This window comes from Protomyctophum parallelum (genome assembly GCF_964188405.1).
Source record: "Protomyctophum parallelum genome assembly, chromosome: 8".
In the NCBI taxonomy this organism is placed as follows: domain Eukaryota; kingdom Metazoa; phylum Chordata; class Actinopteri; order Myctophiformes; family Myctophidae; genus Protomyctophum; species Protomyctophum parallelum.
The window spans coordinates 45,084,443-45,228,621 of record NC_139703.1 but is presented as its reverse complement, the minus strand read 5'-3'; the positions used below and the strand labels follow the sequence as shown (position 1 = coordinate 45,228,621).

General features: G+C 40.2%; 2 protein-coding genes across 6 annotated transcripts; both read right to left on the bottom strand.

Annotated features, from left to right (window-relative positions):
• Positions 1 to 51,122: 51,122 nt before the first annotated feature.
• LOC310863565 (band 4.1-like protein 1) lies at positions 51,123 to 143,227 on the bottom strand. 5 transcript variants are annotated; one of them, XM_083772000.1, is made up of 22 exons: positions 143,066 to 143,227; positions 86,612 to 86,742; positions 84,825 to 84,992; positions 78,895 to 78,999; positions 76,382 to 76,424; positions 76,100 to 76,175; positions 75,484 to 75,702; positions 74,925 to 75,012; positions 74,179 to 74,331; positions 72,129 to 72,226; positions 70,942 to 71,117; positions 69,831 to 70,084; positions 67,774 to 67,818; positions 66,772 to 66,921; positions 60,639 to 60,689; positions 58,835 to 58,963; positions 57,781 to 57,858; positions 56,741 to 56,791; positions 55,940 to 56,035; positions 54,110 to 54,190; positions 53,183 to 53,299; positions 51,123 to 51,657 (listed from the first exon to the last, which is right to left on the bottom strand). In XM_083772000.1, the coding sequence occupies exons 2-22, from the start codon at positions 86,648 to 86,650 to the stop codon at positions 51,652 to 51,654; spliced, it is 2,223 nt and encodes a 740-aa protein (XP_083628126.1). In that variant the 5' UTR covers positions 86,651 to 86,742; positions 143,066 to 143,227; the 3' UTR covers positions 51,123 to 51,651. The 5 variants fall into 5 exon arrangements, with proteins under 5 accessions (XP_083628126.1, XP_083628129.1, XP_083628128.1 ...); XM_083772003.1 differs by lacking the exon at positions 57,781 to 57,858; XM_083772002.1 differs by lacking the exon at positions 60,639 to 60,689.
• Positions 61,960 to 63,275, bottom strand: LOC310863736 (uncharacterized protein; the record flags this gene model as incomplete). The annotated part of the gene is made up of 2 exons (XM_083772231.1): positions 62,400 to 63,275; positions 61,960 to 61,971 (listed from the first exon to the last, which is right to left on the bottom strand). Exons 1-2 carry the CDS (start codon positions 63,108 to 63,110, stop codon positions 61,960 to 61,962), a joined length of 723 nt encoding a protein of 240 aa, XP_083628357.1. The 5' UTR covers positions 63,111 to 63,275.
• Positions 143,228 to 144,179: the final 952 nt, after the last annotated feature.

Genomic DNA, 144,179 nt, shown 5'->3' with positions numbered 1-144,179 from the left:
TTTAGATTTTCTTTTTTATCCTCGTTTTTCATCATTTTTGACCATGGGCTATAGCCCCTACCGTACGGCATACTATAGCACGCCGTTTTTCTACATTTTTGAGGATTTGAAAAAAATTAAAAAATTCAAAAAACATGGGTTATAGTCCATCGTTTTTTGAATTTTTGAGAAAAAAAAATAACCTTATTTTTCATCATTTTTGAACTTGGGCTATAGCCCATACCGTACGGCATAATATAGCACGCAGTTTTTCATCATTTTTGAGGACTTGAAAAAAATTTAAAAATTAAAAAAACATGGGTTATAGCCCATCGTTTTTTGAATTTTTGAAAAAAAAAATTAACCTAGTTTTTCATCATTGTTGACCATGGGCTATAGTCCCTACCGTACGGCATACTATAGCACGCCGTTTTTCATCATTTTTGAGGATTTGAAAAAAATGAAAAATTTAAAAAACATGGGTTATAGCCAATCGTTTTTTGAATTAAAAAAAATAATAATAACCTTGTTTTTCATCATTTTTGAACTTGGGCTACGTACGGCATACTATAGCACGCAGTTTTTCATCATTTTTGAGGACTTGAAAAAAATTCAAAAATTCAAAAAACATGGGGAAAAAAATTACCTAGTTTTTCTACATTTTTTAACTTGGGCTATAGCCCATACCGTACGGCATACTATAGCACGCCGTTTTTCATCATTTTTGAGGATTTGAAAAAAATGAAAAATTAAAAAAACATGGGTTATAGCCCATCGTTTTTTGAATTTTTGAAAAAAGAAATAACCTCGTTTTTCATCATTGTTGACCATGGGCTATAGCCCCTACCGTACGGCATACTATAGCACACAGTTTTTCATCATTTTTGAGGATTTGAAAAAATTTAAAAATTAAAAAAACATGGGTTATAGCCCATCGTTTTTTGAATTTTTGAAAAAAAAATTAACCTCGTTTTTCATCATTTTTTAACTTGGGCTATAGCCCATACCGTACGGCATACTATAGCACGCAGTTTTTCATCATTTTTGAGGATTTGAAAAAAAATCAAAAATTCAAAAAACATGGGTTATAGCCCATCGTTTTTTTAATTTTAGATTTTCTTTTTTATCCTCGTTTTTCATCATTTTTGAACTTGGGCTATAGCCCATACCGTACGGCATAATATAGCACGCAGTTTTTCATCATTTTTGAGGACTTGAAAAAAATTAAAAAATTAAAAAAACATGGGTTATAGCCCATCGTTTTTTGAATTTTTGAAAAAAAAAATAACCTTGTTTTTCATCATTTTTTAACTTGGGCTATAGCCCATCGTTTTTTTAATTTTTGATTTTCTTTTTTATCCTCGTTTTTCATCATTTTTGACCATGGGCTATAGCCCCTACCGTACGGCATACTATAGCACGCCGTTTTTCTACATTTTTGAGGATTTGAAAAAAATTCAAAAATTCAAAAAACATGGGTTATAGTCCATCGTTTTTTGAATTTTTGAGAAAAAAAAATAACCTTATCTTTCATCATTTTTGAACTTGGGCTATAGCCCATACCGTACGGCATAATATAGCACGCAGTTTTTCATCATTTTTGAGGACTTGAAAAAAATTCAAAAATTAAAAAAACATGGGTTATAGCCCATCGTTTTTTGAATTTTTGAAAAAAAAAATAACCTTGTTTTTCATCATTTTTTAACTTGGGCTATAGCCCCTACCGTACGGCATACTATAGCATGCCGTTTTTCATCATTTTTGAGGATTAAAAAAAAAAAAAATGGGTTATAGCCCATCGTTTTTTTAATTAAAAAAAAAAAAAAACTTGTTTTTCATCATTTTTTAACTTGGGCTATAGCCCATACCGTACGGCATACTATAGCACGCAGTTTTTCATCATTTTTGAGGATTTGAAAAAAATTAAAAAAACATGGGTTATAGCCCATCGTTTTTTTAATTTTTGATTTTCTTTTTTATCCTCGTTTTTCATCATTTTTGACCATGGGCTATAGCCCCTACCGTACGGCATACTATAGCACGCCGTTTTTCTACATTTTTGAGGATTTGAAAAAAATTAAAAAATTCAAAAAACATGGGTTATAGTCCATCGTTTTTTGAATTTTTGAGAAAAAAAAATAACCTTATTTTTCATCATTTTTGAACTTGGGCTATAGCCCATAGCGTACGGCATAATATAGCACGCAGTTTTTCATCATTTTTGAGGACTTGAAAAAAATTAAAAAATTTAAAAAAACATGGGTTATAGCCCATCGTTTTTTGAATTTTTGAAAAAATAAATAACCTCGTTTTTCATCATTTTTTAACTTGGGCTATAGCCCATACCGTACGGCATACTATAGCATGCCGTTTTTCATCATTTTTGAGGATTTGAAAAAAATGAAAAATAAAAAAAAACATGGGTTATAGCCCATCGTTTTTTGTATTTTTGGAAAAAAAAATAACCTTGTTTTTCATCATTTTTGAACTTGGGCTACGTACGGCATACTATAGCACGCAGTTTTTCATCATTTTTGAGGACTTGAAAAAAATTCAAAAATTCAAAAAACATGGGTTATAGCCCATCGTTTTTTTAATTTTTGGAAAAAAAAATTACCTAGTTTTTCTACATTTTTTAACTTGGGCTATAGCCCATACCGTACGGCATACTATAGCACGCCGTTTTTCATCATTTTTGAGGATTTGAAAAAAATGAAAAATTAAAAAAACATGGGTTATAGCCCATCATTTTTTGAATTTTTGAAAAAAAAAATAACCTTGTTTTTCATCATTGTTGACCATGGGCTATAGCCCCTACCGTACGGCATACTATAGCACGCCGTTTTTCATCATTTTTGAGGATTTGAAAAAAATTTAAAATTCAAAAAACATGGGTTATAGCCCATCGTTTTTTGAATTTTTGAAAAAAAAATTAACCTCGTTTTTCATCATTTTTTAACTTGGGCTATAGCCCATACCGTACGGCATACTATAGCATGCCGTTTTTCATCATTTTTGAGGATTTGAAAAAAAAAAAAAACATGGGTTATAGCCCATCGTTTTTTGAATTTTTGAAAAACAAAATAACCTCGCTTTTCATCATTTTTTAACTTGGGCTATAGCCCATACCGTACGGCATACTATAGGACGCAGTTTTTCATCATTTTTGAGGATTTGAAAAAATTTCAAAAATTCAAAAAACATGGGTTATAGCCCATCGTTTTTTTAATTTTTGATTTTCTTTTTTATCCTCGTTTTTCATTATTTTTGACCATGGGCTATAGCCCCTACCGTACGGCATACTATAGCACGCCGTTTTTCTACATTTTTGAGGATTTGAAAAAAATTCAAAAATTCAAAAAACATGGGTTATAGTCCATCGTTTTTTGAATTTTTGAGAAAAAAATTTACCTCGTTTTTCATCATTTTTTAACATGGGATATAGCCCATACCGTACGGCATACTATAGCACGCCGTTTTTCATATTTTTTGAGGAAAAGAAAAAAAAAAGAAAACATGGGTTATAGTCGTTTTTTGAATTAAAAAATAATAATAAAACTTGGTTTTCATCATTTCTGAACTTGGGCTATAGCCCATACCGTACGGCATAATATAGCACGCAGTTTTTCATCATTTTTGAGGACTTGAAAAAAATTAAAAAATTAAAAAAACATGGGTTATAGCCCATCGTTTTTTTAATTTTTGAAAAAAAAAATAACCTTGTTTTTCATCATTTTTTTACTTGGGCTATAGCCCCTACTGTACGGCATACTATAGCACGCCGTTTTTCATCATTTTTGAGGATTTGAAAAAAATGAAAAATTAAAAAAACATGGGTTATAGCCCATCGTTTTTTGAATTTTTGAAAAAAAAAATAACCTCGTTTTTCATCATTGTTGACCATGGGCTATAGCCCCTACCGTACGGCATACTATAGCACGCCGTTTTTCATCATTTTTGAGGATTTGAAAAAAAAAAAAAATTAAAAAAACATGGGTTATAGCCCATCGTTTTTTTAATTTTTGAAAAAGAAAATTAACCTCGTTTTTCATCATTTTTTAACTTGGGCTATAGCCCATACCGTACGGCATACTATAGCATGCCGTTTTTCATCATTTTTGAGGATTTGAAAAAAAAAAAAAACATGGGTTATAGCCCATCGTTTTTTGAATTTTTGAAAAACAAAATAACCTCGCTTTTCATCATTTTTTAACTTGGGCTATAGCCCATACCGTACGGCATACTATAGGACGCAGTTTTTCATCATTTTTGAGGATTTGAAAAAATTTCAAAAATTCAAAAAACATGGGTTATAGCCCATCGTTTTTTTAATTTTTGATTTTCTTTTTTATCCTCGTTTTTCATTATTTTTGACCATGGGCTATAGCCCCTACCGTACGGCATACTATAGCACGCCGTTTTTCTACATTTTTGAGGATTTGAAAAAAATTCAAAAATTCAAAAAACATGGGTTATAGTCCATCGTTTTTTGAATTTTTGAGAAAAAAATTTACCTCGTTTTTCATCATTTTTTAACATGGGATATAGCCCATACCGTACGGCATACTATAGCACGCCGTTTTTCATATTTTTTGAGGAAAAAAAAAAAAAAAGAAAACATGGGTTATAGTCGTTTTTTGAATTAAAAAATAATAATAAAACTTGGTTTTCATCATTTCTGAACTTGGGCTATAGCCCATACCGTACGGCATAATATAGCACGCAGTTTTTCATCATTTTTGAGGACTTGAAAAAAATTAAAAAATTAAAAAAACATGGGTTATAGCCCATCGTTTTTTTAATTTTTGAAAAAAAAAATAACCTTGTTTTTCATCATTTTTTTACTTGGGCTATAGCCCCTACTGTACGGCATACTATAGCACGCCGTTTTTCATCATTTTTGAGGATTTGAAAAAAATGAAAAATTAAAAAAACATGGGTTATAGCCCATCGTTTTTTGAATTTTTGAAAAAAAAAATAACCTCGTTTTTCATCATTGTTGACCATGGGCTATAGCCCCTACCGTACGGCATACTATAGCACGCCGTTTTTCATCATTTTTGAGGATTTGAAAAAAAATAAAAAATAAAAAAACATGGGTTATAGCCCATCGTTTTTTTAATTTTTGAAAAAGAAAATTAACCTCGTTTTTCATCATTTTTTAACTTGGGCTATAGCCCATACCGTACGGCATACTATAGCATGCCGTTTTTCATCATTTTTGAGGATTTGAAAAAAATGAAAAATAAAAAAAACATGGGTTATAGCCCATCGTTTTTTGTATTTTTGGAAAAAAAAAAAACCTTGTTTTTCATCATTTTTGAACTTGGGCTACGTACGGCATACTATAGCACGCAGTTTTTCATCATTTTTGAGGACTTGAAAAAAATTAAAAAATTAAAAAAACATGGGTTATAGCCCATCGTTTTTTTAATTTTTGGAAAAAAAAATTACCTAGTTTTTCTACATTTTTTAACTTGGGCTATAGCCCATACCGTACGGCATACTATAGCACGCCGTTTTTCATCATTTTTGAGGATTTGAAAAAAATGAAAAATTAAAAAAACATGGGTTATAGCCCATCGTTTTTTGAATTTTTGAAAAAAAAAATAACCTTGTTTTTCATCATTGTTGACCATGGGCTATAGCCCCTACCGTACGGCATACTATAGCACGCCGTTTTTCATCATTTTTGAGGATTTGAAAAAAAATTAAAATTAAAAAAACATGGGTTATAGCCCATCGTTTTTTGAATTTTTGAAAAAAAAAATTACCTCGTTTTTCATCATTTTTTAACTTGGGCTATAGCCCATACCGTACGGCATACTATAGCATGCCGTTTTTCATCATTTTTGAGGATTTGAAAAAAATGAAAAATTAAAAAAACATGGGTTATAGCCCATCGTTTTTTGAATTTTTGAAAAAAAAAATAACCTCGTTTTTCATCATTGTTGACCATGGGCTATAGCCCCTACTGTACGGCATACTATAGCATGCCGTTTTTCATCATTTTTGAGGATTTGAAAAAAATGAAAAATTAAAAAAACATGGGTTATAGCCCATCGTTTTTTGAATTTTTGAAAAAAAAAATAACCTCGTTTTTCATCATTGTTGACCATGGGCTATAGCCCCTACCGTACGGCATACTATAGCACGCCGTTTTTCATCATTTTTGAGGATTTGAAAAAAATGAAAAATTAAAAAAACATGGGTTATAGCCCATCGTTTTTTGAATTTTTGAAAAAAAAAATAACCTTGTTTTTCATCATTGTTGACCATGGGCTATAGCCCCTACCGTACGGCATACTATAGCACGCCGTTTTTCATCATTTTTGAGGATTTGAAAAAAATTAAAAATTAAAAAAACATGGGTTATAGCCCATCGTTTTTTGAATTTTTGAAAAAAAAAATAACCTAGTTTTTCATCATTGTTGACCATGGGCTATAGCCCCTACCGTACGGCATACTATAGCACGCCGTTTTTCATAATTTTGGAGGATTTAAAAAAAATGAAAAATTTAAAAAACATGGGTTATAGCCCATCGTTTTTTGATTTTTTGAAAAAAAGAATTAACCTAGTTTTTCATCATTGTTGACCATGGGCTATAGCCCCTACCGTACGGCATACTATAGCACGCCGTTTTTCATCATTTTTGAGGATTTGAAAAAAATGAAAAATTTAAAAAACATGGGTTATAGCCCATCGTTTTTTGAATTTAAAAAAAAATAATAATAACCTCGTTTTTCATCATTTTTTAACTTGGGCTATAGCCCATACCGTACGGCATACTATAGCACGCAGTTTTTCATCATTTTTGAGGATTTGAAAAAAATTCAAAAATTCAAAAAACATGGGTTATAGCCCATCGTTTTTTTTATTTTTTATTTTATTTTTTATCCTCGTTTTTCATCATTTTTGACCATGGGCTATAGCCCCTACCGTACGGCATACTATAGCACGCCGTTTTTCTACATTTTTGAGGATTTGAAAAAAAATCAAAAATTCAAAAAATATGGGTTATAGTCCATCGTTTTTTTAATTTTTGAGAAAAGAAAATAACCTCATTTTTCATCATTTTTGAACTTGGGCTATAGCCCATACCGTACGGCATAATATAGCACGCAGTTTTTCATCATTTTTGAGGACTTGAAAAAAAAAAAAAAAAAAAAAAAACATGGGTTATAGCCCATCGTTTTTTGAATTTTTGAAAAAAAAATTAACCTCGTTTTTCATCATTTTTTAACATGGGATATAGCCCATACCGTACGGCATACTATAGCACGCCGTTTTTCATCATTTTTGAGGATTTGAAAAAAATGAAAAATAAAAAAAACATGGGTTATAGCCCATCGTTTTTTGTATTTTTGGAAAAAAAAAAAACCTTGTTTTTCATCATTTTTGAACTTGGGCTACGTACGGCATACTATAGCACGCAGTTTTTCATCATTTTTGAGGACTTGAAAAAAATTAAAAAATTAAAAAAACATGGGTTATAGCCCATCGTTTTTTTAATTTTTGGAAAAAAAAATTACCTAGTTTTTCTACATTTTTTAACTTGGGCTATAGCCCATACCGTACGGCATACTATAGCACGCCGTTTTTCATCATTTTTGAGGATTTGAAAAAAATGAAAAATTAAAAAAACATGGGTTATAGCCCATCGTTTTTTGAATTTTTGAGAAAAAAATTTACCTCGTTTTTCATCATTTTTTAACATGGGATATAGCCCATACCGTACGGCATACTATAGCACGCCGTTTTTCATATTTTTTGAGGAAAAGAAAAAAAAAAGAAAACATGGGTTATAGTCGTTTTTTGAATTAAAAAATAATAATAAAACTTGGTTTTCATCATTTCTGAACTTGGGCTATAGCCCATACCGTACGGCATAATATAGCACGCAGTTTTTCATCATTTTTGAGGACTTGAAAAAAATTAAAAAATTAAAAAAACATGGGTTATAGCCCATCGTTTTTTTAATTTTTGAAAAAAAAAATAACCTTGTTTTTCATCATTTTTTTACTTGGGCTATAGCCCCTACTGTACGGCATACTATAGCACGCCGTTTTTCATCATTTTTGAGGATTTGAAAAAAATGAAAAATTAAAAAAACATGGGTTATAGCCCATCGTTTTTTGAATTTTTGAAAAAAAAAATAACCTCGTTTTTCATCATTGTTGACCATGGGCTATAGCCCCTACCGTACGGCATACTATAGCACGCCGTTTTTCATCATTTTTGAGGATTTGAAAAAAAAAAAAAATTAAAAAAACATGGGTTATAGCCCATCGTTTTTTTAATTTTTGAAAAAGAAAATTAACCTCGTTTTTCATCATTTTTTAACTTGGGCTATAGCCCATACCGTACGGCATACTATAGCATGCCGTTTTTCATCATTTTTGAGGATTTGAAAAAAAAAAAAAACATGGGTTATAGCCCATCGTTTTTTGAATTTTTGAAAAACAAAATAACCTCGCTTTTCATCATTTTTTAACTTGGGCTATAGCCCATACCGTACGGCATACTATAGGACGCAGTTTTTCATCATTTTTGAGGATTTGAAAAAATTTCAAAAATTCAAAAAACATGGGTTATAGCCCATCGTTTTTTTAATTTTTGATTTTCTTTTTTATCCTCGTTTTTCATTATTTTTGACCATGGGCTATAGCCCCTACCGTACGGCATACTATAGCACGCCGTTTTTCTACATTTTTGAGGATTTGAAAAAAATTCAAAAATTCAAAAAACATGGGTTATAGTCCATCGTTTTTTGAATTTTTGAGAAAAAAATTTACCTCGTTTTTCATCATTTTTTAACATGGGATATAGCCCATACCGTACGGCATACTATAGCACGCCGTTTTTCATATTTTTTGAGGAAAAAAAAAAAAAAAGAAAACATGGGTTATAGTCGTTTTTTGAATTAAAAAATAATAATAAAACTTGGTTTTCATCATTTCTGAACTTGGGCTATAGCCCATACCGTACGGCATAATATAGCACGCAGTTTTTCATCATTTTTGAGGACTTGAAAAAAATTAAAAAATTAAAAAAACATGGGTTATAGCCCATCGTTTTTTTAATTTTTGAAAAAAAAAATAACCTTGTTTTTCATCATTTTTTTACTTGGGCTATAGCCCCTACTGTACGGCATACTATAGCACGCCGTTTTTCATCATTTTTGAGGATTTGAAAAAAATGAAAAATTAAAAAAACATGGGTTATAGCCCATCGTTTTTTGAATTTTTGAAAAAAAAAATAACCTCGTTTTTCATCATTGTTGACCATGGGCTATAGCCCCTACCGTACGGCATACTATAGCACGCCGTTTTTCATCATTTTTGAGGATTTGAAAAAAAAAAATAAATAAAAAAACATGGGTTATAGCCCATCGTTTTTTTAATTTTTGAAAAAGAAAATTAACCTCGTTTTTCATCATTTTTTAACTTGGGCTATAGCCCATACCGTACGGCATACTATAGCATGCCGTTTTTCATCATTTTTGAGGATTTGAAAAAAATGAAAAATAAAAAAAACATGGGTTATAGCCCATCGTTTTTTGTATTTTTGGAAAAAAAAAAAACCTTGTTTTTCATCATTTTTGAACTTGGGCTACGTACGGCATACTATAGCACGCAGTTTTTCATCATTTTTGAGGACTTGAAAAAAATTAAAAAATTAAAAAAACATGGGTTATAGCCCATCGTTTTTTTAATTTTTGGAAAAAAAAATTACCTAGTTTTTCTACATTTTTTAACTTGGGCTATAGCCCATACCGTACGGCATACTATAGCACGCCGTTTTTCATCATTTTTGAGGATTTGAAAAAAATGAAAAATTAAAAAAACATGGGTTATAGCCCATCGTTTTTTGAATTTTTGAAAAAAAAAATAACCTTGTTTTTCATCATTGTTGACCATGGGCTATAGCCCCTACCGTACGGCATACTATAGCACGCCGTTTTTCATCATTTTTGAGGATTTGAAAAAAATTTAAAATTAAAAAAACATGGGTTATAGCCCATCGTTTTTTGAATTTTTGAAAAAAAAAATTACCTCGTTTTTCATCATTTTTTAACTTGGGCTATAGCCCATACCGTACGGCATACTATAGCATGCCGTTTTTCATCATTTTTGAGGATTTGAAAAAAATGAAAAATTAAAAAAACATGGGTTATAGCCCATCGTTTTTTGAATTTTTGAAAAAAAAAATAACCTCGTTTTTCATCATTGTTGACCATGGGCTATAGCCCCTACTGTACGGCATACTATAGCATGCCGTTTTTCATCATTTTTGAGGATTTGAAAAAAATGAAAAATTAAAAAAACATGGGTTATAGCCCATCGTTTTTTGAATCTTTGAAAAAAAAAATAACCTCGTTTTTCATCATTGTTGACCATGGGCTATAGCCCCTACCGTACGGCATACTATAGCACGCCGTTTTTCATCATTTTTGAGGATTTGAAAAAAATGAAAAATTAAAAAAACATGGGTTATAGCCCATCGTTTTTTGAATTTTTGAAAAAAAAAATAACCTTGTTTTTCATCATTGTTGACCATGGGCTATAGCCCCTACCGTACGGCATACTATAGCACGCCGTTTTTCATCATTTTTGAGGATTTGAAAAAAATTAAAAATTAAAAAAACATGGGTTATAGCCCATCGTTTTTTGAATTTTTGAAAAAAAAAATAACCTAGTTTTTCATCATTGTTGACCATGGGCTATAGCCCCTACCGTACGGCATACTATAGCACGCCGTTTTTCATAATTTTGGAGGATTTAAAAAAAATGAAAAATTTAAAAAACATGGGTTATAGCCCATCGTTTTTTGATTTTTTGAAAAAAAGAATTAACCTAGTTTTTCATCATTGTTGACCATGGGCTATAGCCCCTACCGTACGGCATACTATAGCACGCCGTTTTTCATCATTTTTGAGGATTTGAAAAAAATGAAAAATTTAAAAAACATGGGTTATAGCCCATCGTTTTTTGAATTTAAAAAAAAATAATAATAACCTCGTTTTTCATCATTTTTTAACTTGGGCTATAGCCCATACCGTACGGCATACTATAGCACGCAGTTTTTCATCATTTTTGAGGATTTGAAAAAAATTCAAAAATTCAAAAAACATGGGTTATAGCCCATCGTTTTTTTTATTTTTTATTTTATTTTTTATCCTCGTTTTTCATCATTTTTGACCATGGGCTATAGCCCCTACCGTACGGCATACTATAGCACGCCGTTTTTCTACATTTTTGAGGATTTGAAAAAAAATCAAAAATTCAAAAAATATGGGTTATAGTCCATCGTTTTTTTAATTTTTGAGAAAAGAAAATAACCTCATTTTTCATCATTTTTGAACTTGGGCTATAGCCCATACCGTACGGCATAATATAGCACGCAGTTTTTCATCATTTTTGAGGACTTGAAAAAAAAAAAAAAAAAAAAAAAACATGGGTTATAGCCCATCGTTTTTTGAATTTTTGAAAAAAAAATTAACCTCGTTTTTCATCATTTTTTAACATGGGATATAGCCCATACCGTACGGCATACTATAGCACGCCGTTTTTCATCATTTTTGAGGATTTGAAAAAAATGAAAATTTGAAAAAACATGGGTTATAGCCCATCGTTTTTTTTATTTTTGAAAAAAAAAATGACCTTGTTTTTCATCATTTTTGAACTTGGGCTACGTACGGCATACTATAGCACGCAGTTTTTCATCATTTTTGAGGACTTGAAAAAAAAATTAAAATAAAAAAACATGGGTTATAGTCCATCGTTTTTTGAATTTTTGAAAAAAAAAATAACCTAGTTTTTCATCATTGTTGACCATGGGCTATAGCCCCTACCGTACGGCATACTATAGCACGCCGTTTTTCATCATTTTTGAGGATTTGAAAAAAATGAAAAATTAAAAAAACATGGGTTATAGCCCATCGTTTTTTGAATTTTTGAAAAAAAAAATAACCTCGTTTTTCATCATTGTTGACCATGGGCTATAGCCCCTACCGTACGGCATACTATAGCACGCCGTTTTTCATCATTTTTGAGGATTTGAAAAAAAATAAAAATTAAAAAAACATGGGTTATAGCCCATCGTTTTTTGAATTTTTGAAAAAAAAAAATAACCTCGTTTTTCATCATTTTTTAACTTGGGCTATAGCCCATACCGTACGGCATACTATAGCATGCCGTTTTTCATCATTTTTGAGGACTTGAAAAAAAGAAAATAATCAAAAAACATGGGTTATAGTCCATCGTTTTTTGAATTTTTGAAAAAAAAAATAACCTTGTTTTTCATCATTTTTGAACTTGGGCTACGTACGGCATACTATAGCACGCAGTTTTTCATCATTTTTGAGGACTTGAAAAAAAGAAAATAATCAAAAAACATGGGTTATAGTCCATCGTTTTTTGAATTTTTGAAAAAAAAAATAACCTTGTTTTTCATCATTTTTGAACTTGGGCTACGTACGGCATACTATAGCACGCAGTTTTTCATCATTTTTGAGGACTTGAAAAAAATTCAAAAATTAAAAAAACATGGGTTATAGCCCATCGTTTTTTTAATTTTTGGAAAAAAAAATTACCTAGTTTTTCTACATTTTTTAACTTGGGCTATAGCCCATACCGTACGGCATACTATAGCACGCCGTTTTTCATCATTTTTGAGGATTTGAAAAAAATGAAAAATTAAAAAAACATGGGTTATAGCCCATCGTTTTTTGAATTTTTGAAAAAAAAAATAACCTTGTTTTTCATCATTGTTGACCATGGGCTATAGCCCCTACCGTACGGCATACTATAGCACGCCGTTTTTCATCATTTTTGAGGATTTGAAAAAAATTAAAAATTAAAAAAACATGGGTTATAGCCCATCGTTTTTTGAATTTTTGAAAAAAAAAATAACCTAGTTTTTCATCATTGTTGACCATGGGCTATAGCCCCTACCGTACGGCATACTATAGCACGCCGTTTTTCATCATATTTGAGGATTTGAAAAAAAAAAAAAAAAAAAAAAAACATGGGTTATAGTCCATCGTTTTTTGATTTTTTGAAAAAAAAATATTAACCTAGTTTTTCATCATTGTTGACCATGGGCTATAGCCCCTACCGTACGGCATACTATAGCACGCCGTTTTTCATAATTTTGGAGGATTTAAAAAAAATGAAAAATTTAAAAAACATGGGTTATAGCCCATCGTTTTTTGATTTTTTGAAAAAAAGAATTAACCTAGTTTTTCATCATTGTTGACCATGGGCTATAGCCCCTACCGTACGGCATACTATAGCACGCCGTTTTTCATCATTTTTGAGGATTTGAAAAAAATGAAAAATTTAAAAAACATGGGTTATAGCCCATCGTTTTTTTAATTTAAAAAAAAATAATAATAACCTCGTTTTTCATCATTTTTTAACTTGGGCTATAGCCCATACCGTACGGCATACTATAGCACGCAGTTTTTCATCATTTTTGAGGATTTGAAAAAAATTCAAAAATTCAAAAAACATGGGTTATAGCCCATCGTTTTTTTTATTTTTTATTTTATTTTTTATCCTCGTTTTTCATCATTTTTGACCATGGGCTATAGCCCCTACCGTACGGCATACTATAGCACGCCGTTTTTCTACATTTTTGAGGATTTGAAAAAAAATCAAAAATTCAAAAAATATGGGTTATAGTCCATCGTTTTTTAAATTTTTGAGAAAAGAAAATAACCTCATTTTTCATCATTTTTGAACTTGGGCTATAGCCCATACCGTACGGCATAATATAGCACGCAGTTTTTCATCATTTTTGAGGACTTGAAAAAAAAAAAAAAAAAAAAAAAAACATGGGTTATAGCCCATCGTTTTTTGAATTTTTGAAAAAAAAATTAACCTCGTTTTTCATCATTTTTTAACATGGGATATAGCCCATACCGTACGGCATACTATAGCACGCCGTTTTTCATCATTTTTGAGGATTTGAAAAAAATGAAAATTTGAAAAAACATGGGTTATAGCCCATCGTTTTTTTTATTTTTGAAAAAAAAAATGACCTTGTTTTTCATCATTTTTGAACTTGGGCTACGTACGGCATACTATAGCACGCAGTTTTTCATCATTTTTGAGGACTTGAAAAAAAAATTAAAATAAAAAAACATGGGTTATAGTCCATCGTTTTTTGAATTTTTGAAAAAAAAAATAACCTAGTTTTTCATCATTGTTGACCATGGGCTATAGCCCCTACCGTACGGCATACTATAGCACGCCGTTTTTCATCATTTTTGAGGATTTGAAAAAAATGAAAAATTCAAAAAACATGGGTTATAGTCCATCGTTTTTTGATTTTTTGAAAAAGAAAATTAACCTAGTTTTTCATCATTGTTGACCATGGGCTATAGCCCCTACCGTACGGCATACTATAGCACGCCGTTTTTCATCATTTTTGAGGATTTGAAAAAAATGAAAAATTTAAAAAACATGGGTTATAGCCCATCGTTTTTTGAATTTTTGAAAAAAAAAATAACCTTGTTTTTCATCATTTTTGAACTTGGGCTACGTACGGCATACTATAGCACGCAGTTTTTCATCATTTTTGAGGACTTGAAAAAAATTCAAAAATTCAAAAAACATGGGGAAAAAAATTACCTAGTTTTTCTACATTTTTTAACTTGGGCTATAGCCCATACCGTACGGCATACTATAGGACGCCGTTTTTCATCATTTTTGAGGATTTGAAAAAAATGAAAAATAAAAAAAACATGGGTTATAGCCCATCGTTTTTTGAATTTTTGAAAAAAAAATTTACCTCGTTTTTCATCATTGTTGACCATGGGCTATAGCCCCTACCGTACGGCATGCTATAGCACACCGTTTTTCATCATTTTTGAGGATTTGAAAAAAATTAAAAATTAAAAAAACATGGGTTATAGCCCATCGTTTTTTGAATTTAAAAAAAAAAATTAACCTCGTTTTTCATCATTTTTTAACTTGGGCTATAGCCCATACTGTACGGCATACTATAGCACGCAGTTTTTCATCATTTTTGAGGATTTGAAAAAAAATCAAAAATTCAAAAAACATGGGTTATAGCCCATCGTTTTTTTAATTTTTGATTTTCTTTTTTATCCTCGTTTTTCATCATTTTTGACCATGGGCTATAGCCCCTACCGTACGGCATACTATAGCACGCCGTTTTTCTACATTTTTGAGGATTTGAAAAAAATTCTAAAATTCTAAAAACATGGGTTATAGTCCATCGTTTTTTGAATTTCTGAGAAAAAAAATAACCTTATTTTTCATCATTTTTTAACTTGGGCTATAGCCCATAGCGTACGGCATAATATAGCACGCAGTTTTTCATCATTTTTGAGGACTTGAAAAAAATTAAAAATTAAAAAAACATGGGTTATAGCCCATCGTTTTTTGAATTTTTGGAGAAAAAAAATAACCTCGTTTTTCATCATTTTTTAACATGGGATATAGCCCATACCGTACGGCATACTATAGCACGCCGTTTTTCATCATTTTTGAGGATTTGAAAAAAATGAAAATTTGAAAAAACATGGGTTATAGCCCATCGTTTTTTTTATTTTTGAAAAAAAAAATGACCTTGTTTTTCATCATTTTTGAACTTGGGCTACGTACGGCATACTATAGCACGCAGTTTTTCATCATTTTTGAGGACTTGAAAAAAAAATTAAAATAAAAAAACATGGGTTATAGTCCATCGTTTTTTGAATTTTTGAAAAAAGAAATAACCTAGTTTTTCATCATTGTTGACCATGGGCTATAGCCCCTACCGTACGGCATACTATAGCACGCCGTTTTTCATCATTTTTGAGGATTTGAAAAAAATGAAAAATTCAAAAAACATGGGTTATAGTCCATCGTTTTTTGATTTTTTGAAAAAGAAAATTAACCTAGTTTTTCATCATTGTTGACCATGGGCTATAGCCCCTACCGTACGGCATACTATAGCACGCCGTTTTTCATCATTTTTGAGGATTTGAAAAAAATGAAAAATTTAAAAAACATGGGTTATAGCCCATCGTTTTTTGAATTTTTGAAAAAAAAAATAACCTTGTTTTTCATCATTTTTGAACTTGGGCTACGTACGGCATACTATAGCACGCAGTTTTTCATCATTTTTGAGGACTTGAAAAAAATTCAAAAATTCAAAAAACACGGGGAAAAAAATTACCTAGTTTTTCTACATTTTTTAACTTGGGCTATAGCCCATACCGTACGGCATACTATAGCACGCCGTTTTTCATCATTTTTGAGGATTTGAAAAAAATGAAAAATAAAAAAAACATGGGTTATAGCCCATCGTTTTTTGAATTTTTGAAAAAAAAAATTACCTCGTTTTTCATCATTGTTGACCATGGGCTATAGCCCCTACCGTACGGCATGCTATAGCACACCGTTTTTCATCATTTTTGAGGATTTGAAAAAAATTAAAAATTAAAAAAACATGGGTTATAGCCCATCGTTTTTTGAATTAAAAAAAAAAAATTAACCTCGTTTTTCATCATTTTTTAACTTGGGCTATAGCCCATACTGTACGGCATACTATAGCACGCAGTTTTTCATCATTTTTGAGGATTTGAAAAAAAATCAAAAATTCAAAAAACATGGGTTATAGCCCATCGTTTTTTTAATTTTTGATTTTCTTTTTTATCCTCGTTTTTCATCATTTTTGACCATGGGCTATAGCCCCTACCGTACGGCATACTATAGCACGCCGTTTTTCTACATTTTTGAGGATTTGAAAAAAATTCTAAAATTCAAAAAACATGGGTTATAGTCCATCGTTTTTTGAATTTCTGAGAAAAAAAATAACCTTATTTTTCATCATTTTTGAACTTGGGCTATAGCCCATAGCGTACGGCATAATATAGCACGCAGTTTTTCATCATTTTTGAGGACTTGAAAAAAATTAAAAATTAAAAAAACATGGGTTATAGCCCATCGTTTTTTGAATTTTTGGAAAAAAAAATAACCTCGTTTTTCATCATTTTTTAACATGGGATATAGCCCATACCGTACGGCATACTATAGCACGCCGTCTTTCATATTTTTTGAAGATTAAAAAAAAAAAAAAAAAAAAAAAAAACATGGGTTATAGTCGTTTTTTGAAAAAAAAAAAAAAAGAAAAACCTTGTTTTTCATCATTTTTTAACTTGGGCTATAGCCCCTACCGTACGGCATACTATAGCACGCCGTTTTTCATCATTTTTGAGGATTTGAAAAAAATTCAAAAATTCAAAAAACATGGGTTATAATCCATCGTTTTTTGAATTTTTGAAAAAAAAAAAAAACCTTGTTTTTCATCATTGTTGACCATGGGCTATAGCCCCTACCGTACGGCATACTATAGCACGCAGTTTTTCATCATTTTTGAGGATTTGAAAAAAATTCAAAAATTCAAAAAACATGGGTTATACCCCATCGTTTTTTTAATTTTTGATTTTCTTTTTTATCCTCGTTTTTCATCATTTTTGACCATGGGCTATAGCCCCTACCGTACGGCATACTATAGCACGCCGTTTTTCTACATTTTTGAGGATTTGAAAAAAATTCAAAATTTCAAAAAACATGGGTTATAGTCCATCGTTTTTTGGATTTTTGGAAAAAAAAATAACCTAGTTTTTCATCATTTTTTAACATGGGATATAGCCCATACCGTACGGCATACTATAGCACGCCGTTTTTCATATTTTTTGAGGATTTGAAAAAAATTAAAAAAAAAAAAACATGGGTTATAGCCCATCGTTTTTTGAATTTTTGAAAAAAAAAAAAACCTTGTTTTTCATCATTTTTGAACTTGGGCTACGTACGGCATACTATAGCACGCAGTTTTTCATCATTTTTGAGGACTTGAAAAAAAATTAAAAAATTAAAAAAACATGGGTTATAGCCCATAGTTTTTTTAATTTTTGAAAAAAGAAATTACCTCGTTTTTCATCATTTTTTAACTTGGGCTATAGCCCATACCGTACGGCATACTATAGCACGCCGTTTTTCATCATTTTTGAGGATTTGAAAAAAATTAAAAATTAAAAAAAACATGGGTTATAGCCCATCGTTTTTTGAATTTTTGAAAAAAAGATTAACCTCGTTTTTCATCATTGTTGACCATGGGCTATAGCCCCTACCGTACGGCATACTATAGCACGCCGTTTTTCATCATTTTTGAGGATTAAAAAAAAAAAAAAAAAAAAAAACATGGGTTATAGCCCATCGTTTTTTGAATTTTTGAAAAAAAAAGTCCAAATGTCCAAATGTCCAAATGTCTCCAAATGTCCAAATGTCTCCAAATGTCTCCAAATGTCCAAATGTCCAAATGTCTCCAAATGTCTCCAAATGTCCAAATGTCTCCAAATGTCCAAATGTCCAAATGTCTCCAAATGTCCAAATGTCTCCAAATGTCCAAATGTCTCCAAATGTCCAAATGTCTCCAAATGTCCAAATGTCCAAATGTCCAAATGTCCAAATGTCTCCAAATCTCCAAATGTCCAAATGTCTCCAAATGTCCAAATGTCTCCAAATGTCCAAATGTCCAAATGTCTCCAAAAGTCCAAATGTCTCCAAATGTCTCCAAATGTCCAAATGTCTCCAAATGTCTCCAAATGTCTCCAAATGTCCAAATGTCCAAATGTCTCCAAATGTCCAAATGTCTCCAAATGTCCAAATGTCTCCAAATGTCTCCAAATGTCCAAATGTCTCCAAATGTCTCAAAATGTCTCCAAATGTCCAAATGTCCAAATGTCTCCAAATGTCCAAATTGATCCAAATGTCCAAATGTCCAAATGTCTCCAAATGTTTCCAAATGTCTAAATGTCTCCAAATGTCCAAATGTCTCCAAATGTCCAAATGTCCAAATGTCTCCAAATGTCCAAATGTCCAAATGTCCAAAAGTCTCCAAATGTCCAAATGTCTCCAAATGTCTCCAAATGTCCAAATGTCTCCAAATGTCCAAATGTCCAAATGTCCAAATGTCCAAAAGTCTCCAAATGTCCAAATGTCTCAAAATGTCTCCAAATGTCCAAATGTCTCCAAATGTCCAAATTGATCCAAATGTCCAAATGTCTCCAAATGTCTCCAAATGTCTCCAAATGTCTCCAAATGTCCAAATGTCCAAATGTCTCCAAATGTCCAAATGTCTCCAAATGTCCAAATTGATCCAAATGTCCAAATGTCTCCAAATGTCTCCAAATGTCCAAATGTCTCCAAATGTCTCCAAATGTCCAAATGTCGGCATACTATAGCACGCCGTTTTTCATCATTTTTGAGGATTTGAAAAAAATTAAAAATTAAAAAAACATGGGTTATAGCCCATCGTTTTTTGAATTTTTGAAAAAAAAAATAACCTAGTTTTTCATCATTGTTGACCATGGGCTATAGCCCCTACCGTACGGCATACTATAGCACGCCGTTTTTCATCATATTTGAGGATTTGAAAAAAAAAAAAAAAAAAAAAAAAACATGGGTTATAGTCCATCGTTTTTTGATTTTTTGAAAAAAAAATATTAACCTAGTTTTTCATCATTGTTGACCATGGGCTATAGCCCCTACCGTACGGCATACTATAGCACGCCGTTTTTCATAATTTTGGAGGATTTAAAAAAAATGAAAAATTTAAAAAACATGGGTTATAGCCCATCGTTTTTTGATTTTTTGAAAAAAAGAATTAACCTAGTTTTTCATCATTGTTGACCATGGGCTATAGCCCCTACCGTACGGCATACTATAGCACGCCGTTTTTCATCATTTTTGAGGATTTGAAAAAAATGAAAAATTTAAAAAACATGGGTTATAGCCCATCGTTTTTTGAATTTAAAAAAAAAAAAAAATAACCTCGTTTTTCATCATTTTTTAACTTGGGCTATAGCCCATACCGTACGGCATACTATAGCACGCAGTTTTTCATCATTTTTGAGGATTTGAAAAAAATTCAAAAATTCAAAAAACATGGGTTATAGCCCATCGTTTTTTTTATTTTTTATTTTATTTTTTATCCTCGTTTTTCATCATTTTTGACCATGGGCTATAGCCCCTACCGTACGGCATACTATAGCACGCCGTTTTTCTACATTTTTGAGGATTTGAAAAAAAATCAAAAATTCAAAAAATATGGGTTATAGTCCATCGTTTTTTAAATTTTTGAGAAAAGAAAATAACCTCATTTTTCATCATTTTTGAACTTGGGCTATAGCCCATACCGTACGGCATAATATAGCACGCAGTTTTTCATCATTTTTGAGGACTTGAAAAAAATAAAAAATAAAAAAAACATGGGTTATAGCCCATCGTTTTTTGAATTTTTGAAAAAAAAATTAACCTCGTTTTTCATCATTTTTTAACATGGGATATAGCCCATACCGTACGGCATACTATAGCACGCCGTTTTTCATCATTTTTGAGGATTTGAAAAAAATGAAAATTTGAAAAAACATGGGTTATAGCCCATCGTTTTTTTTATTTTTGAAAAAAAAAATGACCTTGTTTTTCATCATTTTTGAACTTGGGCTACGTACGGCATACTATAGCACGCAGTTTTTCATCATTTTTGAGGACTTGAAAAAAAAATTAAAATAAAAAAACATGGGTTATAGTCCATCGTTTTTTGAATTTTTGAAAAAAAAAATAACCTAGTTTTTCATCATTGTTGACCATGGGCTATAGCCCCTACCGTACGGCATACTATAGCACGCCGTTTTTCATCATTTTTGAGGATTTGAAAAAAATGAAAAATTCAAAAAACATGGGTTATAGTCCATCGTTTTTTGATTTTTTGAAAAAGAAAATTAACCTAGTTTTTCATCATTGTTGACCATGGGCTATAGCCCCTACCGTACGGCATACTATAGCACGCCGTTTTTCATCATTTTTGAGGATTTGAAAAAAATGAAAAATTTAAAAAACATGGGTTATAGCCCATCGTTTTTTGAATTTTTGAAAAAAAAAATAACCTTGTTTTTCATCATTTTTGAACTTGGGCTACGTACGGCATACTATAGCACGCAGTTTTTCATCATTTTTGAGGACTTGAAAAAAATTCAAAAATTCAAAAAACATGGGGAAAAAAATTACCTAGTTTTTCTACATTTTTTAACTTGGGCTATAGCCCATACCGTACGGCATACTATAGCACGCCGTTTTTCATCATTTTTGAGGATTTGAAAAAAATGAAAAATAAAAAAAACATGGGTTATAGCCCATCGTTTTTTGAATTTTTGAAAAAAAAAATTACCTCGTTTTTCATCATTGTTGACCATGGGCTATAGCCCCTACCGTACGGCATGCTATAGCACACCGTTTTTCATCATTTTTGAGGATTTGAAAAAATTTAAAAATTAAAAAAACATGGGTTATAGCCCATCGTTTTTTGAATTTAAAAAAAAAAATTAACCTCGTTTTTCATCATTTTTTAACTTGGGCTATAGCCCATACTGTACGGCATACTATAGCACGCAGTTTTTCATCATTTTTGAGGATTTGAAAAAAAATCAAAAATTCAAAAAACATGGGTTATAGCCCATCGTTTTTTTAATTTTTGATTTTCTTTTTTATCCTCGTTTTTCATCATTTTTGACCATGGGCTATAGCCCCTACCGTACGGCATACTATAGCACGCCGTTTTTCTACATTTTTGAGGATTTGAAAAAAATTCTAAAATTCTAAAAACATGGGTTATAGTCCATCGTTTTTTGAATTTCTGAGAAAAGAAATAACCTTATTTTTCATCATTTTTGAACTTGGGCTATAGCCCATAGCGTACGGCATAATATAGCACGCAGTTTTTCATCATTTTTGAGGACTTGAAAAAAATTAAAAATTAAAAAAACATGGGTTATAGCCCATCGTTTTTTGAATTTTTGGAAAAAAAAATAACCTCGTTTTTCATCATTTTTTAACATGGGATATAGCCCATACCGTACGGCATACTATAGCACGCCGTCTTTCATATTTTTTGAAGATTAAAAAAAAAAAAAAAAAAAAAAAAAACATGGGTTATAGTCGTTTTTTGAATAAAAAAAAAAAAGAAAAACCTTGTTTTTCATCATTTTTTAACTTGGGCTATAGCCCCTACCGTACGGCATACTATAGCACGCCGTTTTTCATCATTTTTGAGGATTTGAAAAAAATTCAAAAATTCAAAAAACATGGGTTATAATCCATCGTTTTTTGAATTTTTGAAAAAAAAAAAAAACCTTGTTTTTCATCATTGTTGACCATGGGCTATAGCGCCTACCGTACGGCATACTATAGCACGCAGTTTTTCATCATTTTTGAGGATTTGAAAAAAATTCAAAAATTCAAAAAACATGGGTTATACCCCATCGTTTTTTTAATTTTTGATTTTCTTTTTTATCCTCGTTTTTCATCATTTTTGACCATGGGCTATAGCCCCTACCGTACGGCATACTATAGCACGCCGTTTTTCTACATTTTTGAGGATTTGAAAAAAATTCAAAATTTCAAAAAACATGGGTTATAGTCCATCGTTTTTTGGATTTTTGGAAAAAAAAATAACCTAGTTTTTCATCATTTTTTAACATGGGATATAGCCCATACCGTACGGCATACTATAGCACGCCGTTTTTCATATTTTTTGAGGATTTGAAAAAAAAAAAAAAACAAAAAAACATGGGTTATAGCCCATCGTTTTTTGAATTTCTGAGAAAAGAAATAACCTTATTTTTCATCATTTTTGAACTTGGGCTATAGCCCATAGCGTACGGCATAATATAGCACGCAGTTTTTCATCATTTTTGAGGACTTGAAAAAAATTAAAAATTAAAAAAACATGGGTTATAGCCCATCGTTTTTTGAATTTTTGGAAAAAAAAATAACCTCGTTTTTCATCATTTTTTAACATGGGCTATAGCCCCTACCGTACGGCATACTATAGCACGCCGTTTTTCTACATTTTTGAGGATTTGAAAAAAATTCTAAAATTCTAAAAACATGGGTTATAGTCCATCGTTTTTTGAATTTCTGAGAAAAGAAATAACCTTATTTTTCATCATTTTTGAACTTGGGCTATAGCCCATAGCGTACGGCATAATATAGCACGCAGTTTTTCATCATTTTTGAGGACTTGAAAAAAATTAAAAATTAAAAAAACATGGGTTATAGCCCATCGTTTTTTGAATTTTTGGAAAAAAAAATAACCTCGTTTTTCATCATTTTTTAACATGGGATATAGCCCATACCGTACGGCATACTATAGCACGCCGTCTTTCATATTTTTTGAAGATTAAAAAAAGAAAAAAAAAAAAAAAAAAACATGGGTTATAGTCGTTTTTTGAATAAAAAAAAAAAAGAAAAACCTTGTTTTTCATCATTTTTTAACTTGGGCTATAGCCCCTACCGTACGGCATACTATAGCACGCCGTTTTTCATCATTTTTGAGGATTTGAAAAAAATTCAAAAATTCAAAAAACATGGGTTATAATCCATCGTTTTTTGAATTTTTGAAAAAAAAAAAAAACCTTGTTTTTCATCATTGTTGACCATGGGCTATAGCCCCTACCGTACGGCATACTATAGCACGCAGTTTTTCATCATTTTTGAGGATTTGAAAAAAATTCAAAAATTCAAAAAACATGGGTTATACCCCATCGTTTTTTTAATTTTTGATTTTCTTTTTTATCCTCGTTTTTCATCATTTTTGACCATGGGCTATAGCCCCTACCGTACGGCATACTATAGCACGCCGTTTTTCTACATTTTTGAGGATTTGAAAAAAATTCAAAATTTCAAAAAACATGGGTTATAGTCCATCGTTTTTTGGATTTTTGGAAAAAAAAATAACCTAGTTTTTCATCATTTTTTAACATGGGATATAGCCCATACCGTACGGCATACTATAGCACGCCGTTTTTCATATTTTTTGAGGATTTGAAAAAAAAAAAAAAAAAAAAAAACATGGGTTATAGCCCATCGTTTTTTGAATTTCTGAGAAAAGAAATAACCTTATTTTTCATCATTTTTGAACTTGGGCTATAGCCCATAGCGTACGGCATAATATAGCACGCAGTTTTTCATCATTTTTGAGGACTTGAAAAAAATTAAAAATTAAAAAAACATGGGTTATAGCCCATCGTTTTTTGAATTTTTGGAAAAAAAAATAACCTCGTTTTTCATCATTTTTTAACATGGGCTATAGCCCCTACCGTACGGCATACTATAGCACGCCGTTTTTCTACATTTTTGAGGATTTGAAAAAAATTCTAAAATTCTAAAAACATGGGTTATAGTCCATCGTTTTTTGAATTTCTGAGAAAAGAAATAACCTTATTTTTCATCATTTTTGAACTTGGGCTATAGCCCATAGCGTACGGCATAATATAGCACGCAGTTTTTCATCATTTTTGAGGACTTGAAAAAAATTAAAAATTAAAAAAACATGGGTTATAGCCCATCGTTTTTTGAATTTTTGGAAAAAAAAATAACCTCGTTTTTCATCATTTTTTAACATGGGATATAGCCCATACCGTACGGCATACTATAGCACGCCGTCTTTCATATTTTTTGAAGATTAAAAAAAGAAAAAAAAAAAAAAAAAAACATGGGTTATAGTCGTTTTTTGAATAAAAAAAAAAAAGAAAAACCTTGTTTTTCATCATTTTTTAACTTGGGCTATAGCCCCTACCGTACGGCATACTATAGCACGCCGTTTTTCATCATTTTTGAGGATTTGAAAAAAATTCAAAAATTCAAAAAACATGGGTTATAATCCATCGTTTTTTGAATTTTTGAAAAAAAAAAAAAACCTTGTTTTTCATCATTGTTGACCATGGGCTATAGCCCCTACCGTACGGCATACTATAGCACGCAGTTTTTCATCATTTTTGAGGATTTGAAAAAAATTCAAAAATTCAAAAAACATGGGTTATACCCCGTCGTTTTTTTAATTTTTGATTTTCTTTTTTATCCTCGTTTTTCATCATTTTTGACCATGGGCTATAGCCCCTACCGTACGGCATACTATAGCACGCCGTTTTTCTACATTTTTGAGGATTTGAAAAAAATTCAAAATTTCAAAAAACATGGGTTATAGTCCATCGTTTTTTGGATTTTTGGAAAAAAAAATAACCTAGTTTTTCATCATTTTTTAACATGGGATATAGCCCATACCGTACGGCATACTATAGCACGCCGTTTTTCATATTTTTTGAGGATTTGAAAAAAAAAAAAAAAAAAAAAAAACATGGGTTATAGCCCATCGTTTTTTGAATTTTTGAAAAAAAAAAAAACCTTGTTTTTCATCATTTTTGAACTTGGGCTACGTACGGCATACTATAGCACGCAGTTTTTCATCATTTTTGAGGACTTGAAAAAAATTTAAAAAATTAAAAAAACATGGGTTATAGCCCATAGTTTTTTTAATTTTTGAAAAAAGAAATTACCTCGTTTTTCATCATTTTTTAACTTGGGCTATAGCCCATACCGTACGGCATACTATAGCACGCCGTTTTTCATCATTTTTGAGGATTTGAAAAAAATTAAAAATTAAAAAAAACATGGGTTATAGCCCATCGTTTTTTGAATTTTTGAAAAAAAGATTAACCTCGTTTTTCATCATTGTTGACCATGGGCTATAGCCCCTACCGTACGGCATACTATAGCACGCCGTTTTTCATCATTTTTGAGGATTAAAAAAAAAAAAAAAAAAAAAAAACATGGGTTATAGCCCATCGTTTTTTGAATTTTTGAAAAAAAAAGTCCAAATGTCCAAATGTCTCCAAATGTCCAAATGTCTCCAAATGTCTCCAAATGTCCAAATGTCCAAATGTCTCCAAATGTCTCCAAATGTCCAAATGTCTCCAAATGTCCAAATGTCCAAATGTCTCCAAATGTCCAAATGTCTCCAAATGTCCAAATGTCTCCAAATGTCCAAATGTCTCCAAATGTCCAAATGTCCAAATGTCCAAATCTCCAAATGTCCAAATGTCTCCAAATGTCCAAATGTCTCCAAATGTCCAAATGTCCAAATGTCTCCAAAAGTCCAAATGTCTCCAAATGTCTCCAAATGTCCAAATGTCTCCAAATGTCTCCAAATGTCTCCAAATGTCCAAATGTCCAAATGTCTCCAAATGTCCAAATGTCTCCAAATGTCTCCAAATGTCCAAATGTCTCAAAATGTCTCCAAATGTCCAAATGTCTCCAAATGTCTCCAAATGTCCAAATTGATCCAAATGTCCAAATGTCCAAATGTCTCCAAATGTTTCCAAATGTCTAAATGTCTCCAAATGTCCAAATGTCTCCAAATGTCCAAATGTCCAAATGTCTCCAAATGTCCAAATGTCCAAATGTCCAAAAGTCTCCAAATGTCCAAATGTCTCCAAATGTCTCCAAATGTCCAAATGTCCAAATGTCTCCAAATGTCCAAATGTCCAAATGTCCAAATGTCCAAAAGTCTCCAAATGTCCAAATGTCTCAAAATGTCTCCAAATGTCCAAATGTCTCCAAATGTCCAAATTGATCCAAATGTCCAAATGTCTCCAAATGTCTCCAAATGTCTAAATGTCTCCAAATGTCTCCAAATGTCCAAATGTCCAAATGTCTCCAAATGTCCAAATGTCTCCAAATGTCCAAATTGATCCAAATGTCCAAATGTCTCCAAATGTCTCCAAATGTACAAATGTCTCCAAATGTCTCCAAATGTCCAAATGTCGGCATACTATAGCACGCCGTTTTTCATCATTTTTGAGGATTTGAAAAAAATTAAAAATTAAAAAAAACATGGGTTATAGCCCATCGTATTTTGAATTTTTGAAAAAAAGATTAACCTCGTTTTTCATCATTGTTGACCATGGGCTATAGCCCCTACCGTACGGCATACTATAGCACGCCGTTTTTCATCATTTTTGAGGATTTGAAAAAAAAAAAAAAAAAAAAAACATGGGTTATAGCCCATCGTTTTTTGAATTTTTGAAAAAAAAAGTCCAAATGTCCAAATGTCCAAATGTCTCCAAATGTCCAAATGTCTCCAAATGTCTCCAAATGTCCAAGTGTCCAAATGTCTCCAAATGTCCAAATGTCTCCAAATGTCCAAATGTCCAAATGTCTCCAAATGTCCAAATGTCCAAATGTCCAAATGTCCAAATGTCTCCAAATGTCCAAATGTCCAAATGTCCAAATGTCTCCAAATGTCCAAATGTCCAAATGTCCAAATGTCTCCAAATGTCCAAATGTCTCTAAATGTCCAAATGTCCAAATGTCTCCAAATGTCCAAATGTCTCTAAATGTCCAAATGTCCAAATGTCTCTAAATGTCCAAATGTCCAAATGTCCAAATGTCTCCAAATGTCCAAATGTCTCCAAATGTCCAAATGTCCAAATGTCTCCAAATGTCTCCAAATGTCCAAATGTCACCAAATGTCCAAATGTCCAAATGTCCAAATGTCTCCAAATGTCTCCAAATGTCCAAATGTCTCCAAATGTCTCCAAATGTCTCCAAATGTCCAAATGTCTCCAAATGTCTCCAAATGTCCAAATGTCTCCAAATGTCCAAATGTCCAAATGTCCAAATGTCTCCAAATGTCCAAATGTCTCTAAATGTCCAAATGTCCAAATGTCTCCAAATGTCCAAATGTCTCCAAATGTCCAAATGTCCAAATGTCTCCAAATGTCTCCAAATGTCCAAATGTCTCCAAATGTCCAAATGTCCAAATGTCCAAATGTCTCCAAATGTCTCCAAATGTCCAAATGTCCAAATGTCTCCAAATGTCCAAATGTCCAAATGTCTCCAAATGTCCAAATGTCCAAATGTCTCCAAATGTCTCCAAATGTCCAAATGTCCAAATGTCTCCAAATGTCCAAATGTCCAAATGTCTCCAAATGTCCAACTGTCCAAATGTCCAAATGTCCAAATGTCTCCAAATGTCCAAATGTCCAAATGTCCAAATGTCTCCAAATGTCCAAATGTCCAAATGTCTCCAAATGTCCAAATGTCTCCAAATGTCCAAATGTCCAAATGTCCAAATGTCTCCAAATGTCCAAATGTCTCTAAATGTCCAAATGTCCAAATGTCTCCAAATGTCCAAATGTCTCTAAATGTCCAAATGTCCAAATGTCTCTAAATGTCCAAATGTCCAAATGTCCAAATGTCTCCAAATGTCCAAATGTCTCCAAATGTCCAAATGTCCAAATGTCTCCAAATGTCTCCAAATGTCCAAATGTCACCAAATGTCCAAATGTCCAAATGTCCAAATGTCTCCAAATGTCTCCAAATGTCCAAATGTCTCCAAATGTCTCCAAATGTCTCCAAATGTCCAAATGTCTCCAAATGTCTCCAAATGTCCAAATGTCTCCAAATGTCCAAATGTCCAAATGTCCAAATGTCTCCAAATGTCCAAATGTCTCTAAATGTCCAAATGTCCAAATGTCTCCAAATGTCCAAATGTCTCCAAATGTCCAAATGTCCAAATGTCTCCAAATGTCTCCAAATGTCCAAATGTCTCCAAATGTCCAAATGTCCAAATGTCCAAATGTCTCCAAATGTCTCCAAATGTCCAAATGTCCAAATGTCTCCAAATGTCCAAATGTCCAAATGTCTCCAAATGTCTCCAAATGTCCAAATGTCCAAATGTCTCCAAATGTCCAAATGTCCAAATGTCTCCAAATGTCCAACTGTCCAAATGTCCAAATGTCCAAATGTCTCCAAATGTCCAAATGTCCAAATGTCCAAATGTCTCCAAATGTCCAAATGTCCAAATGTCTCCAAATGTCTCCCCAAATGTCCAAATGTCTCCAAATGTCCAAATGTCTCCAAATGTCCAAATGTCCAAATGTCTCCAAATGTCTCCAAATGTCTCCAAATGTCCAAATGTCTCCAAATGTCCAAATGTCCAAATGTCCAAATGTCTCCAAATGTCTCCAAATGTCTCCAAATGTCTCCAAATGTCCAAATGTCTCCCAATATCCAAATGTCTCCAAATGTCTCCAAATGTCCAAATGTCCAAAAGTCTCCAAAAGTCCAAATGTCTCAAAATGTCTCCAAATGTCCAAATGTCTCAAAATGTCTCCAAATGTCTCCAAATGTCCAAATGTCCAAATGTCTCCAAATGTCCAAATGTCCAAATGTCCAAATGTCTCCAAATGTCCAAATGTCCAAATGTCTCCAAATGTCTCCAAATGTCCAAATGTATAAATGTCTCAAAATGTCTCCAAATGTCTCCAAATGTCCAAAAGTCTCCAAATGTCTCAAAATGTCTCCAAATGTCCAAATGTCCAAATGTCTCCAAATGTCTCCAAATGTCCAAATGTCCAAATGTCCAAATGTCTCCAAATGTCTCCAAATGTCCAAATGTCCAAATGTCTCCAAATGTCCAAATTGATCCAAATGTCTCCAAATGTCTCCAAATGTCTCCAAATGTCCAAATGTCCAAATGTCTCCAAATGTCCAAATGTCCAAATGTCTCCAAATGTCTCAAAATGTCCAAATGTCCAAATGTCTTCAAATGTCCAAAAGTCTCCAAATGTCTCAAAATGTCTCCAAATGTCCAAATGTCCAAATGTCCAAATGTCTCCAAATGTCTCCAAATGTCCAAATGTCCAAATGTCCAAATGTCTCCAAATGTCTCCAAATGTCCAAATGTCCAAATGTCTCCAAATGTCCAAATTGATCCAAATGTCTCCAAATGTCCAAATGTCTCCAAATGTCTCCAAATGTCCAAATGTCCAAATGTCTCCAAATGTCCAAATGTCCAAATGTCTCCAAATGTCTCCAAATGTCCAAATGTCCAAATGTGTCCAAATTGATCCAAATGTCCAAATGTCCAAATGTCTCCAAATGTCCAAATTGATCCAAATGTCCAAATGTCTCCAAATGTCTCCAAATGTCTAAATGTCTCCAAATGTCCAAATGTCTCCAAATGTCTCCAAATGTCCAAATGTCCAAATGTCTCTAAATGTCCAAATTGATCCAAATGTCTCCAAATGTCCAAATGTCTCCAAATGTCTCCAAATGTCCAAATGTCTCCAAATGTCTCCAAATGTCCAAATGTCCAAATGTCTCCAAATGTCCAAATGTCCAAATGTCTCCAAATGTCTCCAAATGTCTCCAAATGTCCAAATGTCCAAATGTCTCCAAATGTCCAAATGTCTCCAAATGACCAAATGTCCAAATGTCTCCAAATGTCCAAATTGATCCAAATGTCCAAATGTCTCCAAATGTCTCCAAATGTCTAAATGTCTCCAAATGTCCAAATGTCCAAATGTCCAAATGTCCAAATGTCCAAATGTCCAAATGTCTCCAAATGTCTCCAAATGTCTAAATGTCTCCAAATGTCCAAATGTCTCCAAATGTCTCCAAATTTCCAAATGTTTCCAAATGTCCAAATGTCCAAATGTCCAAATGTCTCCAAATGTCCAAATGTCCAAATGTCCAAATGTCCAAATGTCTCCAAATGTCCAAATGTCTCCAAATGTCCAAATGTCCAAATGTCTCCAAATGTCTCCAAATGTCCAAATGTCTCCAAATGTCCAAATGTCCAAATGTCTCAAATGTCCAAATGTCTCCAAATGTCTCCAAATGTCCAAATGTCTCCAAATGTCCAAATTGGACATTTGGACATTTGTCTCCAAATGTCTCCAAATGTCCAAATGTCTCCAAATGTCTCCAAATGTCCAAATGTCCAAATGTCTCCAAATGTCCAAATGTCTTTAAATGTCCAAATGTCTCCAAATGTCTCCAAATGTCCAAATGTCTCCAAATGTCTCCAAATGTCCAAATGTCCAAATGTCTCAAATGTCCAAATGTCTCCAAATGTCTCCAAATGTCCAAATGTCTCCAAATGTCCAAATGTCCAAATGTCTCAAATGTCCAAATGTCTCCAAATGTCTCCAAATGTCTCCAAATGTCCAAATGTCTCCAAATGTCCAAATGTCATTTTTTGATTTTTTGAAAAAAGAAATAACCTAGTTTTTCATCATTTTTGAACATGGGCTATAGCCCATACCGTACGGCATACTATAGCATGCCGTTTTTCATCATTTTTGAGGATTTGAAAATAAAATAAAATAAAAAAACATGGGTTATAGTCCATCGTTTTTTGAATTTTTGAAAAAGAAAAATAACCTTGTTTTTCATCATTTTTGACCATGGGCTATAGCCCCTACCGTACGGTATACTATAGCACAACGTTTTTCATCATTTTTGAGGATTAAAAAAAAAAAAAAAAAAAAAAAACATGGGTTATAGCCCATCGTTTTTTGAATTTTTGAAAAAAAAAGTCCAAATGTCCAAATGTCCAAATGTCTCCAAATGTCCAAATGTCTCCAAATGTCTCCAAATGTCCAAATGTCCAAATGTCTCCAAATGTCTCCAAATGTCCAAATGTCTCCAAATGTCCAAATGTCCAAATGTCTCCAAATGTCCAAATGTCTCCAAATGTCCAAATGTCTCCAAATGTCCAAATGTCTCCAAATGTCCAAATGTCCAAATGTCTCCAAATGTCCAAATGTCCAAATGTCTCCAAATGTCCAACTGTCCAAATGTCCAAATGTCCAAATGTCTCCAAATGTCCAAATGTCCAAATGTCCAAATGTCTCCAAATGTCCAAATGTCCAAATGTCTCCAAATGTCTCCCCAAATGTCCAAATGTCTCCAAATGTCCAAATGTCTCCAAATGTCCAAATGTCCAAATGTCTCCAAATGTCTCCAAATGTCTCCAAATGTCCAAATGTCTCCAAATGTCCAAATGTCCAAATGTCCAAATGTCTCCAAATGTCTCCAAATGTCTCCAAATGTCTCCAAATGTCCAAATGTCTCCCAATATCCAAATGTCTCCAAATGTCTCCAAATGTCCAAATGTCCAAAAGTCTCCAAAAGTCCAAATGTCTCAAAATGTCTCCAAATGTCCAAATGTCTCAAAATGTCTCCAAATGTCTCCAAATGTCCAAATGTCCAAATGTCTCCAAATGTCCAAATGTCCAAATGTCCAAATGTCTCCAAATGTCCAAATGTCCAAATGTCTCCAAATGTCTCCAAATGTCCAAATGTATAAATGTCTCAAAATGTCTCCAAATGTCTCCAAATGTCCAAAAGTCTCCAAATGTCTCAAAATGTCTCCAAATGTCCAAATGTCCAAATGTCTCCAAATGTCTCCAAATGTCCAAATGTCCAAATGTCCAAATGTCTCCAAATGTCTCCAAATGTCCAAATGTCCAAATGTCTCCAAATGTCCAAATTGATCCAAATGTCTCCAAATGTCTCCAAATGTCTCCAAATGTCCAAATGTCCAAATGTCTCCAAATGTCCAAATGTCCAAATGTCTCCAAATGTCTCAAAATGTCCAAATGTCCAAATGTCTTCAAATGTCCAAAAGTCTCCAAATGTCTCAAAATGTCTCCAAATGTCCAAATGTCCAAATGTCCAAATGTCTCCAAATGTCTCCAAATGTCCAAATGTCCAAATGTCCAAATGTCTCCAAATGTCTCCAAATGTCCAAATGTCCAAATGTCTCCAAATGTCCAAATTGATCCAAATGTCTCCAAATGTCCAAATGTCTCCAAATGTCTCCAAATGTCCAAATGTCCAAATGTCTCCAAATGTCCAAATGTCCAAATGTCTCCAAATGTCTCCAAATGTCCAAATGTCCAAATGTGTCCAAATTGATCCAAATGTCCAAATGTCCAAATGTCTCCAAATGTCCAAATTGATCCAAATGTCCAAATGTCTCCAAATGTCTCCAAATGTCTAAATGTCTCCAAATGTCCAAATGTCTCCAAATGTCTCCAAATGTCCAAATGTCCAAATGTCTCTAAATGTCCAAATTGATCCAAATGTCTCCAAATGTCCAAATGTCTCCAAATGTCTCCAAATGTCCAAATGTCTCCAAATGTCTCCACATGTCCAAATGTCCAAATGTCTCCAAATGTCCAAATGTCCAAATGTCTCCAAATGTCTCCAAATGTCTCCAAATGTCCAAATGTCCAAATGTCTCCAAATGTCCAAATGTCTCCAAATGACCAAATGTCTCCAAATGTCCAAATTGATCCAAATGTCCAAATGTCTCCAAATGTCTCCAAATGTCTAAATGTCTCCAAATGTCCAAATGTCCAAATGTCCAAATGTCCAAATGTCCAAATGTCCAAATGTCTCCAAATGTCTCCAAATGTCTAAATGTCTCCAAATGTCCAAATGTCTCCAAATGTCTCCAAATTTCCAAATGTTTCCAAATGTCCAAATGTCCAAATGTCCAAATGTCTCCAAATGTCCAAATGTCCAAATGTCCAAATGTCCAAATGTCTCCAAATGTCCAAATGTCTCCAAATGTCCAAATGTCCAAATGTCTCCAAATGTCTCCAAATGTCCAAATGTCTCCAAATGTCCAAATGTCCAAATGTCTCAAATGTCCAAATGTCTCCAAATGTCTCCAAATGTCCAAATGTCTCCAAATGTCCAAATTGGACATTTGGACATTTGTCTCCAAATGTCTCCAAATGTCCAAATGTCTCCAAATGTCTCCAAATGTCCAAATGTCCAAATGTCTCCAAATGTCCAAATGTCTTTAAATGTCCAAATGTCTCCAAATGTCTCCAAATGTCCAAATGTCTCCAAATGTCTCCAAATGTCCAAATGTCCAAATGTCTCAAATGTCCAAATGTCTCCAAATGTCTCCAAATGTCCAAATGTCTCCAAATGTCCAAATGTCCAAATGTCTCAAATGTCCAAATGTCTCCAAATGTCTCCAAATGTCTCCAAATGTCCAAATGTCTCCAAATGTCCAAATGTCATTTTTTGATTTTTTGAAAAAAGAAATAACCTAGTTTTTCATCATTTTTGAACATGGGCTATAGCCCATACCGTACGGCATACTATAGCATGCCGTTTTTCATCATTTTTGAGGATTTGAAAATAAAATAAAATAAAAAAACATGGGTTATAGTCCATCGTTTTTTGAATTTTTGAAAAAGAAAAATAACCTTGTTTTTCATCATTTTTGACCATGGGCTATAGCCCCTACCGTACGGTATACTATAGCACAACGTTTTTCATCATTTTTGAGGATTTGAAAAAAATTCTAAAATTTAAAAAACATGGGATATAGCCCATCGTTTTTTGAATTTTTGATTTTCTCTTTTATCCTCGTTTTTCATCATTTTTGACCATGGGCTACAGCCCCTACCGTACGGCATACTATAGCACACCGTTTTTCATCATTTTTGAGGATTTGAAAAAAAATAAAAAATTCAATAAACATGGGTTATAGTCCATCGTTTTTTGAATTTTTGAAAAAAAAATAACCTTGTTTTTCATCATTTTTTAACTTGGGCTATAGCCCATATCGTATGGCATACTATAGCACGCCGTTCTTCATCATTTTTGAGGATTTGAAAAAAATAAAAAAATTCAAAAAACATGGGTTATAGTCCATCGTTTTTTGAATTTTTGAAAAAAAGATTACCTCGTTTTTCATCATTTTTGAACATGGGCTATAGCCCATACCGTACGGCATACTATAGCACGCAGTTTTTCATCATTTTTGAGGATTTGAAAAAAAAAAAAAACTTAAAAAAACATGGGTTATAGTCCATCGTTTTTTGAATTTTGGAAAAAAAAAATAACCTTGTTTTTCATCATTTTTGACCATGGGCTATAGCCCCTACCGTACGGCATACTATAGCACAACGTTTTTCATCATTTTTGAGGATTTGAAAAAAAAAAAAAAAAAAAAAAAAACATGGGTTATACACTGACACGAAAACGCGTATTCGGGGCGGAGTCACCACCCCCAGGGTAAGTTGAGATTTGCTCTCGTTCACTGCAATGCAATTTGCGGCATTTCCAAAACAATATTGCGCAGAGTAGCGATTATCAAACGTATTTGCAATGCCATACGTTGAAAGATCTGTTGCCCGTGGACAAGGCACGTTACCTCCGCAAGTTAGATATTATCGGCATAGATGTTTGTCCGTATGTGATTAAGGATTGGAAAAAGTTGCATTGGCAGCCATAGAAAATTCTGCCCAGGGTAAAAAACCGGATGTGACGTTTTTGGGCGTTCCTGTCTTGTTTCGTGTCAGTGTATAGTCCATAGTTTTTTGATTTTTTGGAGAAAAAAAAATAACCTCGTTTTTCATCATTTTTGAACATGGGCTATAGCCCATACCGTACGGCATACTATAGCACGCCGTTTTTCATCATTTTTGAGGATTTGAAAAAAATAAAAAAAACATGGGTTATAGCCCATCGTTTTTTGAATTTTTGATTTTCTTTTTTATCCTCGTTTTTCATCATTTTTGACCATGGGCTATAGCCCCTACCGTAAGGCATACTATAGCACGCCGTTTTTCATCATTTTTGAGGATTTGAAAATAAAATAAAATAAAAAAACATGGGTTATAGTCCATCGTTTTTTGAATTTTTGAAAAAGAAAAATAACCTTGTTTTTCATCATTTTTGACCATGGGCTATAGCCCCTACCGTACGGTATACTATAGCACAACGTTTTTCATCATTTTTGAGGATTTGAAAAAAATTCTAAAATTTAAAAAACATGGGATATAGCCCATCGTTTTTTGAATTTTTGATTTTCTCTTTTATCCTCGTTTTTCATCATTTTTGACCATGGGCTACAGCCCCTACCGTACGGCATACTATAGCACACCGTTTTTCATCATTTTTGAGGATTTGAAAAAAAATAAAAAATTCAATAAACATGGGTTATAGTCCATCGTTTTTTGAATTTTTGAAAAAAAAATAACCTTGTTTTTCATCATTTTTTAACTTGGGCTATAGCCCATATCGTATGGCATACTATAGCACGCCGTTCTTCATCATTTTTGAGGATTTGAAAAAAATAAAAAAATTCAAAAAACATGGGTTATAGTCCATCGTTTTTTGAATTTTTGAAAAAAAGATTACCTCGTTTTTCATCATTTTTGAACATGGGTTATAGCCCATACCGTACGGCATACTATAGCACGCAGTTTTTCATCATTTTTGAGGATTTGAAAAAAAAAAAAAACTTAAAAAAACATGGGTTATAGTCCATCGTTTTTTGAATTTTGGAAAAAAAAAATAACCTTGTTTTTCATCATTTTTGACCATGGGCTATAGCCCCTACCGTACGGCATACTATAGCACAACGTTTTTCATCATTTTTGAGGATTTGAAAAAAAAAAAAAAAAAAAAAAAAACATGGGTTATACACTGACACGAAAACGCGTATTCGGGGCGGAGTCACCACCCCCAGGGTAAGTTGAGATTTGCTCTCGTTCACTGCAATGCAATTTGCGGCATTTCCAAAACAATATTGCGCAGAGTAGCGATTATCAAACGTATTTGCAATGCCATACGTTGAAAGATCTGTTGCCCGTGGACAAGGCACGTTACCTCCGCAAGTTAGATATTATCGGCATAGATGTTTGTCCGTATGTGATTAAGGATTGGAAAAAGTTGCATTGGCAGCCATAGAAAATTCTGCCCAGGGTAAAAAACCGGATGTGACGTTTTTGGGCGTTCCTGTCTTGTTTCGTGTCAGTGTATAGTCCATAGTTTTTTGATTTTTTGGAGAAAAAAAAATAACCTCGTTTTTCATCATTTTTGAACATGGGCTATAGCCCATACCGTACGGCATACTATAGCACGCCGTTTTTCATCATTTTTGAGGATTTGAAAAAAATAAAAAAAACATGGGTTATAGCCCATCGTTTTTTGAATTTTTGATTTTCTTTTTTATCCTCGTTTTTCATCATTTTTGACCATGGGCTATAGCCCCTACCGTAAGGCATACTATAGCACGCCGTTTTTCATCATTTTTGAGGATTTAAAAAAAAATAAAATAAAAAAACATGGGTTATAGTCCATCGTTTTTTGAACTTTTGAAAAAGAAAAATAACCTTGTTTTTCATCATTTTTGACCATGGGCTATAGCCCCTACCGTACGGTATACTATAGCACAACGTTTTTCATCATTTTTGAGGATTTGAAAAAAATTCTAAAATTTAAAAAACATGGGATATAGCCCATCGTTTTTTGAATTTTTGATTTTCTCTTTTATCCTCGTTTTTCATCATTTTTGACCATGGGCTACAGCCCCTACCGTACGGCATACTATAGCACACCGTTTTTCATCATTTTTGAGGATTTGAAAAAAATTAAAAAATTCAATAAACATGGGTTATAGTCCATCGTTTTTTGAATTTTTGAAAAAAAAATAACCTTGTTTTTCATCATTTTTTAACTTGGGCTATAGCCCATATCGTATGGCATACTATAGCACGCCGTTCTTCATCATTTTTGAGGATTTGAAAAAAATAAAAAAATTCAAAAAACATGGGTTATAGTCCATCGTTTTTTGAATTTTTGAAAAAAAGATTACCTCGTTTTTCATCATTTTTTAACATGGGCTATAGCCCATACCGTACGGCATACTATAGCACGCAGTTTTTCATCATTTTTGAGGATTTGAAAAAAAAAAAAAACTTAAAAAAACATGGGTTATAGTCCATCGTTTTTTGAATTTTGGAAAAAAAAAATAACCTTGTTTTTCATCATTTTTGACCATGGGCTATAGCCCCTACCGTACGGCATACTATAGCACAACGTTTTTCATCATTTTTGAGGATTTGAAAAAAAAAAAAAAAAAAAAAAAAAACATGGGTTATACACTGACACGAAAACGCGTATTCGGGGCGGAGTCACCACCCCCAGGGTAAGTTGAGATTTGCTCTCGTTCACTGCAATGCAATTTGCGGCATTTCCAAAACAATATTGCGCAGAGTAGCGATTATCAAACGTATTTGCAATGCCATACGTTGAAAGATCTGTTGCCCGTGGACAAGGCACGTTACCTCCGCAAGTTAGATATTATCGGCATAGATGTTTGTCCGTATGTGATTAAGGATTGGAAAAAGTTGCATTGGCAGCCATAGAAAATTCTGCCCAGGGTAAAAAACCGGATGTGACGTTTTTGGGCGTTCCTGTCTTGTTTCGTGTCAGTGTATAGTCCATAGTTTTTTGATTTTTTGGAGAAAAAAAAATAACCTCGTTTTTCATCATTTTTGAACATGGGCTATAGCCCATACCGTACGGCATACTATAGCACGCCGTTTTTCATCATTTTTGAGGATTTGAAAAAAATAAAAAAAACATGGGTTATAGCCCATCGTTTTTTGAATTTTTGATTTTCTTTTTTATCCTCGTTTTTCATCATTTTTGACCATGGGCTATAGCCCCTACCGTAAGGCATACTATAGCACGCCGTTTTTCATCATTTTTGAGGATTAAAAAAAAAAAAAAAAAAAAAAAAAAACATGGGTTATAGCCCATCGTTTTTTGATTTTTTTTTTTTTTTTTACCTCGTTTTTCATCATTGTTGACCATGGGCTATAGCCCCTACCATACGGCATACTATAGCACGCCGTTTTTCATCATTTTTGAGGATTTGAAATAAATAAAAAAATCAAAAAACATGGGTTATAGCCCATCGTTTTTTGAAAAAAAATAATAATAATAACCTCGTTTTTCATCATTTTTTAACTTGGGCTATAGCCCATACCGTACAGCATACTATAGCACGCTGTTTTTCATCATTTTTGAGGATTTGAAAAACAATAAAAAAAAAAAAAACATGGGTTATAGCCCATCGTTTTTTGAATTTCTGATTTTTTTTTAACCTCGTTTTTCATCATTGTTGACCATGGGCTATAGCCCCTACCATACGGCATACTATAGCACGCCGTTTGTCATCATATTTGAGGATTTGAAAAAAAAAAAAAAAATCAAAAAACATGGGTTATATTCCATCGTTTTTTGAATTAAAAAAAAAAAAAACTTGTTTTTCATCATTTTTTAACTTGGGCTATAGCCCATACCGTACGGCATACTATATCACGCAGTTTTTCATCATTTTTGAGGATTTGAAAAAAATAAAAAAAACATGGGTTATAGCCCATCGTTTTTTGAATTTTTGAATTTATTTTTTATCCTCGTTTTTCATCATTTTTGACCATGGGCTATAGCCCCTACCGTACGGCATACTATAGCACGCCGTTCTTCATCATTTTTGAGGATTTGAAAAAAATTCAAAAATTCAAAAACATGGGTTATAGTCAATCGTTTTTTGAATTTTTGAAAAAGAAATTAACCTCGTTTTTCATCATTTTTAAGTGGTGCAACCACTTCTACATCCAGCTTGCAATGACCGTGTACCTGTGTGTGTACCTGTAACCATGAGCATGAGTGGTGTGCGCATGTGTGTAATTGGAACGAGAGAAGTATGTGACATGGCTGCCACCTGCTGGACGCAAACGATACAGAGAAGAAATTGGAACGATACAGAGAAGAAATTGGAACGATACAAATTGGAACGATACAGAGAACCAATAGACGGGAGTTGCACCACTTGCTTCACACTGGTGTGATTTTTAACTTGGGCTATAGCCCATACCATACGGCATACTATAGCATGCAGTTTTTCATAATTTTTGAGGATTTGAAAAAAATGAAAAATTAAAAAAACATGGGTTATAGCTTATCGTTTTTAGTGCAGTGCCCGGCCTTGAGTCTGTGGGATATACCGTTGTCCCGAACCAGCGCAAAAGCCTCTGCTCAGGGTCTGGACAGGGCCCAAATTAGCCAATAAACCTTGCGGTAAGCCCCACCCGCTCGCGCACCTGCCCCTTAGCAATGGTATCGGCGATACCGTTGCTAAGCAGGACAAACAACCCCTACTATCAGCGATCCTCCACTGAGGACTGTTATGTCGGCGTTTTTACGAAGAGGAATAGAAGTATTCATATCAACGACATCCATAATATAATAACGCCATGGTGAAATGTTGCTGTTGGGCGTCCTGCAACAGTGCTTCATAGGTACCCGAACGTTTGGGGCATTTTTTTTAATTACTTTTCCCGTGCGGGTGTGCACATGTCAATGTTTACAATTAACCCTCCCTGCTACTAAATAACGGCATAACGTCAACGGGGTGAAATATATCACTGCAGCGTTTATACAGGCTTGGATTTATTTCAAATAAACCACAACTTGGGAGTTGATGTGTTTGATGGTTTGTGCCAAAAACATAATCTGTCACTGTCAGGCATATAAACCCAAGTATCTCCATAATATTTCCATCTATGTTTTACTTTCTCAGTATAGCAGTAACAGCAGTGAAAACACGCCGCTGTGGGATGTGTTGTGAGCTTGTAGATCAGCTATTTAACACTCGCATGTAAGGCCAGGTGCTATACAACCCATTTTCGGCGGGAACCCCTTTTGATATTAGCAATGGCATCATGTTATGCTTTAGCTATTGAAAAAGAGCAGATCGACAAGCTCATCATAGCGCGCCACTCTTGTAGTTCTGCTATTTTTGAAAAATTGAAGAACGACTGACATAGAAACATAGCTTTTTCAGAAAACTGTAGAAGACATTTTTAGAATCTGATCTCAGGTCAAATTAAAGGACAACTTTAGTTTTTTCCAACCAAATTAGATAAAGTAAAAGTTGGGTGTTGTTGCGCTCTTTAACAATTTCCGCGATTTTTGGACAGGGGGGGCGGGGGCATTCGAACAGGGGGCAAAATATGTATTAGTTTACAAAATTTTACGGCGATTTCTCTTATTATTTTACTATAATACACCCTATGAAATTATATCTGACCAATATCTGGATTCTGTATACTGAATACATATTAAGATTAGTCATCTTTATAGATACGGTCATAGGTTAAAGCTCTATTGTGCTAAAGGATGCTCGTTTAACAGATTAAATGTAATCAGCAGGGCGCAGCAGGGAATCGAACCCCATCCCAGTAAACCAGGAGCTCCATGCCTGTGCCAAAGTGCTTCGTTTGCGATGCAACGCAAAAACCTACCCTAGTAGGAGCCCTACCCTACCAGCCCTACCCTACCAGCCGCAAAGAATACAAAAACAGATCCTTACCGTGAACCATCACGTTCTTCTGCAAATGACAGGCTGTGTCCACAAGTTAGGTGAAATGACAGAACCGGACGAAATTGTGGCAGTCGACGCAAAAGACGCAACGCAAACGAGCGCAACAGCAGGCAGCCCGACGTGACGCAACCGCAGGAAGCCGGAACGCAAACGCAAACGAGAGAAACACCATCAGTACCCTGCAGAACCACACCAGCGACAGCAAAGGACAATAAACAAGATTTGTACTCACTGCGCAGCAAGCAGCTCTTCCCAGCAGCAGCTATAGCGTACAGTTCCTACCTCAATGTCTTGTGCAGGGGGGCATCGAACTGGGAAACTTTACATGGGTTCCAGCCTCCAGGGTAGGGGTCCTCGGAGGCTAAATTGGTGGGGCTGCGGGGCCCACGGAGATGGCTCGACTCAGGGCCTGGTGCTGCCTACACCACTGGTCTCATGACTCTGAAGAGAAAAGATAAATGTCATTAGTGTTATGTAGGCCTACATCACATTAGAAACACATGTGGCTGTATAGCCTTGTCAGCCCCCACAACCCACATTTTACAACTCAACATCCCTCCCCCAAGGTTATACTTTAATATACATTTTCCCCCCAACTTTTGAAATATGTTTTTCCTTCAGCTTTGAATTAACTTTAAGCCCAACATTGTATTGTGAGTTTGTGACAATACCAATTTTACCCTGACAGGTCTGTAACTCTGACTGTAACATGTTTAACCAAATGAACCCTTAGAGCTCTGAGAGTGTACAAATGGAACCAAATGGATTTGTACACTGTCTCAAGAGTTAAGAGGAGATCTTGAAATGCAAGAGTTTGAAAGCCATTGTGAAAAAGACACTATGAGCTATTGGAACAGTTAGCTTAACCATTGTTATAAAACACAACTCCTCAGTGGCATTCATTCACAGATCAAGTTCCCCAAACAGAATAATTTCAAACAAATAAAAATAAATAAAAAACTATTAAATGAGTAAAGAGTTCGATGTGATCAGTATCGAATCTTTAATCATTTTTCTATTAACAGTTTATATCATTACATGCATGCTTTTAGAAAATAAAATTCAAGTTATTTTATAATATATATATAACATGATATATATGTATATATATTATAATACAATACACCAATATTAATTATTAAACCAAAAGGTCAAACATAATTCATAAATCAAATACTTTCAATATAAACAAACAGTTAACCAGTTGATCCAAGTTAAGACACCAAGCTTATATAACTCACCGAAGAGTAACCAAGGATTGTCACAGTGAACAGGAACCTGCTGCTGCTGCCATGCCAAACATTTCGGCCATCTTGCATGAGGTGGGAGTGAGGAGTGTAGGAACTGATGTCACCTTTATACTGCCTTGATTGACAGTTGACATGGGTTGCCATTTGCGGGCTGCCATGTTGGCTGGGTTACCTAAAAGTTTAACATTTAGTTACCTTCTTGCTACAGACGGTGTGTAAATGGTAAATGGTGCATTTATATAGCGCCTTTATCCAAGGCGCTTTACAGAGATTGTGCATTACATTCACCCATTCACACACACATTCATACACCGATGGCAGCGGAAACCATGCAAGGCACCAACTAGCACATCGGACAGTCAGAATATTCAATAAATCAGTGTCACACACACACACGCACGCACGCACGCACACACACACACACCGAGGGGTAAACTTTCTAGTTTTTTTTTTCTTCTTCCTGAATCATTTGCTGACAGGGATAAATGGGGGATGTGATTGCGAATGCAGTGAGCACTAACTATAGAAGCTGGCCTGTCTAACAAGTACTGTACTTTTAGGCACCCAGCCAGCACACGTGGGTCACATAATGGTTTAGAGGTGGGCTGCCTATGTGGGAGCCAGGTGGGATAACTATATGGGACCCACATGGAAATGTCAGCGGGCACCAGATGGTTCTCACCTGGGTTGCCCGTGTAGGCTTTAAGTGGGTTCTACCTGGGTCCTAGGTGGGCCCCACCTTGGCAATTTATGTGGGGCTGACATGGGTCCCTTATGGTTTCAAGGTGGGCTGAACTATATGGGCCTCAAGTGGGCTTGTCAGCGGGCACCAGATGGTTCCCATTTGGGCTTGCCCATGTGGGTTGTCAGTGGGTTCTACATGGGCGCTAAGTGGGCCCCAACGTGTAGACCATGTGGGACCCTCATAATTTGCCCAGTTCAAGCCCATTCCCACTTGGTACCCATGTATCCCGCATTGAAACCACATGGGCACCAAGTGGGCGTGCTGGCTGGGCAGACATAGAATAGTACAACAATAGTACAACAACAATTAATTTCAGTAATGGAGGAATGGAACACCTTTCCAGAATGGAATTTCCAGAACAATGGATGGGGGTGTGCCATTCATTATCCATGCATAATTTTCATTTGACCAACAACAACAACAAACTGGTTCTAAATGTTCTCCTTTGACAAACAACATTGATTCTAAATGTTCTGAGAAATAAGGTAAAATAAACATGGGGCGAGATATCCCTGCTGTGGGGCGAGATATTCACGCTTTGGGGGCGAGCTATCCACGGCTTGGGGCGAGCCGTCTTCTTTTAGAAATTCCGGGGCGAGCCGTCTTCACTTTTTGAAATTCCGGGGCAAGCCGTCTTCACTTTTCGCGGGGGTGAGTTGGCAAAGGGGCGAGATGACCTGTTACCATTCCGGGCACTTGTCAACAAATATGTACTGTATGATTTTGCCAATACTGAGCTACAGATGCAACCTGCGGAGGTAGGCTACCATGCACCTTCAATAATAATTCAACCTGTTGGATCCCATGGGATAAATTCAGTTTTCAATTTGGTGTTAAGTTTATTGCATATGTAAGGTAGTGGCCTTTTGGTCAGCAGGTGTCACTGTTGACTGTCAAGGGTTTTCACCTGTGGGTTCAGCAACTCACCTTTTTGTCACTGGCCACCGTAGTTCAGGCAACTAGGCAGCCATGGGCGCTATCTTTGATTATGTACCATACTACAGCCATTACCAGCAGCAGAGCCTGTGAACCTGGCAGCTAATAAATACACCAGTCTCAACCACGATCCAGAACCGCTGTGTCCAGTGTCCCTTCTCTCCGCACAACACCCAGTCCAAGGGTGTGTAGAGAGGCCCGTAACACTGTGGGTTACACCTATATAGGGACCCCTCACTATTGTCTTTGCTTCCATGTTGGTCATCACAGAATGATGGCTTGGTCGTCCATGTTGGTCATCACAGCTTGATGGCTAGGTCTTCCATGTTGGTCATCACAGCTTGATGGCTAGGTCGTCCACGTTGGTCATTACAGCATGATGGCTAGGTCGCCCCCGTAACCATATTTACTATTTTCTAGATGTTATATCAGGTAGGTCATGTAGATGTTAAACAGATCATTGGGGACAGAAGGGAACAGACCCTTAGGGGACACCATTCTGCAGACTTCTGACACTGCTGTGCTGACCATTGCTGGTCGGTTGACTATCATACCATGTTCGCTGTGTTCATTATTTATATCATGTAACCAATTAATCATAATTAAGGCAATAAAAGAAAAGCACCATATCAATACCGTTGTGTGTATATATATTTAAATATATATATTATTAACCCCATTGCTCATAATTTAAAAAAAATGCTTTTTCATGGACAATGACACTGTATTAACCTTCATTCAAAGCACAATAAGATTTTGCCCTAAAGGTAACTTCTATTAAAAAAAATCACTAGCCCTAAACCCCAGCAGAATATAAAAATCCTAATAAAATGTAAAAAATAAATAAATAATGCAATTTATTTTCGATGGCCTGCAGGGCTCGGCCCAGGTCCTCTGCCCAATGCTCTGTTAAGCAAAGCAAGACAAATGTAACTTATTTGTAGAGCACATTTCAATAAGGTAATTCAAAGTGCTTTACACAACAGTACCTCTGACCTCTTGCAGGTCAGTTCTGCATGGTCAATATATAAATATAAAGATAGACGTCTAAAACACGTCTAAAAATAGACGTGTTTTAGACGTCTATTTGTAGACGTTTTTAGACGTCTATTTTTTGACGTTTTTTATCCCATTTTTAGACGCACGTCTAATAGCCGGCTATTGCTCAGTGGGATGGTCAAAAATTATGAAAAACGAGGATAAAAAAAAAAAATCTAAAAATCTAAAAATTATGGGCTTTCGTTTTTTATAGTATACCGTACGGTATGGGCTATAGCCCATGGTCAAAAATGATTAAAAACCAGGATTAAAAAGAATTCAAAAATTCAAAAAACTATGGGCTATAACCCATCGTTTTTTTATTTTTTCATTCTTTTCAAATCCTCAAAAATGATGAAAAACGGCGTGCTACAGTATGCCGTACGATATGGGCTATTAGACTAAAAATGGGATAAAAAATTTCTAAAAATAGACGTCTAAAACACGTCTAAAAATAGACGTGTTTTAGTTTTTCGACGTCTATTTTCAGACGTTTTTTATCCCATTTTTAGACGCACGTCTAATAGCCGGCTATTGCTCAGTGGGATGGTCAAAAATGATGAAAAACGAGGATTCAAAAAAATTCTAAAATAAAAAAAACTATGGGCTATAACCCATCGTTTTTTTATTTTTTCATTCTTTTCAAATCCTCAAAAATGATGAAAAACGGCATGCTACAGTATGCCGTACGATATGGGCTATTAGACGAGCGTCTAAAAATGGGATACAAAACGTCTAAAAATAGACGTGTTTTAGACGTCTATTTTTCGACGTTTTTCGACGTCTATTTTTCAACGTTTTTTATCCCATTTTTAGACGCACGTCTAATAGCCGGCTATTGCTCAGTGGGATGGTCAAAAATTATGAAAAACGAGGATTAAATATTTTTTTAAATCAAAAAACGATGGGCTATAACCCATCGTTTTTTTTTTTCTTTTTTTCAAATCCTCAAAAATGATGTAAAACGGCGTGCTATAGTATGCCGTACGGTATGGGCTATAGCCCATGGTAAAAAATGATGAAAAACCAGGATAAAAAAATAAATCAAAAATTCAAAAAATGATGGGCTATAACCCATCGTTTTTTCTTTTTTTCATTATTTTCAAATCCTCAAAAATTATGAAAAACGGCGTGCTACAGTATGCCGTATGATATGGGCTATTAGACGAGCGTCTAAAAATGGTGTGAAACAGGACACCAGCCATAAATACCAGCTTTCTCTAAAAAAGGCTGACACAGCAGGGGATCTGATAAGGGCACATCTTCACTGTCTCCACATAGCCACAGCACATGAAAGCACATGTGCTGGATTCACTTCCTGGTTCCACAGCCCAAATACTTCCTGGAGGTGACAAACAGCCAGTAAGCTAACCAATGGCTGAGGGCATGACACAAACAGCCAATCACAGGAATGCTCAGAGTAGAACGGAAGGTTTATATGAGTGAGCATGGGTCCTCTTGAATCAGATTCTAAAACAACCAAGATGAATCCACAACCTCGTGTGGTAGCACGATGAACCGGCTGTGTATTACACTGCACAGCGACCAAACGCAGCCTCACATTGACCAATGGTAAATATGAATTCATGCAACAACTATGAATAATGCTATCTATGTGTTGTGCTGTAAACCTGTAAACTGACAAATGTATTATGTATTCTGTCTCATCATTCAGGTTTTTTACCTAATCTAAGTCTACTAACTAATCAAAAGTCTAATCAAAGGCCTGAACAAGGGCTAACAACTAACCCAATCTAAAAGAGCTAAGCTCATTGTGTTAAATGTATGTTTATGAAATAATAATAAAAATACTATAAAGACAAGGAGTTATGTTATTTTAGATTGCGAATGGCCGGAGATTCGAGTAAATACATTTGACCCTGTGTGAAGTTGCGGCCCTTTCGGAGGGGATAGGTAGCGCGATATGTTATCAATTAGCAAAGAAATCGCAGCAAGCTATAAATCTGAACAAACCAACTAACCAACTAACCAACCAACTAACCAACTAACCAACCAACCAACTAACCAACTAACCAACCAACCAACCAACCAACCAACCAACCAACCAACTAACCAACCAATTAACCAACTAACCAACCAACCAACCAACCAACCAACCAACCAACCAACCAACCAACCAACCAACTATATGTATTAAAGTTAGAGAACATTACCACAGTGAATCAAAGCATAGTAACGAAGTTGGACCTTCCCCGTTCACCCCTCTCTCCTTCCATTCATGAAATGCCGCCTCGCGAACAGCTGACTTTACTATGAGTGACGTAGAATAGTAGCACGCAACACCACGTGACGTGACCCATATAACTGTCACCAACAAGTATAACAACACTTTTAATTATATTACATGAAGCAGACAAACCTTTAGCATTACACTGTGGTTAATACGTTGTTAGTATGTGATGTGAATGTGAATACAGTATGTCTTTAAACCTGAAAATGTATAAATAAAATTGTAAAATAAATAAATAAATAAATTGTCCCTGGTATAATCCAAAGGTGTCAAAAAGCCATTCATTTAAGAGAGATGTGTGTGTCTTGTTGGAGTAAGTTTATTGGTCCAGCATACAGTAATGTCCTCATACACACAAAGACGCTGACTGAATGATGCCGCTAACAAAACTGTGTTACAGATATAAAACATAAAACCATCGTTTACACAGCATCGTTTATCACCAGATTCAAGAGAGAGCATTTAGACGTGTGTGTGTGTGTGTTCTGGTAAATTCTGACTGAAGCTGACTACATGCTGGATTGCAATATGACCCAGAATAACGGGCATTTATATCAGTGCATAGTCGAGCTGCAGTAGGCCTACTTCAATTTAGCTTCAATTCTTCCTCTCTGTGCTGAGGGCTTGTTTGTTTCCCCCATGTTTGCTCACCATTTGCAGTCACGTGATAAACACTTTCAAAATCAGAGGCAGAATTTGTATCATACTGAGACATTTATTTATGCATGTATGTTTTCCATTTAGACTGAATGCAAACACGGCAAATACACACCACTAAGCATATAGGGGAATGTAGAGCAAAAGGCTGTGGAGAAGTGAAGTTGGAGGATATCCAGTGGAGTGACTTGTATACTGTATGTGTATGCACTATGCACACACAAACTAAACAAAAATAAACTATCCCATTTCCATATTCAAAAAATGCTTGGTGTTAGATTAGTGGGGCCAATGAAAAACCGCTTCTTCTTGGCATTGCCAAAGACTACAGTTCAACGTCCTTCTGACCTGCTCCCTATGTCTCTGTTGCTATTGGACCAGTGGTTCTCAAATTTGTCCCATGGCTGCAGACCCCCATGTTAAAATGTTACAAAAATATTCCAAAGATTTTATTTATTTTTTAAATAGCAGATCTACAAGCTCACAACATGTCACTATAATAGCATTTTGAGCTTGTAGATCGGCTATTTTCAAACAGTCAATAATATATAAAGTGGTTAAACAGATTGTGATGCTATTAATAACTCATTTTGCTGGAGAACCCTTGGAACTGCCTCAAGGACCCCTGGGGGGTCCCCAGACCCCACTTTGAGAACCACTGCTCTGGTCAGCATAGTGTCACCTTGGACTTGGAGGTGACATTTCTAGAAGATGCCCCTCACAGAAATAAACATCAGTGTGTCATATTGGTCCCCTGTCAGTGACAAAAGTAAGGCACCCATTCACATGACATTTCTATTGCACTATTGCACCTCATGGTTTAACTTATGCTCTGCCCTCCAGTGAAGTACACTTCAACCACACCTCCACTCTTGCTATTTGTACTGTTTTCTATATAGCTTACAAGATAAAAAACAAAAACAAACAAACAAACAGTATGTACAGCACAAACTTTGCACCTTTCAACTCACCACAATCACCTACACATGGCAAATTCTCTCCCAATGCCTACAGCAGATCAGTATTTATCTTTAGTGAATTTTCTGTCCAATAATTGGTACAGTATTACGGCAATCATAAAGGGATAATTGGGTTTTCTCTCAGCAGGAACAGGCCTACTGCTTGCAAGTGCCTTCAAATCAATCCAGTGTCATATGACCAGATATTATAAAATAATAAAATAAAGCATACAAGGGAATCCCACAGAGATGTAACAAAACAGCAGGTCTACTCTGCAATTGTCCCCAAAATGTTCCACCGGTAATACAGTTTAGACAACAAGGGGGACAAAGCCATGGTCACAAGTGCGGCATAGCTCCTTTACTGTATGTATCGCAATGTTTATGTAGTAAGATTTAGTTATGAACAGGAATTCACAGTTTTCTCCTTCTAGAGGACAGATAACGGGATTTGCCAGTGGGCTTATTGCCAATTGCAGAAGCAGTCCAGTTCACTGCTTTGATTGAACGATAGCACAATATCGACAATGAGAGCAACAGGGAAAACATGATTCAGGCTCAATTGGACGGTTTCATACTTAGAATGAACAATGCATAGTATTACAGTATTAAAAGGTTATATTTCCGTTTTACGTAGGGTAAGGGTCGTAACACGTCACTATGTCCTGGCTTTGTCTGTGGGGAGGGGGGTGCACAGAGCTCACATTCTCCACATCTACAGCATATAAATAAAAATACAAACTCATACACATAACTTAAAGAGAAAGTCCAAAAGAAAACAGAATTCATGTTTAATTTCATCAGATCTTGGATAATTCAATCACTCTCCATGGACATAGTGCTACAGCTAACCCCCAAAGCTGAAGATCAGAGATAGCTCTGGATCCATTAACAGTATATGAGGATTAGAATTTGACATTTCAAGCCCAAAAACCACTTTTTCAACTTTCTTAAAGCCAGAAACTCCACACATATCCCTAGACATGCCCCCTGGATACATTCTCAAATTATCTTGATGTCATCACTAGCTGACAGATTGACCTCTATAATCCTTGATATCAATTCCACAAAAGATGGCTCCTAACATGAGTAGAGACAATACCGAATTGCTCTCAATGTGCAGATTGATCACTTGCATGGTTTCCTCCGCCATCGGTGTATGAATGTGTGAATGTAATGCACAATCTATGTTACATAGTAAAGCGCTTTGAGTAAAAGCGCTATATAAATGCATCATTTATTTGTATTTATTTATGGTGAACGCACAGACAATTCCTTTTGCGATATTCACTTACAGTAGTTAACCTAGGGTCCTGTTAATTTTACCATAGGGTCCTGTTAATTTTACCAATTAAAACCTGGCATCTCTATTTGGCCATATCATACTACAAGCTCCCACAGCTTGTTATGACACACTGTGTGTGAGTTTGTGGATCAGCTACTTTTGCTATACGTCATATGATGATTTATATAGGGCATACGTGGTTAAGCCCAGTCCAGAATAGAAGAGACACACGTTGAATATACCCAAGATCATATGAATAACAGTCTGCCACGATGGGGGGAGGGGGGTAAGTAAGAAAAGGTTGGGGGGGGGGGGGAAGTATCCACACATTTCTGTAACATTAGATAAAACATTATAAACTTGCTCTGAAAGTCTCAACTGTGCCAAAAATAACAGCATTTTATTTAGGATGATGGCAGCTTCACAAAAAAAGGGGGGGATAAGCATGAGAGGAGACTGAGCTGAGTCCAAAACGGTTCTGTCCTCCAGAGCAGAACAGCTCTGTCCTTGTGTTCATCAGCAGTGTAGTCCATCAACTCTCACAGGTGTGTGTAATGTATCACACGTTGTCCCAGGAATCCCTACAGGTCCCTCTTCTGCCCTCAGAACTTCTCAAGGAATTTAGTTGTGGATGCGTCTACATCAGACGTTTCATTCCCGCGGCTAGTTATGTATTTATTCTTTTCAAATCATGCACGAGATTATAATCATCTAATAATATACATATTTGATAAACAAGCAAACACTGGACATAAATTAGAACCTCTATAATAATTGCTAAAAATGTAAAAAGCTAATAAGACAGCTGTTGATTGATTATACTGATGTCACACCAGAGGCGACGGCCCTCCTCCCCTGTCCAGCCCTTCACACCCACCCTCATCCTCCTCCTCTTCCACCCTCATGGCATCAGTGCAGGCATTGCCATGGTGATTATTATAGAAAGCTATTTGTTGGGGGCAGGATATTGGCGTTCCATAGTATTACTAATCTGTGTTTGTGTGTGTGTGCGTGCGTGTGTGTGTGCGTGCGTGCGTGTTTCTGTGTGGGTGTTGGGAAGGTATGTGTGTGTGTGTGTGTGGTGACTGTGAACGAGGTGTGTGGCGAGTGATCGACTGGATTCAACTCCGGCAAACACAACAAATCCTTGTAGTCTGTCAGATCAAATGAGATTTCTTCAAAGCCAGCAGACAGTGACTCTGACTCCATCCTGTAAAATGGATTAAATGCAACAACAAAACAAGAAACTACTGTATAGCATCAGGGGGATTCTAACACTGTATCAGCTGCATTTGATAGGGCACCGCCAATGACCAACCCAGTAAGTAGTCCAAAGAAGCAAATGTTTCGTTCCAAGTGAGACAGCAGGGTGAGGGCGGGCGGTGTTTGGGGTGCTGAGAGAGGACGAGGGACTGGGTGGTTTCAGAGGCCGCGTCACAGTTGGTTCTGGCTAAAGGGAGTTTGGGGAGTGCAAGTCCGCTGCATTGTCAAGGAGACAGAGGAACGGAGTGTGTTGCTGCGGAGGTGTGTATACACAGTGGGGACAGAAGTCTTCTGATAGGGGTTTAGTGTGGCATACTGCAGGAGACAGACAACAGGAGTCCGTTTCTCCTGTCCTCCATCCCAGGAGCAATCAAGACTGCAAATGAAATGACACATAACAGCATGCTTGAGTCAGAATACAGACCAGCTATTATTTAACCCTACATTTGGACACATAATATTCATTGCGACACACATGCATGGCATTAGACCCGAGTGTGCCATAGGCGCGCAAGATTCTAACATTATACAACATCTACATGGGACACATCATATGGTCATACCAGCATACTTTGATGTCAAAAAGCATGTGTGGTATGAAAAATAGGTTGGCATGTCTGACAAAAGTTCAGCTGAGCGAGAGACTTGCGAAGCGCTGCCAGCCTGTAAATGTGTTCTTTTTGATGAGCAACATCATACTGTGGAGTGTTTTCCTATTCATTCAATGCATGCCTTTTATGGTGTAATTGTAATTGTAATGGGTGCAGTACTTAGTTTAGGCAGTTTTTGGTTTAGACTTAGCAAACTAAGTATGCACCCCATTTTAATTGATTAACTAACAGGTGGGATTCATCATCTGATACACCTGTGATATGCACAAATCAAGGCTGTAGCCTGTACACTCTTTCATTAATGCAATGTTGGTAGAAGAGCAGTACTACAAAAATAGTAGAAATTTAACCGATTACATGGCATCATCTGGTGGTTAAACTCTGTACTGGTGCCAGATTTCTGAGAAAAACTACAACACTGAACCGGAAGTGGTTGTGTGATGAGTCATAGCTACAGCCTGTGCCGTGTTCTCTCAGTGTAAACAATGGTTTCATACACGCAAGGTTGGATTAAAGTAATATTAAGCTCTAAACATCATCCATTAGCTCAATCTGAGCCCTATAAATGCTTTGGATCGCGTGCATGTGCGTGCACAAGGAGATTTTGGATATTCGATGACTACACACTATGGGAGCCACCGGCGCCATCGATGGATGCTAAAAAACAGCTAACAAACGGTGAATAAAATACTATTAATTCTGCATTAAATAACATTAATCAAACCCGAGATTTCTTGTTTTGGCACACACAGTTGCGAGCACGAAACCTGAGACTTCCCGGGTTCGGCTTTGTGAATTAAACTAATTACCTTCTACAGTATAACCTTAATATATCTTCTGTGTGTGTTTTGTAGAATGGTTGTGACAGTGGTGACAGAGTTAAATTAAGTTTGATTTTACAATATGTATTTGGGTCCCAGAGATAGAAATGCCAATAAATAGGGGGCCGTAGCCTAATTCAGGTCAAAGCGGGGGCCCTTGAGCTGTACAAATCTTCTCTTATGGGGGTCCTTGGCATGTATTTTCAAATGGAGGTCCGCAGACAAATGAGTATGATTTTGGGGGTCCTTGACATGAAAAAGTTTGGGAACCCCTGCTATAAAGTCAGTGAATACCAAGTGAATACTAAGTCATTGAATACCAAGTGAATACTAAGTCATTGAATACTCAGTGAATAGTAAGTCAAGCCCCCACCAGAAAATCTCCTTAATTTTCACAGTCTAATGTTTGTCAGCTATGTACAGTACAGTGATGTGAACTTTGTATGTGTGCGTGCTCAGCTTCACGTACTTCTGATTTCCTATGCTGCTCTTCGGTGGGTGACTCTGTTTCCCGGATGACCACAGCCTTTGTCACCAGCATGTCAGGGTGCTGCTGCTTGGCCTCTTGGATGGCCATAGCAAGGGCCTGGGGAAACACAATTTGTCATCACATACTAACAATTCACAATTCTAACAGTAATATACTTAGGGTAACACTTCACTTAAATGTCGGGTCTATAATGCATTATAATCTCATTTTTGTGATTATAAGGGATTATAACAGTCATTATAAATGTTTATAATCATGTAATGTTTATAGCTCATAGCATCAAAATGCAAAGACATCATCGGCAGCAAGCGCCATTGGGTGATTGAGGATGAGTTAATATAAATATCTGTGCCGCTTGATGGTCAGTTCAGGGCTGGTCTAAGCTTTTTATAAACAAGAATGACTCAGTCATAACTACCAGGTGCAGCAAGCTCTCGATTATGAACAGCTACAGAATAATCAGTTTGTGTGCCGCAGCCTCTGCCTCAGCACACAGCTTCATGTTGCAGCGTTCAGAGTATGGGTTTTATGCCGTTCAGGCTATGGGTTCCCATTGGCAGAGGCCTCTTAGAGACAAGGCAGCCAATCATGAAATAGTGTCCACTATGGTCACTACTAGAGGCAGTAGCATTGTAGCACATGTAGTCCAGGCGCTTTTCAAGCACCTGGCAAAAATAAATCACTCTACGTCAGATAGAAAGGCACCAAACTACACCGTATTTAAGCCCCCACGCCAATGGCCACACAGATGAGTGCATTGGTTGGAAACTAGCAATGACACATTTGTGTCCTTATTTACGTCACGCTCCAGGTGCAAGATAGGGCTCTCAAGTGTTAAATTAACACTCAGGATTTTACTGTGTACGATCAGTTGCATTATGGGGAAATACCACCTTTAAACCTTACCTGATCTTGGTCCACATCATCATCTCCAGTAATGATGATCCTCTTCTCAATTCTGGTCTCTGAGTAGCCTCCTTTCACAGTCTGCAATACACACACACGCACGCATGCAAACACGCACACGCACACACACACACACACACACACACACACACACACACACACACACACACACACACACACACACACAACCTAGTTAGGAACAAGCATGAGTAAAACAAACTAAGCAAACCCACAAAGCACAATTCAGCCCCTAGGAGCCAGTCAGGCGCTACATCCGAGCATAGACCTGGTAACGCCCCGTCTGCCTCTGATTGGCCTACCGACACGGCCAGCCTTACCAGACTTTCCTCCGAAGCAGAGCTCTGCTCCGAGGTGAATAGTCTGCCGCGAGGTTACTCCGTGGTGGGATTTAATACAATTACGATATAATACAAGAGAATGACAGCTTCGCAGGAGCGACAGTAATGTTTATTTTTGTAGAAGAGGAGAGAGAATAATTGATTGAATACGTACTGTACACCGTAATATGATTTGATTTGGGTGTGTTCTAAGTGTTTTTGTTGTTATGTGTAATGTATTTGTATGTGTAAACTTGAAACATTATTGTACTGTAAATATGCCTATTTTCCCTTGATCTTTATCTTTTTTTAGTAATAGTATTAGTTTACTATAATTAGATTAATACACGATAATCAACACTAACACTTTATTTAGAACACACCCAAATCCACCGCCGGGTAGAGTATACAGGTTGTCTACAATGAAGTACCCAACAGTACCCCTGACAGTTATAAGAAGTATTCGCCTCTGGCTTGACCTCTTGGTCAAACTCAAGCTTCAGATTAAAAATCCATATGTGGGAGTCTGGGAGACAAAAGTCAGGTTGTTAATGACAAACTACTAGTAAAAATCTTGATGCTGCCATTCAAAGCAACCAAATCTAACCATATCTTGCAAGTCTGATCGCACCCTACAAACCCTCCCGAGTGCATCAGCCGACGCAGGGAAGCTGGCAGTAGCCTCCCTAAAAACACTGGGACAACGCTCCACACGTCCCAAACTCTTCTCCCTTCTGGCTCCAAAACTAAGGAATGCACTTCCCATTGCAATCAGAACTGCCGCCGCAGTCTGAAAACCCACTTCTTCAGCCCATAGCACTTGCCGTAGTACTCGACCTAGCCTCGACCTCCTACAGGCGTATGAAAAGGCTCAACTTATGTATATTAGATAGCTTTTTATGTAGACCTAGAGAGCAGTTTTTGTAGACTTATAGCATTTTATGTAAACATAGCACTGTATAGTGTATATATGCATAGTTTCATTAATATAGACTTTCCACTGTTACGCTCTTAGCTTATGTATGATTCATGATAACTACTTTGTATGTATTTGATGTATTGCCATGCTTTTTTATTCTTTGTTCTTGCTTAATGTAAATCGCTCTGGATTTAAGGCAGATTCATACTCCTATTTTACAGCTGTTTCGGCGCTGTAGTGCCGAAATCATTTCGGCTCGTCAGAAATTTTCAGTAGCACCGAAGAGCCGACTTTAGGACAGTACCCGCCCCCCCGAACCTCAAATGACGTCACATTGTAGGCTCTACAGAGCCGAACGGACTTTTATTCGGCTCTAAAATAGGAGTATGAATCGGCCCTAAGAGTCTGCTAAATGCCTAAATTGTAAATTGACAACAGAAAGTACAGTTATTTGTTCGTCAAGCATTTGCTAAATACAGTCACGTCACCAACAACAACATTTGGTCCAGTCGTTTCAAGCTATGATACTGCATGTAGAGACAGTAGCCCTATGAGCACATACAGTACATGTACCTTGGTAACTTGAGTAGTGGTTGCTGAGGTGACATTATCAGCTGTGACGGTCAGGGGGGACACAACTGAGTCTCTGCCCGGGTGGCCTGCTTTCACCTACAGAACAATCATTATATTAGTGATTCACTCCATCTGTACAGTTCCAGGATCAGTTTTCACATTGCAGGAGGCTGTAGCAACATTATGAGCAGTAATAACTGCTCATAATGTAATAAGGGCTCATAATGTAAAGAAAACTCATAATGTAATAATCAACTCATAATGTAATAAAAACATGAGCGCATAACATAACTGATTTTTCTATAATGTAATAATGTGTTACATTATGAACGAACACATTCACAGTGACTGTAGTGGTAGTAGCAATGTAGTAGTGAGTGCCTAAGTACATTGCACACGTGTGCAGATATGATGTAGTTATGTAGTTGTTAGGCACTCGCACACGCACAGTTCACACGCACGCACACACGCACGCACGCACACACGCACGCACGCACCTACGCATGCACGCACACACACAGAGAGAGAGAGAGAGCGAAAGAGAGAGAGACAGCCTGAATTGCACCATCAAGGGCTTTGTTTCATAGCAAATATCACTGTGTCAGCCTCATTCAGTCAATGCCTTGAGCATAAACATCTGGTCAACAATGGGGACATAAACATCTTCGTAGCCTCTATCTAACGGTATATTACATACAGTACAGATCGACTCCACGCAAAGACAGCAAGGATGCACAAGGTGGAGTCATTTAGGGGCCCACAAATATACAGTAAGCCTTGATAATTTGTGTGGATACTTACAGGAGAGCCATTTTCTTTAAGGGTAATAGATGCCTCCCTCGTACTGAGAATCTGTGTGAAGACAAAAATCACAAATTCAGAAACATTATGAAGTCAAGAGGACATCTTGTGTGAAGAGTATAATCTGCATTAGCATGATTAATACACACTTAATACATGATTAAGAATTCATAAAGTCAACAGAGGAAAGGTAAAGGCAATTTGGAACCCATAATACTGTTCATCAACTGTTAGTCAAAAATCAGGATACAAGCAGTATTGCAAAATTGTATACAGTACATTTGGGTCAATGTCTCATGTCTCACAAAATCTCTTGAAGACCTAAGGAACTAATTGCTAAAAATATCGAAGAAGCTTAATTTAAGCTATCTCTTGTCAAAATCATGCAGTCTATGGCACAAGCCATGATGCGACAACCCTTATGTTTATGTATTACTTGAACAAATCAATAATCAATTCTTAGGAGCAGCACATGCACATTTCATAGTGAATTAGTTTAAAATGAAAGCAATATATTCCATGAAGCCTCTCACTGTTTTGATTTACAGCCTGTGTAAAAAACCTGAATCCTGAGAGTTGGGAGGGGGTTGACTGTCAAAGTCAAAGTCATACGATTTGTCACACACGTTACCGAAGTGAAATTTGTTCTCTGCATTTGACCCCTCTCTTGGAGCGGTCAGCCGCAGCCAAGGAGCGGTGAGCTGCAGCCGTGCCGCACTCAGGAATCATTTTTACAGTCTTTGGTATGACCTGGCCCGGGGGTTGAACCCCCGACCTCCCAGTTTCAGGGCGGACACTCTAACCACAAGGCCACTGTGTCTGGACTGCTCAGGAGTCTACTGTGTAAAGACTCATTTATGCAGTGAAAGGTATGTCACAGGAACGACCTGCCGGCGACACGTTGGCTCCACAATGTATGAATCAGGCTTAATGCCTTCCAAATTCACACTCCCCATCCCACTGACATGCAGACAGAACAGCAGACACAGGGAAAACATGCAGCCATGCCTTTGTACAGAGAAACCGGCATGGCCACATACCATGTCTCCCTCTGCTGGTGCAGCTATGTCAGTGCTGGAGACCTTTGTCTCTGTGCAGTTGACGTCATCCTCTGTTTGCTGCAGGCAAGCAGGCGCACACGCACACGCACACACACACACACACACACACACACACACACACACACACACACACACACAGACACACAGTCACACAGTCACGCAGTCACACAGAGAGAGAAAAGCCACTATGGCATATTCTGACATATTTTCAAACTGTGACCAGAGACTTAGCTTGCGCTTCAAAGGCCTCCTCTGAAGATCACTGCCACTGTTCAGTCAGGCCAGTAGCTGAATGGCAAATGAGCCCAGCGGTAATTAATTTTAATCAGGCACCTGTGGGGCAGCTTGAGCTAAAATCCTTGCCTCTGGAGATGAATGGATTTCCCACCCGCTTTCATCCTGCTCATTAATTCCCTGTCAATACTTTAATCACTTCGTAATGATGTCATTCATGTGGTCCATTCAGTCAGTGAAGTCCACAGAACAATAATGGACACACATTCATCAGTGGCTCCAGAGCAGTGGGAGAAGCATCTAGAATTCTAAATTCTAAACCGTGTAGCCGATGTCCTCATCTCTCTAAAAAATATTGTACAGAAATGACTGATTGGAGGCAGGGCTTGAAATTAACTTTTGGGGCACTAAGTAAATCTCCCATTCAGAGAAGGCACAGAAGACACTTGTCCGTAGCACGAGCACACACATATTTTAAATCAGCTAACTGCATGCTTTTGGTGAATACATGTTTGAATAGATGAATATTCTCAGTTTACAAGTTAATAGCCCTAGAATGTCTGTGATCTTGCATTGGTGATACCATTCTTATTTCTTACAATGAGAACAATGAAGGTAATGACTTTGTATGCTTCAACAACTGACAGATTCCAGACATTAGGGACCTGGATGTATGTATCTTTATATACCCTTACTGTATCTCAACTGCGCAAAAAATCTTCAAAATGTAACAGCACTATTGCTTTGTTACATTAGTGGAGAAAGGTCCCTTAGAGATGTACTGGTAGGTCTATCTTACCTGTGGGGAGACATATGTGACGTTAGAATTGACCTCCGAGCCATTGGTGTTGATTTCTGTCTTGGTGTCGGCCATCTTCAGCAGGTGAGCCATGCTTACAGCGCTGGCGTCTTTTTTTGCCACCGGGGGCTGCGGGGGACACAAAAGGTACAGTGAGACAACGCAAAGCACACAAATGAGCCAGCTTTAATGTGCAGAGTAGTCTCCAGCACTGAAAAGAGGCACAACTTAAGTATTAGAACACATCCGGACTTAAAACCTCTACAACTGACAAAATACTTGTGTGAACTTTATACTGTTTGCGTTAATACTGTTTTGCTTGAACACAGAAACGCATGCTGTGAATGATTCCGCAAATTTAGGAAAACAAAAATGAATAATCAAATAACAGGAAATAACAAGAAGCAACAAGAAACTGCAGTTGATACATTGAGAAATGAATAAATCTAAATGTATGAATCAAAACAAATACATACAAATGAGAAGGCACATGAATTAAACATAAACACTTCCACACAAAACAGAAGATGGTCCAACGTAAAAGATGCGTGATGGAATCCAACTGAGGCAGGGCTGATCCGGTGCAAGCATTGTGGTGATGACGATGAGGCAGGGATGAGATACTGTGTGTTTCCATTGTGGTGATGACTATGAGGCAGGGATGAGATACGGGGTGTTTCCTAGTGTCTACCTTGATGAGGCAGGGATGAGATACTGTGTGTTTCCATTGTGGTGATGACTATGAGGCAGGGATGAGATACGGGGTGTTTCCTAGTGTCTACCTCATCGGTGATGACGATGAGGCAGGGATGAGATACTGTGTGTTTCCTAGTGTCTACCTCGTGGTGCACACGCTCTTCAGGAAGCCTCTCCTCTACGGGAGACTTGTCAGGGTATGAGCCCATGAGACGGGCCGAGTAGAACCTGGAGGTCTCCTCCAAGTCCTCTTGGCCCATATCCAGCTCGGAGATGGTCTTGGGCAATTCCTCAACCCCCGAGTGGAGGTCCATGACCACGGTGAAGTCCACCTCGGCCTCCAGGCTGGACGTGGAGCTGACCGTCATGCTGGAGCACCTGCGCTCAATGCCCAAGTGGCTGTCCCTCATGCCGGCCGAGCCGTCGTGCTCTCGGTCCTCTTCGTAGGCCGAACCCTGCTGGGGCCTCCTGTCCCCGAGCTCCCTCTGGATTTACGCACAGAAGAGGGGATCACGATCACCACGCAAGATAGGACAGGATGAGATGGGAGTGACACCCGGATGTGTCAAAGCGGAACGTATTGCCATTCATAAAAGATTCAAAAAACGAAGGCGTAATCGTAATGCATGCTGTATGCTGTAGCATAGCCATACGTTAACAAAATAAGTACTGAATAACTGTGTAGGCTCAGGGTCAGGATTGGAGAGGTAATGGTACTTTAAAGAAATCTAAGTACCTAAGTACTTACTCCAAAATAGATGCATCTACATTCTACAGGTCACTGAAAGCATTCAGAGTAGCCTACATTACAAATTAGTTTAATGATTACAATTACATGCAGGTAATCAGTAATCTTTAGCAGTCACGGCTGCCAGTGCCCTCAGAAAACTTGACAGCGTTCTCTGTAGTTTCTGAAAGAAACATTTTAAGCTTTTCACGCTAATGCAGATGAGTCAGGCACCAGTGGCTAGGTACTGTACGTAGCATGCAGAGTTTATGAAGGAAACAAATAATCTAGTAAAACGTGATATACGCAGATACGAGGGAAAATGGATGGTGAAGGTGTGGTTATACTGTATGAGGGCGCGTTTAAAGACAAATGAATAACCTTGACATCAGCAAATGGCTCTTCATAAATGGCAGGAGTAGAGAGAGGCTCCTGCAGAGGGAAGGAGAGGAAAGCACAGCACAGGGCATCCTGAGGTTAATGCAAGCAGAATACACTATGTACGCACACGCACGCACGCACGCCACGCACACACAGCCTGGTAGAGCTCGACTGGGACCGGAAAACTTAAGGCCTGACCTGAACATAAATAAATTCAGTTCAAACCTAAACTAGGATTGAGGCATTACGCTTCTTACCAGCCCTCCAGTAACCAGTGCAGACATTTACTAATTATTATCTTTTGCCAAGAATAAATCATAATAGCAGTTTTATCATCCCAAACCAAATCCAAGCTTAGGTTAAGCAATTCCTGACCTAACATGAGCCCCCAGAGGCTTCAGTCAGGCCCAGATGGGATCTGTCAGGTTCAGGCATAATTTCCGAGCTCCGCAGAAAGATTGTATCGTAGCTAATACACTTTGGAAGACAGAAAAGAGGCGAGTTTGAGGCTAAGAATGATCGTAATCCATCATCTCAAGCTATATTTCCATGTTAGAAATAGCAGTGACTTGGCAAAAACTAAAGAAAATCAATCATGCAGTGTGTACAACAGGTTTTCTGCATAGTAACGGTCACATAGAAAGTGCTGCATCATTACGACCTTGGCAATCAACACAATTGCATTGAGATGGCAAAACAATATCGTAAAATGTCAAATGAGAACTAATATAAAAATGACTCCACGTGATCTTTGTGTTTTTTACAACTAGATGTCTGCCATATGCTGACACATACAGAGAGCTATAGTATGCAACACCTCTTCTCATGTTTAAGCCAAGTCCATGGCTCAGATGAAAGGGTGGGAGTGATGAAAGCTGTCAAATGGATTCATTTCAAATTCCTTTCATTCCACTGCCAATCGCATGCAGACTCACGCCGGCACACAGTGAAATGAAAGGAAGTGAAGTGTGATCGCAGCCTGTGTTGTGCTGTGTGTGTTGCTGTGGTTTCAGTCAACAGGAGCCAAGGCAGCACAGCGTTCTGATTAAAGAATTATCAATCATCGTCACCTAATTTATGCAGCATTTTGTGAACTGATGTCCTAAATTGTTGTTAATCAATTGAATCTACAGCAATGTTGGAACAAATCAGTTCCATACTCATTGGTGAGATGATTCACTGAAATGATTGATGATGTAATTTTTCTCCCTTTTGCTCAAGTCATTCATGTCATAGTGATTTCTGTATTTTCTGTCTGGATACGGCATGTAGTCGTGAAAAAAAAAATCAAAGCAATGACAATACGTGAGCCTTAATTTCCTTACAACCCTTTCTGACAGAGAACAAGAGTTGGAAGGAAACGAGCGGCTTAGAGGGGAGAGCAGGGAACAGAACCAAACAAAAGCTAAAGCATGATTGAAGCGTGATCTGTTCTGTGCTTTGTTTTTGAGCAGCTTGGTTCACAGCCAGCAGTGCATTTTACACATTTCCCAGATGTTGTGATGCAGTTATGTATGAAGGCAGAGGGAGGTACGGAATTCATTACTCATTACTGACTTCACCAGGTAAATGGAGCCAAAAGAACTGTCACATAAAGTAACACTCCGCCCCCTCTTCATAAACATGTCATGTAATATGTATTGTATGCACATTTTCAAGTCACTGAAAATGGAGAAAAAAGAAGAAAAATGGTGTGCGAGTCTGTCTGAAGCTCATGCGATGTTTTACTTCCAATGAATAGAGCAGATGCCAAGCAGTTACCGAGTGTCTCTTCTTGGCTGCATCCACGCCAGGCTCCCTACTGGCATTTCGGCTGTTCCGCAGTATGAGTCCAGACTGCCTGGCCTTCTGTGTTTTAACTGGAGGCGCCGGTGGAGCCATTTTGGGAAGAGCGGTGGCCTTTGAAGCGAATGACGGGCTCTCTATAGGTCCGCCGGTGAAATGATAACAGTCAGCTTCTGTTCTAGCCTCCAGATCTGTAGCCAATGTCGGGTGGAAGCTCGAGATGTCGGCCCACTGAAGGTCTGAGGTGCCCTCTGGAGAGCCCACTGACCAGCGGTATTCCCTCCTCATGCCGCGCAGCAGCTCTTCCTGACCTGGCCTGTCCCTGTCTTCTTTGCATGCTATGCTCTTTGACCTCTCTGGCTTGAGAGGAACGATTCGGGTGATTTCTGATTGGCAGCTGCCTGATAGTCTGTGGAAGGACCTCCTCTGAACCTTGTCTCCCATAACACTTTCCATATCCTCTGCCCCAGAGCTGCTGACTTTTCGCTCATGTGTCCTGACCTGTCTGAGTTTGACCTCTGCTAGCTCCTTGTTGTCAATTAGGCTCCTCCCTCTTATGTGTGTGTTGATAATGTACTCCTCTTTACCTTCTGCTATCAAATCACCATGCCCTGCTTTCCCGGGGCCATTCACTGAGCCTATGTTTACATCTGCTGAACCCTCTTGACATTCTTTGCTCTTTGCCATGCCTGTTCCCTGAGTAAAAACGTCTTTGCACTCTGCTGTTGATACATCGTCTCTCTTTTTGTCTTTATATACCCTGACTATCTGATCCTCATCTGTCTTCTGGTCATCTTTTGTACTAGTCACCTCTGGAGATGGCTCTGTATGACTTCCCGAATTTGACGTCTTTTCCGAGCTGTCCTCCCAGTCCGAGCCCTCGTTTTCCTCACCGTTTGAATAATCACCTTCTTTCTCATAGATGAACTCTGCAGACTTTCCTAGGTTCAAACTCTGTGGCCTCTTCTTTCTCCTTTGCTTATGGGAGGGCTTGTGTTCCTTTGCCTGCTGTGGGTCTGGTGCTTCAGGGTCAAGGGCCTGACACAGGTTACCCTGCTGTGGGTCTGGTGCCTCAGGGTCAAGGGCCTGACACAGTTTACCCGGAGATGTTTCTTGAAACGAGTCCGCCGTCTCAGACAATTGAACCATGAAACGGCTTTTGTTCGTGGGACAAGGTTCAGCACACTCCTGTGCTTCCCTTGATGGAGGTGATGGAAAATCATCAGTGTGGTGTTTCATTTCCTGCTCCTCATCCCCCGTTACCTCGATATGTATCATCGTGGTAACATCCGTCTCTTTCTCGTTCTCCACTAGTTTATCTGTCTCCCGAGAGGAATCTTCCACTAATGGGGGGGAGGTGAGAGCATTGTTTTTCTCCTCCGCTTTCCAGTCATGGTCTTGTTCATAAGCGACTTGTTTGTCAATCAGTACCCACTCCTCAGAGCCCTACATGTTGATATAGATTAACACCGTTAGATAATTCAAAACAGCACTACTACAAACAATTAAAACACAATAATGTAATTTATAATGTCTAAAGGAAAAAATGAAGGAAAAAAAAGAAAGAAAGAATACATACATACATGCTTAGGTTTTGGAGTAATATACATGAAATATATCATGCAGTACATTCAATCATAATTCTAAGTATGCTATATCACAGTGGTTCTCAAAGTGGGGTCCAGGGACTTTCAGGGTTCTTGAGGGGGTTCCAAATGGACCCTTGCAGGTCTGTAACTCTGAGAGTGTACAAATGTGTACAAACCGGTCCATTTTGTTTCCACGTGTATACACTCTCAGAGTTATGGAGGTCCTTGAAATAAATAAAACTTTGAGAACCACATTATATCATGAAAGACAGAGAGACAGAGAGACAGAAAGAAATGTGCAACCTCAGGGGAAGTCACCACAGTCTTCTGGATGAAACCCTCAACCGACAGGCAGTTAACAGCGTCCTCCCCCCCTGCTGGGACAACCAGCTGGCAGGCGGGGGGAAAGGACAGGCCATAAGAGAGAGCAGAAGAACAGAGGGGAGAGTAGCCGTTGGTTAGAGAGACCTGTGACTCTTTCGGCTAATTACACTTATCTATCTATTACAAAAAGACGTTATTTAAACTGAGAAAAGTATCGATGCGTGTTGACAAGTTTGTTACAGCTGAAAATGCAGTGCGTCATTCTGGTCATTCGAGTATCCCAGGAGTCTTATATGCCATTTCATGCAGCAGAACTTTTAACCGGGTAAATACCAAATCAACTGAAACGGAATGAGTCACACAGAAAGTGTTGATAACATTTCTTCATGAGTGCATGCCAGCCTGCATGCACTGTATACACCTGCCAGATCCGTCAAACCAACTAAGTAGCTATTTGCAATGCAAATATAATCCCTTCTGCACCCACATCAAAGGGCTAATTTTTCAGGATTTCTGTGAGACATAACTCCTCAAGGGCAGTGAGATGTTTTCTTTTTTTTTTTTTCTTTTTTTTTCAAAGCTCCCACCTTCAGTCCTTCAACAGAAAAATGCCATAATCTCCGTTGGATCATAAAACACGGCATATTTTGCCACAGGCAATGTTTGACATCCACCGGACATGACCTGATTGCTCTCATTGCAGGGTGAGAGACTGTCTATCAACAAAGTTAGATGCAACAGAAGTGACTGAACCAATTAAAGAATGGAAGTACACTATCTGAAGGCTGCAATCTTCATTCTCCATACCCGGAACAGCCACAAAAGAAATCGATCAAAGCTCTGGGAGCTCTTTTTATGTGATCCAGTACAAAGTGAGCCTACCGCTATATCACTTAGGCAATCTTAGAAAATGGAGAGCACAGACAATCCTCTCTCAAGTGTCTAGAATTTGGTGAATCTCAAAAGACATTGTGAATCTAATCTATTTGAGTTGATTCACTCTGAGATACAGCTGTCAGTAATCTTCAAGCCCCCCTGAGATTCACTTGTACGCCAGACATTTTAAGGGTTCAAGTCCAACAGTCTGAACCCTATTGGTTTTGTGCAAATTAGTTCTTCTCCTTCTGCAGAATCTTTGCAAATTTCCGTGAGATGGTAAGTGGTAGAGACATGAGAGACATGAGAGGGCATTGTGTCCATTACTTTCACGACAGATATGTCCCTATTTGCACAAATGGAAAAAAGGGTATGTACGTTGCAGGGTATGTCTACTTAAGTACCTAAAAGATACATTAAGTTTCATTGAAATTTACCACTAGGGGGACGCTACACATAAAGAAATGGGCATGGCTTGGCATAACATACCATACTTCAAATAAATAAATAAATAAATACAAATAATCAATCATTACAAACACATGTTGCTACTGTAGGTGCAAGTTTTCAAATGTGATGGTTACTTAACCCATTCTGAACGGGCACCCATTTTGGTGTCAGCATCATGTTATGCTTTAGCTATTTAAAAATAGCAGATCTACAAGCTCATATCGCGCCACCGAGTGGCGCGATACGAGCTTGTAGGTCTGCTATTTTTGAAAAATCGAAGAACGACTGACATTTTTAGAATCTGATCTCAGGTCAGAATGGGTTCATCAGACCAGTGTGTGTCCGGCGGAAACCTTGTATGAATCTGATCTCAGGTCAGAATGGGTTAAAGTACATCCCATTATACGAGTATATGAGTGTAGCATTGGGTGTGGCCTTCAATCAATTTGTACCAACATCAACAAACTAGGTGGATGTGTTTAATGAAGCTGTTGAAACATCACCCACATGTTTTGAAATAGAACAGTAGGGGATGGTGGCTTTGCACGTAGATGAATGAGCGCGATCGCCTATCTGATCGTCATGAAACCTGTTCGTTATCTTTAATACAGGTGTCGGAAACTGTCAGAGGGTCTTGAAACCCTGTAGCTTTCAACTCGTCTATGTTGGCTTGAACCCCAACATCGCTGACTCTATTCATTCTTGCGATCTCTATCTCACAGCAATATCGTCACAGAGGAGATAAAAGTGCTTTTATCTATTGTCCCTTGACAGGGGAAACCGTTTCTAACTGTAACTAGCGTTCCAAAATATATATAAATTTGCTTTTCTGTTTTATATCGTACCAGTACATCTTCAGGCTTGAATTATTCAAAGACAAGGTAAAGCATACAAAAAAAAGCATACAGACAGAGCAAGGTATTGTCCGGTAGCTTGTGTGTCCTGCTTTAACCTACAGCAGCAAAAGGGAGAAATTCACCAGCGGGCACCAGCAAAGACTGGAATATCAATGTCCGCTTTAAGGAATGCCAAACATCAGAGGACGTTTGAGATGTGGGATATTGACCAGTGTGGAACTCCCAGTGGAACCCCATAACCCCTCCACTCACTGCCTTCTTCTCGGGCGTGCCACTTGGGGAGGTCTCTGACAGACCCTTCTCACGGGTCGTCAGCTTGCTGTTTGGCTCCCTCAGGGCTCTCTTCAACTCATTGATACTGGCCTGGTGCTTCAGTAAGACATCCTCCGACTTGTCCAAAAACTAGAGGAGGGATGCACAGAATGACAGTGAGGAGAGAGAGAGAGAGAGAGAGGGTGGGTGTATGTTATAGCAAGAACTCATTGTAATTTTCGCAATTAAATCATATTGTGATTTGATATGCAAGTGGACTGTGATCAACATTACATTTAACAATTAATTTAACACCAATGTTTTTCAAATAATCAGTTATATGGATCTGTGTGGTGTTTTGGCAGTTGTGACTGCATTGCAATTCTCTGCTAAAATTACATTTAGGATGCTATTGAACACATTGAAATACAGGAAAAATAAAATTATGAATATATTCACAACTAAAGCGAATTAGCAAATAGCAAAAAGTCTATATTTCACATGTCTGATCATTCACTGAATTTCAGATTAGTGAAGTACCTGCATGATTAGTACTGTACACCTATAATTTACACACATACAGAAATAATAGTTTCAGTCTTGAAAATCTGTTATGTTCTATGAGCAACAGTATAACAAGGCATTATAATATCAATGTCCATCTTCTCTTAGAAGGCATACATTCCAGTGTTGCATCATCAATAGAGAAACAAGCATTCCATTGGAGACTTGCCAAACCTTCCAATAAACAACATTCTTGCAATAAAGTCCGCAAAGGCAATCAAATATCCTGCAGTCCCAGCTGCCGTTATAAAAATGTTACAACATCAAATTACAATAAACATCTATAAACATGCAGCTAGACGCGTGCCTGGCACAGAACACAAGCAAAGTGGTACTTTTTTAATTAACACTGTCAAAATGCTACGGTGGAGTGACACACTGGTGGTAAAGATGAACCACGGCACAGAGCATACAGAGGCTGAACGCAGCAGGCTGTACCTCCTGTTTGTGTCGAGGGGTGGTCTCCTGGTCCAACTGAGACAGCTGGGGCAGAGTTGGGGCAGGAGAAGATGACAGGAATGAGGGATGGAGGGGATTTGGGGTGGGGGATGTTGTGGGGTCAGTAGGTATAGAGAGGAACACAGGCAGATGCAGAGACAGAGAGTCAGTCAAAGGGGGAAGACGGGCAGGCAGGACAAAGATTGACTGTCGAACGCAGGTTCTTCAGCATACGGCAGTGGAAGTCGAAGAGTAAACACCACAACGGTGCCACTGCACCATCATCAGTCTGAAGTAGTGCAAAGTAAGTGGCCATAAGATGATGTTTGTGATAATGGTTGGGCAATATTGTGATATGAGACTAGATCTGGGATCGTAATATCCTGATAAGTTAACTTAGTCTTTTCCTAGTTTTAAGCATTGAAATACTGTCAATGATTTTAGGAAATAGCAATAATAATTATTATGATATATGATGTTGTCCATATTGCCGAGCCCTAGTTTGGGTGGACGGCTGATCTGCTGTCAAGCAGCTTGGGCATTGCGTCTAGTGGCAAAAAAAAACGAAACATAATTTGGCTTTTTCAATCAATGGCTTTCTTCGCTGTCATCCACAAGATGCCTCAATGAGGCCATTGCACTCTTACTGTATTATGATGCATGGATGCTCATTTTGAATTCGCTGCAAAAACAGCTATAACAATTACACAACATTGTAATCAACACACTGGAAGATGGAATGACATACTCTACAGACCAGACCGACACAAAGACTGAGCGACAAGTCAATGGTTGGACTGACTGAGAGACAGCATACAACGAAGCACACTGGTAAGACGGACAGATAGACAGTGGTACCCAGGCAGACATCAAATACCTCCTGTTTACTGTCAACTGGTGACCCAGCCTCCTCCTTGTAGGGGGCCAGCAAAGAGTTAAAGAAAAAACGCATGTTAATGACAGGCGAGCACAGTGGCCATGCATACACATGGCTCCACAGGCGGTTATCAGATAAACGCTTAAATAGTGTGGTTAGAGAGAATTAGCAGCAGATAGCAAATACAAGCATTTAAGTCTGGGAAAGCCAATGAGCGGGGAAGGTTAGTTAGCGATGCTAACCCACCAAAGGCACTGCAGAGGCTTACAATTCAAAGGGCTTTATTGGCATGAGAAAACATACGTTTACATTGCCAAAGCAGGCTTACACTGCATCCCTTTTGCATCAATGCGCCTGCAGTTCCTGCCTCTCCCTCTGTGAATAGCTGGGTCCTGTCTTACAGCGGACAGAAACCATCCTATAGTGTGACTCCTTTCACTACAACATATGCCACATTTGGTAACTTTTACAAGATTCTACTTAAACTAGAGGTGGTTGCTGCACAGTGGCATAAAGAACTATAGCCTGCACACCATATAGGTACAAAATACTTTCTTTATTGAAATTTCTGACAACGTTTCTTCGTACAAAACTTTGTCAAAAATGTCAATAAAGAAAGTATTTTGTACCTATACGGTGTGCAGGCTCCATCCATACTATCCATCCATACTTTAGCCCAGCACCCAGCCTGTCGATGTGCGTATTCTATGTCCGCTCTATAAAGAACTAGCCTGGCATCACCAGACTAATACACAAATGTGATTAAATTTGCACTGGCAGATTTGTCAATTTTCACGCTAATAAAGAACAGCAATGATGGCCAACTAAGCAGCCATAAGCAGAACGCACAATTGGTCACCCATAAAATCATCAGTGTTACAGTAATTGTCTCCACCAGGCCGAATGCATGCAGAGTATGTTTTTCAATCCTGTCCGTCCGTCCGTGTGTCCGTGGGTGTGTCCGTGTACAGCTAGTTTCCGGCACCGTTAGCCCGCTCCTACACATTTTGTCCAAACGTCACAAACGTTCCTGACCTGGTGGAGACCTCTGCTCTGAGGAGCACGTTTTCTAGTTTAACTCTAAGAATGTAAAAATGGCCTTGGGTTCATTTTTAAATTATCATTGAGGTTTTTGCAGTGTACAGTTTAGACTTCAGATCCATCAGGGACTCTAGCGTACCTTGATTTCCTTCTTTTTGCTGGGGGTTGCGTCTCCTTCCTCCTCCTCCTCATCCTCCTCCTCATGCATATTATCTTGCTCCATCTCCGGGAGCAGCTCTTGGTCCTGCTCGTCTTCGTCCTGGTCCAGACTGGGCTCCAGCTCAGTCTCCTGCTCGTCTCCCGATGGGAGGCGGAGGCGGGGCAGCTCGCTTACGCTGCGGTGGGACAGGCTGTCGTGGTTTTCACACATGGCGGAGACCGGCCGTGAGAACTCTGACGGTTAACACAAGGGATCGTTCCAGTCAGGATTACACGCTACGTGGCTATAGCTTAGTGGGTAAAGAGGCTGCCTGGGAATCGAAAGGTAGCCGGTTGACCCCAAGCTTGACCAGTATACTTGTTGAAGTGTCCCTAACAACAACAAACCCTAACACCCCGCCCAGTGTGCTCATCATAGCCATGTGAGCAGTCATCAGCTGAGTGAAGCTGTAAAAGTTTTCCCTACCCCGGGGACCTGAAAATACACCGCAATACTCCCCAACTCTGAGAGTGTACAAATGGAACCAGGGTCCATTCATACAGTATGTACAATCTCAGAGTTAAAATGGATACATTAACGCCAATGTTCGGTTCACACGCAAAAGTAATTTTCAACGTAAGCCTGTGACCTGAAAAGAAAAGTTCAGCTGGCTTCAACTTTGTTCAGCACACCAATGACGCAGTGAAGTGTCAATCAATCAGATGTTTTTGTTTCATCGTTCATCCACTCTTCTTCTCTTTCCCCAAAATTCCTGCTCCCTTCCATGTAATAAAGAAAAACTAATTCTTGCTGTTAACCAGTTCTCTGTGCTATTTAACCCTACCCTTTTCATTCATGCAATGTGGCTGAGTAATACTTCCACTACGACACTTCGATGTAGCTGGCCATGCTTGGTTGTTTTGTATAGTCTTTGTCACTCCTAGTGTGAACTACTAGTTACAAGCTCACAGCGATTAAAATAAATACATTAAATTAAATAAATGAATTAATTGAAAGCGGTGAAAATATATTTTAGGATATACAATTTGCCTCTGTTTTGGGAAATGAGAGTGCAGAAAGTAATGATAGTAGCCTAAATCACAGCACTTACCTCCATCCAAGCTCCGGGACAGCAGGTACCTCTTGCTGGTAGAGCGAGCAAAGTGTGGAGCGGGCCGGTCTATGAGTGCGCTGGCCTGCCTTGTCTGTGCTTGGGTTCTCCCGCTGTAGCGGAACTTGGAACCCATTACCAAGAAACCCTTAGGAGGGGGTTCTGGGGACACCAGCCTACATGCACACATGAGAGACACACTCTGGCTCAGTGTAATCAACAAGGATTGACGCCACAACACAAAAGCTAACTGAATATGTAGTACCCACAGCATGTGGACAGCCAAAGTGACAGATCATGTGTTCCTACTACTGTATCCCTGCAGCGGAGTGAAACTTATTCTAAAAAATAATTTGCACAAAAAAGTATTCTGTAATATCTATCTATCTATATTTTACTTCTAACTATAAATTGTAGATCTAAGATCTCTGCATGCATGTCAATGTGTGCACACTAGCCTATCTGTCCTTCACGCATCCCTACTACTAATTGACAGCCACTATGGAGTTCGGAGGAATTCCACATATGTATGGTTGGATCAGCAATTGAGATCTCCATAAATGAGCATAAAAGAGACAAAGACAGACAGATGGGTACAACAGGTACTCTAACAATGGGTCTCAACGGGCATCATGCATGTACTAATGATAACAAAAGGCATGTTACTGCAAAGCTCTTTCTGCAACTGAGATAATAGTTAATAAGAAAGAAAAATCGCAATGCATTCTAGAAACAGCAGTTAATCAATCAGAAAGGCTAAGGAGAGGCGTACTGAATAGGTCCCATGATGTGTTTTTTAGTCTTTGTCAGTAGTAACCTTCAGTTTATCTTGTGAGGTGTAGCAGAAGAGAAAATTGGTTGGTTAAAGAGAGAGATAAACAGCTGAGTCTCTGACAGAGTGAAAGCAACAAATAGCCTCGAGGCACATCACATGTAATCACTGAAGCAGATGAAATATGATTACTAACGGAGATTGTCCTGTTTTACAGATAAGCTGAGGACGGCACAGGGTAGTCTCATGTATGTAATCAAGCCCATTTATTAGTCGCTTTGAACACTGTGAACCGTTCAGCCCAAAGCCTGCAGCATTCATTGCATAGATCAAGTAATGCATAGCAAAGGATAGCAATTTTAGTGCTATGACGTTTACAAGCCCCCCCTGAACAAGAGAATAGATTGGTTCTTACCGGAAGAAGGTGTGATGTTCGATGCAGACTTTCCACAGTCGCTTGGCAGCTCTGTGGTTGGGAAGCTTAAACCCAATGGTGCTTTCAAATTGTTCATACTGGGGAAGAGAGGAAAATTGGTAAACACAGACATACAAAATCCCAGTGTTAACTCAGAGAGTAAATAACACACCCAGTGTGAAATAAACGGTACCTACTGAGTGTGTGCTGGTATCCAGACGGTACTACTCTGCTTGATGTGTGTGTGCTGGTATCCAGACGGTACTACTCTGCTTGATGTGTGTGTGCTGGTATCCAGACGGTACTACTCTGCTTGATGTGTGTGTGCTGGTATCCAGACGGTACTACTCTGCTTGATGTGTGTGTGCTGGTATCCAGACGGTACTACTCTGCTTGATGTGTGTGTGCTGGTATCCAGACGGTACTACTCTGCTTGATGTGTGTGCTGGTATTCAGATGGTACAATTCTTTCATTTGTGATTTGTGTCACACACATCAAATAGATTCTATTTGAATAGAGTGATGAGTGTGCTACTCCATCTATGTATGTGAATACACAATGTGTGTGTGTGTGTGTGTGTGTGTGTGTGTGTGTGTGTGTGTGTGCGTGCGTGCGTGCGTGCGTGCGTGCGTGCGTGCGTGCGTGCGTGCGTGCGTGCGTGCGTGCGTGCGTACGTGCGTGCATGCGTGCGGTGAGCCTCCTGTTTGTGTTACAATCTATAATTTCAGCCTTTTATGCCGTACTCATACAGTCAGACATACTGTACATACATACTGTACAAACACACAAAGTCACTTATAGAAGCAGCTGGCACCCCAATGTGTTTTTCCCAGGTGAAATCACAGCTGGAAGCTCTTCTAAAACGCTCCTCCAAAACTTCCGATGTTAAAAAACGCAGAATAGATGCACAGTGCCTGGTCACGCTGCTGCCATTTCTATCATTATCATAGCATAACATTAAGTAAAAAAAAAAAAGCACATGGATTACATGGATTTTGCTTCTAAATGATCCCCACACAGCCAACTGGACATACTAGAGCAGATCAAGACATGGAGGATGATGTCCAATTTCTCAGACACTGGAGGAAGGCATTTCATGGCTCTATATTTATACTCTTTATACACCCCTATTCTGGCTAAGGCTGCAGCTGCAGTAGCTCTTTTAAAGGGTCTCTTTATTTGGCTCTGTCACTGTGACAGGACCTGGCCCAGACAGCCTGTCACACTGAGGCTCAGCATGCAGCGCCAGCACCACACTGTAGAGACCACTGTTTCCCAAACTGTGGGACTCGGGACCCGTTTGTTGGTCGTGGACACATTTTATATATTTTCTGTTTCCTATATTTAGTTTTTAACTATTGTTTCAAAACAATCTCTCTTTTGGAGCATGTGCTAACAAGTTTGGGAACCACTGCTATAGAAAGGAGATTTTACCCATCCGTTTCTGCACCGGCTGTGCTGCCAAATACCATACAAAAAAGAGAAGCATTTGCTTTTTTGTATTTCTTTCTTTTAGCACGGGCGGACTTGTAAGAAATCACCAAGATTTGGCTTTTTGTGACAATAATTTTGGCATGGTGTTAGGTATGGGCATAAGGTTTTCAAAAACCATCGCAAACTAATTTAGCTCGTCTCCTAGTGGTCGGTTTGCAATAAAACCACTAATAGATATGTCTGTATATGGTTGAAACCCCAAATAATTGATAGGAGAGATTTCTTACAATTTCTTTACGAAAAACAAAACTAGAAAGGCATATTTGAGTCTGTGCAAACGCGTTGGGCACGCCCCCTAGCGGTCTGTTCGCACAGACTCAAATATGCCTTTCTAGTTTAGTTTTTCGTAAAGAAATTGTATGTTATTTAGCACACCCAATAGCTTTTTGAAAACCTTATACCCATACCAAAATTAAAAAACTTGTCACAAAAAGCAAAATCTTTACAAGTCCGCCCCCAGCTATTTATTTTTTTGCTGCAGTTCTCAGAATGTTTTGATGCTGCCATACTGTAATTATCCTGTAATTATCCTGGACCCTGACCATTTCAACGTACCTCTCCGGGACGGATCTTGATGTAGAAGTTGCTCCTCTTGTAGGATATTTTCAGGATCTTTGGCCATGCAAAGCGATTGATCCTCAGCCGATCGCGGTAAATGAGCAGGCCGTTGGCACAGACGCCCAGCATTATATCAATCCCTTCGGAGTCCTGCAGGGTCCCATAGGACAACACAAAAGAGAATTAACCACAAGGGTCCATTTGGGTCTATCAATTAACAGGAATTTGCTGGGCAGTTTGACAAGATGATGATGCAACAACGGTCCTTGTTGAAAACACACATTTAGATTTACGCGCACACGCACACGCGCGCACACACACACACACACACACACACACACACACACACACACACACACACACACACACACACACACACACACACACACACACACACACACACACATACACACACACACACACACACACACAGGGCAGGGGTAGGCAGTATAGGGCATATTAGTGGGCATAGTTTTCTGTCACCACTGAAAAATCCCACAGAGATTCACAAAAATATTTATATAAATTGTTTTAAGCTTAGAATCAAGCCATCCAGGATCCTGGTGAATCATGCCTCTATTTTTGTGAATCTACTGTATATGGGATAAATTAATGGCAGATTTTTCAGTGAGGCAAGAAAACCACTGCTCTGCTACTAATATACTGCATATTAGTTCTGTTTCTGAGTAATCTGGGGTTGACACTCCCATCTATTTGACACAAGAAAGTCAACAACAGCCCACCTTGGCGTGATGGAGGTCCACTCCATACATGGAAAGTTTCTTCGCATTCTCCAGGAAGTTAATTTCAGCCTCAGCTGGAGTCATACCCCTGTGACAGAGGGACAATTATAATGTTTAACCTCCAAACAAAAGGGCCTCTTGAATTCCAAATAATGAAACTTGAATGAAACTAGTTTCACAGTAGGAGCGGCATCATCTTATTAAATATGCCTGATGTATTCCAGTCTCAGATCTTCCCTTACATCTCCCTTGCGTAACAGCTTGGGCATGGTGCCAATGGAACGATGCCAAATCAGAGCACGTGGAGACCCTTTAAGTGATGAAGTGTTGCATTGGCAGAGTTTCAACCATGTGCCACGACAATGACAGATGCTACGGTGAAATGAAGGCAACTATTAGCAAGCAATTTACATGCTGAGCTGATTTGATGCCATATGAGCAATTGCTCAGTGTGGCCGATGCCTGCATATGAGACACGCAAGGTACAACAAACGAGGAGGACGAAATCTCTCAGGGATAAACCACAGCTTGACATGGTGCATGGCACGCGTGTGCATACTTGTAGTTCCGATGGAGCTCCATCACTCTCTCCTCCAGCTCGCGGGTCTGGTTGGGAGCAAAGCGGAAGTCACTGACGTAGTCGGAGCCATGGTCATCGAGGTCGTAGTCGCCCAACTCGGCCTGTACGGCGTAGGAGCCCAGGAGGGCGTGGGTGACGAAGGAGCACGGCAGACGACCCGACAGCATGTCATCCCTCAGCTGCAGACACAGGTAGTACCTTTCAGAGGAGAGAGAGGGGGGAGGGGGGGTCTTAAGAGCTCAGCCTAGGCAAGTTCCGACAAGAATCCAGAGTAGCTAATCCACGGCAGCTTGAACAATGTACAATAATCCTCTAAAAAGAAAGAGATTTGGACTTCTTTGATGGGGGGGGGGGGGGGGGGGGGGGTTGGATATATATTGTGTAATACTATTAGTGTGTACAGTATGTACTGTACGTAGAATGTACTTTTTTCGCAAAACCAAAAAGCAACGTCAGTTGCATACAATGCAAGCGATGTATTATGTGTTATTTTATTTGGATGGATTATGAAGGCCATGTATTCAGAGTGTCATTGTCAATCTTGCATGCGTGCATGCAGGTTGTACATGGGGATTGTGCACATTCCCCTGCCTACCTAGTAATATCCTCAGTGAGCTGTGAGGGGTCCGGGGGGTAGAACTTGACAGCAAAAGCAAAGTTCCACGGTGAGTCTGGGGGCAGATTGCAATGACAGGTGTTAAGTTTACTGCCATATGCTAGACAGACATCATGTGCAATGACACTTTCACGACTGCAATTATAAACGGTAACCAAGACTAGTTGCTTATGTTATGCTACTTTAATTACAATTTACATTATTCATTAAACCAATGCAATAAATGGATGAATATATATATAAAGGTGCTCAGAAACTCACTGCGCATCTGCTTCTTGATTTCCTTTGAGGGGTCCAACCAATTCTGAAAAACAGGAGGGAGAGTTCAGTTGAACAGGTGGGAAATATGGCGGTCACACACACCCTGTTGCTGCCACATTGGCTCTAAATGCACGCAGTGTTCCTAATGAAAGAATCTCCATATGCTTGAATAAAGGGCCGTGTGGCCTCACCCACTGAGCTGTTTCTGTGGGCAGAGTCAAGCTTTCATCTGGGACTCCATTGTGTGGCTAAATTACTACCGGCCACTTATCTTTACATCTGTGCAGTGACTTAATCCTCCACAAGGGGCACTGGCTCTGATTTCCCATGCTTCTGAGAAATTATATTATGCCAGCCTCTTTAGCAATAACAACATGCTTAGGCGCAGTGGCACGCACTCACGCACGTACACACACACACACACACGCACGCACGCACGCACGCACGCACGCACGCACGCACGCACGCACGCACGCGCGCACACACACATGTATAGACACAAACTTTTAACAGTTAACAGTAAGACAATTATTTTACATACAAAAGCACATCCACTGCATAGCAAATACAGCAGTGCCTACAGCAAATTCTTAGTATAGCTAAAATACATTCTAGCATCCAGTATCATTCAGTGTGGAATCAGGGCCATGAACGATTGAAACTGTGCTGCAGTCTGCAGTACTCTGGCTATGTTAGGCAAACTGGCAGTGTGTCTCACTCTGCAAACTTAACCCGTTCTGACCTGAGATCAGATTCAAGCTTGTAGATCTGCTATTTTTCAATAGCTAAAGCATGACATAATGCTAACACCAAAAGGGGTTCCCGGCAGAATGGGTTAAGACACATCTTCCTAGACATGCGGGCCGGATGTTCGCGCACACACTCACACGCACACAAGTACTCACATTAATACCCAACTAACTTCTTCAGAGCCTAATCAGGTTGATAATCATTTTTAATGAGCTGCAAGCATGTTTTGTCATTGTAAATCTGTCTCAAATGGGGCAGGGGGTTCAATTTGCAAAGTGTTCTGCTTTGTCTCTGTTGCAAAGAGTTGATCACTTTTCAGAGCTAAAGTGTAAGCGGACGCAAATCAATAACATAAAGGAAATCTGGGTTGAATATTGAGAAGTACTATCCATAAACAGGAATCAGCGGTCATCGTCATGTTGGCTTGTTGTGAATATTTTTGTCAATATTCCATTTTTGCCACGGACATACGAAATGAGTGGACAATAATATTACCAGAAACACATACATAGATGGCCCTGAATGACCACAATAGGTCTGTAACTCTGAGAGTGTTCAAATGGAACCAAATGGACCCGTAGGAACACTCTCAGAGTTAAGGGGTCTCTTCAAATGAAACATTTGAGAACCACTAGTACTAGTTGGACTCCATAGTGTCATAATAAATCAGTGTCATACATATTCTGAAGAAACCCTGGAGACTTGAACATTCACTAAGTGGGTGTTATGATCAAAATAAGAACACATTATAATCTTGTGTAAAACAGAAACTCTAAAATTTGCCATGGACAAATCTCTTTGCCACGGACAAATTTGTCCGTGTACAGACATTGGTGGCCCCTGACAGGAATCAATTTCCCCAGGCTTGTTTGGTCTGAAATGGCCAGGCATCTCAGATGGTAGTGTAGGCTCAGGCTGTCCTATATGATAAAATCTATTTTTGTTGTTGACCGTAGGGCTAAAGGACTATACAGTAAAAGCTGGAGAGTTCATTTTACTCTTGAGAGTATAACAAGGAATGAAAAGAAGACTCCAGAGTCCAGCCTGTCTCTCTCTGAGAGGACGAGCTACGGACAACAGCATGTGTATGTTTCTATACTCTCCTTTACTGCAAGACTGGGCCAGATCCGAAAGCTCAACGCATCGAGTCACAACACGTCGGCAGAGGAAACAGTAACATACCCACTGAGGGTGGTGACAGAGAGACACAACAGATGTGGTGAAGGACTTGTTGTTGTCTGTCCCTCCCTGACTCTCATCTATAGGAAAGCCAGAGGAATCCTTCACAGTAATGTGTAGCAATCACATACCTGCCTTTAGGCACCATTCCATCAGTCAAAACCCCTAGAAACTAGATTTACAAAAAAGCTCTAAATGCATGTTGACATTTGGGACAATTCACGTCTCAGGGCCAGTGACATAATAGCCAATAATTGCACCATTCTTGCTCACTTAAAAAACTAAAAAGATCAGTGTGAGGGCCGGCTTTGTGTTTGGAATGTCGAACTGTTGAGTTGGTGACGCAAGTTTGATTCATGCTTTTTTTCTTTCAAATGTAATTCTTGTTGACAATACACTCCGACTGAGTCAACATGCCAAAATGACAATTTCTGATCCCTTGAAGTGTGACTGATGACAGACACGTCGGCCCACTGAGGCCACAAGATAAAGGAATTTGTATTTCTCTCTGGAGGCAACATGTGGAAATCCTATTTCGATTTTCCTTTGGGATTGGGACTGCAACATGTTCTTCCCCCACTGACCTTCTGGGTATCTGTGTCAGAGAAGGTCATGCCATAGTAGTCCTTCTCCAGCAAGTTGAGGTGTTCACACACCATGCCGATCAGGGTCTGTCCTTTGGAATGTTTCTGCAAAGACAAACATATGAGAAAGGTAATATATCATTCAACAGATCTTCTAGTAGAAAAGAAAATACCATCAAAGCACAGTAGTATAATCCCTCAGTGTGTTTCTGAAGCACTTGCAGTTGCCCATGAATCAATTTCTGATATAGCCCTACATAATGGAAATAAAAGTTTTGGAGACAATATTGCCTGCCCTTGAGAAGTGCTGCCCTTGAGTACAGTGTTACAGTCAGAATGCATCAAACCCTTGACAGAGCTGTTGATTGTGATTTTCACGCTATTAATGCTGAGTTCGATGTGAGTTTCACGGTGCATTTCCATGTCAGAACATAAGGACAGACACATTCTGACCTATAGGTCAAACCACGGCCAAATGTGGAGTGTAAGTACAACGTTGTTATTATTAAACTACTTTTGACAGAATAAAGGCGCTAGATGGCAGATGGGAAGATTTTACTCCCCCAAAAACCCGGGAGGTATAATGTTATGCATACTGGATATGTACTGCACACGCGCGCGCGCGCACACGCACACACACACACACACACACACACACACACACACACACACACACACACACACACACACACACACACACACACACACACTGTAGTACTGTATGTGTGCTTCTCTCTGGATGGTGCTGCTTCCTTTCACAGAAGCTAGTTTCCGAGATGACAGGAAGACGGAGCAAGTGGTTGCCAGGGAAACAGATGCTATATGATCCCTCCTCATCTGTCTTGTTCCTTAATATCTCAAGGCCGGTACTTGAAAGATTACCTCTCCTTTGCCTCATCATTGTTGAAGGGATGTTGGGGCAACACTTGAAAAGCACTTTATAGAAGCTGCCTCATCGCTGTCACTCCTTAGGGGTTAGGCCCCCATGGCAAGGCTGTCCACGTGGTAGCAGTGCTGTTGTATTTGGGAATCAGAATAAGCCATCATGGGGGCACGGTGGCACAGTTGGTAGTGCTGTCGCCTCACAGCTAGAAGGTCCTGGGTTCGATTCCCGCTCGGGACGCTGTGGGTGCTGGCGGCGTGTTTCCTCCTCCGCGTCATCAGTGACCATACCCAAAGGCGGGGTTGGCGAAAGGGCCTTTCTGTGTGGAGTTTGCATGTTCTCCCCGTGTCCCCTAGGGTAGGTACCCTCACAAAAAACATGCAGTAATCCTGGTCACTAAACTGCCTCCCCCTGGCCAGCCGGGGCGCCTGATGGAGGGGAAAGGAACTGGTTGGAATAACGTGTTCCTCCCACGCGCTACGACCAACCAGGGAAACTCCCCCCTGTCAGATGTAAAGGAGCAACTTGGACACTCAGGCATGAAGGAAGCATGAGTTCAAGTCCGTTGCTCTCCCATTGTCCCCCATATATGGGGGACTAGGTTGGTGGAGGGTGTGTAGAGCCCAGGATCACATTAGATGATTGACACAGGGGTGAAAAATGGGTTACAAAAAAAAGATATAAAAAAAAAAAAAAGAATAAGCCATCATATGGCTGAGGCTTTTCTCAGTATACCAGCCTGCTTCAAACCAATTACACATTCACCCCCAGTGTGAATGTCTCCACAACACACTCTAGCTTGCTGAAATAAACATTGGATAACACAGGGCCGAGCCTTGGCAACAGACAAAAACAACCAATCATTGCCAATTGCCAAAAGCCACGTTCAACCCTGCATGGTGATGTACGAACACAGCCTGCTGAACATGTGGGGTGGGTGGCTGGGTGGATGACAGGAGGAGCGGGCGTGGAGGGTATTGAACATGTGGCTGGGTGGATGACAGGAGGAGGGTATTGTGTGCTCTTCCATGCCCTACGCCCCGTGGAGGAGGGTGGAGCTCAGCCTTGCATCCTCGCCAACAGAGTTGCCTTTCCACTGTCACTGTTATTATCAGCTCCTGGGGAGGACGGGACTGACATTTCACCCTAGCAATTAAAAACAGGAAGTAAGGGCCATTCACACTGAGCACTGTCAAGGAAATGTGGAATACCTAAGTTGTACATTTAAGGACATCATAAACCAAACCATGAGAAGCTGTTTTCTGTGACCTGTGACTTGTGTGGTCTGGTGGAGGGGCCTTCTCATTGGCATGTGTTAAAACCCACCTATTCCCTGAGGGGGGTAGTAAATGTATTTAAGCTGAAGTCTGACTGAGATGTGTTGAGTCAGTACGGTGTTCCATTGTAACGCTTCACTACTGTCTCCGTATTCGAATACATTCTATTCCAATACTCTGAAACTCTGAATTGTGTGTCTGTCTCATTATTTTGTTTAACTGTGTTATAAGTGCTCACCGAAAGATTTCTTTAACAGCACTATAACTATAATAATAGAACTAAAAATAGTTGTAAGTCAAGTGGATGGCAGAGTTCACACCAAACTATTAAAAAAATACAGTGGTGAACGATATAGTTATAGTTATCGTTGCTCAGTTATAGTGCTTAGTGTGAACAACCCTGTAAGCCATACAAGGGCAAATGACGACCCGGGGGCCACATGCGGCCCCCACCTTCACTTAATGAGGCCCGCAGGTTAATATCCGAACATTGATATATTATTGATTTCAGCTGTTACAATTCCAAACATGCAAACATGACGTGCTTTAATTACTTCAGTATATAGTATATATAATGTACTGTAGCTTAGTGACTAGTATTCAAATGTTATTGTCTTTTAATATGTCAAATGTTTGTATTTAGTTCATAAAGTTAACATAAATACCGTACATGCATTTGAAAAAGGTTACTTTTCAGGATTCCAATTTACAAAATATAAGAAAATCTGAATTTCAAATATAGCAAAATTGCTGATCTACAAGCTCAGTCAAGTTGAGCTTGTACATCAGCTATTTTTGAGTGGTGCAACCACTCCTACAACCAGCTTGCAATGTCCTCGTACGTGTTTGTGTGTCTGTGTGTCTGTGTGTGTGTGTGAGCATGAGTATGTGACTTAAAAATAGCAGTAGGGGGCGCCAGAAACAGTGAGAGGGGTAGTGACTCTAATGAGAGAGAGTGAGAGAGGTAGTGACTCTAATGAGAGAGAGAGATAGAGAGAGAGAGAGAGAGGGGGGGGGGGGGGGGAATTGCACCACTCAGTTCACACGTGTGTGATTTTTTATACAACAGTATGCAATGTAGCCCTCTGGAGTTAGTATGAAAATATAGTGGCCCTCTCCGTCGTCAAAGTTGCCCACCGCTGTGTGCGTGTATACAACTTTACCTTTCGGCTGTTCCCTTCAGGGGTCGCCACTGTGAATCATCTGCCCCTATCACCCTCTCCTCTGCCTCCTCTTCTCTCACACCAACTAACTTCATGTCCTCTTTCACTACATCCATACATCTCCTCTTTGGTCTTCCTCTAGAGTCTAGACCTCCTTCCTGCCTGGCAGTTCCAACCTCAGCATACTTCTACCAATATACTCACTATCCCTCCTCTGTACAAATCATCTCCAAAACATCTAACATGGGCAGTCCCTCTGATGTTCACATTCCTGATCCTATACGTCCTCGTTACTCACAGAGAGAACCTCAAGATTTTAAGTCTCTGCATCCTGTCATTTCCTCAGTGCGGCTGTCTCTAAACCCATACAACATAGCTGCATGCATGCAACATAGAACATACATAATGAATAGGATAACTGTAAGGACTCTCTGTAGGGACTCACTCTGTATAAGGAGTCACTGTAAGGACGCTGTAAAAATGAATGGGGAGTTGGTAAATGCTTTCCAAACCATAATGCAAGCTATTGCTGCGATGTGGAAAAAGCCCTGAGGTGTTGCAGTATGTTTTTTGCAGTGTGGAGAGAGAGGTTGGTGTAAGGGCAACATCCAATGGTATTCTTACCGCATACACAACCACGTAGTCATGCATGCACACACCCACACACACAGAAACACACACACACACAATCTTTCATGAATACCAGAGCTTGTGTGTAAATATCCCAAGGGCCACGCGTGCGCGCGCGCGCACACACACACACACACACACACACACACACACACACACACACACACACACACACACACACACACACACACACACACACACACACACACACACACACACACACACACACACACACACACACACACACACACACACACACACACACACACACACACATGAACACCAGAGCTTGTGTGTGAATATCCCAAGGGCCCTAACAATAACACAACTATTCTATTTTCTCCTTGGCTGCACCTGGGTTGCAATATTTAATGACAATAGGTTTCCTAACACCCTGCCGACGGACTGAGCTGAGGGCTTTTATTGGACAAGCACATTTATAAGCACATGCAGTTAGTTGAAGGGGTGTTGGCATCACGTGGCATAGCCTTGTTGCCACTGATTAGGGATGAGAAACGTAACTCGCAATCGCCTAGTACAGTGATGGCCTAGTACTGTGGTGGCCTAGTACAGTGATGGCCTAGTACTGTGGTGGCCTAGTACAGTGGTGGCCTAGTACAGTGGTGGCCTAGTACAGTGGTGCGAGACTGTGACAGCAACACAATGTGCTGCTGATTGGTGTGTAGAGCAAGGGTCTTAAAGGACCACTTCACCACTTTTCAACCCATCTTCATATAATAGTTCCTCACTAATAATCATGATAAAATGGCACAATTATTTTCTACTCAGTCTGTGTCTCATAGGAGGGCTGTGGGCAGTCCAGAAACCCGTCCACCAGTGACTTCATCGATGGGGTATCCAAGCTAATAGAAACTGCAGGCTTGGTTTCTGAACTGCCCACAGCCCTCCTATGAGACACAGACTGAGTAGGAACAGCAATGTCCGTGTTCACCTATGTATTCACCTATGTGACGTTAATGAGCACCAGTATGAGTACTAGTAGGGGCGCTGTTGTGCCAGAAACAGAGAGAGAGACAGTGCTGCACTGTTGCCTGCTAATGAGAGAGAGAGAGAGAGAGAGGGGGGGGGGGGGGGGGAGAGGGGAGTTGCACCACTCATCATGATTATTAGTGAGGACCTATTATAAGAAGAAAAAAAATGCCCGGGTGAATAGATTTCCTGCGTGAGTAGGGAGATGACTGAAACCATAGCAGGCGCTGCTTGTTGTCTCTGGCTGCCAGCTTCACAACTGCACAGATGTTCTGTGAACCATCAAAAGCTGCTGTTTTACACTCTGTGTTTTGGTTTCCTTGCGCCCAGATAAACTCTAGTGTCTTCTCAGCTGTGAATTTCACCAAACCGCAGCCGCAGCAACCAAGTCTGACAGCTGGGGTTTCATCCTTTTCCGACACGAGTTCCTTCAACAAGTTCACTCACAGGGCGCCCAATGGCCTAGTGGTCCAGGCGCACGCCACATAGGCTCTGGCCTGACAGCGTGTTGCGTGTTCGAGTCCCGTTCATGACCTCTCCCTCCCTCTTTCCTGTCCGTCTTCACTGTAACTATCAATAAAGGCACAAAAGCCAAAAACAAATCATAAAAAACAAAACTTCACTCACGGTGACAGTTTAGTGCATACACACACACCCACCCACCCACACCCACATATGCACGCACACACACACGTTCAGTATATACAGTATAGTATACTATACATCACAAAATATATCATCTATCACCACCAGGACTCTCATCTATTTCACTCCTGCCTTGACAAAAAAAAAATGTATTTGCAGAGAATGCAAGGCCATTTCTCTGGCCTTGCCCTATTGAGTGTTCTCAATAGGGAGTCCTCTCTGTCGTTCTTTGCCCGGCTTATCTGCTCCCCGCAGCACACAACTACCCACAGAGGAGAATACAGAAAAACAGAATACAGTGGTATATCTGTATGAGTGTAAAGCGTCTCCCATCACGGTCACCTCGATCTCCCCTTCATACTCAGAGGAGTCCAGCAGGGTCACTTTGAAGGGAATGGTCTTCAAACGTTTGGAGCCTTTCTGGGGAGATTTGGGGTTCTTGTTTGGAGAAGTCTTCTCTGACATGTCGTCTACTTCTCTGTGGTCATCTAGCGGTTTGGAGGTCTGGTCCTTAACAGCGAAAAAGAAAAGAGTAAATCTAATGTCAGTAAGGGCGATCCTCATCGCTCCATTCGATTAATAAACTGAGGTTACTAAAGTAACCCAGAGTTTATTTAATCTCATTCCGCTCCCCGGTAGGGAATCATACACTGTAAGATCACTGAGTGGAAATATCAAATGGTAACAGTAGCTTTTAAAATGGTTTAATAACATTATGAATTATCATACTAGATGGAATACCATGATTTAAAGAGTCAGCACTGGTGATATGTGGCCATTAAAAATGTAAATATTCAATATTTATGCCTTATGCCCGTATACAAAGCATCAAAACCTATAGCCAATATAGGAATATACATGCATGCCCTGGAAAACATTATGCATGCGCTGTAATGTTTTTAATGGTGCTGTAAGTGACATCGTTTTAGTTCAAACTCATTCTGATCATTACGAGCAATGAGTAATCATTGCTCGTCATTGCCCATCAGCCACTGGCCTACTTGGGAACGATGCAAGTTGGGAATCTAGTATGCAACACCCGTTTTAACTGTCTGCTGTGTCCCTTTTGTGCCCATACCCTGTATATGGAGATCTCTGTATCTGTCTGTCTATATGTGTCTGAAGAGTGCAAACTGACTGTGAAAAGTGGACTGGTTAAGTAATCAAATGGCAGGTTTGGTGTTGCCATAGCAATCAATTGGCTGAGGCAGAGGCTGGGATTTCTACAGTGAGGGGACTTAGGCTCATTAGGTCCACTAACAGAGCCTGAACAGAGCCATTTGTGGTGGTTCTGGACAACCGTGTATCCGACCGACTCAAGGCCGGGCACTGCACTCCCTGTGGTGGTGTGGAACGTGTGAGTAAAATTTGAAATCGTTGGGGTGAACGCTTCGTACACTACACACGTACACACACACAGAGAGACATGGTGCATTTATTGTAAGATAAGAGACCTTGTAAATACAGATTCACTACAGTATATACACTGTATTGTTCCCGCATACTTCGGGGGAACACATACAAAATAATAATAAATGTTATGCTACAAAAAAGGCCATAAGAATAATAAATACAACTGAATATCTACAAATCCACTCTTCATCTGCTTGCATAGTACTTAGAGACCATTATGTCAGGGACAGACAGACAGACAGACAGACAGACAGACAGACAGACAGACAGACAGACAGACAGACAGACAGACAGACAGACAAGCTGTCAGCTGATTAGATGTTTGAAGTTGATCGAAATGCATTAGACACAGGAAGATTCTGCACATTTGTAGATAAAGATATCCCGGAGGGATTGTGGCACTACTATTGCTATGGAAACAGCAATTGGTCATGCCTCGGCACCTGGGCATGGAATTCTCCAGTTTTATAACGTCACCGTTTTGGGGATCCTGCTGCAAGTGGTTGCAAGTCGCAACTCGGTTCATTGCAAATCATTCATTAGTAGAATGAAGAACTAGAATTTATGACACACAAACACATCGACACACGTGCACACTATACACACGCACACACAGACGCATGCATGGTCACACGCACACACACACACACACACACACGCACACACTATCTAGTATCCAATTTAATAGCAATGAGTGTAGTTGTGTTGTGCTGTACCTGTTTGGCCATCTTGCCATCAGAGGCAGAGTCCTGCATGCTTGCTGGCCCCCCTCCCCCACTTCCGGGAGGACTCCTCGACCACTTCTTTCACCTCCGACTCACCACCACTGGCACAAACACACGCCAACCTGATAGGAGATAACAACAGAAGAAAATACAGGATTTTAATAAAATATTATATTTTGGAGATAATTAAAATATAAAAAATCACACCCATGTGAAGTGAGGGGCGCTCTTATCATCTTACAACATCGAGGAGGGAATTTGGTATAGCTTGGTATGATTAGGTGATGTAATGATGATGTAAAACAAACAGTGACAAAACAAACATTAAATCATCTTTATTGTTAATGGCATTTAATGTTTGTGTTAGGGACAAGATGACGTAACTTTCCCCATCATTGTCAATGGCGTTTTTAAAACAAACATAGAACTAAAAACAATCGTTAAACCTGTATATAGGTGGGACTAGCGCCCCTGAAAAATAAAATACTGTATAGGAGGGACTAGCGCCCCTCAAAAATAAAGTTTCATCAGCTGAGCATGTACTGTAGTAGTTATGTTTTGCTATTTTTGAGCAACACTGTTGTAAAAAAAAAAGGGCTTAAGTATGTACAGTAAATAGAACTAATGATAATAGAATAACTAGATTCGGTCTCTGTGATGAGCTGACGCTCTTGAAGTTAGCAGTCAGTCGAGTGGTGAAAGGGAGAGTAGGTATTGGGGTCATTAGGTGGGCACCCTGCTTCATCGACATTTAATTGATGAGCCCACAACATCTCCAGAGGGCTCAACGATGATACAGTGCCTGGCATCCCAGCTATGTGTGTGTGTGTGTGTGTGTGTGTGTGTGTGTGTGTGTGTGTGTGTGTGTGTGTGTGTGTGTGTGCATGCGTGCATGTGAGTGTGCATGTGTGTGCTTACATAGGGGACAGATGGTTTGTACTGAGAGAAAGCTATGTCTACAGTATATCACCTGAGGCGCATCACCTGGCCTCCCAGGTGATGCGCCTCAAAGGACTACCTATGCATGGCAGGGGTGTCCTTTTCCCTGTGTCAGGCCTGACCCCATATAACTAAATGTCTTCATCAGGGGTGTCCTTTTCCCTGTGTCAGGCCTGACCCCATATAACTAAATGTCTTCATCTTGCTGCCCAGTTGTTTTCTGTTGTTTTCTTTTCATCCGACTTGGATTGCCTGTTGGAGAGAGCGACCCCTCGCCCCTATCTTCTTCAACAGACCTGCCGTACATATTGCAACGAATCCTCTGCATCCCACCTCTACAGGGAAATATGGTGATCTGGGTAGCTTCTCTTGCCAGGTCGGACTACTTGTTTTTCTTCATCCCGTAAGCTTCTTCAACCCCATCTTGCCATGTACGGTACTGTCAATTCCACATGGAACCCATCCACAGCATATGGTATGCCAGCGTTGCAGTTGTAGCCCACAGGACCATGTCTGGCCAGAGTGGAAAAAAGCTACTTCCAATCTCGAGCAGACTGCAAAACGCTGACATCCTTCTGTGTTATATGGTGCTCTAGAGAGTGGCCTGCTGGTAAAAATTGTGGTGAACAGGACCTTTTTTGCTGAGTACTTGGTTATGCCGCCAAGTGTGCCCTTGAGCGATACTACGCATTCTGACGTCAATCAGAGTTATCGATCATTTCTAATACTAGAGCGGTGCCCGTTGGGCACTGGCCTACTTGGAACGATGCAAGTTGGAAATGCATGCCCCACTATTACTTTCGGCTGTGTATGTCGGTGACTGCCTCGGCCAATCAGGGATTGTGTATTGTTGGTGGCGTCGCTCGGCCAATCCAGCAGGGATTGTGTATTTTTGTCGTTCGGCTAATCAGAGCGCAAGTTGGGAAATGTCGGTGGCCCCCTTGGCCAATTGGATTGGCTCCGTATGTTGGTGGCGTCACTCGGCCAATCAGGGATTGGCTGTCCCTGATTGCCCATATATGTGTCTGTGTCCCTTTTATGCCCATATATGGGGTTCTTTGTCAGGCATGCCCAAATATGGAGTCTATGCAGATGTCAGAACACCATTGTGATGTCAGAACAGGTCAGCTCCATATATGGAGATCTGTCCAGAGCCTGGGCAGGGGCCCTGTCCAGAGACTGGGCAGAGGCTTTTGTGCTGGTTCTGGACAATGGTGTATCCCACTGACTCGAGGCCGGGCACTGCACTCCCTGGGGTGGTGTGGAATGCGTGTGTCAAAGTTGAAGTCGGTGGGGCGAACGGATCTGGAGTTATGTGGATTACAGATGTAGCCTACGTACTGTACAGTACACAGGTATGTATGTACAGAGACATGGTGCATTTACAGTATAGATATACTAGAGCGGTGCCCGTTGGAGCCTCTACAGCGGTGCCCGTTGGGCACTTGCCTACTCGGAACGATGCAAGTTGGAAATGAATGCCCCACCCAGATATTATGTCTGTGTCCCTTTTATGCCCATATATGGAGTTCTTTGTCAAGCATGCGCAAATATGGAGTCTATGCAGACGTGAGAATGACATCAGAACAGGCCAGCTCCATATATGGATCCTGGGCAGGGGCCCTGTCCAGAGCCCGGGGAGAGGCGTTTTTGGGGCGGTTCTGGACAACCGTGGGGCCGACCGACTCGACACCGGGCACTGCACCTCTGTGGTGGGGTGGAACGCGTGTGTCGAATTTGAAGTCAGTGGGGAGAACGGTTCTCGAGTTACATGGATTACAGACGTACGTACACACGCAGAGACTTGGTGCATTTATAGTTAAGATAGATATTAGTGTATGTCATTGTGTAATTAAGTGAACGTTTCGTGAAGATTCTTGTAAACCATGTTTTTTCTGTTCTATGGACCCTAGAGGACACAAAAAAAACGGTTTACATTTTTTTCCCCCGCCCTAACAATATTTTATCACCATGGCAATACATGGCAATGTGTAGCAATATTTCGTGTCTGTCTGTATTTCTGTCAACATCATTTCTCCAAATCTGCCAGGCCGATTTACACCAAATGTGGTCCAGGAGTGTATGATGTGCTCTGGAAGACCCCATAAAAATTTCACCACGATCGGCCCATAGGTGGCGCTACAGCACCAAATTCGAAACGAAAATGAATGATTATTCACAAACTACTTGTCCAATTTCAATGACATTGGCTAGGTTGTACCATGGGCTGAAGCACAAGCCCAGAAAGTTTGACCACAATCCACCAATAGGTGGCGCTACAACAACAGATTCAATATGCAATTTCACAAGGTGCTACCTGACCAATTTTCCACAAAAACCTTGAATAATCAGTAACGGACAGTTTTATTTCAAATCAAAGGGTTTATTTACGAACGTGTCATGCTCAACTGTACAAAGAATCACTGTAGTATCATCGTCATCACTCTCAGCATCATCTTTTGTATGATTATCACATGAACCCTCAGCAGCCTCACATTTGCAGAGCTCTGTGAATGGAAGGTTATTAAGTTTGCAAGAACAGCGGCCGCTACACTTGCTGGCAACACATGCACACTTGACGAGTTCAACAACGGCCTCTGGTGCAGGTGGAACCTTTGAGACTACAGGGACCTTCCATCATCTTGTTGCTTCCATCCTAAAGAAAGTGGATCTAAAACCTGTGGCTCAGCAACGATGTCTTGTGCCCATACATTGGCTTGCCAATGTGCTCGCAGAATGTGTTCGACGATGGACCCTTGCGTTGGACATATCTTTTCAACACCCTGATTGCCCTTGAGCTGTTTAAACATGTGCCACCGAAGTACTTCAGCTGATTCAAACCCAGGTTTGAAGAGCTGACACAAACTTTTCACAACCGGCTAACACGTCCAAGGATGGATGAGGTCCAACACCAAGTTCAGCAAGTGCATGGAGAACATCATCACCAGTCTTCATGAACGATTTGAAGCAGGAAGATTTACCTTTTCCTCGGATGTGACCAGTGGTATCGCAACCAGTGAGCGTGTGGAATCCTGGCAATGTGGCTGCTCGTTTGGGGCCAATGGCCGTGTAGATTGGTCTGAGTTTTATCGTCCGTCTTTGATCTCCTGTGCCCATGATGATTGCACTCTCTGGTTGAAGGTCTGGTACCCTTCGAAGGGCAAGTACCAAAACATCAGTGTCACATGAGTATATATGTGGCGTTTTACCTAAACGACTTACTGCTGCGGCATACATAACCAGTAACGTATCCGCCTCTTCTTGTGTACTTGTGATGTTCACCATTTTTGTGTTTGTGGACATGACACCCTTGTGTGTGTGTTGTGATTGGTAGCTTGCAAAGATCAACAGCTTTTTGTGCAAGGTAGAGGACGAGGTTGGCCTTGGTTTCCTTGCTTCCGAGGAAAGCCTTGAAGTCTTTGACTGGTGTGTTATCCTCTATTTTATACCCCTTTTCTTGTGCTCTTCCTGCTGTACGGAGATGTCTTGTTCTGTCCTTCATGGAGTTTGTCACTGTATAGTTGTCAAATAGCAAGTATAGATCTGTGTAGCCTTGCGCCTTTATGTCAACACTCCGAGTGAAACATTCTGCAAGATCTCTGCAACATTATATTTCACCTTTCCGAACAACCATCTCCTGCACGACAGCCATGCCGTCAATCAAGATACTGGTCAACACTTCTGCAGATGGGCTACTCTGCATGTCTATGGATTCTTCATTAGATTCCATCTCTGAAACCACTCCTTCCAATTCATGGATGAGGGCAGACTTGGCTGTAGTCTGCAACAGAGAACCATCAGACTTCATTAAGCTGGCATTGTGATCAGCAAATGTGTGTGTTCCCACAATGTTCTGCAGGTCCAGTTCTCTTGAGGACTTGGCAACGAGAAGCAAGCGAACAAACAAGGAGTTTGTTGCTTTCAAGCTGACTATTTCAGATGATGCCTTAAGCTTGATAGTTTTGCATCCATCTTTCCAGGTCAGATACTTCAGCTTCGTCATTTTGTCCCACATGTTTTTTTCCCCTCTGACCCTCTCATTCACAAAAGTTTCAAGTGCTCTGCTCCCTCGTAACTCAATGTCCAAGACATGGCTCTGCACTGCTGTTGTCATTATTTGTTTGGAAACAAAGTTGACTAACTTAATTTCAACTTCATCATCGTTTTCTAGAGGACAGAAGGGGTTTGCGCTGGTCAACACATCCTTGAGTTGTTTCACAGATTTCTCCTGTCGTGCATTTCTAGTTGCTGAGTGTTGGTGATGCTTCTTTGGGTTGGCATCAGCTATGTTAAGTAGGCGCTCAGTTTCACCAGCCAGTCTTGCTAGTACTGGGGTACTCAGACAGTATTTCAGCAGACCCTGAGGATCAGTGGTTAAGCCAGAAATGGCACCTTCTCCTTTATGAATCTTGTTCATAACCAGATTAACACACCCAAGCATGGTGAAGCTTTAAGTTATTGTTGATTATATAAATAAATATTGCTTTGTGCACTTTTAAAAGCAGTGTCTTCATCCTTTGTTTAATTTCATGAAAATCATTCTGGTAATTTTTGAAGCTCATGCATTTACTTCTTAAATGGGTTACTGGAGCGCCATCTATGGGTGCATTATGATCACATTTGCATGGCTTGTGCAGAAGCCCTTGGTAGATGAACCCAGTAATTTTCATTGAAATTGGACAAGTAGTTTGTGAATAGTCATAAATTTGCCTTTTGAATTTGTTGCTATAGCGCCACCTATGGGGGTCTTCTACAGCACATCATACACTCCTGGACCAAATTTGGTGTAAATCGGCCTGGCAGATTTGGAGATATGATGTCGACAGAAATACAGACAGACACGAAATATTGCTACACATTGCCATGTATTGCCATGGTGATAAAATATTGTTAGGGCGGGGGGAAAAAATGTAAACCGTTTTTTTTGTGTCCTCTAGGGTCCATAGAACAGAAAAAACATGGTTTACAAGAATCTTCACGAAACGTTCACTTAACTGGATTCTGCTACATAACTACATACACTATATACAGGTATACCCATTATATATTAATATATATCCTATTACAAAACCCTTCTCCTTATCAAAAAATTATAATCAATAGAATAATCACTAGGTGCAGCCTTAAACAGAAGTAAAGGCTATTGAAATCAGTGAACAGAATTGCTGATGACTGTCATATCCAAAAAGGTTATAGAAACTAACAAGAGGATTACATCCACTTGTCCTCCAGGTTTTAATATATCATAACTCACCTTGTCATCAAGGACATTTACTTTAATTAGAAAACCCCTCACTGAGTCAGATAATGATGGTCTATTTAAGCAGGACATGCTCCAGTGCTAAGATGATAATTACCCCCCAGAATCCCTAAATTTACCGTTCACGGATGCTTAGTGTCAATAGATTCATGACTAACCATATTGAAACTGGAGAGAGTGAAGTGGATGATGAAATGGCAAAGTGATAAGTAATAAGTGTCTAACTTGTCTACTCAATGTTTGGTGGTCATGATGATCCAGTCAGTCTTGCTACAGTATCTCTATCCTCAACCTCTTCGTTAGCACAGTTTACTGAAGAAATGCAGTTAAAAATAGGTAAAGTAAAATATCCATAAATATCCACCTCCAGAGAAACAAAGGGAGTTCAGACCGGCGACGGCGTAATATTTTGCTTGTGACTTCGAATCTACAGCACTCAAGGATTTCACAGTCACGGTCTCAGTTTCACAGCAGTGCATTTTGAGCATGTAGATCGGCTATTTTCAGTGAAGACCGCTTATCTGGAGTCGGTCACGGGGGCAACAGTTCCAGCAGAGAGCTCCAGTCTCTTGCCTGTGCAACATTAGTCACTTCCTTCTGGGGTATCCCCATCTGGTCCTTGGTCTCTTCCCAGAGGGACACGCGTGTGGAAAGTGGGCAATACAATAAGAACTAATGTATTGCTTATATACGGTTTTAAAACCCTAAGCAAAAGACACATTACAAGATGTACAAGACACATTAAAATCCTGAGTTAATTTAACTATTGAGAGTGTGCGTGTTAATCTTTAGTTAAATGAACAAAAAACCCCTGAATGAAACGAAGGAGGAAAAAGCAAGTAACAATTTAGGTTCAAAATCGTGTGATTCTCAACGATGCAGGTCGCGGGCTGTGCACTGTGCAGCCGTTACACAAACATTGTATAGCTTCACTACAACACACAAAGGTTGGTACTTAGTAGTAATAATAGTACGTAACCACTTGAACAACTCTATACTTCGTTGAGTACCCTAGGACTCTATACTAGGCCCCCTCCTGTTTTCATTCAAATATCTTCACCAAAAAAAGCAGATCAGTGAAAACCAATCAGTGGCAGCAGTGCTCCCCCAGCACTGCCGACGCCTCGCCGCGTTTGGACCGCCGGCTCAGCATATCATACGAGCAGACGCCACCGCAACCCGACACGCTGGGTGAGCTGCCTGTCATCGATCTCGAATTGTAAAGCATCTGTTAAAATCTGGTAAGCCAAGCCCTGTGGTTTTGTTTGAACACTGTCAACATCACTTTTCTTCATCTGTGTGCTGTTAGCAATAGCAAGGAGCTGGAACACTGTCTCCTGATTCTAAATGAGCGATTTCCCCAGGCCTTTCCTCCTGACTCGGCTCTTTAGCTGCACCTCATAACAGTAAAGGGAAGTGACAGAAGGCGAATGGGACGGAGTCTATGTCGCCGTTGCGGGCCAGGAGGTCCCACGCCTTCACGACCTTAATCACATACTCTCTCTCCTTTCACCCCCCCCCCACTGTAGATGCCAAAAGTGATTGGCCGAATGACCTTTGTGATGATTTGATTGGCTGAGCACGGGATGTGATGTACAGTACAGTATGATGATATATGATGCTGTATGATGATAAGAGCGCCCCTCACTTCACACAAGTGTGATTTTTTTAAGGAATGGGGAAAAAGCCAATGGGTCATCAAGTGAATTAGCTGCATCCACCTTGGCACAGATGGCATCTACAGTATAGCTGCTCTCTCCTCCATGTGCCTAGCCTTCTTCACCGTGGCTCTGTTAGACTTCCATTCATCCATGTCGAGCACCTTGGATAATGCACCTGACTCCATTGTTGGAACTCTCTGGGATTCAATTAGTTCCATCTGACCCTAGGTTATGTGCTAACAAGGCTATAGTATAAATTAGCACCGTTTAATAGAAGACTATCTATCATGGATTAAGCCGATTATACCATCAATTACACCAAATGATTTTATTTTTCTTCTTGCCAGTTTTGGCACATGGGGGTGAAATGATAGGTCCCCTTCCTCCCTCCTATCTCTACCTCTATGTCTTCCAATTCCTAATTCCTCCCTATCTCTATCTTTCTCTACCTCTCCTCTCTCTCTGTAGTCCATCGTGTCCAACTAGTATAGTGCACAAGTATGGTTTCATTGTTGACAGCTGAGCAAAGCTGAGCAAGTCATCTCCATACTTGATGTAAGCTAAATGCGCTGGGTGACAGCATTCACATTCTTGAATGTGACAGACAGGTAGTAGCAACCACATAGCAACTTTGTCAATAGAGGGTATGAGTGTGACATCATCATCATACCTGGAAGTTATGCGGGAGGCGGGAGCGCCTACTGAGTGGCAAAAATCTATTTTCTGGCCTTGACAGCTCATACATCCAAACAGAAAAGTCCTATCTGATTGCAATAAATGTCTTTAAACAACATTAAATTCACTTTGTCACTCACATTGCCACTCGATTTGCCACTCGATCTGCCATTCACTTTATGCATGCGCATACCCTCTGTAACGCATGACACACGACTATCAAATGCATAAATGACAGCAAGAGGCAATGACATGATCTTGGTATGTTTCAGTGTGTGCTCACATTAAGTTAATCGTATGGATTGTCCATGCCGTTATGAAATATACCCGTAATAAAATATTACCTTCAGCTGCCGCTGGTTATACACATCTGTCAATCTCTCTGAATTGGTTTCGGAGAAAAACTAAATAAACCCTGGTAAACTAACACTAACCATGGTGAAAGGTGTTGTCATTGGTACTTCTAGTGGGATTAAGCATTTTAAACACAGCTTGCATGCCACACACGCCCACCAGCGGCAAACAATTGGCAGCGAAGGTGATTCACTCTGCTTCCATGCATTTTGCACCATTACAATCGAAGAGAAGTGACACAAATGAATACCAGGGGACAAAGGTGCAGTGTGTGAGTGGTGGATCCACTCCGCGCACTCAGTGACCGAGTTGTTGTCTGATCGAGTTGAGCTTTGAGCTGTAACGTTAACTTTCTTAATCAAATTTCTCCTCCTCGCTGGCTGGCTGAATCATTGATATGACAGCCAAGCAGACGCCCCTAACCGGAGGGGAATAAAGGCTCCACTGCAAATGATGGGACAGTAAAAACTCACCCGGACAAAATATTCCTCTATGCTGCTGTCCATGCTGCCTTCCAGTCATTCTCAGCTGTGATGAACATGATAACCGTCTCTCTCTTCCTGCCCAGTCCAAACCAAGAAGTGGGTCCTGTTCATTAAACGTTTGTCTGCATACTAGAAACTCGAGACACAAAAGAAAAATTGTATGTCTCCCCGGGACCCAAAGTAGTAAAAATAGCAAGCTTACAACAGGTCACTCATGATACGACGTTTTGTGAGCTTGCAGAACTGGTATTTTTTTAATGGAATTCTATTGAAAATCTTTTGAAATAAATAATAATAAATGTAGTAGATGTATTTACTCGCAACTCATAGAAATTGTTCCCGGACCCACTGCTCGGGAAACAGTGCCATATGATACAAGGCATTCGTCTCCGTTTATAAATTATGCGTGGAAATTGCCTCAAAAAGTGACATGTTACGCCATGTCCCTTTTCCATGTCAGTGTTAATGGGTGAAAATTGGCCCAAATCTGACATGTTACATCATGTCGCTTTTGGCTGAAAAGCAGCCTGGAAAAACTAGGTGTGAAGGCGCCTGAACCTCGTGTCTACTATGGTATGTCAGATTTGTCCCAGATCCAGTGCTATATACTGCACCCTCCAGTTTTCCCTATACACTAAATATCTTTGCTGAATTTTCACCCCAGAATAGATAGATAGATAGATAGATAGATAGATAGATAGGAAGGAAGGAAGGAAGGAAGGAAGGAAGGAAGGAAGGAAGGAAGGAAGGAAGGAAGGAAGGAAGGAAGGAAGGAAGGATGGATGGATGGATGGATGGATGGATGGATGGATGGATGGATGGATGGATGGATGGATAGATGGATAGATGGATAGATGGATAGATGGATAGATGGATAGATAGATAGATGTAGGCTAATCATAGGCAGCTTTAAATGAAATGCTCCTGCAATTATCATTCAGACTATTTTGCCAAATGAACAAGGATTGATGTCACAGAGTGAGGGAGCACAGCCTCTGCAATGCATTAATTTCCTGTCACACGCCATTACCCGTGAGAGCCTCTGTCAGTCCAGCAAGACCCCTGCAGAGGAGAACAACAGGAGCACCATATACGGCTGCCTCCAGAAAGGAGACAGGCCTGTCGCGCATTAATGTACAAGCAATCATACTGTGTGTGTGTGTGTGTGTGTGTGTGTGTGTGTGTGTGTGTGTGTGTGTGTGTGTGTGTGTGTGTGTGTGTGTGTGTGCGTGCATGTGTGCGTGCGTGCGCCCCTACCACACATTGTGCATGGCTCACTACACCAACAACACGGTGCTTTGATATCTGTGATCAGGAATCATAATTCATCACATATAGAATAACATGCTGTTTCCTTGGAGGGTTACGAAACTCTTCTCTAACAAGCAGAGTCTTCTCCCCCTGTCTCTCGCTCCTTCTCTCTCTCTCTTGTCTCTCTTCTATCTTCTCTGTCTCTCTCTCTCTCTTCTCTTCTCTCTCTCTGCGTATTTTCATCAGAGGTAAGCTTTAATCTAACATGAAGCGAAGGGAGGGAGTGCTTTGTGCGTGTGTGTGTATATATGCATGTGTGTGTGCGTGTGTGCATGCGTGTGTGCATGCGTATGCGCGCGTATGCGTGTGTGTGTGTGTGTGTGTGTGTGTGTGTGTGTGTGTGTGTGTGTGTGTGTGTGTGTGTGTGTGTGTGTGTGTGTGTGTGTGTGCGCGTGCATGTGTGTGTGTGTGTGTGTGTGTGGAAGAATACTGGCTCCGCTCTGAGAGGCAGTTGCCATGGTTACGGTGTGAAGTACTTTATTCCCAGCCTCACCGTCTCCTCAACGCAGTGTAAAGTGACTGAGCAGTTTGCCATGAAGAGAGGGAAGAGAAGAGAACAAGGGGTAAAGATGAGCAACAGTTAAGATGATGAGGATAACAGAGAGATCAAGGATAAGAACAAATAAATAAAGATAGGGAACAACAGATAGGGAGAGAGAAAAGGAGAGACATGTGGCAGGGCATCTGTTTTGGGACTGAGGGACCATCAGGACACAACAATATGATTTATCTCACTTATCTTACTTACTAACGAGAGAGGAGCATACAGCTAGCTACTGTAGCTATGTTAGCTTGACAAGAGTGGTAAGATCACTAAGATGGCTTTGTCTTGGTGGCCGTAGCTGAGTGGCTACTGGGTAGAGAGGTCGCCTGTGAAACCTTTTTCCAACCTTTTCTGGATCAGGGCCCTCTGGCCACTTAACACGGCAGCCAAAATGCACCATGCCTCGGCCCACAGGTTGGGAATGGCTGGTATAGAATATAGGTTATACTTAAATCATCTCTACGCCACTACTATCGTAGCATTTGACCTTAACACACAGCCATTAGAATCTAGCCAACACATGCCTCTCTAACCCCATTGTTCAACCGGTGGCTCTGAGACCGTAGTGAACCATGGTCAGTGCCTTGGAAATGAGCTTATATATACTGTGTGTGTGTGTGTGTGTGTGTGTGTGTGTGTGTGTGTGTGTGTATATATATATACTGTATATAAATTCAGTTGTCATCTTACATGTTCATGGAGAAAAGATGAGTTTTTTTAAACATTGTATCATGAGATAATAACATAAGTTGTATATATATGTATATTCATTTTTTATTGGATGATGTGTGAAGCGCCCCCTCACTTCACACGGGTATGATTATTATATTGTACAATCTATATATCACCAGTAAATATGAACAATTTGAACATGCATGTATTGTCAATGAGTGGATACTTGCGGTACATCTATCATCAATGAGTGATCATATACTGTCTGTATTGTATGTACAGAATATCAACAGATGACTGATTTATGTACAGTGTCAGCCAGCCTACACAGTGGTATATGTACAGTGCAGTCAATCAGTCGGGTATAATGAGCAATATGCCACCGATCAACAGTGAAACATTTAGCAGTTAATCTAAGCACGCTACTGTCATGGTACTTCAGTGTACATCGATCCCAGTAGTGCATGCATGTACTGTACAAATGTGCCAGAAGTAAATCAGAAGTCATTAATCCAACAGCCCACCATCTCCAACAGACAATGGAACATCTGGATTGTCTATACAAACCGGTAGAATTCTATTCAATTAAAGATTGCAAAATGTGCTATTTGCACTGTTTTTTGTACCCGTCTTGCTTAAAAACATCAATTTCTGATATTTTCTTTCTTTCAATCCAAGTACAAGAATGACCATAACAAGACACAAGTGAAAGAGGAGACCAGAGTCCACTCTGTCCCAAGACAGCAACAAGGCATCTTTCTACACCTAACTAAGTTCACCTAACTTGTGAGTGTGAGCAGAATCCTTCCAGTATACTTCCTTCTCTCTGGCCTTGATGAGCCAGATGTGACAGTAAGTTCACACAGATTCCGTCAATCAGCACACTGGTCTCTCATTCATGAATGCTGTGCAAAAACACGGACAGTCTGTCATACACCCAGACTCCATGCAGTGAGAGACTCCAGTTAAGCATCTCCCAGAGTGCTTGCTGCTGTGTATATTTTCCTGTTGCTATTGCTACACCACCAGCTGTTTGAGTGCCCTCTCTCACTTCTCTGCTCCGTTTGCTTGGTTAGCATCTGCCAATAGATGATGGAGAAAGGAGCCTGGCCGCAGGCAGCATGGCCCGTGGCTTCTGGTGGGAAAAAGCAGACATGCATTTGGGGGGTGGGGGGGGATTTTGGACTCTTGGACGCTGTGGGTGGAGTAGCTCGAGGGAACAGTGCCAGTGTTAATTAATCTGTGTTTCCCATTTGAATAATTATGTCTCTCCCCTTTTTAGTAGTGTTATAGACCTGGGCTCAGGGATATACAAACAACTTATGAGATGACAAAGACGCCAGTGAGAAAGTTGGCTAATCAGAAAGAGAGAGAGAGAGAGAGAGAGAGAGAGAGAGAGAGAGAGAGAGAGAGAGAGAGAGAGAGAGAGAGGGAGGGAGGAAGCTTATTCCGCTAGGCTCTCTGTACTTGACAGGCTCACTAATGCCTAATTTATAACTCTGTCAAGTTCACAACGCATCGAGATGTGCTATTTTCAGCACGGGACGACAAGGTACGATGAAGTATATAAAAGGCGTCACTGAGACCTAAGAGAGCAAAGCCAAGCACAACTCGTCTCCGTAATTCCTAAATTAAAGGAACTCACTCTCAGGGAAACATCTAGTACATTGCACACCATCACTTGGAGTGGGAAAGGACACCAGCAGCAGCACAGCATAAATAGTCTTTTTCACTGCAATACATTTAGTCAGTGGCATGACTATGTCACTGTCCATCAAACTAAGGCACAGACACAAGCTTTTATGCACTGCATCGCAGATCACTGGAGCGTGCAATAGCTTGGACACTCCACCAGTGATGGATCTGCCCGCTGCCTATCATTATGCACAGTTGCACACCCATTGGAGGGCATTACTCTTCGCTCTGTGCCTGAAATCATTTCTTGCAGCTGTGTTAAAATGCTAGCAGCAGGATAGCTAATGGGGAACATTAGTGGTATAGCAGTATAATAACAGGTTCTTAGGTCCTAGCAGGGACACCGTCACTGGCTTGTGAGTGACAGCACACGGCTAGCCAAGCTGGCGTCAGAAGGGCAGTGTGAGGAGATCACAGACATGTACTGTAGTGACTGGACTAGATTAAGCCTGTCAGCATGCATTCACATTCAGTACGCTGTTCTGTATAGCCACGGTCCCCTATTTAATGGCATTTCTATCTCTGGGACCCCGATGTATATTGTAAAAAAGTTAATTTAACTCTGAGAGTGTACAAATGGAATTTGCTTTGGTTCCCAGCTATCATTTGGCTGGGGACCCCCTGGAACTCCCTCAAGGACCTCTAGGGGTCCCCGGAGCACACTTTGGGAACCACTGCTGTATAGTACCTGTGCTGAGCTGGAGAATGTAACAATAACAACCATAGGCAATGCATTACTAAGACATGACTGGTGATTCAAAATATTCCCTCGCCTGGTTATTCTTCTAGATTTTTAACAACAAGGGGGATAATTACTTTACACTTGGTTATTTTCTACATTTTAAACAAGAGGGCTCAGGGCTTATTACTATTTGCCAAAAATAACGAAAACCATTTGTTTAATTTCTTGTCCAACTACAACTAATTAGTCAGATTTGACTTATAGGACTTGGAAGTTGGAATGCCTTCTGAGAGCAGCATTCAATTTCATTGGCCCTCGTGCCCTTCTAATCACCATCTGCATAGTGACTAATTGAAATAGAAAACCAGCCCACATCATTGTTCCAATTCCATCACCAGCAGATACTTAAACTTGTATGTACCGTATGAGTCACATACTTAACACTCCAGTATGCAATTGTCTCCCCATGAACCCCCCCCTGCAATGTTCCAGCTAATGACAGACTGTCACAATGGTTGCGCTTCCCAAACCAAATTCTCCACTACCATAACAAGCAAGCAGTAAAATAATTTCCTGCAGCTCGCTACCACAATTACTGTTGTTTTGGTTTAGAGAAAAGTGCTGATCACAAAAAAAAACGGCAAGTCGGTGCGGTTTCAATAATGTTGTGCTCAGTTGTTTTTAGTGGCTCCACAAAATTGTGCTCGTAAGTATTTCTGTTTACAGACGGGTCAAACGCCTCTCTGTGTGGCTGTGTTCAAAAACATTTGAGAGAAAGATGGGAAGAATGACGGGTGGAGACTGGAGAGGCAGAGTATAAAGACTAAAGAGGAAGTGAAGAAGCCACACTCGACATACTGTATATTGGTCCGGCCGATATATCGGCCATTTGACAACATCAGTAAATGTAATATACCGGTATGTATCTGATGTGTCTCTCGACTTTTAACACCTTTCAAGTTTCAACCTGGGGTCCCGATTTTGGGGCATGTCATTATATTGAAGCTATTTTCCCCAAACCGTGTTAGGGTTGAGCGGGCCCAAAAATATGGCATCTATAAAGAAGCCACACTCAGTGACCCCTTAAACGGATCAACATTAAAAAACAATCAGACCCGTCTGAATTGAGTGGTGCTGTACTGTATGTACTGTACTAGCCCTCCTCCCTGGCCTCTGTGTGTGTGTGTGTGTGTGTGTGTGTGTGTGTGTGTGTGTGTGTGTGTGTGTGTGTGTGTGTGTGTGTGTGTGTGTGTGTGTGTGTGAGCGAGACGCTGCGCAACAGTGCCATCCAGTGGTACTGCTGAGGTGTTTCACCTGTCTCAATGCTCAGACACAGGGACATAATGAGGTACGGCACCACTCAATGAAAGCTGGATGGACTTCCTGTCTGTCAGCAGGTTGTATAGGTTGTTGGATGCCACGGCTGCATGTAAACGGATTACAGTAATCGGATCAGGAATACATTGATAACTATAATCCATTAGAGTTAATGAAAACATCATAGCAATCAGATTACAGATACCATTGAAGATGATTATATCAAAGACACTGTATATATGGACAAAAGCATTTTGGTGTATAATATTGAAACCTCTTTCACAGAGATCTGTCAAACAATCAAATAAAGGTTTACACTGAAATGCAATGGGATGGATGGGGTTTTTATTATTACCATATATTTCCAAATAGTAGCCCTGGCTTACTCAAAATCCGCCCACTACCTAATACATGTAACAGCCCGGTCTGACACCATTTTGCATAATAAACACCTCGTCCAAAACTCCAAATACAGTTTTTCACAATTGTTCGAAAAATCTAACAGAATTTGCACAACCTTCACTTCATGTACCTAATCGCTCGACACAATTTGCACTACATCACTCTCCCTTATCTGCATTAGACTCTGACTTTCCTTCTTTACACTCTGATTACACATCACCTTGTTGTCCAAACACTACACACAATGTTTAGTTGTTGCACACACTTCTCACATCTCTCACAATCTCAAAGCATCAACCTACAAAACACTTAATAGTCAAATCTCTAAACATTCAGATCTAGTGAGCAATTTGCAATCAGGACTGCAGCATAAAAGGGACTTGATAGCCTCTGTTTTGGTTTGGTGAACAATGGAGAACCTTGAAGAGATCGACAACCAGAGAAGGAGAGGGGTAAGAGTGAGAGGAGGAGGGAGAGGAAGAGGAAGAGCAGTAAAAAATAAATAAATAAAACATTTTTTCTGCTGCATATTTGTGTGCTGTGTTATGTTTGACTATGAAAAAGTACGCCTACACGGAGTCATTTTACAAATGGAGAAATGGCCCATTCTCCAGAGTCATTGTCATTCATGTGTGTTCCATTTCTATGATTGTGTTTTAAAATTCACTTAATTGTGCTGTTAATGCTTGGTAGTGTGCAGCAAATGCTTAGTTGTGTGTACTCAATGAATGGTACGTGTTTGTAAGCAAAGCAAAGCAAAGTTACTATGTTTACCCAGGGTAACTGGACTAAGCTCAAGAACTTGTTTACAGCCAGGCCCTGCTCATAGAACATTTCATGGTAGGGGTTCAATGCCTTGTCATTTGAAAATATGGCTGTGTGTACAAAATGAAAGCACAAGTTCCATTTTGGGAACAGTTAAGAGATTTGATGGCAAAGAGTCATCATGGAAAGGGTTTAGCATTGTGTGTGTGTGAGGTTTTCAGTTTTGTGTGTGAAAAACTGTAATAGCCCCCGTCCGTATAAACGCCCGGGCCATTATTTGAAAACTTAGTCAGCCTCATTTATATTTTGTTGAATGACGGTGCCCCGAAAATAAAAGATCTACAAGCTCCAAGTGTCGCGTCTGCAGCGTGTTGTGAGCTTGGAACGTGCAGAGAGATAGAGGGGAGAGCACGAGAGGGGAGAGCACGAAAGCGCGTGCGAGAGACAGAGACAGACAGAGACAAAGAGAGAGAGAGAGAGAGAGAGAGAGAGAGAGAGAGAGGGAGAGAGAGAGAGAGAGAGAGACAGACAGAGACAGAGACAGAGACAGAGACAGAGACAGAGACAGAGACAGAGACAGAGACAGAGACAGAGACAGAGACAGAGAGAGAGACAGAACAACATCGTCTGTTCAACTCGTGGGGGTGGCACTGGCTCTCTCTCAATATTAAATCAAAAGACGAAAGACATTTGTTTACCATACCGTATAATTTTGAACTAAAACATGTGCGACAGGAACTGTAACCAAATAATGGCCCAGTGCAGGCTGGTGCAAAAATAAATAAAAGCCTACTGCAAATATACCTCCTTTCTTTTAAATGCCAGGGGTCTGAATCGATTTAGCATATTAAACTACTATTTGGAAAAATGCAGTATTTTATTTTTTTAACATAAATCTTCTCTTCTGGGGGGTTCCTGGCAAAACATTTTCAGATAGGGTTCCGCAGCCAAATACATATACCATTATACATTTGGGGGTCCTTGACAAGAAAAGTTTGAGAATCACTGGGCTATTATAATGTTTGATATATAATTATGTTGAAGATGGACAGGTCAGATGAAGTACATTGTTCAACATGATTATATATACAACTTTATAAGTATAGCTTGCCCTACATCAACAAGACTCCACCTCCTTGCATTTGACTGTAAACTTTTATCTGATTTAGGTCATAATTCCAACCCCACACACATCTTAGTAAACTGCACTTCCACAGATTGCAGACAACTCACAATAGGTTCTCTATATATATATATAGTATGGCATTTCTCAGCAATGCCAGTCAAATTATTGCCAATGAATATGATCCTCTCACACACACACACACACACACACACACACACACACACACACACACACACACACACACACACACACACACACACACACACACACACACACACACACACACACACACACACACACACACACACACACACACACACACACACACACACACACACACACACACAAAAACATGTGCATAACACTTGTCCCCAATCCAGTGTAACACTTTTACTCTTGATTTCATTCTTGTTTGTCAAGAAGAGTGTGAACGGAACATGGGACTGTTGACGACTTGACGGCCATACATGCAGGCATGCCACAGCATTCTGGATCATTTGGAGAGGCTTGAGAGAGAGAGCATGCCACTCAAGCTGGACTCCGGCTTACTGGACTCAAGTGTCCAGTAAAGAGGGAATTGCAAGAGTCAAGCCTGGAGTATACTGACACCAAGGAGCTGGGTATAGAAGTACTCCTTGGTGATCCTTCAGATGTTGTAGTGTGTAGTGTCTAGTCAGTGAGATCTATGACTGATGACATTAACTGGTGTAACTGAGCTGTAAGTTACCAGACAGATGCAGTAGAACTTCCATACTGACTTTAAAGAGAGCTTTCCTATCGCTGCAATGTGCCTGACTGTTTTCCGCCCACTGCATGCACGTTTGTGATGAGCGACGTCCCTGCTTCCATAACTCTCCTAGTGAAGGTGAGATAAATAGAATGGCTTGGTTGTGAAATCTGTGCCTTCCAATAAGGAAGTTGCAAGTGTTGCCCCGTGACGCAGCTGGTATGGTAAAGTATACTGAATCTGATACAATACAGCCTTTGTTTTCCACACTGTTAGTCTGCTTGGCACAAGACAAAAAAATAGTTTTGGGTTTAATTGAAAGCTGAACTGTACAGAGGACACTGCACAGTGAGATCCTCAGTAGTCATTTACTGAGAGTGCAGACGTGAATCCAAATGGGCTCATGAGGGTGTGGGCTTCTTGAAATATTCTATTATAAATCAATTCAGCATGTTGTGCTGCTGTGCTGCTTTGTAAAACATTTACTGTACTTCATATTGTGGTATGATCAGTCATCATGTATCCAATTTATTTTATGTTTATGTATCCTACTTTATCCATTGAAATGATGAATATCCTGATTTATTGAAGAAAAAGAAGATAACGGTAGTGCCAGTCCTACAGTACATACACATGTTACATGTACATAACATGTACATGTTAAACTGCATTTTACACTCACACTCTGCATTCAAAGGACATGTAGAGAAAGGACACAAACAAATTGCACAAATGAAAAAACAATGATGAACAATATAGTTAATATAGCTATTGTGCTCAGTGTGAATGGTCCTTTAAGCCTGATTCATAGTTTGTTGAACACCAGTGTTCTACAAGCTCAAAATCTGTCACGAAGCAATGCGCTGTGAGCTTGTAGATCGCTATATTCAGCACGTGACACATTGCCGTACGACACAGTATAAATACACTTGTAGTCACACCTCCAAGGTGGCTTTTCCAATTTCCTTTCACCTTAGAAGTCATTGAGTATGCAATAAATCAGAGCGGCATCAGGATCCCTCACAGCAGGTCTCATATCCTCACAGGCCACCCTGAGTTACAGCCACGGCTGTTGTTTCTGACTCTACTCTACTCTGGGGATCAAGATGGATCAACAGAGGAGTTATTGTTGTGATTGCTGTGAAACCCAGAGTCAGACGCATCTCAGATCAAGGGCTAAAAGGAAACATCTCCATAGAAATTGGGATCAATTTAGAGTGACTAGAATTCTACTGAGCTTCACAACGTATCAAAAACAACAGCATGGGTATTTTTGCATTGTAGCTGAATTAACCATTAATAGCTGACCTTTCCGTAGCTGGCAGTGAGTGACCGTATGCTACTGTATAGTACAGTAGCTGCATTACCTCACTGTTGGCTAGTGATTGCAGCTCATTTGGTCATAAACAGCTGAATTTCCGGTCTGTCTATAAATGTTAATAGTGACACATTTGCATAGAAGACGCATCAGGATGACGGTGCACTATATGCTCCGATGGAGACAATTTTGAAAGCATGTGATGTGATCGAGGCACAAATGGGAGTCCTGCTGATGCCCAGTGGCACTCTCTGCCATCTGTAAGAACTCTGCTGCCACCCCGCTAGCTGGAGCAGTACTCAGTACTAGGGCTGGGTGCAATAACCGCAATACCGCCATACCGCCGGTATGTAACGCACGGTTAAAATATTTTTTATGAAATGAAAAGTGTATCATAATAAACAGTGACGCTCAGTCAGTCTAATCATGCCAGCAACACAACACCAGAGGGAGTTCAAAAAACCATGTGCAACCCAGATTCGGCACAAACAAGGATTGATTGATTGATTGATTGATTAAAATATTTATTAACAGTTTGCAGAATTACACTACATTTCAAGCACAACTCAATACAAAGACTGTTAACTGTGAGTGGACACTTGTTTACAAGAGGGTCCACCTAAATTCATTTCACTCCTATGCCACAAAAATGTGGAACGCCCTACCAACTGTCATTAAGATGTAAATCCCTTGACTCCACCCACCCCTTTCCCCCCTCACTTTATACGTTTTCCCCCTTTTTACCTCCTTTATGATGATTTCCTGTTTTTGGCTTTATAGAAGTGCATAGTGTACAAAATGATATGATGAATTGAAAATGGTGGACCCTCTTGTAAACAAGTGCAATGCTTTATGGCAGGGGTATTCAATTAGATTAGGCCTCCTATGTGACACAGACCGAGTAGAAAGAAACGTGCCATTTTAACGTGCCATTTTATCATGACTATTAGTGAGGACCTATTATATGAAGATAGGTTCAAAAGTGGTCCTTTAATGATTACCGTCATTATGGTAATCTCACAATTAATATCGCACACACCATACCTGTAACTTTTATTAGCCCTCTTATTATTCCCCCATACCTGTAACTTTTATTAGCCCTCTTATTATTCCCCCCCATACCGGCGGTATGGGGGCCCGGCAATAACCGCGGTAATAAAAATCCCATACCGCCCCAGCCCTACTCAGTACATCTGAAAGGACCATGCTGCCACCCTACTAGCTGGAGCAGTACTTTCACCGCTGGTGACTAATGGAGCAGTTACTGACAGAGGGAGGGGCTGTGGGGCGTGAGCTAGAGGGCATCATCATCATCATCATCATCATCATCAACGGCCATGGAACAACAGCCGCAAGCTATTACGGACCAGTCAACAAGGAAACAACATGACCATGTGATAAGGGTGGATGAAGATGATGGGTGTGCGTGCGTGCGTGTTCTGACTATTTATCTCGATACAGATGCGTTCCACCATCCATGCAGGGCAATGCAGACACCAAAACTATTTTTAGGCGTATAGGTCTGACATACAGTGTACGCCCACCTTCACATCAGACTGCATCTGGCCGGGGGCATGGTGGCTATATGTGGCACTCCCACCCGCACGCAACATACCACATTGCAATGAGGCTGACGGGATCCAAGGTGTCACGACGAGGAGAGGAGACATCGAGGGGAGAGAGCAGGCTGAAGCAAGGGAACACAATGGAACAAACATTCATAACAAATCGCTGCATGATTGAAATGATGCTACAATCATGGCAGCATGGCATGAGAGCCTGCAGGCAGCAACGCCCCATGTCTCCCAACATGGCCCATTTGTAGCCCATTCCCCGGAGAAGGTGGCACGGCGCCACGCCATATGGGCCTCTATGTGTGGCAGGGCTGCGGCACATTACAGGAGGAACCAGCCTGTGCAAGGAAGGACCAGAACCTGTCTATTGGTCTAATTAATGTCTGCGTGATCCCGGAGGGCCCTTCACTTGAGGAGGACATTTTAGCAGGCTGCATGAAACGAAGGAATAACATCCAGCATCCATGTGGTACAGATGGCCCTTCACTACAGTGGCTGTGGTCCTGACTACAGATGAAGACAATGACTCTGACTCTTGCTCTCTAACATACTCTCTCTCTCTCTCTCTTTCTCTCTCTCTCTCTCTCTCCTGCCATCTCCCCCACCACCGATGGCCTTTGTGATCCGATAGGTCTGGAATAATAAGCAGTTGCCGTGTAATCTGCTGCTCCATTACAGCCATGCAGATAACGGCACACAGATCTCTGCAGCTGCGAGCAGCACGGGCCAGCAGTGTGGGCCCCGTTGCAGTGACATTGTAATTATCAAGTGCTGACATTGCGGTTAGCAGTCACACTCTTAAAAGATGACCCAAAAAAATGAACAAACGAACAAGCATACAAAAAAGGTGGAATATTAATGATCTCATACTTGGCATTTAGAAGTTCAATGGCGTGGACATGACAACTGGTTGACAGTGGTTCTCTATCTCTCCCTCTGTCTATCTCGTACGGCATCTATCCCTTCTCCCCTCTGTCTCTATGTCCTCTCTTTCTTTATGTCCCTCTCTTTCACATTAAGCCACACACAGCACACACTTCATGTCCATCTATCTCTCCTCTGCCGCTTGCCCGGGACCAGCAACATGCTGAGTGTGTCTGGACAGCCCGCAGTGCTGTGCAACATCTGGGCACAGTCTGTTAGCCGGATCCAGAATTTATGACACAAGAGACAGAGGGAGAATTCAGAGGAAAGGAGCCACACACAGTGTCCTTGGCCAGTCACGCTTAGCAGGAGGAAGCTGAATGCATGTCATGAATATTGACGCATTGATTGCTTTAAGCTTAAACTGCTGAGATAAATTGAGTTACAATATACAGTAAAATCCTCAATGTAAATCTAACTCTCACCGGTCCATTTGGTTAAATTTGTACACTTTCCAAGTTACGTAGATAAATGAACACCAAGTATTTTACTGTGTATACACTATAATTAGGTCATTTGACATTATGATTAGAAAATGCCTCGGGGAAACTGTGAATGGCTCAGTGGTCTTCCTGTCCTGCTTCATTGCTGAGTAACGATGGTGCATTTATTTTTTATTCGTACATTAAACCAGCTTCTGGGATGCTGATACAATAGGCATTGTAGAGGCAGCCAAGAAATTCCAAATCTCATTACAATGCTTAGTTGTTTGTCATACAGAAGCCACAATGATATTGGAAAATATAACCAAATTTACTTACTAAATTCTGCCAAAGCTGAGCTCAAATTTTGTCTTACTGAATAATAAATCTCATATTTATTTTAAATGTTATTTAATTATATTCTAACTCTACTACTACTACTAATAATAATAATTATTATTATTATTATTATTATAATCGACTGTCATTATATCTGTGTGGCTTTCACACTAAACGATTGATAGCCGACTCACACACTGCAAGAGTTCACCAAGATGCGATCCAGACCCGATACCTTCATCATTTGTTTTTTATTCCAATTCATTTTGACAATCTCACGCACGTGCAGGATGCCGTGATACAACCGCGAGACCAACACAGGACGCCTCTCTCTCTCTGCGTGCACGCCACACACACAGGAATAGCCAGGCTACACGGAGAACTGTTTGTGATAGCGTCTAGCCTATGTGCGAGACAGGACGTTAAATCTTGATTTTCATGAAATAACTCTGTCTCTCTCCGTATGTCACACGCACACACACACACCGACACCGGACAATAGTATCACGTTCCTTTCCACAGTCTGGTCAGTAATCTACCCTCCAAATGTGTGTATATTATAGTATATGCATGAGAGAGGTGAGGGAGTTTAAATACCTGGGGTGTAGAAGAGAGGCAGAGAGGAGAATGCAGGCAGGGTGGAACGGATGAAGGAAAGTGTCAGGGGTTATTTGTGACAGAAGGGCACCAGCAAAAGTCAGATGGAAGATGTATAAGACACTAGGTAGTGAGTGACACTAGTCATGCTGTACGGCTTGGAAACAGTGCCAAGAGGCAATATTGAGGATGCGACGATTGTCATTGGGAGTGACACTGACAATGCAAGACAGGATCAGAAATTACTACATTAGAGGATCAGCCCAGGTTAGAAGGTTAGAGGATAAATGAAGGAGAGGTTGAGATGCGAAGCACTCGTTACAACTTACTACATCACTCCGGGGAGTGCACCTGCCTGGTGCGCTGCCCGGAGTGATGCAGTAACGAGTGCTTCGCGGTGGAGATGGTCTGCACATGGTTTGGTGCAAAGGAAAGATGAGGGGTATATCGGGAGAAGGATGTTGAAGATGGCACTACCAGGTAAGAGGAAGGCCAAAGGGGAGGTGACCGGAGAGACAGAGGAAGACACAGAAAACAACCAGATGGAAACAGATGATCTGCTATGGTGACCCTTATGGGAATTAGCCGAAATAAGAAGATCCATTCTTTAATATTTAGTAGTTTAGGCCTAAAAAACAACAACTTTGGTTTCCGATTGGCTGTCATTTTTGGGCTGAGTAGGTAGGGAATTTATTTTATTTTATTTTTTATTTTATTTTTTCGTGGGAAGGATGGGTAGCAAGGAATTTATTTTATTTTATTTTACTTATTTATTTTTTCGTGGGAAGGATGGGTAGCAAGGATTAAAAAAATAATAAATCCTACGGCAATGATGGATAGGCTTCTACATGTTTCATATTTTGGCTATGTGAAATAACTCTGGCAGTTTTAATGGTTAATACAACTTTACATTGTTTTCATTACACAGTGACATATACCTGGAGTAGAGGCAGCAGGTTTAGAAAATAGGGTTGCTGATATTTTCTGCTGCCCTGCGGTTGGCTTTTGGCTTTTTTATGGTGGCATTTTAATGTGCGGTGGCAGTGGCACCACAACACACACGCAACAGAAACACAACAATATCGGCGTGTGTTATTCAATGTGTGTTTGTGTTTCCCATTGAACCGGGTCTGCATGTCACGTTAAAACATGTTCCCCTGAATATTTCTGTCGGAGGCAGCGCGGTTTAGTTGAGAGAGTTGCGACATCTCCGTTCACTGCTTATTCGTGGGGCTGCATGCGTCATTGATCAGTCCATTGTCGTCACTCTCTGTCTTTAAACAGCTCTAGTCTAGAGGCTGCGCTCCGCTCCCCGGTCAGAGCTGAGCAACATGGCGGCGCACAGCGCGCTGTGTTGACAGTGTTGTTACAAACGATAGTGGTTCTACAACTATTCCTACGTGGATTTAATTTTTTATAACGTAGGATGAGGTTGCGTGTCCCGATGGTCTCATCAAAGAGAATTTTAATGATCAAATACCTTTTTGGTCTTGACTCGGTCGTATTCTGAGATTTATTTATTTTTTTCACCAAATGCCAATAAAATAATATGGGTTGCGCATATTTAATAGAGTCGGTCGGCAACCGGAAACCAAAGTTTTTTTTTTTTTTGGCCTTATACTATATAGGGTTGTCAGGCTTCATTGGATGATATCATCTTATATCGTCTGCATAGCAATGGAAAGAAATGGGCCTACCTTGGCCACTCCACAAGTTATATGGGAGTTTGTCAACAAAAAACCTACAATTAGTAAAATATAAGATATTCAGATATGCCACCCCACTGTTGTACCCTCAAATACAATCTTCTGTCATGTTTGAGGTTCACACAACTCTACTGTAAACGAAGGCCACAAACTAGGAAGTTAAGATGGAATGGCTCCATTCCCCAAGCTGTCATAATGGAGGGATTTCAGATCGTCCTTATAACCCCTGACTGCAATTGTTGCAGAGACTGGCACACCTCAGACATAATTTAGCTGAAGCGCCGCCATCCATATCCATGGAATATAAATCATCCTTTCCATTGCCATACATTAGCATACATATTGAACAGCACCGTGTGTCAACGCAGAGCATCACACTTTACAGTTCAAGAGGGGTTACTATAAACAACATTCCAAGTGCATTCCAAGTGCAAACCCAAGGGGAGAAAAAGTCCACGAGTTGACATGGTTACATAACGTGAAGTCACAGTCACAGACTGACTCACGGTTCACACTGGAGGCCTAGCGGGGACTCCCGGCAGATTCCTTATAGTCTCTTCAAAGATACTGCCCTACAGGGAAATCATGTATTGGAACGGTAAACACGCACTCACGCATGGATGCAGGCAGGCAGGCACGCATGCACAGATTGCACACATGATACACACACATCACAGTGCAGCCATATTTTACAATCACATATTGGAACAATAGACACACATGCACACGCGCATAATGCAGCCAGCCACATGGCACATTCTGTAACAAAAACAAATACATTTTTACTCACACAGATAAACACACATTTAGTTACACAAGCATGCGCCCACACTTGGGTTCATATTGCAGTATATACCAACACGGTAACCACACACACGCACACACGCACACACGCACACACACACACACACACACACACACACACACACACACACACACACACACACACACACACACACACACACACACACACACACACACACACACACACACACACACACACACACACACATAATGACTCACAGACAGTAAACATTATATGCTCAACACTCCAGTCACTGCAGAGTGTTTATGGGGACTGATGCTCACAGCTCATCCCATCTTCTCAACTATCTTCCCCCTGCATGCTATAAGAGCATGCCATCACTGCGGCACAGTGAACAGTTAATGCATGTCTCTTTGCCTGAGTGAATGTGTGTGTGGTGGTGGTGGGGGTGGGGAGACAGAGAATGAGAGAGAGAGAGAGAGAGAGAGAGGGAGAGAGAGAGAGAGAAATACAGACAGAGAGACAGAGTGGATCTGGGTTGAGTGGATTCCCGCCTGCGTATTAACCTTGGCTGACCTTCAACTGATATTATTAGTTCGTTACATCATTAGTACATGCTGTCCCTCCCAAATAAACAAATAGAGTAAACAAGAGTATATAATAGTATACATTTTATTATATTTATATTATATTATATAGTTTGTCTGTATGCATGCGTTAATTTATGTATGTAGGTGTTTATGTATGCGCATGTACATATGTATGTATGTATGTATGTATGTATGTATTTACTGTATGTCCGTCTGTCTGTGACCAGCTAATCTCCGGCACTGTTGGAGATTATTTATCTCCGTCCGTCCGTCCGTCCGTCCGTCCGTCCGTCCGCCCAAAATAACCTACCTCCTGACCCGGAAATTATGGAAGCAGTCCGGCATGTCTCCGTTGTCTCGTTTAAAGACAAAACCTAACGCAGTGGTTCTAAAAAAAAAAAAAAACTGTGTGCACATTTCTTTAACACAGGCTGGACATATAGATAAATAGTCATATGACTATTGTTGTATGAGAAAATAGATAGATAGATAGATAGATAGATAGATAGATAGATAGATAGATAGATAGATAGATAGATAGATAGATAGATAGATAGATAGATAGATAGATAGATAGATAGATAGATAGATAGATAGATAGATAGATAGATAGATAGATAGATAGATAGATAGATAGATAGATAGATACTCTGTAGCCAAACATCACAGCTGAGAACACAGAGTGATTCTGTACTGTGAGTCAGAAACAAACAATGTCTGTTCCAGGCGCCTATTGATCCAAAATGAGCAGACCCTTTTCAGATAAGCTGTCCAGTGGGGGGAGAGAGAGCGAGAGACAGAGAGAGAGAGACACAGACAGACGGACAGACAGACGGACAGACAGACAGACAGACAGACAGACAGACAGACAGACAGACAGACAGAAAGAGAGGAAGAAAGGGAGAGAGAGAGATTGAGGACGGGGGGGGGTCAGAATTGCTGTATTCCACCACACAGTGCCTCCAGTTTAAAACTCTGATCTCACCAGGGTATCGCGCTCTGCCTTCACAGTGCAGCAGATCAATAGCGTATTAGGCTCGTCCTGATTCAGAGGCATAATTGGAACCTTTAGTTTAGTAAATAAAATAATGCAAAAAACGTGCATTATATCATTTTCCATCCATCCATCCATCTTCAACCGCTTATCCGTAGTCGGGCGGGTGGGCAACAGCTCCACCAGAGAGCACCAGACTTCCCTCTCCAGAGCAACATTAGTGACTTCCTCCTGGGGGATCCCGGGACGTTCCAAGGCCAGTGAGTCGATGTGATCCCTCCATCTGTGCCTTGCTCTGCCCCGGGGTCTCCTCCCAGTGGGAGGTGCATCGAGGACCTCCCTATAGAGAGACGCCCGAGCGAAGGAGCAGCGGCTCTACTCCGAGTCTCTCCCGTGTGACTGAACTTCTCACACTATCTCTAAGGGAGATGCCAGCCACCCGTCGGAGAAAACTCATTTCGGCCGCTTGACCTTATTCTTTCGGTAATGACCCACACTTCATGACCATACTGTAGGCGAGAGTAGGAACGAAGATTGCTCAGTAGACAGAGAGCTTTGCCTTCTGGCCCTACTCTCTTTTCGTCACAACAGTGCGGTACAGCGACTGCAATACCGCTCCGATTCTCCGGCTGATCTCCTTCTCCGTCCTTATATTATATCATTTTATCAATCGAAACTGAGGAAGACCTTAAACCTGTTTGACAAAGAATGCACGGGGAGGAGAAAGAAGGTCACGCGTCAGATGGTCAGGCCCATGATTCCTCTCAAATTCATCAGTGACCAGTCCACACACTCTGGACCGAAGATAGTACCTGCACCTTGACTTGGCGGTATAACAAATGGCTACTTAGCATTACTGTAGTGTCTGCTATAATCTCTTATGTGTTCACTTGAGTGCTAGATTCAGAGTGATGCTTGCTTGCGATATATTAAGGGACGTCAGGAACTATTCAGATTAGCTACTTCCTCCTCACCTTCGCTCTCATGAATAATCCATTGCTCCACTCAGGGGGCTCTGTGTCATCCTCAAGATATTTAGAGTTACCCCGTGAAGCTATTTATATGCCATTCGAGTAGGTAAAATTGCAAATGGAGGGCTTCTATCACAGTTATTCTCCACTTTCCGGCATGTCATCTGCCTCTTGCAGTCCATTCTAAATCAAAAGCGCGTCGATAAGTAACTGATATCCATCCACTCAGCAGTATAATGTGGTTGTTAGGAACAAATACAAAATGATGATTACATCATTGCAATGTATCACAGCATCGCTATCGGTTGAAGCGGAAGGTTCGATCTCCACATCTCCTGGCATCATGTCGTGAGCATATAGGCCTACCTGAGCTAGGAAGTGAACACCTAACTGCTCCTGATGAGCAGGTTGGTGCGTTGCATAATTTGTAGCTGCTTCCACCGTCGTGTGTGTGTGTGTGTGTGTGTGTGTGTGTGTGTGTGTGTGTGTGTGTGTGTGTGTGTGTGTGTGTGTGTGTGTGTGTGTGTGTGTGTGTGTGTGTGTGTGTGTGTGTGTGTGTGAATGCGGTGCATAATCCATGTACAGTAGTATTTTGTAAAGCACCAGACATATAGAGCCCGATTCTGGGGCAGGCGGTTTGGTGGAAAGTGTGTAGTAAATTGGTGAATTGCCTTATGGAAGTGGCATGCTTTTTTCTGCTTGTGTGTTTGGTATTTGCGGTGCGCAGCTGTTGTAGTAGGCGGTGTGTCATGTGGAGATCAGCAGCACAATGCCATTTTGGTGACGCCCAGGACAAAAATCATAATTTGCATTCAATGCATTGCACACTGCCTGTCTGCTTGGACAATATCTACTGGCACCACTTTTTGCCACACTTGAGCTGTAAAAGGTGCTTCCAGACTGACAGCTGTATCCAAAATCATACAAACCCGCTTTATAAATGCTATGTTAAGCCTGTCTATTTCTCCAATGGTATGCATCTCTCAAGCTGTATTTAGATTTTATGCATGTTTTATGCATTCTAATCCACATGTAACAAATCATCGAATATCTGTATCTAACAAAAAAGAACACCCGTTTACTGTAACTTGCTTAGACAGGCAAGAAATGGGACAAACAGTGAGTATTCCTGAAAAGACAGCTTACTCAGCTGTCCTACAACAAGGTATACACATCTCAGCAATAACTCCCGGTTTGCACAACATCTGGAGGATCTGATCCTCCTAGGATTCTACCAAGCTCCTTATCAAAGCCTGATCAGTTAGGCCTGACTATTGTGGCTGGTCTGCTGGTATTACACAAAGCCCTTCAACTGATCCAGAATTCTGCAGCATGCCTGGTCTCCAATCTCCCCAAATGTTCACATTTCCCCCAGTTTGTGTAGCTTGTATTGGCCTCCAGTTATTGCCCATATCCAAATAACACTGGTTATTGCTGATCTACAAGGTAATCAAGGGCATTACCTTCAATAATATTTGATCCACCCCTACACCCAGTTCCCTCACACTTACTGTAGAGATCATCTAACCCAGGGGTTCTCAACCTGTGGGCTGCGACTCGCGGCCCCCTAGGGGGTCCCGAAATAATTTTGGGGGGTCCCCAGATGATTAAAAGAGAAACATATAGGCCTATATAAAAGAAAATGTTTTTGCAAATGAATGGCTGGAAAATGGAAATTGAGAGTTACATAGTACACAGTGCATGCATAAACTTTCCTTAATGATTATGTGGTTTCAGTATAGTATATATGATGTCTTTTCTCTATTATTAAGGTTACTGTAGCGGTCAATTTGTATTGGGGGTGGGGAGAGGGGCGGGGAGAGGGTCACGAGACATGGCCAAAGCATTTCCGGGGGTCCCCAGCCAAAAACGTTGAGAACCCTATAACCCAGGACATCCGTCCAGCCCTTCCCTAAACACTGGCCAATGCTTCAATAAGTCTCTTCCCTCCTGGCTCCCAAGCTGTGGCTTTTCTCATGATACTATGACTAATGATTAGTCACTGCCACAGTCACTGCTCTTATATAGTTATATCATTTGATGATTGGTCATGATTGAATCCATCTGCAACATACCCAATGAAAATATATTAATTTCAGCCTAGTCCAACCCATGTCACTAACCTCACAGCAGGTACTCTGCCCTTTTTGGAAAATACAAATCATCTGTCGCAATCCTCAACCTGCCACGTTGCCGACTGTGTTTCATGCCAGTTCACCTAAATCCCAAAAATACAGCCCATAGAGTCTAATAATGCTTGTCCTCCCGATCCAACCATTAGGTATCGATAGTCAATAGGGACTTTAAGCAATGACGGATTTCAGGACGGCTCCGCTACGCAGAAGTATGCGGCTATGACGTAATCGCTGTAGCTGTCAAAATCGTTAAGCAAACAGCCGTCGGCTGAAATCAAGTCACAAATAAATCAAACAATGCAGTGTTCAGTGATGAAGTCACATTAAGAAGGCATGCTGACTAGTGTGGTCGTCTGGTTGATGTTTCATTTTCAATAGAAATAGCAAGATTTATATTGTGCAAACCAGTGCAATGCTGGTGAAACGAAGAGATACGATATTTAAACTACGACCCAACTTCCACACTCTTCATTACAGTAGTTTTGCTTCATGGCCAGGGGTACGTGGTTCTGTTTTGTGAGATCATGCACATAGTAGCATGAGCTGTGATCGATCTCCTAGACAGCATAGTGCGTATACACCACATACATACAATACAGTACTACATACAGACAAACAAACCCTGTTCTGGGCAACATGGCATTCAGCATAAAAAAGCTATATGAATGCAACGCGTATCAATTGCAGACCACTTTATTTCTTCAAACTTAAACCTGGTGATGCCTGAAGGAATACAGAAAAGGAATACAGAAAAAGGAGAACGGATGCTGGGTTGGTCCGTTATTGTTCCAGGATAAACATCTACTGTTACTCCTCCTGAGTCCTGACACAGTAGAAATACAGGTTAAGAAGACTGTGGGCAGTAAGCAACCAAAACAAACACACCTTTCTGTTCTCTTCTCACACTGACAGTCTTTCTTTCACTCTACAGGAGAGCTGGCCGATCGCCCACCATGGAATGAAAGAGGTTGATTCTGCTGACCAAGCCCTTCACAGGTAAGTGGCCATTCGTCCCGTCGGGCCTTGTCTGTGGCGTTCATAGTGAACAGTGCTTCTCAAACCGTGTGCCAAGGTATGAAGGTACACTGGTGTGCCATGACAAATATAGGTGTGTCTTTGGATATGTGACAACCACACATTATTATTGCAATATAATACTGTACATCCTTACCGGCATATATATACAATAGATATACACTTATCAGTTAAATAAAATGTTTTATAATACATTCAACATGGCATTGTGTGTGTGTGTGTGTGTGTGTGTGTGTGTGTGTGTGTGTGTTCAAACCTAGTGTGGTTGCCGCAATCGCTAATATAGGCCCCTCCCACAGATTTTGCTAAGCAATTACAATGTCACGTCACCCCTGCGATCATGTGTAAGTAGAGGGGATTTATCGCCCCCTCCCCCCAAAAAACAAATGTTTTCACTTTTTGCATTTGCGGCGCCCCCTATGGATGAAAATGGAATAGCTTTTGGCTCTTGGTTGATTACATATGTTTTTGATAATACATTTTGATTTGACTTACAGTACAAGAGTTATAGGGAAAAACATAAAGTGGGCTGTTATAGCGCCACCATGAGGCCGACTGATGTAATTCCTTTTCAATTAATTTTCATAATTATTATGAACCTCCCCCCCCCAAGTCTTGTAAATATGGCGCTTATGGTCTCCAAGGGAAAAAATACTTGAATTGGAGCCTTAATTAGTCTTCGATCATCCCATTATAAGACTTAATTAATATCAATTAAACTATACAACGGCTATCTTAGCAAAATACAAGCACACGATTCCCGATGAAGCCTGTCGATTTGACATAATATGGCTCGAGTGCGTGCGCCAGAAACTGTGGGAGGAGTAGCGCTGCAAAGTATCACTCATTTACAATGACTATAGTCTGGTTGCCGCAGTGCCGCACTAATATGAGCAGGCTCTTAAATACCATTCAGCACACAGAGTGGCACCACATTGAGTACAAAACATTTCTTTCCGCAGAGAACTCCTTCGCTTTGTTTTAAGCAATTAAGCCAAAAACATTTTCAGAAAACATTTGAAGTTTGAAGTTACTGTATGCTGTCTACAACACAAAGAAAGCCCTTCTCATATGCATAGAAAAGGCACCATTGAAGAGCGTAGAATTCCAGTTAGTTACCGAATCAGCCGATCCCTAGAGAGAGGCATGCAAGTTAGAGATAGGCCTCCTGAAGAAGAGTGGACTCTGACAGAGCAGAGACATGGAAGACTAGAATAAGGAGGATAGTGATGATGGCTAAAGGATACTTGCTGCAGAAAGTGGCTTTTTTAACCCATTCAGGGCGGGAACCCCCGTTATACTTTAGCTATTGAAAAATAGCAGTTCTAAAACGGTTAGTCCAAATACTTGATTCTGATTGGCTGGTTGCTATGGTAAATCTCACGATAATCCACACCTTCAATCACTTTATAACATTCCCAGCTGCGTTACATTGATCCCGCAGCTCTGTAGCTGAACTGTGGAAGGGGAGCACTTGATTGCCTGTAGTGTAGCTACTTTTGTGAATTAGGAATAGTTTTAAGTTTAATATATCTATATGTTTATAACCGTTTTAGTCTGAGTCGAACCCGCGGCACGCCGTCAGGCGGGCTCAGCAGCCTATAGTGCTCAGACGGTTGAGTTAACCGTCCGGGCCCAGAGTGAACGTTTTTAACTCAAATCTTTGCTACCGGGGGGTGCCTGGAACAAGATGGGGATGGAGATTGACGGCCAATTACATATAATTTTTGGTGTTCTTTGGTGTCCTCCGACATTCCAGTAGTTTGAAAACTAGTGACATAGAAACATAGTTTTTTCAGAAACTGTCATGATTTAGAAGACATTTTGTCAAATCTGGTCTCAGTCCTAAATGGGTTAAATAGCTTAATTAAACATTAAGATTCTAGGAACTGTGTACAAAGATATTTGGCATTAATGATTAGACACAGCTCATGGCCTATTAATGAGGTTATTACTCCTCAGCATTCCATATTCTCCCCTGAAGCACTTTCATTGGATGACTGCAGCCTCTCGCAATGTCACTGACAAAGGCTATATTATTCCATCATCAAGTCCCACTTCCAAAGGAAGGCCCTGACTCAACCATGAAGCAAGTCTCACTTCCCATGCCATGGTAAGCTTCAAACATATTTGAGAACTCGCTTAAAAAATTAAGAATCCATTTCACCAGCATACATGGGGTGTCATGTTATACTATATCTTAGCAGGCAGAAATGCTGCAGTGACATTGGAATACATAAATCTACTATATTATCCTGATAGATACTCACTGTGGAATTCTGGTGGACACTACATATTCTTTATGTATGCATATTCATGCAGTGCTGTCTATTCACAATGGAACCTGGGAACCCATGTGCAAAATATGTCTTGAGAGATAGATTGTACATTATTTTATACTTACATGTATTGATAAAATACATTGTTAACTCAGTCAGACAGCCGATGTCTATTTTCACACTCATTCTTTTTTATCGTCTTCCTATATCTAATCTCACCAGTACCTATCCTGTGTTTCACGCTTACTGCTGTTGCCGCTACAACGCCTGCATTTCCACACAGGGATCAATAAAGGATATCTCACCTTATGTTATTTTAAGTAACAAAGTGGTCCTGAAACTCTCATATCTTGTGGATATCTTGTTTCCATGGTGTTGCATAACTTATTGCTCTTCTTACAAGCATATTACATCATGGTTCTATAGCACTGAGAAAGCATTTTCTTTTTATTTTCCCCCTGTTTTCAGCTAAACAAAAATGTTACATCATTCTCTATTTGCATACGTTTCGTGGCCGTAAATCCATGCAACCACTATATTATGATACCTGGCGACTTAGCAAAATGTTATGTTATATATGACATGTTATGTCCATATGCACTATAAGATAACTAGATAATAGATGATCTTCACATCGTATAACGTAAATTACATATTTTAATGCACCCACATCGGTGTGATGTGGTTTCCATTAACCGGGTAGCTCAGCCGTTAGAGCTCTCGCCTTCATGGGTTCGATCCCGGGCACCGCCAACTCAGCGTATGAGTAGCACGGCTTGGGTGCGGCAAGTCGTGCGGGAAGTAGGCTACTGGGAGCTGATGGTACTGTAGGTGTGGCGCTCCACCTCAGCAGTCCATCTCCCAGGGATCTAAGCACATTGTGGGGATAGACTCCCGCGTGTTATCGCCTGATACAGACAAGCCACTCCCGATCTACTTCTTAGTCTTCATTCACAATTCACATACAGGCAAAGACACTATAGTACAGGCAAAGACACTAGTAAAGTACAAACCCAAACTAAATTATTAAAAACCTGTATAATATTCTAATTCATGGGATAATAAATTATTAAATGTATTTTCTTTCTTTTCCTTTGTTTTGCATCATGAATGTGTTCACATGGAGAGTACGGGGTTAAGCACTCCTCAAGACCACAAGCCAATTTAAAGAGATACAGTAGATCACTGGGTGCCGCAACGTAAGTCCAGGCGTGCCACAGAATACTTTGATACTATTTGGAATTTATCAATACTTCAGCTTAACCACTTAAACGCTACTTAGTAAAACGGACCACCAAACCTCCTCGCCAAAAAATAGCCAATCTACAAGCTCATGACGCGTTGTTGTGACCTTGTAAATCTGCTATATAGATCTGCTACTACTAACAACTATTCTATACTAGTTTTCCTTGTAACAATGACATTCAGGGATGCCTTGGATGAAAACGTTATTTACAGTTTGCGAACCACTGCAGTAGCTGATTATGGTCCTGCACTGCTGAATCCATCCATCTTCCATCTTGGAAGGTAAGTTAAAGGTCATGGCACTGTGGCCACAGTGTAGCCATATTGATCCAACAGAAATGTCAAATACACCTTCAAAACCATGAGACATGGAATCTGCTTTGCTTGAAATTGTTCACTTGTTGGACAACCCCAAAGAAGAGAATATGTTTCTCCCAACATAGATGATTATTAGGAGGCCGAGGCAGGTATATAATATTTCGCATCACAGGCTACAGAATAGCAAGTCCAGATAAGTAATCGGTGTGCCCATCATCAGCATACTGTAGAGCTGGAAATAGAATTCCATGGGTCGTAAACAGCAAACACCATGGTTGCTGGGAAACAAACACAAACAAAATAGGGCGTAAAATGATTCAACAAATGACTGGTTAACCGATCGACAGAAAATATATCTAATATTCTTTCATGGGTTTAGTGATGCATCATGTAAAAAGGTATAATGTGTGCACCAAAATATGTCTTTCTTGACTTTAATATAAAGTGACTGCAGGGTAGTGGACTAGTGGTGCAGGCAGAAAGGACACCCAACTAATGAGGTGCAGCGTATGTATGTACAGGTAACATAGAGGTCTAGTCAAAGAAACAGATGAACACCGCTCATAACAGTGTCATTTATTATGACACCACAGTGGGGATTTTTTTACTTTTTTAACTGAATGATCAGTCACCAACTCACTAGCCTCGGAAACACGGACGTTTTTATTTCCAGAGAGAAAAAATTAAGTCTTCAAAACTTTAATTCGGCATACAGTAGCGCAAACGTCGATCACATTCCGCTGATTTCTGATCGTCTGCACCTTTGTTAAATTGACCCACACACGCACACCCATACACACACACACACACACTCCTCTCTCTCTCTGTCGCTCTAATTAATTAGTATAATGTCGCGCAGCTGCGTCTAGATTCTCCTATGTCATAGAAAGCATAGGTGGACCCAAGGCTACCAACTCACTAGACTAGAGGATATTGTAGCTCTTGTGATCACAACACAGTCTATAATTCACAACAAAGAAGGACTGTTTATTTCTCCACCAGGCCGGACAGCCAAAAATCGGAGACTATGTTTTCGCCCTGTTTGTCTGTCCAGTGAGGGAGTGTCAGTGTGTATCTATGAATAGATCATCTCCGGCACCGTTGGACCAGAGTAATCTAGTTAGTAAGAGAGTGGCGACACTAGCATTGACTCCCATTGTAACAATGGAATGTGGAAGTGCTCATTCTATCTCGCGAGATCAAAGCGTGTCGCCACTCTTACTAGATTTCTCTGCGTTGGAAAAAAACATGAAACTTTGTACACCACACACACTCCAAGAGATTAAAATAGGGTGCATTTTGCATCCCAAAACACAGTTGGGATGCAATAAAACAACGACCTCTGCATCGGATGCACTACTGTAAGCATGTACAGTAAAAAAACGCAAAATATTTTGCTAGCTTCAGTTATAATAATAATTTCTTCTTCTGCTATCTGAATATAACCACATTATAACCATATAAAATGAAATGGGAGTTAAATGCTGCAATTTGTAAAAATTGCTGAATATGACTCCTAATGTCGACTCCTAGTGGGACTCATAAAATGTCCCTGGAACTCAGCTAAAAGACCATCCCTGCATCCCAGGACTCATTACATTGAAAACCTATTTACATCACTGAGGCCAGGGCAGAACCTCTGCCCTGCATTTTCCCCAACGGCCTGCTGCTACCAGGAGGTGGCAAAACAGAAATTTTCTAAACAGATTTCCTGATATTACTCCTACAGATTTTGTCCAAACCTTGTATATATCGGTAACATTATCTCTATATTCATGTGATGTCAAGGGCGACTGTGGCTCAAGAGGTAGAGCAGGTCGTCCAATGATCCTTGGGTCGGCGGTTCGAATCCCGGCTCCTCCTGTCTACATGTCGAAGTGTCCTTGGGCAAGACACTGAACCCAAAATTGCTCCCGATGTGCTGGTTGGTACCTTGCATGGCTTCCGCCGCAATCGGTGTATGAATGTGTGTGTGAATGGGTGAATGTAATGCACAATCTATGTAAAGCGCTTTGGATAAAGGCGCTATATAAATGCACCATTTACCATTTACCATTTATGTCATGACATATCCATTTTTCATATTCCATCCTGATTGGCTAAGATTGGCTTCCAGTGGACCGTTGCGTCAAATCATGAACATATCTGAATGCTGTGAAACTTGGCATGCAGATACTAGGCCATGGAAGAAATGTCATCCTACATTTTTCAAATCAGCCTCATGGTGGCAGGCCGATTCACGTTTTGGCCTATATCTCTTGAACCGTAAGTAAAGTTAAGCTAAAATTATTTCCCCCCTGGATTCCTTGGATCAGATGTATTACACAACTCCCACATAGGCCATGCCCAATTCCACCTCAGTGACAATATTAACACTATTTTTCATTTTCTTTGCAAAACACAGTTTTTGCTACTACTCCTACAGATTTTGTAGGAGTACAGTAGTAGGTTTCCACACCTCATGCAAATCTGTATACATGATCATGTGAGACGGAGTCATGGGATTATAACTATTGAACTGTAGGTCATACAATTAACATCTTCCTTGGATCATGACTCAACATACAGATTACATACAGAATAAAATGTCTACCATTTTGGCGGAGACCTATGAGGAAGGACAAAATAATCTAATGTCCATACACCCATTCCTATTGGAAATGTATTTCCCTTAATTTCACCTTCAAGCAACATTGTTTCATCCTTTAAGTTGTTATGTAAAGAGCTTAACAAATGGAATGGAAACAATGTATGTATTCAATCCAGTGGCAGAACAAAGCCAGTGGGTGCCAGTCCACAGGTGCCATTATACTTTGACACAACATTTAAAACTACCAATTATTTGATTAGCATAATCTGTACGGAGTGATGTGCAAACCCCATTGCGTCTTGATGGATATGGCATAAACGCCCTTTTATTTTTCAGTCTAGACTTCAAGCTTTGGATAAACCAGATAGTCCTGGCTGCCTGAGAAGGTCACTTGTATACACAGCATCATATAAATCCGCATTCAGTTTAACCACTTAAATTAAACCCTGGCCTATACATACAGTATATCGGGGTCAATACTAGGCCCCCCACACCAATGTTTTGCAGAAAATAGCTGATCTACGACGTTGCAACAAGCTTGTAGATGTGTTATTTTCACTGAATGTTCACCCCAGAATAGGGACACGTGGGTTCATGTGATTAATATAATACTCACGTATCTAGTTTGAGGCTGGTGCATTCGACCAATAAAATACCCATGTGGAGTGTTTTCTCCCGGTGCCAAGATTTCCAAGTATTGCAAGCCAAAACCATTGCTGTGAATGTGATGTTACTAACTTGAGTATAGTGTAATATGAAATCTTGAAATGACCTCCATATCTAACCAACCAAAAAATATGATGTCCCTCTTCATCTTTATATGGAGAATCACTTGTGGATAGGGCGCACAAACCAATCGTGAAAACAGAAATAAAAATGCACATTGTCCCTATTTATTAGATCCAACTTTTAAATCCTTAGTGCTAACTGCACCAAGTCTGCTGCTGTGCTGCTGTCAAAGTTCCAAACCCAATGAACCAATAAACTTTCTGCCAACAAACTACTGCATAGGCCTCAAGTTTTGAAAATAACCAGCAAATAGATCCAACTCAAACAGAGAAGTGTGAAAGGTGATGACCATAGCCTGATTTTTTTGTTTTTGAGTGTCACATAGCTCTCTTATGGAGCTATGTGTGTGGCTGGGTTGGTGGCTGGCTGGGTGGCTGGGTATGAGCACGAAAACAGCATGGCTGTAAGTCTCACCTAATGTTATTTTCATCCCATGTCCATACAGTATGTCACATTTAATTTCAGCATCAATTCATTCATTAACAGGCTTAACAGAGTCATCTCTAATGCATGCTTGTGCACACACACACACAATAGACTTGGATACAAGCTAAATATAAAACATTTGGCAGAGAAAAATGTGTAGGCATTCTAGGCAACAATTGGATTTTGTGTCTAGTGGTGCCTGCTAAACTAAATGAGCACTAGAACTATCAAATGCAATGTGTAATTGACCTGTACTTATCATCTGGGATGCTCCTGTATAACAAAAACACACTTTTTTTGGCACAAAAGTTCATTCATTCTTACTGCAAATGTATATCAGCTCCAATCTAATAATCAATATCATTATTGATACTGGAAAAACTGAAATTTGAAACACCACTTTAAATAATGGGTTGAATCTAGAGTTGCAATACCCTCCATTGACATTGACACATTTCCGATCTGCTTGTATTAAAAACGTTTAGGCAAGCATGAATTATCCTCTTTCAATCCGCAAAGCGTTTGTTTCATAAAAATCCACCGTGTCACGAAATTCTGTGCAGGTGATTATAAGTTTGGAAGCGCTCGTCGAAGTCACTGAACGGGCCACCTTGATTTTTATGAAAAAAATGCTTTGCAGATTGAAAGAGGATAATTCACGCTTGCCCTACGGCTGCGATGTTGGCGAGTTAAACGTTGTTTAATACAAGCAGATCGGAAATTTCAATTTGATCAGGGTTAGGAAAATTCATGGGTCACATTTGTCCATTTTAAATAGGGTATTTTGTTATTGATTAATGATTATAATAATTAACGATTAACGTTTTGCACATCCCTACATTATACGGTAGATGCTGCCTCTTCAAGTCCAACATTCTAAAAACAAACAATACCTTGGAATGCCTGCAAGCTGTGAAGGGCTAAATTAACATGAGGCTGTCAAATGAAATTAAACAGATGATTTAGAGTTGTCACTGCTGTGTCAAATCCATCAACCGCATGCAGTTTTAATTTCCACACACACCAACCAGTCCTGTGGGCTGTGTGGCATAGTGTTGTTCTAATTTTGGAACAATTCCCAAAGATCTCCTGTTCTGAGATCCTAAGTTGATTTCCACATAAAAGGATATTGTCAATGTCAGTGTTGGGAAGAAACCTTCTATCGCCATATTTCAACTCCTTATGTTCTTTCGTAAATTAATACTCAACTTCATCATACAGTGTCTGGTAAAAGTAGCAAAAATAGCAGATTTACAAGCTCACATTTGTATTTTTGTGAAAGTGGTTAAGTGTGTCTGTGGGTTTATATTGAACAAATGAAAAGTGTTAAAAGAGCATGTGACTAAATAATAAGTACATTGGATCCATTGTAACACAGGTTTATTCTTTCCCTTTTCTGAAAGGTAACGATGGATGTTATAATTATGAGTTGCCCATGTCTGTGTACTTGAACTTGAGACACAGTGTACTTGATATGTATTGTGTACTGCCGGAACTGTGGCATACTTTATAGTTAGGCTACAAGAGACATCTCAGCGACAGCAAGGTCAGCCTTGCTGCAGTAGGCACGTTATTATGTCTCATATCTTGTTGTCACGTCATTATGATCCAGCACTATATATGTTTCCTGTTTGTGTAATAACTTTGTGAACCTTTAGCGTGATACTGTCTCGTGTCGCGTTATTGTTCTCCCGGGCCCGCCGCCGCAGTCGCCGTCCGGAGGAATACTTCAACCGGATTATCACACACCACCCAGCCTGCACACACTACCTGTCTGTCAAACCAGACGAGGGTCCAGTACATAGAGTTTACAACAATGGACAAACAAAGTTTCCACATGACAGCGATGAATTGCATTTTTATAGCGCTTTTCCAAGTGCTCAAAGAGCTTTACAATGGTTCATTCATTCATACATTGGGAGGTGAAGCGGCGAACAGTCGACGCCAGCGTCCTCACTTCCCACACCCACCAATAGTGGCAAGCTAACACCGGCTAACTCATTGGAGGCAATGTAGGGTTCAGTGTCTTGCCCAAGGACACTTCGACATGTAGACAGAAGAAGCTGGGATTCGACCCGCCGACCCAGGGATCATTGGACGACCTGCTCTACCTCCTGAGCCACAGCCGTCCGATATGCTGGTACAGTAGGTATTATGAACATCTCCAAAACTGCCTTTCATCAATGCACAGACAGCACCACAATTTTCTGGAGCACATACTCTGCTGTATGTGGTGTGCAGTGCACATGCTATAGTACTGTATGTGACAGTACACATTTTAAAAGATATGTGTGCCGCATAGAGCATATGTCCGGCAGGTTGGGTTGCCTCGTCAGGGTCGTGGGTTGCAGCACCAAAACATGGTGTGGAGTGTCTCCCTTGGAATATTGTTAGTGTGCATGAAAGGTTTGATGCTGATCAGTACTGCGGTTTCTAAGATTAGCTCTGTATAGACTCACTCAACCTCACGCACACACACGCACACACATAATCCTGGCCTTCTGGCCTGCCTGAAATAAATAGCATAGTGTAGGGATGTAATTGATTAACCAATAAAAGTTGTAGCCTAATCAATTAATAACTCTCAGTTAAACGATTAGGCCTATTTGTTGTTTTTAACAGGCTTACTCTCTTTAAATGAATACTGGGGACTTCACAAATAATGAGTTTGAAGTCCCAGAAGATTGAAGTCCCAGAAGATAAATACATATATTTTGCTTTTTTTCAAATTTAACTTATACCTTAACCCATCTTCCAGTATTTGGCTGAATCCCAAACTCCTTATTGATAGAAGACCATTCATTTGGAATCTATGGGTAGAAAGAGGTATTCTGGCTCTGAAGGATTTGTATGAGGGAGATACATTTAAAAGTTTCACAGAACTTGCTGATCAATATGGTCTTCCACGTAATCACTTCTGGAAATATCTTCAAATTCGGCATTTACTATTGACAAATGTAAGAGCTCACCCCAATATGCCGACAGAGTTTGACCTTTTGAAAACAGTGTTAGCAATATTTGGAACTGGGCATGAGGCGTCAACATATTATTCAATTATGATAGCACACCAAGGTCAGCCCTCAAGCGTAAAGAGTGTTTGGGAGGTTGATTTAAATCAATCCTTTACTGACGGTGAATGGAAGATGATTCTACGGAACTCAAAGAAGATGTCCCGTGAACTTAGAACCAGATTAGTTCAATTTAAAATAATGAATAGAGTCTACTGGACCCCGAGAAGATTGTTCAAGGCTAAGCTCAGAGATAGTCTGGTTTGCTGGAGGTGTGATGAGGACCTCTGTACACTTATTCATGTATTATGGGAGTGCCCTAGGGTACAGACGCTATGGTGTGCTATTCATGAGAATATAATGCAAATCACAAACCAGGATATTCCTTATACACCGGCTCTCTTTATTCTGGGTGATCCATCGCCACTAAAACACCTCCCTGCACCTCTAGCTGACTGGATTCAAACAGCATTAATGGTGGGCAGGAAGATCATTGTTAAGGAATGGAAGTCTGAGGTTTTACCTCCAGCACATGTATGGTTCACTCAGCTCGGTACTGTGGCTGCTTTGGAGAGGTTATCCTTTAAGATGAATAATCAGTTGGATAAATATGATCTGAAGTGGGACGTGTTCCTCAGTCATGTTGCAGGTCCCTTGGTGTGATCCATGGTCAGGCAATGCTGTTTATTGTATTACTACACATTATGATACGGTTGATGATGCTGCGTTTGGTCGTGTAAATAATGTAAACTATTTTCACATTTTAATTTGATTTTTCCCTTTTTTTTCCTTTTTTTTTATTTGTATTTGTTTATCTTATCTATCTTAATTGTCTATCCATGAATACGTACTCTGCTGTTGTTGCTTGTGTTTGTATTGTAGGTTTTATGTTTTATGTGTTTGTAAAAAATCTAAAATAAAGTACTGATCATAAAAAAATATATATACATTTATTTTGAATATTGAAGTCCCAGAGATAGATTGAAGTCCCAGAAGATTGAAGTCCCAGAGATAAATAAATTTATTTTGAAATAGTATCAAATGGGTCCTTGAAATTAAATCAAGAATTACTACATGATGTTGTACTTATGTAGATGCTTCATTAGATGCAAGGATATAACGAGGCAGGCTGACACCAGAAACGTCTCGCCCCACAGCGCCACCAAGGCTTAGGCAGGAACCAGAAAGTACCGTTTCACTCAACATGTTGATGACAACGGAATGTGGACATCAGTGTGTACCATTTGCAATTTCCTAATACATTATTTATAACTGATTCCCACCCAATCGGTATGCAACGCTGACTCACACTGAGTTGACATTTTCATGCATTTCACTTGCATTTGCCCCTAAAGAATTGATCTGTGCCAACCCGGAAAAATGATTTACGAGCACAGTGCAGGAATCCTCTATTCGTGCTCCATCCTCTATTCCTCTACGAATCCTCTATCCTCAACCCCACCCCACCAAATCACCTTGCAGGAAACTACTTTAACATTTTCCATACATCACACAAGCATGCACGAATGCAGACTCGCACGCACGCACGCACGCTGTATGGGGGCTTCGTTGATGTGTGGGTGTTCATGTGTGAGTGGCGAAGAAGTCGACTGAAGGAAACTCGGGGAACTAGCCTACTTCTGGGAATAAGCCAGACTTCACTAGTGAGAAGAAGCTGTTTGGATGCTCATAACACACTATTCCCCAGTTGTTTTCATTTGTTTAAGCGTCTTTGTAAGTTCATAGACCCATAGTAAAACTAGCTTACAGTATACTACTGTATATTTTCTTAGCAGCAAGCGACGACGATGTCACCAAGGAGTGATGACGCTGTTGCTGTCGATGGACTGGACTGGCCAGAAGCTGCTGTAAAGGTGAGGGTTAATCAGAAAAAAACATGAGCAGTGGCATGGTCTAATTTGCATGTCATGGGTGCGGGTGCATGGTCTCTTATTAAACCTTAGACGGGATACAAGCTGATCCATATTGGATCAACATGCGCATGCGCACGCGCACGCGCACACGCACACGCACACACACACCTCTGCCTTTAATGGCAAGAAACATAATTGGAATCTGCTGCTTCTTTTCTACTGCAGTGACGTCACATGCAGCTTTGTCCTTAGAGAACTCCTCAAAAGGCCCAATGTGGAAACAACAACACCTGATAATATCTGCCAATTCTGTCTCTTGCATCTGACTTCTGATTAGATAATTACAAAGTTTCCACATAACTAACACTACCGGTATATTTTTCCATTTTCAGGAACAGGGTAACTATTTGAAAATACTTCAAGCCTTGACCTTGTTGAACCCCAGCATACAGCTGAACAGTATGGTGTGTAGTGTGTGTGTGTGTGTGTGTGTGTGTGTGTGTGTGTGTGTGTGTGTGTGTGTGTGTGTGTGTGTGTGTGTGTGTGTGTGTGTGTGTGTGTGTGTGTGTGTGTGTGTGTGTGTGTGTGTGTGTGTGTGTGCCCTGGTTGATGGTTCGGCAGTGGACAGGGACCAGGTCAGGGGGACGAGCCATTTCCCCTCCACATGGAGCTCTGAGCAAGTCAGCACTCCAGAGCAAGAGAGGCAGTGGGCATAGGTCCAGTCCCCAGTTCCACTCTCCTGTTTGTATAGAGCCATTCATACCCTTATTAGGATCAGTGCTGGGGCTGAAAGGACGCTACAGGGGCTCTCTGTGTTATGGGTGTCGGTGTCAGTGAGCTAAAGAAGCCGAATACAGAGCTCAATGATACTTGTTTAAGTACAGACAGGGCCAGGCACAGACACACACACTAGTCATGTCAATGCATAGAAGAGCATTACAGAGTTGTATGTAGCAATGTAGCATGTACTGTCTGCCCATTGCCCGGCCAGTACTACTGTATAGAACAGTGTGTTAAGGCCAGCTGAAAAGCAACACTGAGCATCTTTATCTGTGGACTAGAGTAGTTGGCACTTGGCGGCAGTGCCTTGTGGACTTACAAGAATGCAGCAAGGAAACTATTACCAGAGGGCCTGGGCATCAATCATGCAATGAATTATAAAGGAGTTTCTCGTTTTCATTGCAAAAAGAAATCAATGTGCTACAGCGAGTCGACATAGCATCCGTGTGAGCAGAGCAAGGCAATTTATGATGGCTAGTAAAGCTCACAAACCATGCTGTAATGCATAACATTCAATAATACTGCCTTACGGTTTAATATTATATTGTGGAATATTATTCCATAATATAATTAGAGAGAGGGTCTACTGATGCCAAATGGTTTCCACTATGCACACAGGTGCTGAGGAGAGGTGAGAATAAATTAATTCTGCATTGCACAGTGCGATAAAACACTATAGGGAATGCAGCCAACCACAGATCCGATGATTGGGAGATCATTGTTGACCTCCTGCTAACCACAACTATCATACATCACATTACATTACATCAGTGGAATTGCGGTTGTTATACTAACACTGCTTTGTTGCGCAGCATCCAGAATGATGAAAAGACACACCTCAAGATTATTCGATTTGTCACCAAAGTAATAGAATATTAGAATCAGAATCCATTTTATTGTCACATCACAGGTGTGAAACTAATTCACTAATATAAGAAATTGATACCTTAGTTGAGGCCTTAGTTGTGAGTGGTGCATTATTAGGTTAGAATTAGTAACCTATCAATGTGGCCTTGGCTAGAACTCTTAACCTAACCTCCACCTGTTTAATTGCTGCAATAAAAGCAATGTATTGCCGATAGATAGTGTGTAATTTAACAGTGATGCTTACCACAGATGTGAGTGCCTGGGCTGAGGATAAATCACGACACATCCCCGCCGTTAATGAGCACACTCCACTTATCATTAGTGCACAGAGGAACAAGTTAGTAAAGAGGAGACTTGTAGACCATGTGACTGATATGACTAATAACTGTCAGTTAGCTGCAGGGGGTAGCGATATATCAGAGTGCGTACCAAGTACCAACACAAAGCTGAAATGCCCTGGGCGATGGCCCTCACCATTGAAGTTTGAAGCTGTCAAGTGAAGAAAAAATAACATTCATTTCAAGTTCTATTTCTTTCTTCCTCTGTACAGTATGCAACATTTAACACCCAAGATCTTTGGTTTGGTTTAAAGGTATATTCAGTGATTTAACTTTATACAAATATCACTTATTTTTTTGTTTTGTTGTGATAATCCTCCTTACTATAGAGTGTGCTGACCATATAAGGAGTTCCTCCCTGTCCCCAGTTAACCCCTGGGGTAAAATCACCCAAATCACTGAATGCTTTAAGAATATCAACAGTAGTAAAAGGTAAAGACAAAGTAGCATAGTATGCATAATATTAATCACAGCAAACTTTGAGGTGCTTGAAGGTGCTGTTACAAGTTACACACTTGGAGGTTCATAATAATTATTAAAATGAATGTAATGAATAATTACATCAGTCTATCTCATGGTGCCACTAGAACAGCCCACTTTACATTTTGGTTTATATTTTATAACTCTTGAACCGTACGTCGTAAAATCAACATTTCTCTTTCCCTGGATTCCTTTGGTCATGATGCATCTCCCCATATAGGCCACACCCATTTGCGTCGGTATGACCATTTAGAATTTTCTTCAAAACACACTTTAGCTCTTCCACCTACAGATTTTGTCCAAATCTTACAAAAATCGGTACACATTATCTCTGGACCTATCCGAGTTGATGTGCAGCACACTATGACGTCCGGCCACATGATAGACCATTACCATTAAAGCTATGAGCACGCAGAAAACACCTAAGGCGATGTCACACTTGTGCGTTCAAATAATGTATACATCTGTTGAGTAAGTATGCAAATTGAAGGTTGTAAAAGGTTCAGAAAGTATACAGTAGTGAATGAGGCATAGCCTGCCTCTGTGTTCCAACCCGTCAGACCAGTTTGAGAAGCCACAGGACGGGCCCAAAGAGATTGGGAGTAGTCTAGTCTCTGCTCCTCCGCAGACTATTATTGTGAAAACAGTAAACTTGCGTAGTTCTCCAGAATAACATGGACTATCACTGGGAAACACGGGATTAGCAACTCTGGCTCCCTATCCAAAAAGTTTGCTATGCAGGCCAGCACGATGCAATCATCATGTGGTTTAAGCCAGAGTTATGCCTGATGCCATGTCGCTCAACCAGAAAAGAGCTTGTATATCTGATCAGTGTGGAATACGGTGTGCAACTGTATAAACCATGGCTTTATCACGCTGAACAGTGCTCCACATCATAAATGGCCAGCTGGCCCGGATGCACCATCGGATGCACTAAACTATTGAAATGCTTCGGGCAAGCTGACTGCAAAAGCGCCCACACTGTGCCCATGGGTCGCCTCCATGGAGTTATTTATACACTATATGATTGCCTTCGCCTCCTCATTTGCACAACCACCAGATTACTTCTCTGCACGCAACCCTTCTCATACTCAACGTTACGCTTGCATCCAACTTGACCGACTGCAGGTGCCGGCCAAGCCCTGGGTGGGCGCCCGACCACTTAAAATATGCCCTGCGTACAGTGCGTAGGTCTACTCAGTAGGTCTACTCAGTAGACCTACGCAGGGCATATTTAGACTCTACTGTATATCAGATTATGTGATGACTTTACAGGCAGTTAGAGCTGCCAGAAGCTGCGACGCGTTATGAGCTTACAGCTCATCTTTACGGGACCGTACCTATGTTCCCTCAGCTCTATGTTCCCTCAGCCTACGACAACCTACCTCCTCCCTCACCCTAACCTCCCCCGGGGCAGACACCTAAACCTAACCGCAACCCTCTCCCGACCCGCAGCGCACCCCCGGGGCAGACACCTAAACCTAACCGCAACCCTCTCCCGACCCGCAGCGCACCCCCGGGGCAGACACCTAAACCTAACCGCAACCCTCTCCCGACCCGCAGCGCACCTCAGGGCTGAGGGAACATAGGGCTGAGGGAACATACGTAGGTATGACCCCATCTTTACTATTTCTGAAGATTCTTTTTTACATTTTCTGAAAGTTTTTAGAAAGTTGAACAAATCTTTAGAAAAGGCTTGTCTGTGATGACATGCCCAAAATATGGATGCTGGTTAAGCATTTTGGGTCGTAGGCGTCCCACAGCAGAGCATCACCTGTCAGCAGAATATAGCTTTGCTTAGACAGCATCTCTTTTTGATGAATACCCTCCACTATTATTACATTTAGCTGTGAATCACCTCAATGGCTATATAGTAGGTTTAAGTACAGAATTTGCTTTGAGGTTACCCATATTGAGTGATATACATATACCGGTATTGAAACTAAAATTATTTTGTAATCCCACCCCTCTTTCAAATTGCAAAATGTATGCTATTTGATATAGTATTCAACAAATAATATATCTTGCTTTTTTAACATAAAAAGTCTAAATCGAGTAAATGCCCATTCCTTGCAGAAGTCTGGAGTCCAACTAGTCGGCAATCACCAGACTCTCAATAGCTCATTGTCCCATCCATTTCAATATCGAAATTCAACTGTAGCTATAAGCTAGCTCTAAAATGTAACAATCTGTGTGACATTGTGACTATGTGTGGAGTCAATGGATGACTAAATGCCATGCCTCTGAAGCACCAGCATCTTCTTAAATCCTAAAGCTCTGGAACTGCTCCAGTAGTTCTGCATGCACTGTGGCTCAAAGTAGAAACTGGGGTTGTACTGAGCCGCTCCCAGGTGTCTATGTGTGTAACCGGCTGCGAATGTAAGGCAGGGTGTTACTGGGTCGAAGCTGTTAAAAGATGCATTGCTGATTATGCTGAAAAACCAGCAAAACCTTTCCTCAAGTGGTGTGAAACCCTAGGACACATTTGTAGTTTGTTTTCCTGTACAGGTTAAACACCACAGAAGGCTAATTACATAGCAGACTGTTAAGGAACACAGCTGCAGCTAATTACATTTGTAATGGGTGCGTTATAGATTTACTGTAGGTGTGCCCAGAGTCATGGGAGTGCCAACGTGCAAGCAAAGACAGTACTTAACAGTATTTTCAACGCTTGCATGCACATTGGCACACCAAGATCTAACACACACTGCAATAAGTGCAATTGAACTGCTACAATGGTGATAGTACAATTGTCTCATAGGCAACAAATGTGACAGTAATCAAATGTCCCAGTGACTAGCGATTAAACATTATGCCTTTGTTTTCTCTTCTCAGGACAGCTTGAGAGTATAATTACATCTCGGCTGTTTTACACAAAGAGGCTCAGCTTCTGATCTGATCTTTAGGCCACGTTTACACGGCAACGGTCTCTAGAGAAAATGGCAAAATAAAAAATCCGTTATCAGGGATTGAAAACATAACAAAGTGAAAATAGTGGAAATCTCTTGTAGGTTGTAGGTCATGTAAACGGACAAAAAGGTTGAATCTGCTAAACGTGTGACATGTGTCGGCTCACTTTGCGTATGTTTTAACAGAATAAAATCACACCCGTGTCAAGTGAGTGGTGCAACTCCGTGTGGGGGTCCCCGGAAGTTCCAGACCCATAGGACCACGGCCAGGGTGCCGGCCCACTCAAAAGGGAGTGGTTGCACCACTCAAAAAGTGACTTTGCCGCTTTCTCTACAGACCGCTGTAGTCTAAACGTGGCCTTAGTTTAGTTCATAGAAGAGACAGTGTTCAAAGCTCCTGAAATGGTTCTTCATGTTCATCAAAGAGGGGGAAGGAACATCCGCACTTGTTTCTATAGCTCCACAAGAGAGACTTACTTTATTTAACCCATTTTGGACTGAGGTCGATTAAAAAAAAGGCTTCAAAATCCTAAAAAGAAATCGGAAAAACCCATGTTTCTATGTCAGTGGTGCTTAACCTTTTTCATGTCAAGGACCCCCAGAATTATCTCTATTGGGCCACGGACCCCAATCTCAAAATATGTAGTTCCAGCCAGGGACTCCCCAGAAGCCAATATTTTAGTAAAAAATGTTCGCTCTGAAATATATATTCAAAGATTTGTGACACATTTTCACGACTTTTCAAAAATAGCAGACCTACAAGCTCATAGCGCGCCACCTAGCACGCCACTTGGTGGCGCGCTATGAGCTTGTAGATCTGCTATTTTTCAATAGCTAAATTATAACATAATGTTTAAAACACCAAAGGGGGTTCTATAGAAACAAGTGTGCAGATGTTTCTTCCTCCCTCTTTGATGTTTGCCTTGATGCCTTAATTGACATCCAGCACCTGGCCTAAATACAGGCAAGAGAGATGTGCACACAATCTTCATGTTTATCTGAAATTCCAGCAGACAGACAGACAGACAGACAGACAGGGTAGGTAGAACATCCAAACCAGCACCAAGCGCTGAGCAGAATGCCCAAACAGCTGCAGTCAAACAGCCACAGCACGCCAACAAAACAGCAAGCCTGGTCACTGGTCACAGAGGAGCATTCCACAAATAGATCACAATCTCTCTCCAACAATGTATAGTGTTTCTCCCCTATGTTTTGCCATGGGCTGTCTGACTTGAACAATCGTTTTTATATCTTGGATGAATGGATGTGAATAGTAGGTGTGAAGGTGCCAATCATAAAAAAACAAAACAATGGCAAATGTCAAATGAAGCAAGATATCTGCAGAAAAACAATGTCCGCAGCAGAGCACACCACCAAAACTTCAGACTGACCTTCCCCCAGAAAATAAGTTGGCACTTGGCACACATTGTTTTCCCTCAGATGAGCCACTATTGTGGGAGAGGAGGTGTGGGGGGGAATGGGGGATGAAGTGCATGAAGCATGCAAACATTATCATGATGACGTCAGATCAAACAACGGAGAAACATGACAAGTCGCATCCCTTTCGAAAGAGGAGATTTGTTAAAGGAAGGAGTCGGCAGGCAGGAGGAGTGGCAGGGGGAGAGATGAAGTGAGGTATGCAAAAGGAAGAAGAAAAAACAATCTCTTGACAAAACACAGAACCTGCTGACTCACTGTAATCAGCAGGCCGAGGAGGGCCGAGCTGCGGCTCTGGCAAGAGCCTGCCGACTCCCCTTCAGAAGGACACAGTGACGCTTCCCGTCAGCTGGGATCATCTATTACTGTATATGAATGGAGGTAGGGGGAAATAGAATGGTGAAATAAAAACTGCCTCAGAGCATGAATTGGGCTTATCGTTTATTCTTCAAAACACCATTCAGTACGCAGAGAGCAGGAGGGAATCAGTACGCAGCAGAGCAGGAGGGAAATCAGATGGAAAATTGACCACAGTCATGCACATAAAAACGGATACTAAAAATAAAGCCGAGAGCAGAGCTAACTGACGGCATTACAGGAGGGGACAGACCGCTCAGGGGGAAAAGGAGCACAGTCAGGAAGAAGAAGGGGAGGGGTATCATCACCCCAAGTGATACTGACGGATGACAATGGTGGTGGCGGTGAATAGAGGCCTTAATATCATACAGTAGAGGAAGCTGATGGTGGTGGCGGTGAATAGAGGCCATAATATCATACAGTAGAGGAAGCTGGGCAATCACCTCATCACAATCACTATCATTGCATCTGTCAAATCAATTCATGCATCTAAAAACGTATGCAAAAGTAAAGTAAAAGTAACTTAAAATTATACTTGAGTGAATCTACTTAGTTCATTTCCACCACTGCCTTCTGATGAGGCCTTATTCAACTGCCATACAGTATAACAAAGGCAGAAAGATACACACAGCAAATCATTTGATTATATTACTGAAATACAGTAATGCACCATCTTATAAAACGCATAATGATAAGATTAGTCTACGCACAAAAATTACAATTACTTTCAATAGTGTATTATACTACTGTAGCACTGACACAATACAAAGCACACACAAACAGTTGCGTGTATGCGTGTGCCCAGTGCGTGTGTGCGTGCGTGTGTGTGTGCATATAGGTATGAAATGTTGCCTGCACGTAATGCATGCCTGTATGTGTGTGCCACTGTGCCTCTAAGTGCATGTGTGTGACGTGTGTGACGTGTGTGACGTGTGTGACGTGTGTGTGTGTGTGTGTGTGTGTGTGTGTGTGTGTGTGTGTGTGTGTGTGTGTGTGTGTGAGCGGGCCCTATGGCGCAGTGGGCAGCAGCCAACGTGACCGGATTCACCCAGCCACAAAAACACAGTGAGCCAGAGAATAACCCACAGGCGGAGCAGCCAGCAATGACAGCTGAGTAGACACACTGTCTAGAATGGATGCACAAACTCAACACACAGATGATACAAGCATGTCACACACAGATACACAGGATGCACATGACACCCATGTCACATGTGCACTGTGGTGGTCTGGTTTAGCGTGTATGTGTGTAATATTGCATTATTAGTAATGGCTAGGGTATAAATCAGGATAAATTGATAAACCATTTAAGCATTACTTTATACTTCATCGCACAATGGTGTCGTGCAAAAACAGTGAAAATAACCGATCTACAAGCTCACAGGGCAGTGCATCTTGATGCGTTGTGAACTTGTAGATCTGATCATTTTCACTGTTTTTGAACATTTATTTCACATATTGCCTATAATGTTGTGCCCAAAATATGGATTTATTATAAATCGATAATTATAATCATAATTTAATTATATTTGGGCCACTATTCGGCCCTCACACTGACGATCCGAACAATATGCCCATATGGAGATATCTGTATCCATCAATGTCTGCCCCTTTTAGTTTTATGCCCATAAAGGAGATCGCTGATGTTATCAGTATATGGGCCATTTGAGCATGCCCCCATTTATGCCCATTTATGGATTGATTTGTTTGCGTCTGATGCCAAGACGACACATTGAGGTTAGACAACGCACTCCATATTTGGGCGTAGCTGCATTGGGAACTCCATATATGGTATTGGCTGAGTCATAGTGACATGAGTGTGACGACTTGCCTGTCCTCCCTTAAGCTAATTTTAAGATTAAATGTATTATTTATTATTGTTCATAATCAATTAAATCGATTGCAACCCTATAGTCTTGTTGCCGGTTTCAGTATCTTGCCTCTGTCTATGACATAATAGGAAAGATGGCATCCAGCATTATTCACCTTTGCTTTGATGGTGGCTTAGCAGGGATAGCCTGTAGCTATAGTTTCTGCTTCTAACTGAGATATTATTTAAAACGGGTTAGGCTTATATTACACGCATGTGCAAAAAGCACAACTCCAATAAGACAGGGTGGATGTTAGCTCCTTCAGCCTCACAGAGTGCTCATTTGAATTGCAAATGAATGGTAGGCAACATGCTGCGCTGTTAAATCCCAGCAGCACCCTTGAGCATCTTAACACATGCACAAACGGCAGCACATGCAGCCTAAGCAATGAGCATGTAGCTAAGCATGGATGCATAATGCAAGCAACACACACGGATGCAGTGCTGTCTGATACATTTCTGTTCACAAATTTCTGTTGACAAGAATCTGTACATTTGCTGTACATTTCAAACGTTGACAGACAGCAGTGTGAACGAATGGCAGGAACCTGACTCTGAGAATGATGCAGTGACACCACAGTGTTTGCCGATGGGGGGGCCGGAGATGGGGGGGGGGGGGGGTAAATACAGTAATCAGGAGAGAATCAGGGGCAGATGGCTGGCTGGACAGGACAGGAAGAGACAGTTGTCCGATGTAGGGCTGCAACTATCGACTACTTTTTTGATTAATCGAATAATCTAGAATCAGGTTTTTTTAGTATTCATTTTTTAATGAATCAATCAATGAAAAGTATAAAGTAGGGCTACTTTATACTTTGCACAACATCGTGCATCTTCTTGGGGGGGGGAAGCAATCTACAAGCTTTGCGACACGTTATGAGCTTGTTGAGCTGTAATTTTTACTATTTTTTAAACGTTTGGAAAGAAATATGATTTTTGCATAACAGCATGCCCCAATTATTCATTGATTATTTTATTAAATTATAGATATTTTTTATAATCGATTAAATCAATTAAGTGTTGCACCCCTATAGTCCGAGGATGTTATGACTTCTATGTGACAGGGCTACCAACTAAATGTGCCCGCTTTGTGCTGCCTGAAAGATAAGCAGCTAAGTGTGTGACAAGACCACAAATGGAGCTGGATTCCCGCTGGGGACGCTGTGGGTGCTGGCGGCGTGTTCTCTCCTCCGCGTCATCAGTGCCCATACCTGAGGCGGAGTTGGCGAAAGGGCCTTTCTGTGTGGAGTTTGCATGTTCTCCCCGTGTCCCCTAGCTAGGGTAGGTACCCTCACAAAAAACAAGCAGTAATCTTGGTCTCTAAACTGCCTCCCCTTGCCAGCCTGATGGAGGGGAAAGGAACTGGTCGGAATAACGTGTTCCTTCCACACGCTACATCCAACCAGAGAGCAACTTGGACACTCATGCTCTCCCCAGGTTGGCGTAGGGTGTGTAGAGCCCAGGATCCCATTAGATAATTGACACAGGGGTGAAAAATGGGTTACAAAATCGTGGGATAAAAAATTAAAAGAGACAAATGGAGCTGGGCTGGATGGACAGAGCTTGGCAGAAGGAATATGACAACATAAGACAGTCACAGATCCCAAGCCAGGAAAAATAAATAAATAATTGAGACTAGTATTAGAATAGGTTAATTTACTAGGTAGATAACAGTTCATGGATTCAAATATAACTCATACACATACCGGTAGTTGTGTCTGTAGGTTACACAGACATTGTATTAAAAATACAGAGTTAATCTCTACAGTACAACATGATGATCACTAGAGCTGCCAACGAATATCCGAATCCAATTTTTGGACAATTACGACAGCACTAATGATCACAGAAACATGTATGATCAAAAGTTACGCCAATTCCATTCAAGGAGCCATTGAAAATAATGGAACACTGTCTGGACCCATTATTCAGTCAACAGTCAACATAAGCAGATAACTGTCAGAAAGCATTCTGTTAGTTAGGACATGTTCACGTCAAAGCCACTTTTCTATTTGTTTCTGAGCATACTCAGCCACTTGGCTCTTGAGAGTAGGCTATAGCTATAGCCTATTAGGGTGTGCTGCTGCTAAAGGGAGTCTGACAGTAAAATTGGCCAAGTTTGTGTGTGTGTGTGTGTGTGTGTGTGTGTGTGTGTGTGTGTGTGTGTGTGTGTGTGTGTGTGTGTGTGTGTGTGTGTGTGTGTGTGTGTGTGTGTGTGTTCGTGTGTGTGTGTGCATAGTGATGGGTGTGTCTGACATGACAGCTGCCAATTGGTGCCAACTCCAAGTTGGAATGACAGCTCCAATTTGCCTGTCAGCTGATCTGACATAAGAAGCAAAACAAATCGATCTGTTGCTGTAACTGGAGATAGTACTTTTCAGTAACAGTACCACACCCGGTTAGTACTAATTACCAAGCTGACAGCTTGCATATAAAACAACAACACGAGCAAAGCTTGCCATAAGTGGCTGTTCAAACGCTACCCGGACCAAACGTATAGCTTGAGAACCATTGACTCTGTTTTTAGTTCCTTTAATAACGATTTCAACCATTCATGAAATATTGCCAGTCTTCGTGACGAGGCTATTGTAGCCTATGTATGAAATGATGCGCTGTTGAATGGCGCCAGTATAAACTGTATACTAGGCTAAAATGCTTTTCCATTGCGGCACTGTGTACACAAAGAGAGTACCGTAGGTGTCACGAATACCCATAGGTTAGATCATAAAAATGGACGAATGAGCATTCGGGCAAATGAGAAGAAGCATGTGTCTTAAAGATTTCTCACGCAACAGTCAACAATTCGTGTAAAAGCACGTTGCATGGACCCGTTTTTATAGAAATAATAACAGCCGCATGCCCAAACTAGCTGAATATAAGATTTGAACGTACCCTCCCGTCAAACAGTCATCCAGGTAAGAACCATTGATGTCGGCGCACCGCACGGTGACTCAATCCAATCCCGCCAGTGCTCCGTCGTTATTCCTGGGGTTGTTGGAGGCTTCGTAGTTCGTATGGAGGATAGGGGACCGGGAATGTGTCGGTGTACCCGGCAGACAGTGAGTGTACCAGTAGTGGACCATGCACGGGAAAGCCTCAGCTGAATGGAAGGAGGAGGGAGGACAGTGAAAGAGGGAGGGACAGTGGTGGCAGTCTGGCAGATGCAGCCAGGGAGGGAGGCAGAAGTCGAGGAAGGCAGTTCGCAGGTCACGAAAGGAACCCTATATTTTACATCACAAACCTTTATTTAGCGTTTCATATCTGCATAGTCACAGAGGGTCAGAGGCATTGTGCAAATCCTTTTGATTTAATCACTAAGCATAAGCCCATAAGTATAAGCCCACTGTAAATAGCCCCCATTCACAACTCATACCTGCTTCTGCACACAGTGGCCATTGGGATACTATATATTAGCCTTATATAAAGACCAATCAGGCAATCACTGCATCATAAGTCTTCTGAATGAATAACAAACTTGTTGTGTTTGGTACATACTACATAGTAGGCCCACTTAAAGTACTCTATTGCTTTCAAGTGAAGTTCTAAAGTAGGCTTAGACCTAGAATGCCTGTGATCATTGAATTAAATGATCACAGGCATTCTAGGTCTAAAGTAGGCTATACTTGTTATATTGGTCTGAAAAAATATTGAATTAGAAGCAAAGCCTCACACATAATCTACTATAGAAACGTTGATCACTACAGATTTATGTTTATGTTTGTGTTATTTTCTCTCCATCTGACCTTATAGACGAATCCACAGAGGGGTGCCCTGGCCATTACTGAGGTGTAATGTAATCCATGGAGCAGGTGCTCCGTAGACCAGGTGTAGCTAATCAATGATGCTGCGCTTAATGGTACACCTCAGTAATGACCACACCCAGGCAACCCTCTGTGAATTTGTCTATAGGCTAGGCCTATCTTTTTTTATTACCTCCTTTTCTCCCCATTAGTCAATAGGCCATTTGACACATTTCTGTGCTGTCACTGCTGTGCTGTTGTAACCC

Bases quoted from the DNA above. Each gene is read 5' to 3' on its own strand.
- LOC310863565 (XM_083772000.1), bottom strand. From the start codon at position 86,650: ATGCAGGACTCTGCCTCTGATGGCAAGATGGCCAAACAG. The intron at 71,118-72,128 runs GTAAGAACCAAT...GTGTGCATGTAG, and splicing joins GAACATCACACCTTCTTCCG to GCTGGTGTCCCCAGAACCCC. The intron at 58,964-60,638 runs GTTATTCATTTG...TGTCCCCCGCAG, and splicing joins AGCCATTTGCTGATGTCAAG to CCCCCGGTGGCAAAAAAAGA.